At 42.4% G+C, this 128,890-nt stretch overlaps 8 protein-coding genes across 18 annotated transcripts; 6 read left to right on the forward strand and 2 right to left on the reverse strand.

Moving 5' to 3' along the window:
• Positions 1-2,518: 2,518 nt before the first annotated feature.
• On the reverse strand, positions 2,519-25,402 carry PGI1 (phosphoglucose isomerase 1). Its single transcript, XM_008812796.6, has 14 exons — positions 24,574-25,402; positions 23,116-23,238; positions 16,407-16,505; positions 16,211-16,294; positions 13,939-14,082; positions 13,792-13,857; positions 13,601-13,669; positions 13,394-13,501; positions 10,173-10,225; positions 9,948-10,086; positions 6,303-6,459; positions 6,132-6,210; positions 5,260-5,326; positions 2,519-2,957 (listed from the first exon to the last, which is right to left on the reverse strand). Exons 1-14 carry the CDS (start codon positions 25,111-25,113, stop codon positions 2,823-2,825), a joined length of 1,863 nt encoding a protein of 620 aa, XP_008811018.4. The 5' UTR covers positions 25,114-25,402; the 3' UTR covers positions 2,519-2,822.
• Positions 25,403-28,634: 3,232 nt separating this feature from the next.
• LOC149751258 (high mobility group B protein 1-like) lies at positions 28,635-32,001 on the forward strand. The gene is made up of 5 exons (XM_089927546.1): positions 28,635-30,988; positions 31,093-31,150; positions 31,254-31,298; positions 31,677-31,757; positions 31,857-32,001. Exons 1-5 carry the CDS (start codon positions 30,843-30,845, stop codon positions 31,965-31,967), a joined length of 441 nt encoding a protein of 146 aa, XP_089783672.1. The 5' UTR covers positions 28,635-30,842; the 3' UTR covers positions 31,968-32,001.
• Positions 32,002-35,199: 3,198 nt separating this feature from the next.
• Positions 35,200-45,391, forward strand: LOC103722294 (uncharacterized). 2 transcript variants are annotated; one of them, XM_008812795.5, is made up of 5 exons: positions 35,203-35,454; positions 38,081-38,158; positions 38,390-38,465; positions 41,371-41,444; positions 44,960-45,391. In XM_008812795.5, exons 1-5 carry the CDS (start codon positions 35,356-35,358, stop codon positions 45,029-45,031), a joined length of 399 nt encoding a protein of 132 aa, XP_008811017.4. In that variant the 5' UTR covers positions 35,203-35,355; the 3' UTR covers positions 45,032-45,391. The 2 variants fall into 2 exon arrangements, with proteins under 2 accessions (XP_088567475.2, XP_008811017.4); XM_088711349.2 differs by lacking the exon at positions 38,081-38,158 and having other exon boundaries at positions 35,200-35,454.
• Positions 45,392-58,443: 13,052 nt separating this feature from the next.
• On the forward strand, positions 58,444-66,395 carry LOC103722301 (protein CURVATURE THYLAKOID 1D, chloroplastic-like). Of its 4 annotated transcripts, none has more exons than XM_088711347.2 (7): positions 58,444-58,653; positions 58,735-58,928; positions 64,930-65,034; positions 65,132-65,203; positions 65,289-65,706; positions 65,795-65,955; positions 66,055-66,395. In XM_088711347.2, the coding sequence occupies exons 1-5, from the start codon at positions 58,497-58,499 to the stop codon at positions 65,358-65,360; spliced, it is 600 nt and encodes a 199-aa protein (XP_088567473.2). In that variant the 5' UTR covers positions 58,444-58,496; the 3' UTR covers positions 65,361-65,706; positions 65,795-65,955; positions 66,055-66,395. The 4 variants fall into 4 exon arrangements, with proteins under 4 accessions (XP_088567473.2, XP_088567474.2, XP_038990132.3 ...); XM_088711348.2 differs by having other exon boundaries at positions 58,454-58,653; positions 66,112-66,395; XM_039134204.3 differs by having other exon boundaries at positions 58,454-58,653; positions 66,124-66,395.
• A 2,952-nt stretch (positions 66,396-69,347) lies between these two features.
• Positions 69,348-73,103, forward strand: LOC103722293 (14-3-3-like protein G-BOX factor 14 kappa). 2 transcript variants are annotated; one of them, XM_026810467.4, is made up of 4 exons: positions 69,348-70,146; positions 71,090-71,212; positions 72,626-72,742; positions 72,835-73,103. In XM_026810467.4, the coding sequence occupies exons 1-4, from the start codon at positions 69,655-69,657 to the stop codon at positions 72,853-72,855; spliced, it is 753 nt and encodes a 250-aa protein (XP_026666268.4). In that variant the 5' UTR covers positions 69,348-69,654; the 3' UTR covers positions 72,856-73,103. The 2 variants fall into 2 exon arrangements, with proteins under 2 accessions (XP_026666268.4, XP_026666269.4); XM_026810468.4 differs by having other exon boundaries at positions 72,626-72,736.
• Positions 73,104-85,581: 12,478 nt separating this feature from the next.
• LOC103722291 (cyclin-D3-1-like) lies at positions 85,582-88,392 on the forward strand. The gene is made up of 6 exons (XM_008812792.5): positions 85,582-86,253; positions 86,697-86,783; positions 86,935-87,033; positions 87,115-87,316; positions 87,417-87,538; positions 87,682-88,392. Exons 1-6 carry the CDS (start codon positions 85,951-85,953, stop codon positions 87,913-87,915), a joined length of 1,047 nt encoding a protein of 348 aa, XP_008811014.1. The 5' UTR covers positions 85,582-85,950; the 3' UTR covers positions 87,916-88,392.
• A 7,560-nt stretch (positions 88,393-95,952) lies between these two features.
• On the reverse strand, positions 95,953-99,028 carry NPH3 (Phototropic-responsive NPH3 family protein). 6 transcript variants are annotated; one of them, XM_039134206.3, is made up of 5 exons: positions 98,760-99,028; positions 98,382-98,563; positions 98,186-98,255; positions 96,836-98,104; positions 95,953-96,682 (listed from the first exon to the last, which is right to left on the reverse strand). In XM_039134206.3, the coding sequence occupies exons 1-5, from the start codon at positions 98,814-98,816 to the stop codon at positions 96,116-96,118; spliced, it is 2,145 nt and encodes a 714-aa protein (XP_038990134.3). In that variant the 5' UTR covers positions 98,817-99,028; the 3' UTR covers positions 95,953-96,115. The 6 variants fall into 6 exon arrangements, with proteins under 6 accessions (XP_038990134.3, XP_026666267.4, XP_008811012.4 ...); XM_026810466.4 differs by having other exon boundaries at positions 98,186-98,258; XM_008812790.6 differs by having other exon boundaries at positions 98,382-98,607; positions 98,760-98,972.
• A 19,964-nt stretch (positions 99,029-118,992) lies between these two features.
• Positions 118,993-120,110, forward strand: LOC103723726 (uncharacterized). The gene is made up of 2 exons (XM_008814743.6): positions 118,993-119,236; positions 119,595-120,110. The coding sequence occupies exons 1-2, from the start codon at positions 119,100-119,102 to the stop codon at positions 119,956-119,958; spliced, it is 501 nt and encodes a 166-aa protein (XP_008812965.3). The 5' UTR covers positions 118,993-119,099; the 3' UTR covers positions 119,959-120,110.
• The last annotated feature ends 8,780 nt before the right edge of the window (positions 120,111-128,890 follow it).

The raw sequence follows: 128,890 nt of genomic DNA on the forward strand, positions 1-128,890 counted from the left end.
CCCCACGGGCCACCAGTCTGTCCCATAAAAGCCACTCCATCAGCCATCTGGCTCGCCTCACACAACACATGCAGTCTCTTGATTCATGGAAAATTTGTTAATCAACCAATAGCAATTGGCTAATAAGGTTGATATGTTCCACCGTCCCATTGATATCTGATTTAGGCAACCACTTTCAAGAATTGTATGGCTCCATGATCTGGTCTCCGCAAGTGCTAAGGCTGCACGAAGCGACCAGGCCTTCATTTATAACTAGCAAGGCGTAGGATGACCAGTACGAGTCCTGCAAATTATGCTACCCGTCGCATAGGTTAAAGCAACTTCAGTTCACAGGCATTTATACTGCCTCTTATAGGTACTGCATAGTTTATTTCTAGTAATCCTACGTGCAGTGGTTACATTAATGTCTTTTTCTTTTATATATATATATATATATATATATATATAGAGAGAGAGAGAGAGAGAGAGAGAGAGAGAGAGAGAGAGAGAGAGAGAGAGATGAAATTTGGGTGTTCTACGCATATCAGCCATCAGGAATTTCCCCATTTCAAGCCTTGTTTTCTTATGGAACGTTAGTAAAAAGCTTATCAAAATATTGGAAGCACTGCTTTCTAATGGAACATTTATAAAAGTTCTTCAAAATATTCGAAGCAGTTGCATTGTAGGATGTCAAACATCATTCCGGTTTGGACCTTGGCATTCTCATTGATTTGAATCCCGCTTAACAACCTTCATTAAGGAATTTCACATTCTCGGGCACCTAAATATATCAATCCAGCAACCTAAAGCAAATTGCTAAACCAACAACATATCCCCATCTATCATACCAACCAAAATGATTAAGACCTTGTGAGTGTTTCAACCTTTCAAATCTCAACTAGTTTTTCGAAGCCAATCGTACTGCACTGCCGAACTTGTGCCAGCTTGTGCAAAGCGCACTGGGCTTATCTCCTTTAGATAATGAGAGGGATCACATGGAAAACCATGTAGGTGGCAGGAGATACATTATGCGGACACATTTTTGGTAGGCAAGATTAGGCATGTTAACGGCCGAGCTGCTCGGGCTCGGCTCGTTAGTGAAATGAGCCCGAGCCCAAAATGAGGCCCATTTAAATCCGAGCCCGAGCAGTTCATGAACCCAAACAGAGCTCGTCACTTAACACTGCTACGGAATCCGACGATCGAGATCGTGCCACCGACAAACCATGGGTGGTCAGATCTGGATCTCACTTGGAAACCCTCCTCTCGTACCCCTCCTTTCCAACCATCCTCCCCCCCCCCCCCCCCCCCCCCAACTTGCTGCCCACCTTCGAATTGAAAAAGGAAGAAATCCAAGCTTTTACCCGTTTTAGCATAGCGCCGGCTGCGGCGGCGACGACGACGAGGGACTCTCTCTTGTTCTCTCGCTCGGCTAACAAACGGACCTCCTCCCCCAACTTGCTACCCACCTTCGAATCGAGAGATTCGTCTTCTTTCTATGCATTTATACATGCCCCTTCGGTGTCCCATCCGTATGCTGGACCTTTCCTTCCTCACCATTCCATCACTATTTACTCCGGACGAACTCCCTTCTTTCTCGAATTGTTTATTTGGTTGAATCGGCTCCACTGATCTCGGGCGGTGGGCGGCGGGCGGTGCGGAGGCGATGGATTTTTTGGAGGGAAACCTGAAGCTGGGGGGAGAGGCAGAGGCTCGAAGGCCACACCGATCGAGTCTGGAGCCGGCATAGAATCCGGCGGCCAGAGCCCGTGGGATTCCGGCGATGCTGGCCTCTTGCAGTGGGGACAAGACCGTCAGTATCCGGCAACAGGGTCCCTCTAGTTCTTGGGATTGCTTAGTTTGATTCCTCCTCTGATTTTTTTATTCTTTGATTTATTTTTTTTAATCTATATACAATATTCTTTGATCGTGCTTCTAGTAATTAAGCTTTGAAAAAGCCTCTTTATTTTGAGGAGATTGAAACGAATAAAATTTTGTCAATATTTTTTAGTGAGAATTTCTACATAAAAATCTTTATAATGTTTGTCCTCGAGCTCGGACTCGTAATTGAAACAAGCTTTACAAGCTCAAGACCGAGCTTTTGCTCTGCCAAGCAAGCCCGAGCTCGAGCCCAACACATTCCGTGCATGGGGGTAACAGGCGTGTTTCATCCAACACATGCAAGCCTGCTGCAATTTATCTGTCTTCTAACCACCTCTTTCTTAAGTCAATTGGGGCCCGAACAACCGAGGCAGCCTATCCAGCGTTCAACGCAGGAAGAAGGCCACCAAACAGACCGACCGCCCTTAAAATCGTAAGTCTTAACGAGCGCTCTCTCTCTCTCTCTCTCTCTGTCTGTGTGTGTGTGTGTCAGTGTGTGCGCGCGTGTGAGAGAGAGACTGCAAAACAATGTTTAACACAGATAAAGAATTATATTTCATATAATGCGAGCGATTTGCCCCCTCCCATCGTATCATAGCAAAATAGAGAACACAATGTAGTTGCAGCTCAGACAAGCACATAGCAATAGACAGTCAAATTGAAACAATAAACATCAAATTGTGAGTTTTTTTACCAACTCTAGCCACATCCTACAAGGAGTCAAGACGCATCCTCGTTAGCAAGGAGCTAAAGCACCTTAGTTAACCCTTTAAAAAAAATATTTGTCATAAGTTACAGTGGGTTAGGCTAACCCAGAGTCTGAATAACAGCATGAGACACAGAACAGGTTCAAATTCACCTTCCAATGTTCCTTGATGTGTGACCGGTATTTCTTTTATTCTATCAAAAGACTTTTTCCTTGTCTTAATTGTTAAAACTTAAAAATACATGAGCAGTAAAGCTTACACATACAACTCATCTACGTTGCACTCTCCAAGAAAAACTTTGATGCTTCGTGGGGAACCACAGCTGCCTTCAGCTATTATAGCTCTGTCGTTTGCAGCCATATGAGCAACTATCTTGTATATCATTTCAATCTGGCAACCAATAGAAAGCACAAGGTTGTAAAAAAAATGAAGATGCCATAATATGAACCAGTATGCAATGCTCCAACGCACACAGTTAACGCTCACATCTACAGCGAAGTGAAAACTCAAGTTGCATGAACTATCCTATTACTGGACGTTGTTTGAACATTTTGGATTCTACCACAAGCAATTAGGTGATTCGCATTCATAGCTACAACAGACACTCTGGACAGCAAATCACCCACATTTGCTTATCATTTACAATGTAGACAGCCCTCTGGTTCCATGATCAAGGCACCATTCTTTTCCAGGGGGCCGATCGTGGTCCACTTCCTAGTTGCTCCTCCTCCTCCACAAACACACGCATCCATGTGGAAAAGGAAAGATTACAAGAAAGTCAAACATATGTTTTTCTATGACTGGGGAAAAAATTCAGCTCCCGGTTTCCCCAAATCCAGTATGTAGACCCGTATAACATACAGTTGGTCCAGATGTTGGATGAAATCCTAGACATCCATTATTTGGCTCAGGGAAGAGTCCAGGTTGGTTGAGAATTTTGTGATACCGAACTCGCATGAGCGGGTTAGGTTGGGGAGAAGTCAAGTATATTTCTCTACCAAACAAATATCCACAATCTCTTATAAATATGTAGGTCCAGGTCTAAACCTGGTTAGGTCAGCATCTGCAGGTTTAAATAACAACTTTCTGTAGGGGAAAAAAAAGAGTATTATATGACATCCAACTTCATGTCTAATCAATATAACTAGTGCTGCATTCTGGTCTCATTTTGTTGTGACATTGCAAATGTTAAAGATATTTTAAGCTTATGTTTCATATTCTTGACACTAATGCTATATACCAGAATAGTAATTGTGCTGTGAATGTAAAGCATATCAACAGTTCAAATATATATGCATCTCATTATTTTGAAAGCAGCCACCTACACTTAGCTGGTCTCCCTGCTATTCATCCAGGGCCCAATCATCAAGTTAAGCCCTATCCATGGGTTGAATGCACAGCAGGTGCGAAAGCAGCTCACTTGGGTCCTAGGCGCATCAGTTCTGGACAACCTCTTTCATGGGTCAAGTATTACATGGGATGAGCCATACCCATACGAGCATATTACAAATTCCACTTTAGAATTGGTGTCGAAACAACTTAATTAGTTACTTTGCATGTTTTGTTAATTTTTCTTTAACTACATATTATTTATTATTCTGCTTGGGAAGAGTTGCTTATTGCACTAACTTAAAAAACTGAGAATGATTTTTTGAATGATCACTTTATAGTCCCATAAAATTTTAAGCAAAAAATGAAATCAAGTTAAATAGATCCTAACAAATATGAAAGCATACCTTCCATTTTTTGTTTGCCTTTTAATTTCTTTGATGTCTTTAGGCCAGTTTCTTACATATTGGTAATTTATACTCGTGCTGAGCATATTGATGCACATGAGAGGTATGGATACTTCTGTTTCCCCATCTAATTAAGAACTTTTTTCCATCACCTATATAACTTGATGACTGCAATCCTACTTTTAGAGGTTCACCTCTCTTGCCTCTCCCTTAGACAAACAATTAAGCTTAAAATAATTATTAGAGATGAAAAGTAGCTATAGAAGTGGGGAGAGTGGACAAGAGTGAAGTGACCATTCAAAAGGAGGGGTTTGCTTGTTTTAGTAGAGTAAATGTTGTATGAAACTGATTATCCAGATATCCAGCTAAATGCCTCAAACATCATTACAGTCCTCCACAACCTCGTAACATCAATGTCCAAGCATGGCAAGGAGCTCGGCTTCAGAATCATGGTACGCTAAACCGGCCCATACCGGCCGGTTCCGCATGTACCGGACCAGTCCGGCTCGGCCGTGGAAAATGGTACCAGCCCGTATCAGTCCGAACTGGCCTGTACCGGCCTCTGTACCGGTCTGTACCAGTCGATACCGGCCCGTACTGGCTAGGCTAATTTTTTTTGGACTTTTGGAGGCCGAACCAGTGATACCGGTTCGAACCGATTCGGTGGCCGACCAGTACGCCTACCGATACCGGTTCGGCGATCCTTGTTCAGAACATATAGCACTATCATATATGTTTGAATCTTACCAGCCTATACAATCATCAAAATGCCGAAGTGAACTAGTTGTCCACATTATGTGACCACATTTCAGATAATGAAATGCATGTGCAAGTACTGGTTAACTCATGGAATCCTTTTTCAGTACCTCACAGAGATTCCTACGACATTGAACCCTATACCAATGTTCAAACATGAAATGTGGTATGTCAAATATAATCTTAAAGCAAAATACTACCTCTTCAGGTGCATGGCAGCGATCTGCAATTTCATCAATTGTCAATGGCTCAACAGGTTCTTTACAGCTGAAAGAGAACAAAAATCGTTATAAATGAAAAGAGAACAAAAATCATGCTATGTACAAACATCAACTATAGATCATTTTTGTGATGTAAGGCAGCAAAAGGGAAACATAAGTCAAGAAATCACACAGAGACATTCTAAATTTCAGAAACTTCATTCCGAGAGAAAAGTGGTCAGTTCATGGGCTATCTGTGATTGTATACAATTAATACAGTCTTTCAATTCCTTGCATAGGATTTCTGTGGTGCCACCCAGCAACAATAATCTGAGTTGTCCAAAGGAAAAAACGTCATTAAGGGGCTTCTCAGCATGCAAGTGGTGTCCTTGGTGATTAAAATGCTTTTCAACTATACTGATCCAGAGATGGTTGCACAAATGATGACTGAAAAGTACTAAAAATTCCATTAAAATCAAGAAGTAGAATAAGAACGAGAATGGTTTATTGCACATAATTCCCCAAGATCAACTAACATGAAGGATTAACTTTTATTAACTAATACAAGAAAGTTGCATTTAACCCATAACAAATTTAATTTTGACCAATGGAAAAAGCAAATTTTCAAGTAACATCCAAATTTATAATTAACTTTTGAGACTTTTAATTTTATCTCCAGTAATATTTAGATAAGACTTGTTACTCGAAGAAAAAAAATGATCACAAGTTATCCTAATATCGCTGTACATATAAACATGCCCATAATATGAGTTAACTTTCATGACAGCGAGAGCTGCACAGATAATTATATTGGGAGATACTTTTGATAACAACTGAAATCAACATAAAAAAATGAAACAGAAGATGAATACCTGGCCTCATTTAGCACAGCCAGAACTCTCTTTTGAAGAGCTAATACTTCTGCTGCTGCCTTTTTCCCAGCTTCTACACCTGCAACCAATGCCAAAATTGAGGAAGGTTAGCAGCCTCACAGAAGTGGAATTATTCATATAACATGCACAAAGATACAGTCAGACACATACCAGGCTGATGGTAGGCATTGATGTTAACCAGAGATGCATAAATCCCAACAGCTCGTTCATAAAGTGCAATCAGTGCTCCTACTGATCTAGGATTCACTTCTTGAACCGTTACGGAGATGGACTCACGGTTGTTTGCATAAAGGGCTGAACGGGTTCCCTGTGCAAGAGAACAAAGGAGAGCTAATCAAATATAACTCTTAACTATCTAGAAATTATTATACATGGTTTATTAGATATAATATCTATCATTACATGTATTAAAAAGAATTATACCCAAAAATGGATACATAAATTAAAGTTAAAGCATCGCCAAAATGATTAAGATGCTCCATAAGTGATTTATAGTATAGGATCATACCACAAACTTTTTATAATTTAAAAATGTTATGCAATAAAATTTTTCGAGCTTCCAAGAAGATCTAGAAAAAGCAAATCTTTAATCTATATGATCTCACAACTGCTACTAAACAAGATTTACAAGTTCATCTAAAATCAACTAATGTGGCACAAAACTGGCCCTAACATGACCTAGCAAAACACTCAAGCACATCAGCCAGACCACAGCCAGCCTCCTTAGGACATGCAGAGCAACATCACACTTAGGCATGCCAAAACTATGTCAAAGCTAACTTAATGACCCAAACTAGGGCCCTGAGCTACTTCTAAGAAAGCAGTCACCACCATTACACCACTTGCTCTGATGTTGCCACAACTTTAATTGCAATCTATATTGGCCACAATGGCTAGAAAGGAAAAGGAAAGGTTTTTGGACTACTTACCTGTGCATCAACATGCAAAAAAATAGATTTCTTAAACAAGAGAAAAAGTTTGCTTAAATGCATGGTTGCTACTATCCAAATCACTTGATTTAGATGAATGTTTCTATAATATACTGATCATAGTAAATAAGGTCAAGTACCAATTGGGATGGCTATTTGGAACCATAATTTAACAACATTAATAATGCCTTGAGAATGTTACCATACCGCAAACACACAAAATACAGTAATATGTTGCAAGAATAAAGTAGTGGATACCAAGAGACTTAAAAATAACATGTGCCCATCAAGCAAACACAGTTTCCTGACCCAAAGGATAGCCCCTTAAAAAAGGCCAAAATGTTAAAACAAGGGGAAAAAAAAAGAAAAACAACTCAATTATGCAATTTAACGCATAAATGAAAATCCCACTGTAAACAACCTTAAATATATTACGAAAAAGAGAGAAAGAAAACCCTCTTCTTTCCTTCATTTCATCATGTCTTTTGCAGTCTAGGTGCATTCAATTCTCTCCCCTCCCCCCCCCCCCCCCCCTAACTGAGAACAAGAAAATATAACTTTCATTCTGTTCCCTCCTTGGATAAAGTGCTGTAAGTGGTGAGTTACATAGGTTAGGGCGTATATGCATCTACTGGTGGAAGGGGAAGCAGGAGAGAGAGTGGGGCCATTTTGCTTTCTTTTACAACATCATTTCTCTTGGATATGTTTTCCTCTCTCCAACTGCGAGTTCACCTGCCCATTTGCCTTGTAAGTTTCGTGGTTTCCCCTCTCTAGCCCACAAATACTCTAGCGACGAATCTTACACCTTTGATGTCAAAATAAGAGTCAGTAATAAATGTTCTCATATTTTAATAGATCATATCTCAATCCATAAATTTGACCCAGGGGGATGCAATAAGGTCAGTTTATTAAGGTTTTCAAGAATAAAAGTATTGGTATCAAACAACACAGTGATCAGTGCTCAAAGCAACAATCACCTATATGCAGAGTTTCTAAAGAAATAGATTTTTCTTTAAAAAAAAAAAAAAAAGAAGTAGGAAGCCATGGAGTTTGGACAATCAACGATAAATTTTTTTGAAGAGATATGTAATGCTTGATAGCATACATACCAAAGTTTAAAAAAACAGTACCACAGCTTTTCGAGAAATCGGTATGGTACCGGGTGCTGACACTGTGTATTGATGCCAGTTTTCTGCCAGAACAGTATGGTACCACTTACACCGACCCTTTCCACCAGTTTTTAAAACCTTGATGCATGCAAAGGCCTTGGACATTGACATTATTCAGTGAATTACAATATAACTTCAACAAAATGCCACAAACACAAAGGAGAAAATGTGCCATGACACTATTGACAAATAAATATTTAATAATAGTAATAGTCAAACTCTGCTGTCTGAACATTGCATCAGTTAATCGCACATCCGACTCTAACAAAAGAAAGTGTAAATGCACATCTAACACTCGTGATGAGAAAAGAAAGCTCAGGAACAAAATTCTAATTTAAATAACTTTTGAGAACAAAAGGTAAGAGAAGGTTCAAAATTCAAATACATAACTAATCTTAAGCCATGTGTGCAACTTATTCAATATAGTAGTAGTTCCAATTACCCGTAACTGCAGTTTAATATGCTTAGCACTTCGACAATCTTAATGACATCTGAAAATCTGTCATTTTGATATTCTAATATCAAGGAGTGGTTTTTACATTTGACCATGTCAGCACACATTGTAAATTTTGTAGCAGTTTGGCCCGCCTATACATGTAGCCCACTTAAAACAACATATATGGGCAATCAAACACTAGCATAACTGCATAACCCGTTTACAAAAACAGGCTGGAAGGGCATGTAATGCACATAACAACAGATAAGAGAAAACACATAATTTCCTTAAGGGCCATGACCCACAAGAGAGCCAACTCTATATCTCGTTGTCAAAGCTAACATCACATTTGGAAAAACAAATGCTTTGCATCCAAATTGAATAGCTCTTATTTAACAGACACCTGAAAAAGAAGCTGGATATTCTTGTAAAGGACATGCCTTGGACATGGATTCTAGGTCATACACATGCATCAACAATTAACAATATTATGGGTATTGGAAAGAGTTAGAGGTACGTCCGATGCATGCGAAGAAAGGAGGAAGAGGGACACTTATTTGGCTTCAATCTTCTAAGTTCTATCCAAGTCCTGACCCCAAATCTTCATGTCAGGGTCAAAGTTGACTAGTTGACCCACCCCAATCCATGTTTATCCCTATCATAGTAAAACCCTCATCTTGCAGATGTGACCATAACTTTCCTCCTATGGATACATATAATAAAGTTAGAACCAATCCAATCCTGAATTTGAACAGTGGGACAAAATTGAGTCTTATTAAAAAGCCATCATGAGTACAAGTAACATTTATGGAGATAGCCATCCCACTTTCTCTCCTTTTCAGCCATCTGCTCCTCTCCTTCCAACTTCAGCATCCGGCCACTACCACTAAAAAGCAAGCCTAAGAAACCCCAAAAACATTCACATAGAGGACTTTTTATCGATTTTGGAAATGTCTCTCATACATGACTTACGGAGATTTTAAGGAGGAAGGAATCCTACCTAGGCGTATAATTTTAACTTCAGCCAAATTATATAGCCGTTACCTAGATAATACTCACAACAAATTTAGTCAATCTTATTGAATAGTCAAATTTAAAACACAACTAATGGAAAATTTGTCCAAGATACAAGAATAAATAATTTGCAATTGCTAATTGTATCAGCATTTCTTAGTGATCATGAGCCTAGAGGAAGCAATTAACTAAAAGTAGATCAATTTTAATCAGCTCCAAGTTTCAGATAACAAATTTAAAAGCTAACCTGTAACATTCCAAATAAGTAGTCGCCACAAGTAACTCCGGGTTCAAGTTCCCAGTCGTGACCAGGGGGTCTGTCACGCAATACTTCAATGAATGTAACAAAAAAGTTGTGGACCCCTTCTCTCAGCTGTTGAATGTAGCTGTCATCAAGAAGGTAAGAGCTTGTCAGATATCAATTTCTTCAATATCCAAGAGAACACCAAATGAAAATCAGGTGAAAACTCACGCATGCTGATCAGTGCTTCCTTTATTTCCATACACAGTGAGTCCTTGATTAACCTGTAAGGAAAGGAAAGGTTGTTATGAGAGTAAAGACATCAAACCATGTTATACAGTTAAACATTACCTTCATAACAAAGTTGTGTCTAAAATGTAATACAGTTAGAAATAGAAGACAAATTATAATAAAGCAAAAATATTTGTAAATTAGTATAATTTGTATTTAGATGATTAGAGAAACTTAAAAAGTAGTATCTTGCAGAAGCCTAGATCCAAACCCAAGTACCCCTGCCCTTTGGTGCACAAATTCCTAGCAATCTTCTCCAACGATAGAGCAACCTAAGCCTCACAAATGCTCCTCTAGGGTGCACAAAAATGAAGAAGAAAGTACACCAATATTTTTCTTTCAATCGAGCAACCTAAGCCTCGCTAATGCTCCTCTAGGGTGCACAGAAATGAAGAAAGTACACCAATATTTTTCTTTCAATCATCTAGCATAGAAAAGAAATGAATATTCACCACAATACACAGAAAGAGAGAAATGAAGGAACTAGAAAGTAGGAGCAAATTAAGAGTGGAATTTTGATGCAGCATGGAGTGCAGCTAGTAGATATCATGGTTTGTTGTGCCGGTACCAGGCACCGGACCGACTGCCTGGCGGCACGGGTCGGTACGGGCCTGCGTCGTGCTGTGTCTATACCGACACAGTAGAGGATGCAGGGGAGTGGGCGAATGGGAGAGAGAAAAAGAGAGAGAAAGAAAGGGGAGAGAGGGAGGGAGGCCAGCAGAGGGCCATCGGAGGCTAGCGCCCGGACAGCAGGCGAAGGCCGCAGTCATTTTTCCTGTTTCGTCGGGCACCCTCCGCTAGCCTCCCCCCCTCTCCCTCTCCCTCTCCCTCTCCCTCCCTCCCCTGCTCGCTCTTTCTTTTTCTCTCTTTCCTTCTCCTTCTCCCTTTCCGGCAATGGTTTCGTTTCCATTGCCGGAACCGTCCCAGTCTGCCGTTGGGATGGCTTGGTACGACTGGAACCGCCCGGTTCACGACGGTTCCACCAACCTTGGTAGGTACTATGACCATTAGGACTAGCCAAGATTTGCAAGAGTCAGCAGATTTGCGAGCAAAGACCTAGCCAGGTTTCTCAATTTGTAGTAGAATGATTCAAGTGCGTTTCCTTGTTATTGAGTCCTATTTCTAGTATGATTTTGTATCAGGTTTAGTGCCTGAATTAGGTTAGGGAATGTCCTATATATGCATCTAATACATTGTACGGGTAGCCTTTTAACATATTAATAAAATTTATTGAAGATCTCTTCCTTCACCAAACGAAGGGTTCTTCAATCCAAATTGCTTCTATTTGTGTGTTGATCTTCAAAGTGTGATCCCAGCAATCAAATTGATTTCACCCTTCTCTCTATGTCAAGTTCTCTGGTGAGAAGTTTCAATGGAGAAGTTCTAATAAATAGGAGTAGATGGAGTATGTATATACTAATCTTCATATACCAATGCTTTTAAGGAAGAGATGACAAAAGAACAGAGCTTTCTCCGCAACGAATGCCATTAACCTCAACAGGTTTGACAACCGCCCATTGGACTCTTACCAAATTTCCCACGCACATGGAGATAATGAGCTTATCTAAGACTAGGTCAACCAATCAAATTGAAGACCATAAAAAAAGGAATTAAAATTCCAAGTAAGAATAATAAAAAAATAATGAAGATGTCTCTTCGCAGCAACTACATATACATAAAAGGAGAATCCAAATTAAGAAATATAATATAAAATTGACAAACTAGAGGGGAAATATACTGCACACTGCAATCAGGCAAAGCCAGCTAGTAAGTTTCTTTGTAGCAAAGCCAGCGTTAAATAAAAACAAATTTGATCACTATGAAAAAACAAATTTAGTGAACGATGTGAACTTAGGAATGTTTTCCGCAAGCCTAACCAACTCCAGCCATAAATAAGCATTTGATCTGCAGAGATGTTTCATTTCTGCAAGTAGTTATGTATATGCCCAATTAAAGTACAGTATGAAATCTTCCTTTCACATAACTCATTGAACAATATACAAGTTACCTACTAATGCATGGCTTTATAAACATTATGACATTGTCACCTAGTGAATACAATCACTTTCTGCATCTGGTTGTCATTGCAGTGATTTATGTATGACTATTATATGATGGATGTCAAGAAAGTCGTTTGTACAGATCTCTTCCAGTGGGTCCAGAAGCAGATCCCCTTCACAAGGCTTCCACATTCTACCTGTAATGTCTGTTTGTTTGCTGTGTGATGCCGTATGGAACCTAAAAAATATCTTCAAATTTGATTTGTGCAATTTTCCCCCAATATACCTATTTTGATTCACGAAGAGGCTACAATTATGGCCTCTTCCCTCCATGCTTCTGCTTTCATCATCATTCATTTGAAGCAATCTGTGCCATTGATATTGAACACAGGGTCTTGAGCCCCTTCACTACGTTTAAGATTCTGCCTAATCACTGTTGCAAACTACAAAGCCAGAAGACATCCTTCTGTGTAATTATTTCGATCATTTTGAGGCTACTATACAGAAGAAGAAAGACATATTGAAACTTTACATAATAAAACAATGCAAATGAAGAGAAAAGGTGCTTCTGGATTTTGTGCGTGACTACTACATGCCAATGAAACTGAACTTACATATGACAACATGCCCAACATTGTTGTATAGAGTGAGAAATATTAACCCATAAAAGAGGGCCCAAATTATAAAATTGAAGTCATAGAAGTGGCTATGCTAGGAGGTTGATAATTGATGTGTGATAAATTGAGGACAGATAAAGGGAGAAGCAAGTCATTAAGAGGAAGAATCAAAATTGCACCAGCTAAAGATTAATTGGTCGAGGACCTGCTAAAATAGAATAATTACATGCAAATAACACACTGCAGTGGTCCAAATGTGAAAAAGCAGATCAAATGTGTCAAAGTGGGTCAAGAAGAGTAAAGTATATGACAGAGGAAGGATTTGAATAAGTTGGAAACTGGAAGTGTAAACTGCCTGTGATTGGAACGAATGCCTTGAAAGGATTCACAAGTCAACCCTATATCTCAAAGCTGAAGTTCCCAACAACCTCAGAGAGGCCAGTTTCACTATAAATCAAGCACTGCTAGTTGTGCTAAAGAAGAAAATTGTGCAAGCAATAGTTGGAATCGAATTAAAGAATCCAGCAAGAGACGATATATATACCCGATTTCCATCAAGGTCAAATTCTTTTCCAAGTGATTCCATGACCAACTGTTGTAAATACCTACTAAACAGTAGCATGCTATCCTTGTAAGGAAGTACAACCATATCCTGTTGAAACAGGTAACATAGATGCAGATGAGTTCAATATGGCAATATGAGAATAGAAAATATAATACAAACAAATGGAGTGAATGAAAAATTACAAACCTTGGATCCCACTCCATCAGAAGCCCAATACCAACATAAAGCAAGCAAAGCTGCTGGATTATTCTTCACCTGGATAAGATATTATGAAGTGGTTAAACAAAATAAAAAAAAAAGAATGTACTAATTTGATATGAAACAAAAGGTTACAATTAATAAACTACAGGCTTTCTGATAATGAAGAAGATACATACCACAGTTGTCCGAGTTGCCTCATCCATCAATGATGCACCAGCAAGCATTTCTTTAATGTCAATGCCCTAGATGGTAGAAAATTACCAACAATAAGTCCAAACTTTCTGCATTTAAATCCAGACAATAGTAGCAAGAGAGGAACATACCTGAAGTGCGGCCGGAAGCAAACCAACTGCAGACATTTCTGAAGTTCTGCCACCCACCCAATCGAACATAGGAAATCTTGCCAACCAGCCCTCTATCCTAGCTGCGTTATCTAATAGGGAATTTTCTTGAGTGATTGCAACACCCTGCAGGAGAGTTCTGATTAGATAATAGATTACATGGAAGAAAGGAATAGATATATCATCCTATTATTTCTGATCAAAAGTTTTGAATGGAAAATGCAGCCATTTGTCACTACTGGTTAAACTATTTAAAGGAAATCATTATGGAAAAACAAATGTCTAAATTAAAATTACAAATAAGTTAGTCCGTTACTCAGCATAGCAGAATCAGAGACCGAATGTCATGCACACTTCAAATTTTACATTTAAAACACCCCCTGAGGAGGCAAGCAGTGAAGCAACCATTCTGATATTCCTGCTGAATACAGGATCCAGAACCAAGCCTTACGTTCATCTATTGTTTATTCAAGTCTACAATGTCAATTACTGTAACACCCCAAACAGTACCAAAAATTACACTCCTTTGTTAGACAAAACACCATTTGTAACTAATTCTCTGGAGTCTGCTTTAGCAAGAAGCAAAAACAAATGAAGACACCTCACATAATGAGAGTACACTTAGCAGTCTCTGCTAATACTCAAACCAGGCAGAGTGCTTATGGTCACACTAATGCCCTTAGACACAATCCAAGCATCTGGATTAAATAAGTTAGAAGATATAGCAAAGCTATAGTTACTAAGTGGGTGCCACAAGGGGCATATCATGTATTTCTTCTATTAAAAGGGAAACAAAGATCACACTCACACTCATCTTTTAGTCACAATCATAATCCTCATACAAAAGACCTATCCCATCTATTTGGATCAGCTTAATTCTCTTAACCATTTTTATCTGTGAAGAACCACCATCTACATCAACACAAGCTACTTTCACTCAGCCCTTATCTCTTCCTCCACCCCTCTTCAGATATTTCAAGAAAAAAAAAACAATTGGAGACCACACTGGCCTTGATTGCAGATAAATAAACCATCACGACTTCATATTAGGCCCTTTTTTACCCAATAAGCTGCCAACATGACATTCATAAGGCCCTGCTTGGAAGATGGTTTAGGGGGGGTTAAGTGGTGGTTATCCATTTGACCAGACAAACAAGCAAAAAGTGGGGTGTTAAAGTTAGCTGGTCAATACCCCAAACAGTGACTTAACCTGGTTAAGTATGAAGGGGGAGGGAGGGGGTTCAGGATAAAATATGTCTAACCAGAAGTTGTCTCTTCTCCCTCTTTACTTTTTCACTTTTTTCACAACCTATCCCACTAACCCTCGATTGTCAACCAAAAAAAAATATTTCTAACCCATGGAAATCTGACTAAGGTGTGGCTACCTATGGTTAAAGGTATCTTACCCCCAGTTAGATATTCAGCATCAAAACAGGACTATCTTCTTAGTTAATCTAGCAAATTATCCATAGTGCTTTAATCCTTTTCACTTGTTGGAAAACCTTAGGACCAGCATCGTGACTGTCATTTTCTGGCTTATCTAAAGAAAGCCTACCAGAAGTGCCAACACATGCTCCCCTGAAAGTAGAAGCACGTGCAAGTTCTAAGAGTGCATGCTATACAACTGTGGTATATAGGTAATACAGAGGAATATCAACATGTTGCTGAGCACTAAAACCAAAACAACAAAACAAGAGATCTCAGATTATAAGTTTTCAGCTAAGCAAATCTGTCTTATATAGTATACATAACTCGCATTAGTTGAATAAGAGGTGAAAACTACTCCACAAAGATATTTAAAATTTAATAATTATGTGAAGTACGGTATGAAACGCTGGGTATGGGGAGGGTGGAAAGTTGGCATAAGGATAACTGCCAATCATAAAGTCACATTAAACTATAAAGTTGATCCAAAATGCTTGAAATAACATTCAAGGTGGCCCTAAGAAGGAATGCTTGGCTAATAAGAATCTATAAAGCCAACAACAAATATGTGGGACAGAGCTTCATGGTTATGTTTATGGCAATGGCTCAGTATAAAACACAAATAGTAACTACCTTGTTTACATTTTCATGAGTATATCACTGACCCTAAATGATTGGGATGTTGGACATGATACAGACAAACATATAATAAAAGATATGGTTGCCAGGTACCTATGAACACACAGCAAGGAAAAGAATGTACATATCCAACAATAAAATAGAGAAAGAAAAGTAAAAAGCAGAAAAAATAAAAACCTGAGATAAAAACCTGTTTTGAGAAATTCAGCCCAGCTTCTCTAAAGGCTTTCTGTACTTCCAACAGACCATTCCGGGTTTCAGGGGTGCCTCCACTCTGAGATTACAAAGGAAAGGTAAAGGTTTCACAAAAGTGTTGTTAAAAAGCACTAATCAAAATAAGACTGCCAAAAGAAATCTCAGAAGATAGAAATCACTTATATACAAACCTTTGATATCACAATTACAAGTGTTGATGCTAGCTCAGGACCAAGTTGCGCAATTTGATGATCAATTCCAGCTGGATCTGTATTGTCAATAAATCTTATCTGGACATTTCAGAGAATAGGAACAGAGAAAAATTAGCACGTCAGCCTTGCAATACTTGTAAAACACTGATAAAACTCCTAAAATGATAGATGAGGTATTACAGGTCACTGAAAAAGATTTCATAGAACGATCAAATATTAAGTGATGTGTGTTCGAGAAACCGAAAGATGATGAATTTCTTACAAATATAAAAAAAGTAACTGAATGACCTTGGCATGCTTTTAAAGTCAAAATACAAAGCGTGATAAAAATAAGGGTCTTTATGATAAAGATTATAACACATAACTATGCACGCTGGACTTATAACTGGATCAAAAACTAAATAAAAGCACAAACTATAAAGACTAGATATTTGATTCAATTCAAAGTTGCATCAGTGCAGCTTCGAGTTGCATCTAGGAACATGAACATTTTCCATCTCAAATGTCCAATCAATGATAGTTGTTATATAGGTTCTTTGGATACTTCACATCTTCGGGCTCTTAGTGCAAAGTTCGCCGTCTCCGTACCGAACCTCATATTGGTGCCACACTAATAGAGTGTTGATATGGTACAGTATGAAATTTTTTTTGGCGTACCGACACCCGTACCGGGTACTGATACTGAACTGGTACAGTACGGTATGCTCCATACCATCCGGTTCAGGCTAATACGACATACCATGTCTTAGTGTAACTTGTGCAGCATCAACAACCCTTGTTAAAAACTTATCCCCAAGTTCCCTATCATTACCAGAGAAATCTATCATGATCAGAAACTGCCTTTAGGCTCTTATAGACATCGAATGCTCAAACATAGTATGGGAACTTCCAGCCTACAAGCATCATAACCGATTTATCCTAGTCCAAAGCGAGTCAAACTTCTTATCCTCGAATTTCTCACACTGGCTAGTTGAATGCCCATTCATTGTTTATAGATAGCAGCTAGCTAGTTGCTTATTCACTTGTTGATGAAGTAGTGTGATATGCTCTAACATCCATATGTTCCCACAAGCAACAAAATGTGTCACCATGAACAATTTGTCTATAGCCACCTTAACTATTTTTAATAGTAGTTTATGTCCATGAAATTGCAAGTCAAAGTCTAGAATTCAATCTTTCACAAAGCATTATGGGCAAAAATTGATACAATCCCGCATTTTTGGAGTCACCCTTCCCTGGTATACATTGTAAAAGTAAATGATATTTAAGTATTTTCTTTCATCATTTTAGGCCAAAATAATCATTCACCACCAAGAATAAAGTCATGTCCCGTCCAAATTGTTGTCTAATTCTTAAGCAAGATGATGTAGTCCATGTTCAACCGGCCTAGGCCTACAAAAACCCTGTCAAGCCAATCATCCAATAATTCCCGCAATCGGATATTTGCTTTCAACCATATAGATTCCTCTCATTTATTATCAGTCAAGCAAAACTCTTTACGAGTCTTTTAGTTATAACTAACCTTAATGCTAAATGTGTTTTATCAAATAAAGAGTTATTTCAATAAGCATTATGTTTTATACACCTTAAAGTAAGCTAATTGTGTTGAAATTTCAAAATTGTTAATTGAGAAGTCAAAACCAATTAATAGGACTTGACTTACATATTCATATATTTCACTTAAAATGGAAGCTTCATCCTCATCTCTCTTGAGAAAATCTCTTTTGAATTTTAAATACTCCCTTTATTGCAATATGCACTTCATCCTTAACTCCTGAGAAAGACACAATTCAAAGGGGTGTGTTCAATATAACGAAAGGGTACTGACGAAGGACCGTCCGTTAACAAGAAATCTAGGCACATTTATGTTAGGTGCAAATATAAAAATTAGAAATTTTTATTTTATTTAGAAATTAAGGAATTTTATTTTTATTTGGAACTAGAATTTTGTGGACTTTAGGATTAGAATTTTATATGGACTCTAGTATTTTATTTTTATGCGGACTCTTATTAGAATTTTGGGTTGTCTATATAAATCCGTTGCTATGTTTATTGAGAATACAGTTTGAATTATTGAGAATACAAAATATTAAGTTGCCCTCTCCCTTTGCCTTCTTCTCATCCTCATCCTCTTCCATCCTCTTCTTCTTCTCTCTCCTTCTGTTGTCCTACGTCAATTGGTATCAGAGCAAACCTCAATCAACCCCCATTGTCATAGCCTCTTCACAATCCTTAGATCACAGATCCATTGCCATCACTATTGTCGTCCAGTTCTGACCATCTAGGACGAGTCCATCATAGACCAATTGACCAACATGCTAGATATCTTGATAGGGTCAATAGACGTTCCCTCCACCTCATAGAAATGATCTGGACATTGGTAGCATTACTAGGTTATTGAAGATAGATGTGCAATCTTATGATGGCAAATTAGACCCTGACACCTTCATAGATTGGTTGGATGAGCTTGAGGATTACTTTGATTGGTATGATATGTCTAACAGAGAGAGAGTTCGCTTTGCCAAGATTAAGTTGGTAAGAGCTGCTAAAAAATATTAGTAGACTGTTTAGTAGAGCCTTCAGTGTTTAGATGAGCTGCTTGTCACCCAGTAGGCAGTAATATGGCAGAAATTAATGCATAAATGCCTACCTTCTTACTATAGGAAGCAATTGTTTAATCAACTTCTAAACCATAGGCAAACCTCAATTATATCCAAATACGTGGAAATATTTGATGAGCTTATGCTTAGGATCAGGATACAGGAAGATCCCTTTCAAACAATTAGAAGGTTTATCGATGAGCATAAAGAAGATATAAAGAGAAAAGTAGAGTTATATGCTCTTGACTCTTTGGAGGAGGCCTATCAAAAGGCCATCGCTATAGAGAGATATTTAAAAACTCCTTCTCAGCATAGTTTCTCCTTTCAGGTGAGTTAGTCTCGTCAGTCTACACCTTTATCTCAGTCAAGATCTGCTCCCAATTTAGGGTTGTTTTTCAATCAGTTTCCAAGGATTGCAATGCTAGAAATAGGAAACCCCAGTCTGTTACTCATCTTAGTGGTTCTGTAAGTGATATTCGTTCGAGTGGCTCTTCAGTACAGTGTCATCATTGTCATAATAAAGATCACATAGCTGCACATTGTCCTTAGCAAGCTTTAGCATTAGAGCAAAAGTCTTATGATCCACAAGATGTTAAGGACCAAGTGGTAGATCTCGTACAATAATCTGGGGATGAGTCTGAGTTTGAGGATGATTTAGACATAGACGACCACTGTTGTAGTGTAGTGAGGTGTGTTTTGTCCACTGGTATGGCTAATAATGAGTGCAAGAACATTATTTTGACCACTGCCAAACCCTCATGTAAGGAGTCTAGACTTAAGAACAAACCACCCCCTTAGGTTTCTATTACAAAATTTATCTATATCCTGAAACATAAAGTTAGATGCAAAATTGCAATGAGTAATGTAGATTATAACTTTTTGTTGATGTGCATCATAGGACTAAGAAGCTTAATGTAGGAGATTATGTCATGGTTCCCATTCGTTCAAAATGCTTGCCGAAATATTCCTCCAAGAAATTGCATATCCAAGCCATTAGCCCATTCTCCATCATTAGAGAAAAAACTAGGACCCAATGCACATATACTTGATTTACTTGATCATATGAATATTACTTCTGTTTTCAATATGGAGGATTTATTACCTTATCGAGACACCTTTGAACTTCCTGTTTTGCTATCTAGTATTCCTACATGACCTTCAGTTCCTAAGGCGCTACATTTTTTTACGGCAAAGAGATGAGACTAAGACAATTTTGGATGATGAAATTGTTACTTCTTCTGATGATGGCTTCTATCGTTATCTTGTTCGATAGAAAAGCCGCCTTTCATTTGATGCTTCTTGGATTACAGAGGATGAGCTCAGCATCTTTGATCCTAAGCTTCTCGAGTGGTACTTGCAGGCAAACTCTCGGGAGTCAAGTTCTTTCCAACCAAAAGAGGATGATGAAGGACTGTCCATTAATAAGAAAACTAGGCGAACTTGTGTCAAGCGCAAATATAAAAATTAGAAAATTTTATTTTATCTCAAAATAAAAAAATACTTTTATTTGGAACTAGAATTTTGTGGACTCTAGGATTAGAATTTTATGTGAACTTTGGTATTTTATTTTTATGCGGACACTTATTAGGATTTTGCATTATCTATACAAATCATTGCTATGTTAATTAAGAATGCAACTTGAATTATTGAGAATACAGAATATTGAGTTGTCCTCTCTCTTTGTCTTCTCCTCCTCTTCTCATCCCTCCTCTACTTCTTCTTCTCTCTCCTCCTTCTGTCCTACATCAGGAACTTATGACCTTCTATATCACCATGAGATAAGATGCACTATTCCTAACTGTCCATGCAAATGCATACATCCACAAGTTATCGGTGCTAGTCATCTTTCATATTGCTCACTCCCACGGACAATTCCAACTTCATCCAACCTCACCTCTAAAATATCTCCTTTTTAGTAAGAGATGCAAGAGAAGTGCACTAACCAAAACATGGAATGCCGTACCGGCCTGTACCGGCCGGTACGGGCCGGTACGTACCGGTCCGGTCCTAGACCGGTACCGGAACGGATAAAAAACCGGTATTTACCGGTTTTTTATCCGAACCGGCCGGTACGGGTGCGTACCGGCCGGTTCGGGCCCGTACCAGCCGGTTCGGAGCCCGTACCGGCCGGTACGGGCCTCGTACCGGTGCGAACCGGCCGGTTCGCACCGGTACGATTTTTTTTTTTTTTTATAAGAATCACAGCGCCGCGCGCTGTGGTTTTTGAAACCACCGGTACCGGCCGGTACGGACCGGACCGGACCGGTACCGTACCGGTCCGGCCGGCCACCGGTACGCCGACCGGTACCGGTACGGCGGACCTTGAACCAAAATACAAGTACATCTATCAATTTACATAAATAAAAAAAAAAATCTAAAATCATATGGCAGCACATCTGTCCATCACACTTCTTTTCGCATGCATTGCACATACAGAATACCAGCAATCCCTAGTGTGAGATCTTGATTTATCATTAAACAATGGAATACCTTACATAGACTTTTTCATAAAACATTGCCAATTAGACCCACCACCATATGTTAATGGAGAAACTATGGTTAAAAACAATCCAAGGAGCTAAATGACATATTTACATTGTCTTCTCCCATCAAACGAATATTATAATATGCCCATCAAATGAATATTACAATATGTATGATCCGGTCAAATTCCACATGCCCGCAATGATAGTACACAATGCAATCAACTAGAGGACATGCTATGAACCAATTCTATCAATAAAAATACATACAGAATTTCTCCTCAGCTTATGCATTTCATCATGATGCTCAAGAGGATTTATAATGTACCTAATGTGCTCAGCCAGCCCATGTTTGAACTGTCCACTCAGTGCAGGTCAAAAGCCTGTCAAGTTCAAACCTAAGCAAGTAGCATTCTATGCACTTTTGGTATTCTTCCAGATAATATTTAAGCAAATATATGGGAGAAGTGTTAGTTTTCTTTGTCATTAGCAGAAAATTTTGTGGGCATTTAATGTATAAAGTGTAAACAATCTGCGATGATTTCTGATTCATTTGCTCCCTTTAACTTTTGTTGGACTTTACATTTGAACAAAAGGCAGGTTTGGGTGGAAAATGTTTGATGCAATAAGAGTTTATCATTTGAAAAAAAAAGCAGATTTAGGACACCTGGATGTCCAGAGAATAGAGTACTGACATTTCATTTAACTAGGATATTCTTATCCAAGCAAGAGGCCTAGGCTCCTAAAAGAATCATAAAACTATAATTTTAATAATACTAAATATAATTTGGTCCGAGATTATCAATCAAGAGACAAATCCTTCACCTCTTAAAAGAATTGTATTACTCTCATGGGCAGATGCACCATGTCAAGTTACACAATAATGAAAATGGTTCCATCGCATAAAAGAATTATGGATCTAGTTTTGCAGATTTCCTTTCCAATCTAAGAATTCTATGTTTAGAAATGTTAAAAATTATGAAAGCTTACATTTGATTACGAAGTTATGTCATGGCTCATTATAACTTGTAAGTGGAAACTGTGGAACTTGTGATCAGCATAGAAAATCATGCTTGATTGGTTTATAGGAAAGTTCCACAGTTCCACTGGACTGAAAATAGTGGTACATTGTCCTCCAAAAGGCTCAAATAGAAAACAAGTTTCCAAAGCCATCCTACTTATTTAACTTTTTTGATGCATTTCTTCAACATATCAACAGAAATCAAGACCGCAGCTGTCATCTCTTTTACTGGATAGGCATGTAATTTGTGGTAATATAAGCTTAAGGAAAGGGATGCAAAATATGTATTTAAATATTTTCCTGACAAGCACAAGAATGCAAAACTGGAAAGAATAAAAAATAGAGGGAAAAAAAAGGATACCCATATATCAAGTCCCTCTAGGCTGAATGAGTCCAAAAACACATACATAGGTGGGTACTAATGATTGGTATGCAAAACATATACCATATAATTGGAAACATTAGTTAAGAAAACTTATGTAAAGTGGACACATGACCTCCAGATTTCCTGGTTATGTCGGCTGACCTATTGAAAATCAATGTAATGAAATAATAATTAAAAAAACATAATCTTGGAGGCATACCTTGAGAGGAGGATTGTCAGGAGCCAGTGCCTCAGCAACAAACTGAGGCCCTAGAGCTGAACCTCCAATTCCCACGGAAAGCACTTGGGTAAAGCGACCAGCTGGAGAAGACGGAGGCTTAATCTGTTTTTGTTTGAAAGTCAAAAGATGATGAAAACAAACTTCTGGGTGAAAACAGAAAAAAAAACTCAAAGCCACGGAACACAAATTGTAAATGATGCAGTTCTTATATATGTACCGCTAAGACAAGAACAAACAACTAGCAGAACTAGTATCAAAGAGGATTTCCCCCCTTAATTAATGCAGTTATGAATGTCGAGATATTCAGAAGAAGGAGAACATTTCATCAATTTAGCATGTCATGGAGCAGCCTCAATTCAGAAATAGGTTCCCCATCCTATCCGTTAGTATTGAGTAAACATCAATATTCAATGCTACACCTTTTTTCCTTGGATAGATTTCTTAATATGTCCTATTTTCTTAAGAAACAAGCTATTGATAGCTTCAAGAACTTCATAACCCCTCGCTCTCAACTGGCAGTTTTGTGCACCAATTGCAAAAGTTTGATTTTTAAAAGTTCAGGTTCCATTTTCAGTCAGAATTTTTTTTAAATAACTTAAAGGCTATTAACTTAAAGATCAGGTTTTGCTATAAAGAACGATATCATCAAAATAGACAACTAAGAAATGACCAATAAAAGGATGATTGACATAACTGTAATGAATCTGCTAAGAGAACTAGTTAGCCCAAAGGGCACAACCAGCCATATGAACCATTTTTTGTCTTGAAAATCATTTTCCATTCTTCACCTAGTTAAATATAAATTTTGCAGTAACCACTCTGAAGACAAATCATGCCATCATATTCATCAAGTCATCAAGTCTAGGCATGGGTATTTTTTCAGTTATGACCTGGTTGTCAGTAAATCATCCAAATGTCATCTTTCTTTGGTTTGAGAATTGTGGGGATAGCTGATGGACTCAAATTTTGTCTAATAAAGTGCTTCCATAGAAGCTCATCAGCCTGCCAATTCAGCTCCGTGTTTTCAGTTTTGCTCATCCTATGATGTGGCACATTAGGTAGGGATGGCCTTGGAAACAAAACTATGACATGTCAAATGACCCTCATAGGTGGTAACTCTTTAGGTAACTGACTCATCAGGTGTAAGATCAAGACAAGTCTTGAAGCACCTGTAATAATTTAGAATACCACAATGTCAGATTTTGGTGGCGTTTCTTTCCCAATTTTAGCCACTAAGGCATACGCCAAACCTCGTTCCTTCCTCTTATCTTCCAATTTCTTTTTATTTGGAACGGTCAGAGGCCTCGTATCTTTTGCATTTCGCTTGTTATCCTTCTTTCGAACCCTTTTGTCCATGATGGATGGAAAGGATCAAACACGATTTGCTTGCCATCGAAATGAACCCCAGCCAAGAAGAAAAAGGAAGAACGGACTGACCTTAGCACTGATGATCTCATCAGCAAACCTGCAGATGGCATCGAGCGTCTTCTCGATCTGCAACACCAAGAACGACTTTGGCGCGAGCTTCGGATTCCTCAGCCAGTAGTGTCCCACCATCCTCCCCTCATCGGGGTTCGCGATCGCCCCCTTCTCGAGCTCCTGCATCGCCCGGAACGCCTTCTGGAGCCTCGGCTCCATGCGCTCAAAGAACTCGTCCGTGAACCCTATCCTGCTGACATCGAGGTAGAGTCCCAGCTCCTTGTGCTGGTAGAGCCAGTCCACGTACCGATGCCAGAGGTTGATCGGGTCCTTCTCGATGGCCCCCGCCTTCTTCTCCACCGGCTCCGCGGCGGCGCCGCCGGCGGCGGTGGATCGGGAAAGGTCCGCGATGGACTGTGGCGGCCGGGCGTGGCGGAGGCGATCGGAGGGACCGATCGGCAGCGATATTGCATCCCAGCGGAGTGATTTCAACGGGAGGAGGGATCGGCAGGGGCGGAGAGTGGAAGAAGGCGAGCAAACGCCGGAGATCGAAGCCATGGAAGATCGAGAGAGAAGAGGAGAAAAGCACCAGAAATAAATGGGAAGCGCTCGCGGCTTTGGGCCCGAGAGCAGCTGGACAGGAGAGCCGGGGTTAAGGTGGGGAGGCTTTATATGCGGACGCAGGCAGGGAGCTCAGGTGGGCCGGTGGGCGGTGGCTCGTGGGAGAGACGGCGGGAGGCTTTCGCACGTGTGGGTGGCGTCGCTGGCTTTGGCTTTTAGTAAGGGGAGGCAAAATTGACACGTGGTGGGGAGGGGCGATATTCAGAAGGAACGGCGGTTGCGTGATGGGTAGGATGGGATGGATGACCCAACAAATCGACGGCTGTGATCTTTAGCTCATGGCCCAAATACTGATATTTGCTTTGTTGGCTAGATATTATTGGATGTTCTTTTTGCTGCTTGTTAGCTTGTGATTTACCATCGACGGCACAAAAAAAAAAAACACTAAAAAGCGGAGAAAGGTCTTTGGGGCAAAGACAATATTAGGGGACACCTTTTTTGTGATTTTCAAGTGAAAGGACCCTTCGTGAAGTCGTCAGGCCACAGCAATTGATTGACAGCCAAACGTGGAAGGAAACAAGAAGGTTGCGGTCATTGGTAGCTTGGTATTTGTTTGAAGGGGCATTTGCCCTTCAATTGGATTTTTTAATACGGAGCATATAAAGTTGCAGCTGAACTCAAACTATTGTGATGTGGCCTTTTATAATTTATGTAATTTTAACATATTTCAATTCAAATGAGTTGACGAGAAGAAGGGTAGGTAGAAATAATTTTGTCAATGTCAGATGTGCCGTCCTTGTCCTCCTGAAGCCATGTGATTATTGTCTACACCATCAATCTCAAGCCATCCAAGCCTGACAAGATTAGTAAATGACATGTTGAACACCAGCATTCAAGTATCTATATGACATTTCATGTGATGAGAGTAGCATTGCTCTGGAAAATTATTGTGTATATATTGAGTTTATAAGTTTTAAAGATTGAGCCCAAATCAACTAAGACATTAGTTATATATTGACCTCACCTGATTATTATAGAAATACTAGTTCGAGTTTAAATCAATTTATTCTATTATAACATATCTTTTGTAACCCCAAAGAAAAAGGACTTGAGTTTCCTAAAAACTGGATGTATTGAAGGCTTGAGTTTGTGAGGGAATCTTATACTTTACAAAAAAAAAATTATATATATAGTGAAGTTTTTGCATCATCTCTGTCTTTAAATATACGTCACTAGATCGAACGATATAAATAGTACATGCTCTCTTTTTTTATTATTATTTTTTATGCCTATCGCAACAAATATTGAGATGTTGGATACTCACAACTAAAATGTGACATGTTGTTAAAGTTGCCGCATAAAAAATGTCCTTTCCATGTAGATTTGTTTGGAAAAACTCTATTGTGGATTGGATGAAAAATAAGATATGTCTTAAGAGTATAATGTATGTGCAAGATTCATGCCATTTATGATAGAATTATTTGACTCTACTAGAAAAAGTTTGATAATGATTGTGTACATGAGGATGGACATATATTATATATTTAAAATAAAGTTCATGCTTATATAGAGTTTTTCATTAGTTATATAGATACCGATATTAAAGTGCTTAACCATTATTAAATTTCATTATATAACATACAACATAAATTAATAACAAATGTATTAATGTGCTTCGCTATTATTAAAGCTCATTACTTACTATGCAAAAAAAAATATGTATTAAAACTTTTTATTTATTATAATTTATCATATTTGTATTTCAAAAATAGTTTAAAAAAAGAGAAAAAACTGTATCCTTCGTATAGTGTAAGGTGGATATTAACATATAGATAATAATAATAATAAGAGTTCCTCTATGGAGACTCAGCTTATGCGTACAAAGTTCTTCATTTACAATATAAATATTGGTATTAATGATGGAGATTTCTGATCCTCTGTTATTAAAGTTCAATGCTTAATATACTACAAAAATTTAGTTATGGTAGCCTTCTATTCATTATAATATGTACAATGCTGCATTGTATGCCGAAAATAATTGAAGAAGGGACTAAAAAAATAGTACTGTGTGCATTATGGGGTTTGTATGATAGTTGAAACTTATTTTGTTGTTGGAGCATGCCGAACTGAAAATTATAATTCTTCTATTCATTAAAACGTAAAAAATGTTTGAGAATACTAGAAATACTAGTAACCAAGAATACCATAACTAGTGTGGCATATATATATATATATATATATATATATATATATATATATATATATATATATATATATATATATATATATATTGGTGAAAAAAAAGGAAGAAGGGGGCGAGGAGAACCTGACCCCACACTGCTCCCCCCTGCTGGAGCATGTTCGACTCAGGTTGCAAATTTTCGCGCGCCCTCTTCACCCATGGTTATCCACGTGTGAGTTCGTCACCCCAGCACCACTTCGGTTGCCAGTAGACCAATAGCACTCCCACCAGCAGCGTTCAGGCGTGAGGCATCTGGTCTCCAAATTTAATCGACGCTCGTGTGTTTCGAATTTGGACCATCCTGATGGAAGACAGGCCTGGGCTACCATCTCGGTGGCTGTGGCATATATTTTTGATGAAGTATTTGTGGACGAAGATGCTATAATGGTGAACTTTAAGCCCCATATCGTGAGAGAGAACGAGAGAGAATGAGATGGAGACCAATTAGCGTTGTAATTTGCCTGGGATGCACTACCAAGCGGTGTGACAACTGACAGGAATGAGTCCCGAGTGCACACAGACCTTCATGAGTGACCCATGAATAAATCAAGAACCTCTTAGCTTCGTCTAAACTTCCTTCGCACATTATTACAATACAAAAAATATCAACAAAGGAAATTTCCTTAATATCATCGTCCGTTATCACCTATTTTCATTCCACCTTTTGTTATTCCGACGATGTCAAAGATACCAATAGCGAGTGCTAGATCTTTCTATCTTTCCTTGCTCTCTCCTCCATCTCATTTATTAGATTATACAACTTGCTTAGGAGAAAGAAATAAAGACGGAGTGCAAGACAAAGCTTCAAAAGATCATTCTTTGGATTGTTGACTGGATAGATATTCGTCGCACCACACTTGGATAGATATTCGTTAGCTTGGCATTTGCCCCAAACTAACCTAAACCTACTTACTTCAGCAGTGGATTTTCCTCATGCACGGAAGTGTACTCTCTCCATCAAGCCGGATATGAAGATTACCATAATAGCCATTACCTTGAATCATTAGATGATTATAATGCAATTCGAGACGGTCACACACTACAGGCAAAGGAGGATTTAACGACATGTTTTTGCCGACGCTTGCTGCAAGCGTCGGCAATGTCCCGCAGAGCGCCAAGAATAGCCGACGCATTTTAAAAGCGTCGGCAATATACGACGGTTGCTAGCGTAGAGTTGGCCTAAAACGACGCTTATTAGCGTCGTTGAAAACCAAACCCGCGTCCGCCCTCCTCCTCCATCCTCGATCGACATCCTCCTCTGCCTCCTCCTTCTTCTGCCTCCTCCTCCCTCCCCTCCGGCCTTCTTCTGTTGCAAGAAACCGGTTCTTCCTCTCCCTCCGCCCGCACCCATCCCGCCTCCTCTCTCTCTCTCTCTCGCTCTCTCGCCCTCTCTCGTTTCTTCTTCGCCCCGATTCTTCTCCCTTCCCCCCTCCCGTCGCCTCGATTCTTCTTCATCCTCTCCCTCGGAACCCCGCATCGCCTCCCATAAAAAATGACCGACGCCGAGCCCTCCTCCCCCTCCTCCGCCGCCTCCACCGACTTTTCATGCGCCGCCGTCTGCTCCACCTCCGCCACCGCGGCCGAGGCCAGCCCGCGGCCGTCGTCGGTGTGCTCCGCCTGTGGCGGCCCCGCCGCCTCCATCTCCTCTGCCGCCGGCCGCCACTTGGCTTCGTCGCCGATCTCTCCCACTCTGTCCGCGGCCGCAAGATCTCCGCCACTTTCCTTCTTTCAAGATCTCTGTCATTAATGCAGTGAATAAAAGGGGAGCGGTTAGGGATACAGTACGGATGCAAAAACGGCTTTATTATTATTGTTATTATTATTGTTATTATTGTTGTTGTTGTTGTTATTATTATTATTGTTATTGTTGTAACTAGCCTATTAGAACAATTTATCTGTTATGAAATTTATTCTGATGATCTACAGAGCTCTATTTTCTGTTTTCGCCGCATTCAGATGCATCTATTGCTTGTTGACCATGGGGGCATTTCTTCTCCACTCTTTTTCAAATCCGCCTTTTCTTATCAACTTGTTCCTGGATCGTTCTACAGCTGTGGAGATGCCAGGAAAACATGTGGTCACTTATATTTGCTGGATTACTTTTATTTTTTTGTATCTTGTTGCATTTGAGCTTTTCTTTCATTTGACCTCTGAAGGGCCTTTTGAACCTTGTGTCATTTATTTTTCTCACAAACTTTTAGTTCAGTAATAAGGGACCCCTTAAGGTTTATCTGAGTGCATTTACTAAGATTCTCTCTGATTTAGTATCTGGAAGTTCTTTGCTTTGATGAGTTTACTTCAAATGTCATGCCCTTCTATTTCATATCCTTTATCATCTCAGCAAACTTTTTTTTTTTCAGTCCAATACATTTTTTCCCTGTCGCGTTGGTTAGATAGCTTATTGAATGGTTAATACATGCATCAAGTTATATGGTGCATCCCCTGGATCTTGCCATAGCTTATATTGCTCTTAGACAGTTACTGTTTCTTCTTATTATTAGTCTACAGCTGCTGCAATTTCCATTTCTAACTAGCAACTTCTTGTGGTTGCAAGGTTTCATTGTTTTGTTGAACCTCGTTGTAACAGGAACTCCACCTGAAAATGAAGGGAGGAAAGGGAAAAGGGGCAACAAAGAAGGAAACTAGGGAATTACTGAAGCTAGCTGAGGACAGGTTACTTGAGCTTTTTTAATGCTGCATCCAGTCAACCTTTGCGATGAAATTGCTAACTTCATCCTATCTGCTGTTGTAGCTTACAATACTTTCTGTTTGTGATGATGGCTTATGATCCATCTTATTTACTGAGTAAACTGATTGAGCCTATGGAGCATGGAAACACTGAGTTTAAGTGCAGATGCACACATGAGGTTCTAGGCACATTTGCAGCAAGGCTGGGGCACACAAGTGGTCATTTTGTAATTATATGAGTATTTCCTATGAGTGAAACAAATATATGTTATGACAGAGGGTCCTTCTTCTGCACGTTCAACATTAAGGATTTTACTGTAGCCAAGATCCCTTTGCAGAAGAGAGGTTTTCAACAGGCTATGTTCTAGAAATATATTTGAAGTAGGGATGCGTTTTTGTGCTTTTGGAAGATACTACGATATTGGGAATCTACATTGATAAAATTAAGTATTTCATGAGGTTGCATAACTTTTGTAGATGACAATGTTCAGAACACATGTATGTGCAAGATGTAATGAGGGAATTAATGGAGAAAGATGGATAAAGGATAAATTCTAATGTATGGGCTATAGTATTTATAGGTTGCGTTCATCAATGGCTAGTTGTGAAGATGGGAAATCTCAGTATATGGGAGGATTTTGACATAATGTGTAATAATTGCTGGAGATGGTACACAAACACCATCTTTGCATTTGTGATGGTTGCTGTGTATGCTTCTTTTTTCTGTTTTTCATAATGGTTGGGAAATGCAAGGCTGCTAGGAAGTGAATAGGACTAATATAGTTTATGGTTTTGTATGTTTCTCTATTTCAGGAAGGTTGGGAAACGCAAGGCTGCTATTAAGGCAGATAAGAGTAGCAAAAGACAGGCCAAGAAGGAAAAAAAGGCCGAAAAAGATCCTAACAAACCAAAGAGGCCTCCTAGTGCTTTCTTTGTTTTCCTGTAAGTGCCCTTGCAATTCTCTTGTTTCACGTAGAGGCTTCTACTTTGTAGTTCTACATTTTGTTTCCAGATATCATTAACTTCTTGCAACTTTAATGTTGCAGTGAAGAGTTCAGGAAACAATACAAGCAGGAACATCCCAATGTGAAGGCTGTCTCAGTTGTAAGGAGATACACAGACAGAATCTACTATACTTAATCATTATCGAATCATCAGTTATACTTCGATTCATGGATTTAAGTGACATTTGATGTTGTTACTGAAGGTTGGTAAAGCTGGAGGAGAGAAGTGGAAATCATTGTCTGATGCTGTACGTATTATTTTTCAGTTAAAGAAATAGAAATCTTTTCAATAAATCGCATAATAATGATGACAGATCTGGGATTCTGGCTCAGTATTTCGGAACTCTGTATGTCTTTTTGTTTGCTTTATCTGTGCTAAGATTGCCTGTGACTGAAGTGGTCTTGTCTTGATGGTCGTTAAGATGTATATAACTATTTTAATGCATACAGGCTTGACCTTATTTTAGTTGAATTTAAATGTAAAACTATAGATAGTATGGCGGTGAATGTTGGGCTTTTTATAGTAGAATCTTTTCCTATCTTTGTTATCGGAAACTTCTGAATGATGGTGGCTCCTCTCATATTGCACATCGTATTGCAAATAATTTGTTTTTCTTAATTGTCAGGAGAAAGCTCCATATGAAGCCAAAGCTGCAAAAAGGAAGAGTGAATACGAAAAGCAAATGTCTGCCTACAACAAGAAACAAGTACTAAACAAAGCTAGTCTTCTTGCATGTTTGAATGGTAGCATGTGGAACATTACTTTACAATGGTCCCTGGTTTATTTTGCTATACTTTTTATTCAGGAAAGTGCGACTGATGACGGTGATGAGGAATCTGATAGGTCAAAGTCTGAAGTCAATAATGAGGATGAAGAGGAAAGTGGAGAGGTAAGCTTCTTAGAGCTCTTCCAGTGATTAAGATTATGCCGCATTATGTGACAATAAGTTGTAGAAACCTTTTTATTCATTTCACATTCTTTTCAAGGCATAAGGAAATAGACCCTACTCCTATTAGGAAAGAGGAAGGGCCTTCCTCCCTGTCTCTTCAGATGGCTCATTTTCAGGGCTGTTTGTTTTGTTGTGGGCTGAATAGTTTATCAGATTGATTTATGTTGAACTTTACTTGTTTGAGCCTTCCATGTCTGTGATTTTTTTCCTTAGCACCCTAAATCAGCTTAGGAGATCTCCTGGACCACTTGGAAGGAGATGCGCTGTGCTTTTAAAAAGAAGAAAGCTTGTTATTAATGTACTTGTGCATTATTTAGTCAGATGCTTTTCAACTTGTCCTCGCAGATCTAAGTAGTAGGAAATTTCTAACATTGCCTTTAGACTATCTTTTTGATAACTGGAAGAAATTAAATTTTTTAAAGTTTTGTGGCTGGAGAGTAGTACAATTTGTGGACGTGCGATTTGTGGGGGTTTCTTTGCCAGCATGTATGTTTTGTGGGGTCAGGTAGTTGTAGCTTCTCTCTTTTCTATTTGTTCTAGAGGACTTGTTGCTTCAGGTAGCTCTATTTGCAAATGCTGCATCTTATTTCTGTGACCATGTTTTGGTTGATTTGTCTGGTTTTCATCTGCACTTTACCGTTTCTAGGCTCTACAACCGGCTAGTGAACTGTCATCATCATCTTCACCTTGTGGTCTTTCCATGAATGTTAGTTTGAATCCATTGCATGTTATGCTTGAATGCCAGGTTGTGCAACCTAGCACGAGGCCTCAGTCTATGTAAGATTTGGTGCTTTGATTGTCGTTTCTTAACCAAAGCAGCTGTTTTGTTTTTCTCTTGAATAAAAATGTGCATCGCTCTTTATGATTTGTAAAAGGAAAGAAAAGGTGCAGATGTTTCTGCATTTCTTCTGTCTGCATGAAGAATCAATAGCGGTGTATGACAAGCCTGCTGTCATTTTATTTTATTTTTTGGAAATCATGAGCATCTTTTGTACGTTAAATTTTGGGAATTGTCATTTCTGATGTGAGTGTTACTGCAGGAGGAGGAAGATGAGGATGAGGATTGAAAACGGGGACATCTTGACTACTATGGCATTACAGAGAAGCCTGGATGTGTGACTGTGCCGTAGGTCAAAGTTGCCGGCCTTTGAAATGATAAACGATGTCGTTCTTGTGCCTTTCTATTTCCATGTTAGGCTTTGTATATTTGTTTCACTTATCTTGCTTTTATTCCCAGTGGAACCTATGCTTGCAAAGGATACTCATCCTTGTATTAGTCTTATTAGTTGCTATTTTTTAATCCCAACCATAAAACTATGATAAATCCCTTTTGTTGGAGCATTTGCATTCCTGACGGTGGTCATATTATCTACTCGAATTTGATGATGCTTAGGTATCTGTGTTCATGGCAACGTGCTATTGGATAATATTTAGTGAATTATTGATGCAAGTTGGGGATAAAACTGGATTGGGCTAGTCGGAAGTTGGGAATTATTGATGCTAGTCGGGAAAAGCCGTTTTTGCCGACGCTTTAAAGCGTCGGCGAAAACGCAAAACTGCGCTTTATCGACGCTTTAAAGCGTCGGAAAAGCGTTAAAGCGTCGGCAAAAACGCAAAAGTGGATTGGGCTTTATCGACGCTTTAAAGCGTCGGAAAAGCCGCTTTTGCCGACGCTTTAAAGCGTCGGCGAAAACGCAAAAGTGGATTGGGCTTTGTCGACGCTTTAAAGCGTCGGAAAAGCCGTTTTTGCCGACGCTTTAAAGCGTCGGCAAATCCCTGTTTTTGCCGACGCTAAAAGAAAGCGTCGGCAAAAACCGGACCCACGCCCACCTGCCCGACGTCTAACCCACGCTTTGGGGTGCGTGGGCTGGAAATTCGCCGACGCTTAAAAGCGTCGGTAGAGACCAAAAAAACCGCCGGGAGATATCATTTCTTTTGTAGTGACAGTACAACTCTAAGTTGTGAAAATACGATTTACAAGAGATTCAGGATCCTGTGGCTATAAATAAATCCAAAAATCCTCCGTGAAACATAACGGCTCAATCACTCAATCATTTCTGAATACCGGCAATACTCTGTATCTTCTTCTTCTTCTTCTTCATTTCCTACTAAAAGAATTCTCTCCGACTTAAGCATCGGAGGAAGGGACCGGTCGGAGCCAATTTGGCGAGCTCTTTAATATTGTTTAGCGGTCCACATCATCGATTCGGAATCATCATTCGAAAATTTTTAATTTCATTTAACTCAAAGATGAATTTTAATATATATATATATATATATATATATATATATATATATATATATAATATGTTAATATACATCAGGGTATTATAATATAAATCAACTAAAACAAACTATACCATATGAATGTGTAATTATAATTAAGTGAAAATATATGAAAATAGATATAGTTATTGAGATGAAGAAAAGAGAAATTAGGTTAAATAAGAATTCACTCAATGAATTAAGAAAAATATTTAGAATGAAGGAAGAGGAGGAGAATATTTATATAATTAGAATTTTTTGGATGGACCGGGCCGGCTTTATTTTTTATTTTATTTTATTTTATTTTATTATCGAAGTTAGAATTGATGATATATGGATCAATGTGGTGTCAAAATATATAAGACCATGACTGACTTGAAATTTAGATCGATTCAATTTTTGAACATGATCCAATCCATAGGTCTTAGAATGTGGTTGGATTGGATCTGATTTGGATCAGATTGGGTCCGCGAACGGGTCGTCCTCAGCTTTTTTTTCTTTTGGTAAAAGACCTATATGAAGATTCAAGAAGAAGGAACTCTCAAAAATCGATGGTACCACCGAGGTGGTAGCCGAGTGAGAATGGGGCCTATCTTCTACCAGATTGTCTAGGTTTGTAATGCGCGGGCATCGATTAAATTCTGAGACCAGATGTCCCATACTTGGACGCTGCTGATGGGAGTGTTACTGGTCCGCTGGCAATAGGAGTAGTGCTGGAGTGATGTGCTCATACGTGGGTAACTATGTGTGGGGAGAGCACACGGAAATTTACGACCTGAATCAAACATGCTTCAGCAGGGAGGGGCCCAATGGAGGTTGCTACGCAGGTAAGGTTCTCTTCGCCACCTTCTTCTCTTTTTTTTTTTCTTTTTTTTTCCAAAAAAAAAAGGATGGTGACGTCATACGCCCAAGCTGCGACCTATAAAAGTTTCACACCCGTGCGATTGTCCAGGGGCCAAGGCTTTTCCACGTTCTCGCTTTGAGCAACTCTCGAATCTTCTCTTCCCTCAGACCCTCACCGAAAAGGGGGCATCTATATCCCGCCCTCTCCTCTCTTGGGCAGGAGAAGTGACACAGTGACATCGGGAGAATGTGGTGGGAGTGGGAAGAGTTCAGAGAAGAAGCCGAAGAAGAGCAAGAAGACTCTCCCATAGATTTCGATTTCCTCTCCCTCTTATCCAAGCCAAAGGTAATAAACCACCTCCCTCTCCTTCTCTCCCTCCGTGCGTCCCATTTCTTCTCTCGTGCTCGAGAAATTAACCCTTTTCCCCTATCAATTAATTCTCCCAGAGAGCTCTAAGCTGTTCCTTCCCTACTTTTTTTTCCTTTTCTATCGTTGGTTAATGGAAATTTTTGTTTTTTTTTCTTTTTCTATCGTTGGTTAATGGAAATTTTTGTTTTTGGGTATGCTTTGATGTTGAGTGTTTTTGGATTTATAGTTCAATTGTTGCGGAAATTCAATGCTGAAGGTTGATGGAATAATTAGTTTAGTTCCTATATCTTTGATGTATCGGTAAATTTTTGGTTAGAGTAAGGGTTTCTGTATGAATTGGGATGGGAGAGGACTGGAGAGCATTATGAATCCTTGTTCTTCACACTGGCCAAATATCATCAATCCAGTGAATCACTATTCACCTGTAAACAATTTTGGTTGGATTTCACATGCTGAGTTGAGAATCACCATCTCATAAATGGGTGGTCCTGTGCATGTTTGTTATCTTTCTTCTTTTTTATTTTTTTCTCACTTATATGGAAGCAAAAGGACTTCATTTTATTTTTTATGTTTATTTTAAGCAATCTGATTTCTACCATGTACGAGGAAATTTGTCTCTCAATAACCTGCAACTCACATATTTTAACTCTTTCAGCTCGCCAGTCAGTTCCCCAGTTTCATTCCCCTCCAGTCCTTTTGATATCAAGCCTTAATTGTTCCAGGTTGGAATTTTTAATGATTTGTTTTTTTTTGTTATAATAAAAAAATAGATTTGGCTGCATTTGAGCAGATCTCCACTCAGATCTGATTGCTCGGATGATGGGGTCTTACATCATTAATCCGTGTTGTTGGATGTGATCTACTATCTCTGAACTGCTTATACACAAAAAAAATATTTGTTTTAGAGACTCTTAGCCTATGCATCAAGTGGTCAAAAAAAAAAAAGACAGTTTAAATAACATGAAACAATATATATTTTTTGATCACTTGATGCATAGGCTAAGAATTTTTAAATTATATGGTTTTTGGAGTGCAAGCAATTTAGTGGTAGCTGATCATATCATCATCGATGTGGGTCTCTCATTATATCTAGATATGATCAGATCTGAATAGAGATCGACTTGAGTGTAGCCAAGTATATCTCTATAATCAATATTTGCAAATTTTGGATTTAGCTAAATGTATTCAGAGTGGTTCTATGTGTGGAAGTAGGGATACATTGCCAAGATCAAAATAAAACCATACCTGATGGTTGAGTATAAATAAAATTCATCGCAAAAGATTGATTGTCAGAATGCGGCAAAAATGAAAAGGCATGGGTGAAAAAAGGGTTTTGCTTTTGTATATCTTTGAGCTTCTCTAGTAGAGCCTGTATGCACAGGTATGAAAAATTTAGAAAAAATATAAAATTGCTTATCAAAATTAAGGTTGGAATTGTTGCTAACATTATATAATTTATCAGTGGACAAATACAAGTAAATTAAGGTTGGAACTATTGCCCTCTCATGTTCTAGACAAGTTCAATATCTATTGGCAATATAAAGATGAATTTACCAGAATGAATATAATCAACATACATACAGAGGCTATGGGAATTAGACTTTCTATGTGTACATGTCACGAACGTATATCAACTCCTACCTATGGAAGCAATGTTTGGTGCTAGGCAATTAGCGTCCATGTCATGTCAAAAGTTCTAGCATTGGGACCCTTATGCTATTTGCAACTTTTATTTGGAAAATATATACTATATTTGCTCCTTCTGCTCTTGGTTCTAACTCTAATATTATGCGGGTTCCCAATTCTCTCTTTATGTCTTATCTGTATCTTTAAATCCACATTATGAGTGGCCCAAGCACTATCTAGTTCGATATCATGTAGGTTCCCACTCGATCTGGACCCTTTTCTTTGGTGCTTGTCTCAAGATTGATTGATGAACCCATTTTTGTATCAAATATTGGATGTCCATTTCTGAAGATAACTGTTTTTTCTACCATTGCATACAATTAAAAGAAAGCATCAATTCAAACAAAGTATTAATTTTGATCATTTTGGAAGTCGTTTGTCCCTTCGTATAAACCACATCCTCAGCTTCTTTCACATTCCCAATAGGACCTCTTCTTGGATGATGTTTTATTTACAAAATTACATTACATGTTCTAGAATATATGTTTTAGTACATCATTAATTTTAATGAACTCCAATATTATCTCATGCTTTTCTAGGCACATAGTATTTCCTTGTTTGCACCAAAGGTATTATCTCTTTGACATTTATATCAATACTTGTGGTTGGATACTGGTGTTTGATAGGTCGTTGCAAGCTTATGCATTCATGAACTTTTTCGTTTGACCATGAGGTGCTAATTCTTTTGAATAATTGATTTTGTGTTTTTGTGATGTATTTGGAATAAATTGTTTTGAGTTTATTTGTTATATGTAGTTCAGTGCTTTCATAGCTTCCTAGCTATTTTCTTCATATCTTGATTCAGGATTTATCTATTGTCAAAAAAAAAAAAAAATCAGTATGATGTTCATGTAAAGTTAACACCTCTTGTTTGTTAACTCTGACTATGGACATTGTATCATAACTTTATGTGCAGGATTACTACAGAATACTGGAAGTTGATTATGATGCTACTGAAGAAACCATTAGGTCCAACTTCATTCGTTTAGCATTGGTTTGTACTTTTCCCATATGTACACTTTCATTTTGCGACCATGTATTTTGTTTCTTAACTTGGACTAAAACATTAACTAAATCGAAGTCTGTTCCACAATCCCTCTGTCATTCAATTCATGAGACAACTATAAATACACCATGAAATGTCTTTTTTCATGAAACTGATGTACCTTTAAATATTTGGTGACAACAAATTGCTGAAACTGTTTCATTTTTTCGTTTGTTACAGAAATGGCATCCGGATAAGAAAAAAGGAGAGGAAAGTGCAACTTCAAAATTCCAAGAGATAAATGAGGCATACAAGGGTAAGTTTGTCATTTCACTGAAGAATTTGTGCGAGGGGAAACTGTCTTATTTACTTCTATGTTTTCTCAAAAAAAAAAAACCCTAAGCATTTTGCATCATTGGTAGCTAGATAATACTGTGGTGCCTTTCCACATTGTCATCCTAGTGAGTAAATGCAACCGTTCTTTAATATGAGGGCTTATGCTTATGTGATAAAATTTATGATAACAATTTCAAGCTGTCATGAACCAGGGCTTGTTCCAGTGGTCAAACCCCTCTACCAAACAATCAGAGGTTCTAGGTTTGAATATGGGTGATGCATTCCCCAAGTATTGGGGCCTAGGTAATTATAGCATGGGCTGGTCTCCCTCCCTTTCCCTCAGAAGTAAAAAAGCAAAAACGATGTTGTCGCCATTTATCTTATTGCTGAGATGAAAAGGAATATTATTTACTTGCGAAGATTGGGAGCTGGAAGCTGTTTTGCTTATCTTTACAAAGTTACTACATAACCTATGTCATGAACATGTTCAGGGACTGGTATTAGGAGCATTACATGAATGGAACTTTAGACTTGTGATATCATATGGTGATCAAGAGGTCATTGGTCATCTACGCTCTTTGTTTCAGAAAAGGTTTTATATAAGCAGGCATTGTCTGATCAAGGAATGATTCTTGGTAATTGCAGACCTCATTAACAATATTGATTGTGGTACTGACTGCCACAATTAGCTTTAAAGTTTAAACAGCTAAAAATATTCTCCCTTTGAGGTCCTTAAGGGTATGGTTGCTGTAAGTTTACATAGTCTTGAAGACTTGGGTGACCATTGGTTGTGTGGTGGGATGATGATGTGGAAGCATTCTTTCAGTCCAATGCTTTTCTGCAAATTTTTTGTTTGAGTGACTTAATATATAGATATTATTGTGTTTTCATTCTAATTTTTTGGTTAATTTTGTGGCTAATTTATATTATTGCTGTTAGTGTCCTATTTTGAGAAAATTAGTATCTATTTTTAAGTATAGATTATGTTAGAATGTTCTCAGACCATGTGGACTTGTTTTGGACAAGTTTTGCTTTCCTTTTGGATTAGATTCAATGATCCAAACTTTGTAATTTTTGGAATATTTTTGTTATCTTTCTTTTGTAGAAAGGTTCTAATCAATATAAGAAGTAAAGAATAAGAGAAGCGTATAAAAGGAGAGGAATTGATTCTTTATGTATCAGATTCTAATGAAGCTACTGTTTCTTTTATCTGATGCTGTAGAATAAGCATAAGGCTTGCAACCCCTGTCATAGCCTGGATTTATTGTGTAAGACCAGAAGATAACATCCTCATTTTTTTTTTTGTATCTATCTTTTTTTTTTAAAAAAAAAAATCTTATAATATCTTGGCACTACTCTTCCCTAACCCTTCTTTCCCTCCGGTCACTAGTTTTTTTTTTATTTTTTATTTTTTATAAACTAGGATATGGTTCATTTCTTAATTACATTCCATAAATCATAATGCTTATATGTCTTTTTTTTGTGTCACATGAGTGACCTTTACATCTCCCAAAGAATGGAATCTCAGATTTTTTCCAGAAAACTCCAGCAAGTGCTGGAGCCTGGAATTCTAGTATCCTAAACCATAGCTGAGATCCTAATCATCTATTACCTATAGTCTTTAGGAATGCCACTTTTTTAATTCACTTATATTCAGATTTAGGTAGTCTGAATCTAAAATTCAAGCGAGCCTTTAGAACAGCCCTAGTGTCTCAAAGCCTTTATAAACCCTAAGTTTGCTTTTCCCCTAGCTCTTGCTGCATCAGAAATCTCTCTCTCTCTCTCGGTTGGGGACCAAAGAAAAAGGTAAACTAGGATTAAGAGAAGAGGGAGGGGGTTGCTGGAACAGCATGAATAGCCAGTGGGACTTGACAAGTGGGGGCGACAATTCAATGAAGAAAATTGGAGTTGGATTTCTACATTGCCTGGATATATTCAAGACAATTTTGCTTAGAGAGCTGTTGAGGTAGTTTGTTTGAGTCCTCGGACTCTGACATTTTATGGTTGAGAATCCCTATAAAATACCAACTCTGTAGCTGTGTAATGGCTGTTAAAATACTCCGATTGCCCTCCATGTTATTTTGTCCATTCTCCTAACAAATAGAAGGTTCATATTCATTCTATTCTTTAAACCTCTGAACACACTCATTTCACCTCTTCATCTCAATCATCTGATACTTTGGTGTCTCTTAGGGTAGTTCTTGATTGGGGCATCCTTCTGATTTTGTGATACATATGTGGACCATTTTGGTTTTACTTCTGTGTCCTTTTTCTCTGTTCTCTGTGATGTTAGGACTGTAGTTTCTGGATGTTACTTTGTTGATGATATATAAATCTTAATGATCAACAGAAGGCTATGTGGCTTCTTCACACTCATTTTAAGAAGCATGAGAAATGTTATATGTGTTTTCATTTCCTCTAGGGGTGTTTGAGACGGAATTTCAATCAGATCATTGAAATTGGTGGGTTTGGTGCTAAGGACACGTTTTTCCCTCTTTTGTTTTTTTGCCTGTTATTATTTTTTGTAATAAGAATTTTACTAGAAAGAAAAAAAAATACATATAGCACTAGGCCAGTCAAGCAAGTGGAACACAATGAAATTATGGTTTAGAAATCTGGATACAAGTGCATCTTTGCAAAGTCTATACTTTTTCTATCATTTAACTTTCTTTTAATGTTTGCTTTCTAACTTGAAATTAAAATAAAGAAAAATAAATATATGCAGGGATGGATAGCAGCCACTTCTGATACCAATCATGTTCTCTTTCATGGTTTCTTTTTTAAAACATCTATGCTCCTTTTCTTTCCTTTTTTTTTTGCTGCTACCATGCTAATCTTTATTGAAGTAATTAATTTTGCATCTGACAACTTGCCTTTTGGGACAGTTCTAAGCGATCCTGTTAAAAGGCGAGAGTATGATAAGAAGGGGGTTCTGTATACTCAAGATTGCAATGTCACTGTAAGTAACTTTTATACATTTAAATTTTAGCTAAATATCAGTCGATGTATTGCATTATCATTTCCAAATATACATTGGTAAATTTGCTCAAATAGATGGATGCATTTTTTGGTTATGACAGTTATAGTACATTGCTGAAGCTGGCATACAATGATTATTCTAAGTTCAAAGTCAAATTCTGAATTATCTGTATCCATTTCCTCTTTTTTAGATTAAATTTAGATCCTGCCATCCTTTCCTTAGACCATCCTGCAATTAGCCTTTAAATTATCTCCTTTTTCCTCCATGGTCTTTGACCTATAAATCATGATTGAATTCACATCTCTAGTTATACCATTCAAAGGTTCAACAAGGTGTTGAAGATAATACTAAAATTCATACTAATCTGTTTACCACAAAAAAAAAAAAAAAAACTAATCTTAACTTTCTAAGCACATTAGCACTGGACTTTGCATTTCCATTCTAGTCTAAAACCTACAATTCTTTGCACGACTTGTCAATCTTCTCCTTTTTCCAATTAGCAAAAGGGGTGAATCTGAAATTATTATCGCTTTGCTCATATATTGCTATGAAATATTCAGAGTTTGTCATTATAGCATGACATGGCTGAGACTGATAATAGAAGAGACTTATATCCCAAGCACGACTATTGGAATAGGCTGTGTTCTTGTGGATATGTCGTTCATGGTCTATACGAGCATTCAAGTAGTCAAATACTTAATAGATGAAAGATGCTCATTACTTTATCTTAGCATTTCTCAAGCTAAAGATGTATCTAATATAGGACAAACCATAACCAGAAGCCTTTCCAACCACTAAGGGTCAATTTTATGAACCCTTATCTGTCGATTCCTATTAAAGGCTACTTTTGATGTTACTAGAAACTTTTTCAAAATCCTTCTTCTTTTTACTGGCTTTAAGCCTTACTGACTCTTTTGACCATTCAACAAATTAACAAAGATTCAAGCACCACTTCTTAGTTGGGCCACCTTATACATTTTTTGTTGTGCATGCCTTTACCATCTTAGTCAATTCTCCATCAATTTGTCACTCCTACACTTCCTTTAGCATAAATGTTCCTCATCCTATTTGTCTTAGTTCCGTCACATCCATTTCTACATTCTTATCTCTGTTATGTTTGTCTTGTTTTCTTAGGCCCTTGATATTGTTTGATATTCTGAACAGCACAATAGTGCAGGCTTTATTGCCGTCGGAGAATTTTTCTTTTCATCATCAAGGAAATCTTCAATTATATAACAATACACGTCCACTTCAGCCAAACAAGTCTAGTTTTGTTTGAGGTTTTTAAATCTCGGTACTTTGGTTGCTTTTGTGGTGGTCAGATACTGAAATGAACTGAGATCTCGGTTATTCTCAGTTTTTTTATTTTTAAATAACTGGTAATTCTGAATATTGGAGCCAAATTTTAAGGGCCCAGATACCAAAAAGCTGGAAAATATAGTGTAATCCATGACTCTAGATTAACTTTCTATTTAGTTCATGATTCACTATTTGGTAGCTCTCCACTTCCTCAGCGAGTCCATTGTCTGACCACAAGTTTTGCTCCTCTTCCTCTTGCTCCCCCTTCTCTTCCCTTTAAGGTCCCACCACAGCCATGGTGGTTCATCCTTTCACATCACCAGTGCCTATTAATATCCATCCTACACTTCTCATAGGCAGCCTTCCAATATCTTCAGTCCTCTGACTCGGAACCTCCCACCCTCGCACTGCACTGTGCTCCATCACCATTGTTGAAGCTGTCCCCATACAACTCATGCTCCCCAATGGTGCCACCTGATCAAACCTCCATAACTTATCACTGATTCCTTTTACTGAAACCTATCAAGCCATCATCGCCAAGTTCTCCATTGCCAACCTTAATAAATGTTTTTTCTTCAACAATCTCCTACTTGGCTGCAGCTAAATGGATCTGATCTCTGCTCCAAGAGAATGAGGTGTCGGACCATATTATAACTAGTCAATGTGACCGAAACAGCGATTAAATAATCTCGAACAATAGATTTATTGTCTTGATTGATAATTTGGGATTTAATTAAAGGATGAGATTCTAAGATTTAGTAGATATTTTAATATTTTGTGCAAGGTTCGCCGTTTTGGAATTGGACCTTGTACGAGTACCATCTTATTACTAATGTCAGTACGCGCCATATGGAGGTTGCTTCGGCATGCTGACACTTGGTACGCCTCCGGTACCACAATACTGGTCCGGTACGGTATGATATGGTCGGTATGCACTGGTATGGCAAACCATGGTTTTGTACTTGATATTGACCTAAACTTGTATCTTGGCCAAGAAGAAATCCATGGCTTTGTTAGCATATCATTATTTTACATTTGTCTTGACATATAACTCAACTCTTGTACATAATAATGCTTAATATAACAGCATTGATAATACAATGTTCTCTGGCTATTATTTTTTTTTCTTTATTTTGGTTGGGGCTTAGTTTCCATTTCCTGTTCCATTGAAATCTTAGTTTCTCTCCTTTTTTTTAATGAATAATGTACTGTTGCAAGCCTTATTTCCATTTCAAAAGGTTATCCATTAGTCCATCGTGTGCCTAAGGTAGATTGCAGAGGACTTCTCTTCTTCCCTCCTCTTCCTCTCCTCTTATATTCTTTTGGAAAATGAACTGAGTCAGATATGACAGTGAGGACAGGAGAACTCAAGGGAGAGTTAGCTAGTCCTACTGGGGCTGACCTGTGGTTGGACATCTAACCCATGAACTGGCCATCACAATGGGCTGGTCTGGGTCAGTGGGTTGAGAGAATTGAGTCAGATATGTTGGTTGAGGGCTTTTTGTTGTCTTGAATCTCTTGTACAGAATGTGATGCAGGGTTATGCCTATTTCCAGATAAGTGCCTATGGCCCAAGCTGAAATTTGCTAGGCTTTATGTGTTCTAAGCATCTAGCTGATCATTTGCTGCTTCTCTAATATAGTTGTAGCTTCACCAAATTGTTCTTTAGCAGCCTGCTAGCTACATTGTGAGCTGTATTATTAGAGGGAAAAGATTGAGGATTGCAAATATTGTTCACTTGGGAGTCCAATTTGATTTTAAACATGCATAAATTATTTGTTAGCCACTAGCATATGAAAACCGTGATTACTGAGTTGCAAGCACACAAGGTAGACACCAGAGTATGGGCAGTAAACTATTCCTTACAATCTACTATATATATATATATATTAAAATTAACATTTAGATATTAAAAGTTTTGTTTGGTAGGTTAATTCTTGAATAGAAAGTTAAATTGCAACTGCTACTATTACAAGGGAAGAGTCTTAAAAAACACAAGTTCCTTTTTTTTTGGCACTATGTTATTTTTCCATCTGTTTCTGTTTGGAATCCCATTTTAGTTTCTCCGAGCATTGATTTTCTCATATTCATGCAAATAGTTCCTGTGGATGTAGTGTGGCTATCTTCCACTTGATATAATGTTATGTTGTTTTGATAGCATTTGTCACTCTTGACATTGAAAAATTTGATTTCAGGATTATCTGAATCGAAACAAGGGCTTGATATTGACATGCAATGGCCTCGGTGTCAGATATCCTATATGGTAAACTAGCAGCAAGTGGTGGTTTCTTCAAGAATTTCTGACACCATAGTCTGTATTGGAGGAGTTTTCTAATGTAATGTGAAATATGCATTCAAATGAGCTATTTGATAAGTTGCAAGATAGAAGGTGACCTTGTGCATTTTTCACTCTCCTTTGTAATTGATTTTTCTTTGCTGATGGGTAATGCCAGAATCAGCCCCAATCTTTTTTTCTTTTTTAACATATCTGGAGTGCGATTCGTGTAAATCTACTTGCGATGTTTTGTGGTGTCTCTATTGATCATGTATATGAAGGCTTGTGCTCGAGAATCTCCTTGTAGCTGTGTACTCTTAATCTATCTATTGCATGGGCTGCATTCTTGCCATACATGTTCCCCCAAATGGTCTGAATTTGCTTTCTTCCAGTGTCATGAGATCCTTTGTGTAAGAATTATGAGCCAGACGGTGACACCATGTCAAAGCCTAGATGGCTCTTTGACAGCAGCATGCTGCGGGGCTTACTGCTCTATTGAAGCAAATGGGAATCGCTCAAGCTCAATTTCTTTCTGTCTTTTTTTAATTTTTTGTTAACTCTTTGTTCTTTTTTCCTTTGCCTTTTTTTGGCAAATTTTTAATTAATTGTGTTCAACTAAAAAAACTATTTCACTTTCTTCTTTTTTTTTCTTTCATTTTTAACTTTTGGTGAGCTGTTTGTTCTTTTTTCCTTTACCTTTTTAACAGTTTTTCAAATCATTTTGTTCAACTAAAAAAACTATTTCACTTTTTTTATAAAACTTTTTGTGAGTTGTTTGTTGCCTTTTCCTTTTCTAGACAGATTTTTAATTAATTTTGTTCAACTAAATTCTCCATTGTTAAATTTACTAGGCTCATCCCCGTTTTTTCAATGATTGCTATGAGATTTCACCCAGAAAAATTGATTGCATAAGAGAAAAAGGTGGAGGAAATAAATCCAAATGGAAATCTAAGATGCCCCTGCTACGAGATGGAAACGTTTTTCTGATATGCAAAGAAAAAATATATTAAGTGAATGTAATTCTAAGAGCAGACTTTTCCGGTGGATGGATGGGACATTTACAATTAAGAATAAGAGAACATAATCATACCTTGAATGGCTCCAAACATCAAAGATAATGGCTCGGTTATTTATATTTCTTCACTTTCTATCTTGTTAGATATGAACAAGCTCATAATCTAATTAGATGACCTCACTCACATTAAACCAGATCACATATCAAGACACATAAAAAAAAAGCACGATTCTTGATGTTCAAGCTCAAGTCTACCCCAGATGTGTCTCTCTTTTCCCTCATATACCCTAACTGGTATCTGTGAGGCCTTCCAATGCAAGCAAACCTGGTGTCCTCTACCCACTTTCCTTTCATAACTGTTCCCCTATCCGTTTTCTTTATATTTTTTTCTCTGCATTTGATTTCATCTATGTTGGGGGAAAAACCCCAAGTCATACCGCCACGGAGGCGCTCGACTAAAGAGCGCCGACCGGAAAGGCGCTCGGCCGAAGAGCGCCGACCAGAGAGGCGCTCAACCAAAGGGCACCGACCAGAAGGGTGCTCGGCCAAAGAGCGCCGACCAGAGAAGCGCCCGACTAAAGGGCACCGACCAGAAGGGTGCTTGGTTGGAGAGCGCCAACCAGAGCCAATCAAAGAGCGCAAGTAGAGACGCTCGGCTAGAAAGAGCCGACTAAGAGGACGCCGACCAGAAATACTGTCTAGAAGCGACCCCGCCACAGGGCGCCCCATTGGGCGACCAGCTCGGCTCGGCACCCCTGCCGAGCCGATGCCTTGACCAAATGTTCAACTCTCGCTTAGCCCTCTAAGGGACCTGACAACTCCACTACAACCTGCCGCTATCTCCAAGCCATCAAGGCATAAGATCTCCGCAGGTGTTCGGCGTGACCTGTCATTAATGCATGAGACCCCCTCAAGTCTCCGATGCACTCAGTCATTTAATGAACACGGCTCAAGGCGATCTCCGGATCACTGAACCATCAAAGCGTATGGCTCTCGGTAATAAATGCACTTACCATCCACGGACCCCAGGCCCACCACGGCCGGCGGTTCAACCACTCCAACAGGTCCGATCGACCGTGACAACTCCCTGGTTCCGGTCTGATTCGGTCCCGTTCTCCACTACGCCATTAATGGGCCAAATCGTGCCCAATTATGACGAAAAGGGACAAATTCCCCTGCCACCTCCCAGGTAACGTAATCCCCTTCTATAAAAGGGAACCTGGGAGAAGGGAAGGGGGGGACCCCCGGACAGAACCCTCCTGGACCGGGTGAAAAGAAGCAAACAGCACAGACACAATTGAGGACATCATCCTCTTCATCTTCTTTATCTTATCCAAATGCTCTCCTGCTTGCTCTCTCCACATATTCCCCCTCTGACTTAAGCATCGGAGGGCCGGCGCCGGGGAGCCCGGCCACCGGCTTTTTTGCAGGACAGGACAGGACTGGACGCACCACCCCTCTTTGCTCTCTTCCACTCCCCAGCGGAGGACGCGGCCGGCCGGCGCCCCGCCGTCCGCCCTCTCAGGCGGCGGAGCTCCTCCTCCCCTGGCTTCGCGGCGGCCCCCGGGTCCAATTTCCAGCAACAGTTGGCGCTAGAGGAAGGGACCGAGTTCGCTGCCATGAAGCTAAGAAGCAAAGGGGCTTCCAATGCCTCTCGACGTCCTCCACCTAGTCCAGAACATTCCGTCCAAAACTCACCACCTCCGGCTGAGTCAGTTCATCAAGGGCCGGAGCAGTTTGATGCCCTGGTGCAGCAAGTGCAAGCCTTGGCTACCGCTGTCCAAAGCTTGCAACCCAGGGGCATCCCAACGGCACCGCCTCCTCCGGCTCCAGCTCAACCGGAGCCTCCTACAAGCGGACTTCCCCTTCGAGGTCAGGACTCCCAAGTCCAGGCCTCCCTCTGGAGAGAGCACCCAGCCAGAGGCTACGGAGGCTGGCCACAGCCTTCAGAAGCTGAGTCGGTTCCAGGGCAACCTGCGCTCGAACGAACCGCTGCAGCGATCCTCCAGAATGATGAACTCGACAAGAAGGTCGAGAAGCTGGAGCGCCAAATCCAGGCACTCCACGGAAGAAAATCAGGACGTGATAACGACTTCGAGTTCACTACGAAGTCACCCTTCTCCCCGGAGATCGAAGATGAACCAGTTCCACTACGGTTCAAGATGCCCCAGGTGGAGCCCTACAACGGCAAGGCTGATCCCCTTGACCACCTGGAGAGTTACCGGGTCTTAATGGCCCTACAAGGAGCCTCGGAGGCCATGATGTGCAAAGCTTTTCCGGCGACACTCCGAGGGCCAGCCCGGCTTTGGTTCACCGGGCTGAAGCCGAGTACTGTCTCTTCCTTTGAGCAGCTCGGCAGACAATTTGCTGGCAACTTTGCCGCCAGCCAGCCCCAGCGGCGGACATCCGACTCCCTCCTTGATATCAAACAAAAGGAGGGAGAATCCTTCAAGGAGTACTTGGACCGGTTCACCGCCGCAACATGGGAGGTCCGGGAGCTTGACCAGTCAATTGCCATGTCGGCGTTGAAGACTGGAGCCCGGTCCTACAGATTCCTTTTCTCGATCGAGAAGAATTTTTCCACGGACCTCACCGAAATGTTCGCTCGGGCGCGGAAGTATGCCAAGGCAGAAGAGGCCGTGGCGGTTAGGCGGGGCGGGACCGAGCAGAACCCCAAGAAGAGACGTCGCGAGGAGCGCGGCCAGCCCAGAAGCCCGTCTTCGCGACGAGCTAAGAATCCGCCCCGCCCGAAGAGTCCACCCCGGTTGAGAGGACCGCCACAGCAGAGGTCACCACTCCGCCCGAGGTTCCCACTGCAGGCCCGTGCACCCGAAGGGAGGTATGAAAAGTATACTCCCCTCAATGCTCCTCGGGCTGAAATCCTCATGGAGATTGAGAGTCGGGATTGCATCCGGCTCCCACCTCCGAAGCCAGACACCAGAATCCGGCGTGATCTCCGGAAGTATTGCCGTTTCCACCGGGATCACGGCCATGATACCGAGGATTGTTATCAGCTCCGAAATGAGATCGAAGCACTCATTCGCCGAGGGGTGCTCGATCGGTTTGTGCAAGACCGGCGTGAAGGGAAGAAGCCAGCCGAAGGAGCAGCACAGCTTGAAGGTTCAAATGCCAACAGGCCCATCGCCGGCGTCATCAACACTATCCGAGGCGGGACCTCGGCTGGGGAATCCTCAGGGGAAGAAGCCTCCTCGAAGCACCCGCGCACCTCTGAAGCCATCTCCTTCTCAGATGATGATCTAGAGGGAGTCGAAACTCCCCATGATGATGCCGTGGTCATCTCCATGATCATAAATAAATTTGATGTAAAACGCATCCTGGTTGATAATGGAAGCTCGGCGAATGTTTTGTATTTTGGTGCTTATTGTAAAATGGAGATGACAAAAGAACAGCTACGGAGGATGAATGCTCCGCTAGTTGGATTCACTGGGGATTCAGTCCCAGTAGAGGGCGAGATCGACCTTCTGGTCACAGCCGGGCTCGCCCCTCGTGAAAGTACCGTGGGTATGAGCTTCCTTGTAATACGCCTGCCCTCGGTTTACAACGCCATCCTCGGGAGGCCAGGACTCAACGCCCTCCGAGCAGTGGTCTCGACTCACCACCTGCTGATGCGATTCCCCACCAGCCAGAGAGTCGGTGAAGTCCGAGGGGACCAAATGGTGGCAAGGCGATGCTACCTAGCGACCCACGAGGCAAGACGACCAGCCGAGGTGCCTGCCCCAACGACTGACCAGCCCTCAACTGAAGTTATGGAGGCACGGGTCAACCCCCAGAAAGAGCGGGTAGAGCCTGGTGAGTTGTTAATTCAAGTTCCCTTACGAGAGAACTTTCCCGAGCTAACCGTGCAGGTCGGCTCTGGCCTTGGCGAACACGAGAGGAGTCGCCTCGTCAACTTCCTACGGGACAATATGGATGTCTTCGCATGGTCGCCTGCAGACATGCCGGGGATAGATCCGGAGGTCATGGTCCACCGGCTTCAGGTGAAGCCGACCTGCAAGCCCGTGCGACAAAAGAAGCGAGGCGCCGCCCCTGAACGACAACGAGCAGCAGCCGAGGAGGTCGGCAAGCTCCTTGAAGCCGGCTTCATCCGGGAGATATCCTACCCGGAATGGCTCGCCAATGTGGTCCTCGTCAAGAAAGCCAGCGGGAAGTGGCGTATGTGCATGGACTACACCGACCTGAATAAAGCCTGCCCGAAGGACAGCTTTCCACTTCCCAGCATCGACCAGCTCGTGGACTCCACCTCGGGTCACGAGCTGCTGGCATTCATGGACGCCTTTTCCGGATACAACCAGATCCGCATGGCGCCAGAAGATGAGGAAAAGACAGCCTTCATCACCGACGGGGGAACCTACTGCTACAAAGTGATGCCATTCGGCTTGAAAAACGCCGGGGCAACTTATCAAAGGCTGGTCAGCCGGATCTTCAAAAACCAAATAGGCCGAAACATGGAGGTCTACGTGGATGACATGCTGATGAAAAGCAAGGTGGCGCAAGACCATATAGCCGACCTCAATGAAGCATTCTCCACACTCCGAAAGTACCAGATGAAGCTCAATCCAGCTAAATGTGCATTCGGGGTCACCTCCGGCAAATTTCTCGGCTTCATCATTACACAACGAGGAATTGAAGCCAATCCAGAGAAGATCCGAGCCCTCCAAGAGATGACGCCTCCCAGGACGGTCAAGGAGGTACAACGGCTCACAGGCCGAGTTGCAGCCCTCGGGAGATTCATCTCCCGCTCGGCCGAGCGCTGCCTTCCATTCTTTGCAGCCCTCAAGAAGTCGAAGAACTTTTTGTGGTCGGACGAGTGCCAACAATCTTTTGAAGAACTTAAACATCTCCTGGCTTCCCCTCCCCTGCTCACAAAACCTCAACAGGGTGAGCTCCTCTACTTGTATCTAGCTGTCTCCCCTGTAGCAGTAAGCTCGGTCCTGGTCCGAGAGGAGGGCAAGCTCCAAAAGCCAGTATACTACACCAGCCGGGTCTTGAGGGACGCCGAGACCCGATACTCCAAGCTTGAGAAGACTGCCTATGCTTTGGTCATCTCGGCTCGGAGGCTCCGACCCTACTTCCAAGCTCATACAGTGGCTGTGCTGACCAACCAGCCGGTCAAGCAGATCCTGCAGAGATCAGATCGAGCGGGTCGGATCACCAAATGGGCCATTGAGCTCGGGGAATTCGACATCGAGTACCGGCCCAGACCGGCGATCAAAGCACAAGCGCTTGCAGACTTTATAGTCGAATGCACCATACCGGATGAGGTCGAGCCTGAACCTGAGCCACATGTGGAGAAGACCCCGAGTTTGACATGGACTCTGCATGTCGATGGCTCTTCAAACTCGGGGGGTAGCGGAGCCGGGCTCATCCTCACCAGCCCAGAAGGGGTGGTCGCCGAGCAAGCCTTACGCCTTGAGTTTCCTGCTTCCAATAACATGGCGGAGTATGAAGCGCTCGTCGCCGGGCTCAAGCTAGCCAAAGAGCTAGGAGTAAAGGACTTGAAGGCCTTCAGTGATTCTCAGCTCGTCGTCAACCAAATTGTGGGCGACTTCGAAGCCAGAGACCCGACCATGCAGAAGTATCTCCAGAAGGTACGGGATCTCGCCTCGACCTTGGACTCTTTTCACATTCAACATGTTGCCAGGTCGGAGAATCTCAGGGCCGACCAGCTATCAAAGCTGGCGTCCTCTCGCATGAGCGAGCTTCCCAAAGAGGTAGTATTGGAATATCTCCAAAAGCCCAGCACAGACGAGCCCGAGCAGACCCTCTGCACCGAGTTCGAGCCAAGCTGGATGGATGAACTCATCAGCTATCTGCAAGACGAAACCCTCCCCGCTGATGAACGAGAGGCTCGCCGAATCAAGCACCTCGCCACCCGGTACATACTATACGAGGGAAAGCTCTATCGGAGATCCTTCACCTCTCCCCTCCTCAGATGCCTTCGCCCAACGGAAGCTAATTATGCCCTGCACGAAGTCCACGAAGGGATTTGTGAAAACCATCTGGGAGGGCGAGCATTGGCCCATAAAATTCTGCGCCAAGGATATTATTGGCCGACACTCCAGAAGGATGCTATGGACTTCGTCCAAAGATGCGACCGGTGCTAAAGGAACGCCAATGTTCAGCGCCGGCCCTCGGCTCCTTTGACTTCTATCAGCTCCCCTTGGCCCTTTGCCCAGTGGGAAATTGACATTCTAGGGCCATTTCCACTGGCCACCGGGCAAAGGAAGTTCCTGGTCGTCTCCATCGACTACTTCACAAAGTGGGTAGAAGCCGAGCCCCTCGCCCGGATCACCGAGCAGAAGATGCGGGATTTCGTCTGGAAGTCCATCATTTGCAGATTCGGGCTTCCCCGCATCCTTATCTCTGACAACGGTCGCCAGTTCGACAACATCCATTTCAGAGAGTTCTGCTCCGAGCTTGGCATTGATCACCGCTTCACCTCGGTCGCGCATCCTCAGACAAACGGAGAAACCGAGGTAACAAATCGTACTATCTTGCAGGGTCTCAAAGCCAGGCTCGACAAATCTAAAGGACAATGGGTCGGAGACCTGTACAATGTCCTGTAGGCTTACCGGACCACGTTCCGCATCCCCACCGGCGAGACCCCCTTCAACCTAACATATGGGACGGAGGCCGTCATTCCACTAGAGATTGGGCTCCCCTCTCCAAGAGTCGAGCACCACGATGCCAGCTCCAACTCTTCGCAGCTCAGAAGCAACCTCGACCTTATCGAGGAAACAAGGGAGGCCGCCCGAGTGCGTATGGCGAGGTACCAGCAAAAGACAGCTCAGTACTACAACGCCAGGGTCAAAGTCAAATCTTTCAGACCAGGGGACCTTGTCCTCAGAAGAGCTGAAGCCTCCCGACCAACTGAGCAAGGGAAGCTGGCCCCGAATTGGGAAGGACCATACCGAGTCACGCGCATCCGCCGACTCGGGACTTATAAGCTAGAGTCCCTAGACGGGACTCCCATTCTGCGGAGTTGGAGCTCTGAAAATCTCCGCATGTACCACCAGTAGAACCCTAAGGGGTTCCCCATTATTCAACCATTGAATTTCATTCTATGAATTTCATTTCACAATAAACTGATGGTTTGCGTACTTATTCCGAGCTCACCAATTCTCCTGATTATCTCATGGCATCAGGTTTATTCTTCCCTGACCACGGTTGGGATGCCCCGGTGCCTCGGGATGATGGAGTACCTACGCGGGCTCCCTGAAGATGTTCGTGAGTTCGTGGCGCGCTCTCCACCGGCAACGAGCTCGGCTCGTTCTCCTACCCTGACCACGGTCAGGATGCCCCGCCACAACGGGATGCCCCGATCCGTCGGGATGGCCCGAGACGTCGGGGTGCGGTCTTAAGTGACCGGACGAGCTCGGCTCGTGCTCCATCGACTATGAGTAGCGGTCCTTTCTGACCGGACGAGCTCGGCTCGTGCTCCATCGACTACTCGTGCTCCATCGACTATGAGTAGCGGTCCTCTCTGACCGGACGAGCTCGGCTCGTGCTCCATCGACTATGAGTAAGCGGTCCTCTCTGACCGGACGAGCTCGGCTCGTGCTCCATCGACTATGAGTAGCGGTCCTCTCTGACCGGACGAGCTCGGCTCGTGCTCCTACCCCGACCTCGGCCGGGATGCCTCGAGACGTCGAGATGCCCCGGTTTATCGAGATGCCCCGATGCGTTGGGATGCGGTCTTCATTGACCAAGACGAGCTCGGCTCGCTGTCCGCCGGCTTCAGCCGACGAGCTCGGCTCGTTCTCCATCGCCGGATTTCTCTGCCGACGTCCCCAAAGAACGGAGTCCGAGCAGAGAAGCGTCTTCAGTCGCCTCGGCGCCAGGACGCACACGGTACAAGCTACCCATTTATTTAATATTTTTACATCTTATCTGCTTTTGGATTTCTCTGCCGACGTCCCCAAAGAACGGACCCCGAGCAGAGGAGCGTTTTTAGTCGCCTCGGCGCAAGGACGCATACGGTACCAGTGTCTGTTCTATTCTTGGATTTCTCTGCCGACGTCCCCAAAGAACGGAGTCCGAGCAGAGAAGCGTCTTCAGTCGCCTCGGCGCCAGGACGCACACGAACGGACCCCGAGCAGAGGAGCGTCTTTAGTCGCCTCGGCGCAAGGACGCATACGGTACCAGTGTCTTCTATTCTTGGATTTCTCTGCCGACGTCCCCAAAGAACGGAGTCCGAGCAGAGAAGCGTCTTCAGTCGCCTCGGCGCCAGGACGCACACGGTATAAGCTACCCATTTATTTAATATTTTTACATCTTATCTGCTTTTGGATTTCTCTGCCGACGTCACCAAAGAACGGAGTCCGAGCAGAGAAGCGTCTTCAGTCGCCTCGGCGCCAGGACGCACACGGTACAAGCTACCCATTTATTTAATATTTTTACATCTTATCTGCTTTTGGATTTCTCTGCCGACGTCTCCAAAGAACGGACCCCGAGCAGAGGAGCGTCTTTAGTCGCCTCGGCGCAAGGACGCATACGGTACCAGTGTCTGTTCTATTCTTGGATTTCTCTGCCGACGTCCCCAAAGAACGGAGTCCGAGCAGAGAAGCGTCTTCAGTCGCCTCGGCGCCAGGACGCACACGAACGGACCCCGAGCAGAGGAGCGTCTTTAGTCGCCTCGGCGCAAGGACGCATACTGTACCAGTGTCTGTTCTATTCTTGGATTTCTCTGCCGACGTCCCCAAAGAACGGAGTCCGAGCAGAGAAGCGTCTTCGGTCGCCTCGGCGCCAGGACGCACACGGTACAAGCTACCCATTTATTTAATATTTTTACATCTTATCTGCTTTTGGATTTCTCTGCCGACGTCCCCAAAGAACGGACCCCGAGCAGAGGAGCGTCTTTAGTCGCCTCGGCGCAAGGACGCATACGGTACCAGTGTCTGTTCTATTCTTGGATTTCTCTGCCGACGTCCCCAAAGAACGGAGTCCGAGCAGAGAAGCGTCTTCAGTCGCCTCGGCGCCAGGACGCACACGAACGAACCCCGAGCAGAGGAGCGTCTTTAGTCGCCTCGGCGCAAGGACGCATACGGTACCAGTGTCTGTTCTATTCTTGGATTTCTCTGCCGACGTCCCCAAAGAACGGAGTCCGAGCAGAGAAGCGTCTTCAGTCGCCTCGGCGCCAGGACGCACACGGTACAAGCTACCCATTTATTTAATATTTTTACATCTTATCTGCTTTTGGACTTTTCTCTGCCGATGTCCTCGAAGAACGGACCCCGAGCAGAGGAGCGTCTTTAGTCGCCCCGGCGCAAGGACGCATACGGTACCAGGTACCCGTTTATTTAATGTCTTTACATTATTCTATTCTTGGACTTTTCTCTGCCGATGTCCTCGAAGAACGGACCCCGAGCAGAGGAGCGTCTTTTGTCGCCTCGGCACAGGGACGCTCACGGTACAAGGTACCCATTTATGTTTCTACATTAACGTTCCTACATTATCTATTGTCCTCGGATCTCTGCCAACGTCCTTAAAGAATGGACTCCAAGCAGAAGAGCATTTTCAATCGCCTCGGCGAAAGAATGCTCACGACACCAAACTATTATACTATGGTGAATCCCCGTCACGAGCTGACGAGTATTCAACCCATTTGTTGGAAAAGAATCTGGTCCGCCCCGATAACTCAAGGCTCGGACCCAGAGTTCACTAACCTCGCTAAAATTTAAGTCCTAGAGACCGCCTTAGGGCTCGATCGAATTCTGGACTAAGCTCGGAAAGACTCTCCGAGCCCAAATCCCTTTGGCATAAGCGTTGAAAGAGTGGCCGACCCGCCCGAAGGGCGATGTAAAGCCACTCCCCGTCTCCCGGATTCGACTTAAAGATAAAAAGTCGCCGGAAAACGTTGACAGAGGTCGGAATCCCCTGCAGTAAACACAGTGACAGGAAGCCCATCAAAAAAGAAGGGGGACCTGAGGAAGATGCCGGAGAAAAGGGACTTCGGTCTGAGGAAGACTGGAAGAAGGAAAGCTGGAAGCAGAAGGCAATAAGAAAGAGGACGGAAGGCCAGGGGAGGGTTTATATAGACCTCCCCAACGGCCCGGATCAGCAAAGAAAACGCTGTGTCCCGATCAGATGATAACACGTGTCGGTCTAAAAGACAGAACGACGCATTTAATTAGAGGCAGCCCTTCGAACATTGAAGCGCCCCATCGGATCGTGCGGAAAGGCGTCCGCAATCGAAGGTCGTGTGGCCCCATCATGAGCCCACGACGCGATGACGCTTCGCGAAAGGTGCCCCAATAATGAGGCTTTTTGGGGAAAGAAGAGACGCCGCCTATTAAAGGCACCTCGAAGCTTCCAATAATTCAAAACGCGCGGTAAATTAAAATTTTCAGAACCCGAAATGACCCAACCGAGGCTACTTCCCGCGCTCCAGCTGGTAGCCAACTGGAACTCGGAAGTCGGGGGTAGTGTTGGGGGAAAAATCCCAAGTCATACCGCCACGGAGGCGCTCGACTAAAGAGCGCCGACCGGAAAGGCGCTCGGCCGAAGAGCACCGACCAGAGAGGCGCTCAACCAAAGGGCACCGACCAGAAGGGTGCTCGGCCAAAGAGCGCCGACCAGAGAAGCGCCCGACTAAAGGGCACCGACCAGAAGGGTGCTTGGTTGGAGAGCGCCAACCAGAGCCAATCAAAGAGCGCAAGTAGAGACGCTCGGCTAGAAAGAGCCGACTAAGAGGACGCCGACCAGAAATACTGTCTAGAAGCGACCCCGCCACAGGGCGCCCCATTGGGCGACCAGCTCGGCTCGGCACCCCTGCCGAGCCGATGCCTTGACCAAATGTTCAACTCTCGCTTAGCCCTCTAAGGGACCTGACAACTCCACTACAACCTGCCGCTATCTCCAAGCCATCAAGGCATAAGATCTCCGCAGGTGTTCGGCGTAACCTGTCATTAATGCATGAGACCCCCTCAAGTCTCCGATGCACTCAGTCATTTAATGAACACGGCTCAAGGCGATCTCCGGATCACTGAACCATCAAAGCGTATGGCTCTCCCTGACCGCCGGTTCATTCGGTAATAAATGCACTTACCATCCACGGACCCCAGGCCCACCACGGCCGGCGGTTCAACCACTCCAACAGGTCCGATCGACCGTGACAACTCCCTGGTTCCGGTCTGATTCGGTCCCGTTCTCCACTACGCCATTAATGGGCCAAATCGTGCCCAATTATGACGAAAAGGGACAAATTCCCCTGCCACCTCCCAGGTAACGTAATCCCCTTCTATAAAAGGAAACCTGGGAGAAGGGAAGGGGGGGACCCCCGGACAGAACCCTCCTGGACCGGGTGAAAAGAAGCAAACAGCACAGACACAATTGAGGACATCATCCTCTTCATCTTCTTTATCTTATCCAAATGCTCTCCTGCTTGCTCTTTCCACATATTCCCCCTCTGACTTAAGCATCGGAGGGCCGGCGCCGGGGAGCCCGGCCACCGGCTTTTTTGCAGGACAGGACAGGACTGGACGCACCACCCCTCTTTGCTCTCTTCCACTCCCCAGCGGAGGACGCGGCCGGCCGGCGCCCCGCCGTCCGCCCTCTCAGGCGGCGGAGCTCCTCCTTTCCTGGCTTCGCGGCGGCCCCCGGGTCCAATTTCCAGCAACAATCTACTTACTAATCTCTTTCACAGCTCTCAAGCCGTAGCAGCTGGCAGTCGGCGCATCTTTGATGAGTCTGTTATCAGAATAGAGTTGAAAGATGCGAGACATGCATGGGGCCAGATAATATCTATATGAAAGATAATTCAGTCACATTGATCTACTAGATTTAGGATGACAGACAATTAGTACTTGTTGCTTTGAAACATCTATAAAATTTTAGAGGGGTTTGATGTTTTTTTAAATTACGCATATTTTTCGGAAACGAATGGCCCGCCGGTTAGGTTGCTTCCTCTTTTTTTTTTTTTTGCAAATGAAAAGGGGTAGGGGGAGGAAGGAACAATCCCACCCCCGCGTAGCAGCCCCCACTGGGCCCCCGCCCTGCCAGGAGAATGTTCGATGCGGGCAGAAATGGCCGTGTGTTGGGCACCCCGACCGGTTTTACTCATACCCTCCCCACCCGTAGGCCCGGCTCAGCTACTCCTCTGAGCTCTGGCTCGAGTCCCACGTATGAGTACGTCACACCCGGCACCATCCTGGCTACTAGCGGTTCAAGAGCGGTCCTACACTACAAGTCCAAGCAGTGGCCAAAGTAATGAGCTTCGGTCCACAATTTAATCGTCGCCGTAGCGATTCGAACTTGGGACCTTATGGTTAGAATTGCTGCTCAGTACCACTAGGCTACCACCTTTGCAGCACGCTGCACCAGCGGCCCACGGCGACGGTACTAAAAAAGCCACTTGAGTAGATATTAGAGAGCTACTGCCACTGCCACTGCTTGTCGAATTCTTTGAGTCTCTCAGCTCGCAATGGAGCTCTGCGGCCCTCCTCGCTTTCTCCCGACCCTCCCCCGCTGCCGCGATTTCGCTGCCAACCCTTCTCTTCCCCTCCCCCTCCCCCTCCTCCTCCCTCGCCCATCCCCTGCTCTCTCTTCGAGGAGACCCCTCGCCTTCCGCTCGACGCGAGGTAGGATTGAAGTCTCGGTCCTTTGTTGGCGTTTGGGCGGTAGAACGAAACCCTAGATTTCGTTTCTCTGGTTTCTCTCAGGATGGAGGGCCACGGATCCGGAGGAGACCTCGACGAGTGTTGTTTCGAAGGAGCTTGGGACGGAGTCGGATGAGGAGGCGCCGAAGAAGGTAGAAGCGGATTCCTTTCAAGTGGGTTCTACGGAGGAAGAAGCTCCTTCCTCTGGGGACGAGCAGAGCAAGGCCGCGGAATTTTTGAGCAAGCTCAATCTCAAGGTAATAATGGATAAGTTTGTGTTTTTTTTTTGTTTTTTAATTCCGAAGCTTGGATTTTCCCTATTTGTTGCTATAAGTTTCTTAGATAGGATCTTAGCTGTATAACATAGTATTTAAGTATCAATTTTTGTTGAATGGTAATGTAAGCGAGATGAGAGCTCAGAATTGTTAGTAAAGGCTTTTGATTTTGTTGAATTCGAATAAGAATAAGATAACCATGGGAAGCATCATCTCGACTGTTTGAGTATATGCAATTTCTTTCACTCTGAAGTCTCATTAAGGTAATTGAAATCATCATTCTTTATGACTTCGTTTGCAGTTACTTTGGGCATCCTTTCCTGTTTCCTAACCCTTCATTACTTTGAGGCGCTCTCTATCTCCATGAGATTAATCTTTGTTTTACATGCTGTAACTAGGTCTTTTTCTTCACCATTCCATAACTTCTGGAAATTTTACACTTAGTTTGATGCACTGGCATCTACTTCAACACCTTCTTCTATGTGGCATTCAATTTAAAGTTTCCCGACATTCCAAGAATAACTTTCCACCACTTACTACACATTTTGTCAACTTTTCATGGCTGATTAGGCATTTGCTGCTCAACCTGAATGGGAAAGCTCTTTTCTGACTTGAACTTGAATTTTGTAATCATTAGTTTCTCCATTTTACCTAACCGTAACAAGTGACTACCACATGGAAGAATGAGGACTGATTTCACCAGATCACCAGTTGGTGGAATTCAAGAAACAAAGAAGAAAGAAAGGGAGAAAAAGAAAAGGGGAATAGAGAGAGACACAAAGAGAGAGAGAGAGAGAAGGGAAGGGAGAAGACGACATTAGACCGAACAATGTTGGCACTTCTGCTGGGCCGAGTTCCATCCGGACGAAGACGACACATCGTGACCCTGGTACGAGGCACTCCCCCCGAAGTGGTGGTGCATGCGGATGGAAATTGTTAGAAGTCGACACAGAGATAACGACAGTAGAGGGCAGACTAACAAAGATAGCCTTACTTGGAATCACTGTTGGTGGAGTAGCCGGTGTCCATGGAGCCGGTTCGGAATAGCGCGCCCAATGCGGATGACAAGAGAGGAGAGAGGGGGCGAACATATCGGCTTCGGGCTCGGCTTGATGGGTTCTGAAGCTGGCTTAGCCGGCGATGGTTTTGAAGACCTCTCACCGAGAAAGAAAGAGAGGGATGAGGAGGGAAAGAGCACAAGAGGAGAGAGAGTTTTGGGTTTTATTCCGCTTTTGTTTCTATACAAAGTGCGAAGAGGGACACTGAATTGTACCCCTTGGAAAGACCACGATGGTTTTCTTGATGCCAGCCATGTACTGTTACCAGTGGGTCCAATATTAATGATTGTGGTCTAGTTTCGGGTGTGTCTTCGACTTCTCGTCGATGTTATCTGTATCTTCATGTGCGGAGGACCCTAACTTTATGTTTTTTAGGTGCTCCTTGTCATCATAGATTGAGTATGCATTTCTAGAACACCAAACACGTAATTGGACAATAAATATTTCGAAACGTATCATAGGAGTAGACGTTTTTGGTAATTGTGCTTCGTTTTCGGGCAGTGAATAGCGAATAATTGTGCATGCAGTTTGAGATGGGCAGCTGATATTTCAGTCCTAAAATTGGAAGTTATTTTCCCACGCTGCAGCAGCCCTTGACAAAAATGGAACAAATTTTTCTTACCAAATTTTTATACGGAAAAAATCACATCAAATTACAGGTTTTGCCCTCTAAAGGAGGATTGGGGCTGGCTTTAGGACTAGCAATACTGATTTAGCGTAGCGTAATGTAGTTGAGCAATAACCATATATGGAGAACCTCAAGGGCCTGCCTTATCATCTTTGAGAAAAAATGTAACGTTATAAATTGATGTGCCACACTATCATCTTTGAGACAAATGTAACGTTACAAATTGATGTGTCAAGGCATGATGCATATTGTAAGATGGGCTACAAATCCTACTAGCTAGACTATCAACTTGATGCATTAATTTCAACTATTCTACCTATGACATGATAATTGATATACCTTTTAGATAGATGATATAATATTTTTATTTTTCTCTTTAAATTCACTTTGTTCTTGACTAAACTTGCATCTGACATTCTGTTCCAAAATGTTTTAAGGACAGACAAAAATCATGAAAGCATCCAGAGAAAACACCGCCCATTTTTGAGCTGGCATGCATATTTCATTTTAGACTAAACAACCGTTATGATATTTTTATTGGATATTAAATAATTTTTCTTCCCTTTAAATTCACTATATACTTGACTACCATTAACTAGCATCTGACATTTTGTTCCAATGGGTTTAAGGACAGACAAAAAACTATAAAAACATCCATGGAAAACACCTGACCACCTTCCAGCTAGCACGCATATTTCATTACTAACTAAATAAATGTTATTGCAAATTTTGAATTTTTCTTCAACGAATATTGTAACAATTTTTTCCTTTTTTTCTCTTTAAAGTCCTCATATTCTTGACACTTAATTTGCATCTAATATTCTGTTCCAATAGGTTTAAGGATAGAAAAACTATGAAAACATGGATAGAAATGCTTGACCATCTCTGAGCTAGCATGCATATTTCATTCCTAATCGATTTAATGTTATGCCAATTATTATAGCAAATTTTTTCTTTTCTTCCCTTTAAATTCATTATATTCTTTACTACTCTTAATTGTCGGACATTATGTTCTAAAAGGTTTAATGATAGACAACTATTATTAAAACGTCCACATAAATTACTCGACCACTTTCCAGCTGTCACGTGTATCTCATTCATGAACAGATGAATGTTATCGCAATTCTTATATTTTTCTTTAAATAAATGTTCAGACAATATTCTTTTTTCTCCTCTTTAAATTCATCATATTCTTCATTGCAATTAACTAGCATCTGATATTCTGTTCCAAAAGATTTAAGGGCAGAATCTAGGGAAGAATATTATTTAAAGGAGGGGAGGTGTCCAAGGAAGCTCTCTTTCTCACAGCTCAGAAGCAACCTTTTTCTTATTTTTCATTAATTGCTGTTTAAATTTGCCCAGAGATCTTTTTCATGCATCCAAAAGTGTTGGGACTGTAATTCTGTTGTAATCACTTCTCTTTCGGAGGATGATTTGTCTATTCATTGTGGTGAAGGTGTGATGTTCTTTTTGCTTTAATCTGAATTTCAGACATCTTTCATTTTGTTAGATTTTTGGTTTTACTTTGGGTTAGCTTTAGTTATATTTGTGTTAGAATTCCTTACCCAGTTGGAAATTAAAAGTCCTCAGAGATGAGGAAATCCAAATACATTGCAGTTAAAAAGCCTGGTCCTCTATTCAGGTTAGACCAACTGATTGATTGTCACAATGGATGATCGATGATTTTTTATTTATAAAGTGAATAGTGCCATGCTTCCTTTACTAGTAATGCAAGGATTGATCAAGTCACATCTAGTCACCAATAAATTGCTTAAATCTTTCTTTATCTTTCTTCTTGGAGAACCTATATGCCTACTTAAGGATTATGATGATATTTGATAATATTTGTAGTTTCTTCTCTTCAAGAAAGTGACTCCAAGTGCCTTAATGGTGAATCCATTAAGATCCTCTTTACAAGGAGATTTATGACTTTGTGCTCAAAATTTTTGGCACTTTTTTTTTTGAAGTCCTGTTCCTTGTTAGCATAAAATTGAAGTCCACATTCTGATTCTTTTATCATTTACGTTAAGCAGAAATCAACCTTTTTTCCAAATTGCATGTGCATATGTGTGCGCAATTCTTTATTAAGGATACAAAGAAGGTGCATGTTTAAATGCACAAGTTCTATTTGACTGGAGCAGGAAGAGGAAAGAAAAAAAACTGTTAGTCAAAAGTTCGTGCTTTTCAGTTATGTTAGAAGCTTCAGTTTCACCTAGTCTTCATCTCAGGAAGAATAAGTTTCACCTAGTCTTACATCAAGGATGTTCATAGGGTGCATGTCTCAAAAGGGATTTACTTTTTCAATGTACAATTCCATTAATGGCAGTAGAAACCTCACTGGAGAAACATAATGTGAACGATCCTTGCAATTTGGACATTCAAATTAAGATGAAAACCAAGATCCTGACGATTATACTTGTATGATGTGGGGGCAAGAATGCGAGCCAATACTAGTGTAAGAGTTGAGGAAAATGTGAACAGTAACAAGTAGGTGCTGAGAGGTTCATCTTATTCAATTATTTAGGTTGTGTACAGTAATAGGTGTTTGGATGCTCTCATCATTAGTCTGAGAGGACAATTATCACTTGGATTGTAACATGTGATAAATGTACTGCATCAGATGCAAAGATGCAAAGTAAAAGTATGAGTAGAAGGCAGAGAATTATTTGTTATTCAACTCAACTAGGCCTTATCCCAAACTAATTGGGGTGGGCTAAATGAATCCTTTTCCTCTGTTCCACTCTGTTTAGGGCTATATTTTTTGAAAGATGTGGAATATCAAATCCCTTCTTACTACTTCATCCTATGTGATTTTCGGTCTACCTCTACCTTTCTGTCCTTCTACATGTATCAAGTCGCTCCTTCACAGAGTTAAAAGGTCCAACTATTAATATGGGAGAAAGATGAAAGAAGCGACTCCATTTTATTCCAAAATGGTCTTATGAGACAGAACCAATGAAATAAAATAAAACTAACAGATTGACAAAACTGAGATATACTTTTGAAGAAATTATAATAAATGCAAAGAAGAAAGGTTTGCAGAAAGTGGAAAAAGTTGCCCACTCTAAGAGGTTGTAAGGGCAGGGTTTCGAATATTGTGTTTCTATATTGATTAGGTTGAACCTCATCAATTGACACACAAATGCTGTAAAAAGATAAGTTAGAATTAAACACACATACACCCTCTGTCTTGGATAGCTTTAGTAATGTTTAGACTTTAGACATTATCTTAATCATCTAGAAGAGGTCGTCTTATTTCAAAACACAGGCACACACTATGAATCCTGTCACAGATATTCTTCTGTGTTTCCGAAATATCACTGAACATGCATGTGCTATGTCATTCGAGTAACCCAAAACCACAAACTAGAATACAAGAACATCAGAGGATTGTTAAGGCTTACTATAGTCTTTAATTTCATAAAGTTTTGGTCTCATTAATAAAAATTTATTCGATACATCTATCGGTAATTATGAAATAGCATTCTATATGCTATGCACATAGTGATTCTGACAGATACCAATTGGACCCATACCTTGAGCTTGTTTTCTGCAGTATAAGGATGACATCAAGCTTTGCCACAACTTTTTTTAGTTTGTGCTGTATATAATGTATGAAAAGCAAGTTTTATATAACTAAAATTGCATGTACTGCACTAAAGTAATCATTATATAAGCAAGGGGTGGGATGTCAGAATAAAATGCAGAGTTGAAAAGAATAACTTTTTTTTTTGTCAGAAGGCATGATTTGTTATGTGGTTCATATACTACTGGCTACTGCAGATGACCATTTTCATTAGGGATTAGGCTTGTAAAGGAGGACTAGTGCATCAAAATCCCTTTTTTTTCTAATAACTACTCTATCCAGGAGAGAGAAAGAAATACTAAGGAGACCGTTATTTCACCTGTATTGACTCTAGAAACTTGATGATTTTGAACTTTGTGGGATGTAAGATTAAACCACCTTACAAGAATCTGGCTTGAGTTCTATGAGACAACAAATAAAATTCTAATCAACTTATCAAATTTAATGTCAACTCTATAACTTTGACTTGTATTTGGGCTGACAATGGGATGTACCATGTTGAAGTGTAATATGCTCACAATCATTAAAAAGATATATGCTTGAATGCTGCTGATGTTTAGAAATAGCCAAACAATTGAAAAAGAGAAAAAAAGCCTATTCAATTTCTATTTATGTTCATTAACAAGTGCATTGACCGTTGCTTGAATTTTCTTTTCTGTTCTAATGTAGCAGGCATGAACCAGTTTTACTGATAGGTTGCTTTTAATGTAGTTGGACTCTGAAGACACGTACACCATCGTTATTTATGGAACTGGTGCTCTGGTTGCTCTTTGGATATCATCTGCTGTTGTTTCTGCACTCGATTCGCTTCCTGTTGTATGTTTCTTCCTACATGATTAAGTAGTTAGATCAAAGTTTATGGGATAGTTACTGTCTAAACAAATACACTAATCTTCACAACTTTTAAAAACAGTTCCCAAAGGTGATGGAAATTGTTGGTCTTGCCTTCACAATCTGGTTCAGCTCTCGATATTTGATCTTTAAGGTGATCTATTGAAGTTTAGTAGTTGAGCTGATGCCTTTTTATTTTTCAGGTTCACCCTTGTAATTAGCCTGTTTGTGATTTGCAGGAGAACAGGGATGAATTTTTTGCGAAGATTGATGATCTCAAGGAGCAGGTTTTAGGGCCTAGTGATGATTAATACACTACAGGCTAAAATATGGACCAAAGAATTTGCATATTTATTTTTTGTTTCATCCAAGATAAACTTGGTGTACTCTGGTTTAGTCGAACAGATTAAGTGAGATGTCGATAGTTATTATTTCTTTTCAACTCAGATAGTGGATTATGCTTTTCAAACTACTGACCGTGCTTTTCTCATGGCTGGCATCACTTGAAGAATATTTTCGTCAATTTTTACCCCTCGTCGGTGAGCTCTGAAAATTTATATTGCATCAATGTTTGTCCATTTCTCTTTCTAATTTGCAGCTTTAGTTGAATACTACATAACGGGAATAAATACTGGCTTCAGAGGAATAAATACTAGCGTGAGTTGAATTTCTAATATATCGGCGAACTTTGGTAATGAATTTGCTCATGCTCTGTTGAAAACTTGGTCGATATTGATGATGGCAGGCTGCATAATAAGAACTTGGTGATGGATATACTGAAATCTTCAAGTGACATCACAAATAAACAGGGTTGGCCAATCTTTGGGCGGCGTTGTTAGGGTCAACGCCGTCTTATGGACTCCGGCACCAGACAGCATGCAGGGTTCACATCTGCTATCATCAAAGGTACGTGAGACTCATAGATTTAAAACCCCAGCTGCACACGGTTCATTCAGCATGCTGCCAAACGAACTCCAGCTGAGTTCTCTCTTTTTTTTGACTCAGAGATTTAAAACCTCAGATTATTCCTGCTCCATTGACGTACACTGTGATGATTGCAAGGAACATGTTCAGCTACTCGAATTTGACGAGAGGATTTTGCGAGGAAGGGAAGGTGGAAGAGGCCAAAGAGGTTTTCGAGGAGATGAAGAGAACGGAGTTAGAAGTTGATGCCTATGAGCTACATGACGTTTATTGGTTGTCTTTCTAGAGAATGAAGAGTCAATGAAGGAATTGATTTGGTGGAGAGAGAGAGAGAGAGAGATGAGGCAGAGTGCCTGTAAAGCTGATGTTTTTATGAATAATTTTGTAATTGAATGGTTGTGCAAGGAAGGGAGGTTCATGGAGGGGATTTTCGAGTGCTTGCCTTCATGGGGGTGTTCGGTTGAATGTGGCGAGCTATAGGATTGTGCTCAATGGCTTGCATGGTCGTGGGAAGATGGAGAGAGCACGGGTTGAGTTGGCGCGCCTGGAGAGACAAACTCAAGAAGGTTTTGAATTGATCAACGAAATAATCATAGAAGAGTGAATTCTATGGTTATTGAGAGGTCCTCTTTGCTTTCTCGCCATTAGTTTCATGTGGGAGAGAATGATGAACCAAAGAGTGAATGGATAGCCATACTTGAATGAAGAAAGGATGAAGGAAGCAAAGCGGGGAAAGATTAAAAAAAAGGGAAAATAAGGTTAGCATGAGTGAATGATCAAATTGTTCAAAGATAAGTCATCACTTGAGATGATCTCCTTTCTCTGTGTTGGTCTATTGTGGATTTGCTGTCCTTTTGTTATAAGCATGGATGTATGATGAGTTAATGGGAGACTAGAGATTTGGATAAGTGGGGAAAATAGCTAAGTTAGTGGGTTTGTTGAATCAAAAAGAAAATGTACGAGAGCATTAAGTCTATTATATACATTTCGGCATGTTGCTATATCTAGTCCTCGTCTCTTGCACTTGGCTAAAGAAATTGAAGCATCCTGTGATATTACTAGATCTTCTCTGCTCATAAAAGAACTTAGTAGACTAATCGGTCGACAATCATTGAGGAAAATAAGGCTCAAGCCCATTATGTAACCTTTATGAATAGAGATCCATGAAGGAGCTTTAATAGGTAGAGATGAAGCTGACCAAATGATTGCATTAGAGCATTACTATATACATATATGTATGTATGTATAGATGTATATAAAGGTAGTAGGTCTCCTTCCCATCCTTATGGAATGAGTATGTATTTCAGTGGTAATAGATTTTTTAAAATTGGGTTATACTTTTAATATGCTCAGAATCAGATTGTCTATGAGGTACTAGGCCACAAGTATTCTTGAAGGACTCACTCATATGAAAGTGGACAACTATGGGTTTGGGTTTAACTCTATCAACTCATATTAAAACCAAGGTACTACTATAAGGCTAGATAGTGCTAATTTGCTGTCTGAGACAATTGATCTATGTTATGTGCTATTAAAATGTGAGTACAAAAGACTTATATCAATGCTCAATCCACTATGACTCCTTGAGTTTGGCACAACCGACATTAAGTGTGGTTCAAGTTGAAGTAATATCTTACTGCATGGTATAATTTGCTCGGGAGAGATGGTATTTATGAATTTTATAGTTTAACTGGTTGAACTTTTGTGAGAGAATATTATATGATATTTAATTGTTGATTTTTTAAATTATTTTTGGTTCAAAACCAGCTTCCACGTCATTGCCACCTCAGGTCCTAGTCTTTCAGCCAGACCAGACCGGTTCACGAACTTTTCTTTGACCGGTTCCTAGGGTTTCGGACCATTCTGCTTTCATTTTCCGCCTCCATTTTGCATTCGATAATTAAAGCCTTCAATTCTCAACTTGTTTATTTAAGTTTAATCCTACGTCGAAGAATTTAATGCAAATTGAGTTATATTTGATACTTTCCCAACTAGTGAGCTCTGGTTGGAAATGTGGGCCATTCGTCTCTCTTGGTTATGCCGTGCATGTTGTGACCATGAGACAACTTGCAGTTGTGTGAAAGCCAACCTTTATCCTTTTAATCATTTAGGTTTCTATCTGAATTATTTCAATATTTAAGTCAGAGTTAACGTAGGACTATCGAGCTAGCTGTTGGAGAGGCCTTTATGGTCTACCTAGCCGTTAAGGTAGCAGTATTAGTTTGGAACACCTTAATCACTTGTTACAGCATTTTTGGGTCAGGAGAGTAGTTGTTAGAGCCATTACTGGACAGGTTTCTACATAAGGATCATGGCCCAAACACTCAATAGGGATTAGACAACTCTTTCTTCCTATGGTAGAGATCTTGTTCTCTCGTTATTGCTTTCCTGTCAAAAAGTTCCATTGCTTTTATTACTACATTTTTTTCCTCATATGTTATATATTTTCAAAGTATTAATCATGGTTAATAGAAGGAGTCATTTGGGCTAAGCCTTCTATGTATTGAAGATAACAATACCTTAGATAATGCCTAGCATGCCTCCTATTTTTTTTTAAAAAAATTTCATATTATTTTCAAAACTATCTTTTATCAAATCTGGATTTTAACATGATTTACTCATATAAATGCTTGATTTATTCAATAACTTTTTTAAGGACAGTTGCCACATCGATCCTTGACTGCCGACATCTCTTATGCTTAAATATCTGGACGAAGGGTAAAGAGGCGAAAGAGAGGAAGTGAGATATTTTTCTTTTTCCTTTTCTCTTTTTTTTTTTAAGAGTGTCGGACATATTTATTTATTTATAGTTATACTTGCACTATTAAACAATAAAATTCAACTATTTTGTGAAGAAAAAATATTATAATTAGAATTTTTTTAGAAGGGTCCCACGAAAATTGTTTGAAGAGTCCAACTAATTTTATTGTGCGCTAAATATACTCATGGTAATTTTTTCTTATTTTGTGCATGGATATGTTTTTTTTACAATTTTGAAGAGTCCAACTAAAAATCTAACTCGTAGCCTTTCTATTTGTTAATTTCTTTGTAATTTTTTTCTTAAAAGTGACTCTTAATTTATTTTTCTTTTTTTGTACGTGGAGAAAATAGTATGAACCGATTTTTTTTGGAAAAAAAATATTATGAGGGATTTCTTTTTAAAGAGAAAATATTATGCACAAATTTTCTGCTAAAAACTTTTGAAAAATCCAACTAATTTTGTCCGATAATTTCTTGTTATTTTATTTTATTCTATTTTTTGCTCAATAGTCTTTCATTTTATCTTCTCAACCGGATTCCTCTCTCGGTCCAACCGCTCCCTCCCCTCCCCCTTTTTCCGTCGCGAATCAGTTACCGAGTCCTTATCTGATCCCCCCGGAGACGGGAGACGGGAGCCGGGAGGGCCCCCCTTCCCGTCGCTATAATGAAAAGAAACTAGTATCATCCTTGGGAGAAGCATAAAGTTCTGAGGTTTCCTATTCTCACCGCGGTCCCATACCTCGGCCGGGCCCCCAAAACCGTACTCTCCTCCCTTATATAAAGAAGGAAAGCAAATTCCCCCGCGGCAACAGCGGAGTGGCGAAAGCGTAGGAGGGGAAATTTCCGTAAAGATCCCTCCTTTCTTCTCCTTCCTCCCCTCCCTCTCTTCTACTACCCTTGTCCTTCTTCGCTTCCTCTCCAATGGAGTTCGATGAGACCCTCAACCGCGAGCAGTACGTCTTCTTCGCCAAGCTCGCCGAGCAGGCGGAACGGTACGACGATATGGCCGGGTTCATGAAGAAGATTATGCAGCGGACGCCGTCCTTTCGGGGGTTCACGGTGGAGGAGCGCGGCATGTTCGTCGTCGCCTACAAGAACGTCGTCGGCGCTCGTCGCACCGCATGGCGGATCGTCTCCTCCATCGAGCAGAAGGAGGAGCGCCGACGGAACGAGGCCAACTCTGCAGTCCTCAAGGACTACCGCGGCCAGATCGAGGCCGATCTTGCCTCGATCTGTGGAGAGGTTCTCGGCCTGCTGGATTCCCAACTCATCCCCTCCGCCGGCTCCAGCGAGTCCAAGGTCTTCTATCTCAAGATGAAGGGCGACTACCACCGCTATCTCGCCGAGTTCAAGGTCGGGGAGGAGCGGAGGCAGGCCGCCAAGGACGCCGCGGCGGCGTACAATGCGGCTCAGGTAGTGTCTGTCTTTTAGGGCTAGGTTTTTCTGGTTTGTGCTACGTCGAACCCGCTCCTCAATCCCTGTTTTTGGCGTTTTTATTGGGGACGAGAAAAGCACAAATTTTCCGGAAAAGTTGCCGTTTTTTTTTTTGCTATGGGGGGTTAGGGTTCGGAGATCTTGATTCGAAACCCCCTTAAAAATCTTAAATTTGGTGGTTTCAGTTATCTTCGAACTCCTTTTTCTGAAATAAATAAAATACCCTATAAAAATATTTTTTGATGGTTTTAACTTACAGATTGCTCATTCTTCCTATTCGGCTTCAGGGTTTTCTGGTCTTTGAACTCAAAACACTTTTTTTTTTTTGTTTTTGCGGGAATTTACTTCGCTCGTCTTTTTTTCAGGATACCCATAAAATCGTATTTTTGTGAGAGATTACAAATTTCTAACTCCACTCACGGTTGTTTGCTCGGATTTTGTTTGCTCGGATTTAAACGACAGCCCCCAATGGCCATCTTACCTGTATCGGTTAAATGGTGAATGGAAAGAGTAAATTTAGGGATTCGGCATAGTGAATTAGATTTGTCCATCTGGATTTTTTTAATGGGTTTTTGGTTGTGCCATATCCAGGTATTGGTTTTCTTGTTCTTGGTTTTAATGCCTTCTATCTGCTTAGAAGTTCTCAACGTGAAGTTGGCGTTTTCTACTCGCTTTTTTTTTTTCCAACAGAAAAGTCGCTTTCTTTCATGTGAGAGCTAACATGGTTTTTAACTAACAATATCCACATTGTTTAGTTGGTCGACAGACCTCTGCCACTATGTTATCTTGTATGGGATGAATGAGACAAGTGAACGCAAGGAATCATGATAAGAAGCCAGTAGGATGAACTATGTGTATCACTTTTGGATTTTAATAGGTTTCTCTTATTTTCTCTTTCTTTTGCATCGTCTTTCATGTTTAGGATATCGCAAATGTGGCTCTTGCACCAACACATCCTTTTAGGCTGGGGCTGGATCTCAATTTCTCAGTGTTCTTCCATGATATTATGAAGTCAACTGAGACCGCTTGTCGCATGGCAAAACAGGTTTGGTTTTGCTATATCTTGCATCTTGGGTCGAAGAAACTAATTATTATTTCTCACATTTATTATTTCCACATTTGTTTGTATGTTTAGCATGTTTAGCACATCTACCGTAAGTTATAGATGTGTAATGATATTTTTTATGCTACATAGAACTGTGCACTGCACATATTAGACAACCATCAACAAATATTTATATACTATTAAAAATAAATATTTATCAGAAGGGGGCAGAGGTGAGAGATCAGGGGAGATAGGGAGATTGATCAAGATTGAGAGAGATATAGGGAGAGAGTGAGCAAGAGGGGGGCATTGTGGAGGGGAGAGAGGGCAGTGAGAGAGGAGAGAGAACAGAGAGAGACCGGGGTGGGAGTGAGAGTGAGGCGTAGAGATCGTGGGTGCTTGGTAGCCATGTGGGGGTTGGGTGTAATAGGTTTGGAGGTGGGCCGAGCTGAGGTGGGCCTTCGGCGGGCTTAGGTCAAGTTGATTTTTCATTTGGGCTCTACAAAACAAGTGTGAACCTGAGCTGTACACTCTTGGGCTAGGCCTAGCCCAAAAGTGAGTCCGGCCTAATGAGCTTTGGGTTGGCTTAGGCCCATTTCTAACTGTATCTGTAAAGCCTTGTTTGGGATTGCTGTTGGCTCTAGAACTTTTACAAGTAGAGCTTTCCGGAAGTAGAGTTTTTAATTAAAATCTATTTGTTGTTGGTAACTATATTTCTAAAGTGTCGTGAAACTTTAACATATATTTGGTAACGAAAATGAGAGTATTTTTGGCATGATAAAATGATAATAAAGGATATTGCATAGTAGCGTATAATATAATATAATATATTAAAAGATTATTATTTTGTATACTATTATTATAATATAGTGGAATATAATATTGAATAATAATCTAAATAGTATAACATAATATGATATAGTAATGTATTATGAATAGTACAATATTTCTACATTGTAATATAATGTTATTATAATTATAACATAATATATAATATAATATAATAATATAGCAATATAATATAATATAATAGATTAGAATCTAATCTAATAATAGATTAGATTAGATTATATTATAATAATATTATATTATTATTAAGTATATAACAATATTTAGTAATAATATAATATTATTATAACTTGCCTTCGCCATTACAAAGATGATATTGGGAGCATGCAACTTGATCTCCATCCTGATGTTTGTTTTTATTTTGAATTCGATGGTTTAGCAAAGTAGTTTGGGTAGTGTGGTCAAAATTAAGTAAGCTTTATATCAGGATTTCAGTATGCAATGAGTTGCTGAATGTAACCATTATAAACTAGACCAAAGTCATTTGGCATAATCCTCCTATCTGGTAATTGGTAGGTATGTTGATAAATGTTCGTTATTTTCATTCATGCAAAATGAGTGCAGGCATTTGAGGGGGCTTTTGCAGACCTGGACAATTTGGGTGAAGACTTCTACAGGGATGCCACACTTATTATGCGGCTTCTGCGAGACAATCTTACTCTTTGGACTTCTGAGGTACAGGTATATTCTTGTTTCAAGATCAACTTTATCTAACATGCTACACTTGTGATGCTTATTTATTTCTATGTAAATAAATTCTTTTCATGTGCCAGGAGCAGACAGATGAAGCATAGGAGGCATATACCAGGTGCTTTCCTAGGCGGAGGTGGACTTAAATGTCATGTGTTTATACGCATGTTAGATCAAACCTATTCTCTAAGTACAATTTATGCCACGCAGTTGAATATTCAGGATTTTTGAAGATTTTTGTTTAGATTCTTCCAATTCATATACATCTGCTTGTTTCAGTCTTTTCATGTACTGTTTTTGATCTAGTAGGTGCACTGTTGTGGGTTGGATGAAGGTTTAGCCCTCATATAACATCAAAGTTTTCTATGATACCATTGTCAATATGCAATATTTGAGATAACCACCATGATTAACAGTTATGATGGTATTAAAATGCATTATAGTCCACATCAGTCTGCCATGTTTTGCAACCATTGTTGTATTCTTAAATGGTTGATCTGAGGTTGACAGTCAGCCATAAACATCTGCTCAGTTTGATCAGGGGGCCTTGTCTAAGAACATGCGCCTGTACACAGGATTTGATTAAGAATAACATCTGGATGTTGTTGAAAACAACACAGGTGAAGTATCCCAATCAATAAATTCGATTGGGAAGGCATCTCGAAGAAGGTCTCTAGTATTTTTTGAGTATGCGTTTTTCCAATCTGCTTGTACCTGGTAAATGGTATAATAAGGTATAATATCAGCTGGACGTATAAGCAGGTTTAACATGTTTAACTTTACTGCTGGTTTGAAAAGAACAGTGGTGATGATGAACTTCATACAGTGGTCTGTATATGGATTCCAAAGGGCAACAGGAGAGTCCGACCAGATTACACATGCCAAGGGCGTGGATTCAAGAGGATCCATCTAACAGGTAATCAGAGGAGAGACTAGATGCAGTAAAATACTTATTATCTGACCAATGCCACAAATGCAAAAATAAAGTGATCCATAGTTTGAGACCTGGTCGTGTACCAAACTGACCACATCATAATGACAGCAGGGGCATGACTACCGTATTAATGAAGTGCACGTTTTTGAGGTACAGTGTTGGACCTTCCAGCTAATCTAATATCAACCCTCAGTAAACAGGACAGAGTGACTGACAGGCTTAAAAAAATAAGGGCTGATGCTCTAGTAATAGATCTTCAACTACAGCAGCAGAAATGGACTTTCTTTGCTGGCCTTAAAGCTTTGCTTGACATTAATGAAGTCTTTAAGTAGGAACGAGATTATAACATGAGGATCCTTTTGACAACATGTAATCAGCCTGGTTTACCATGGTATTATTAATTTGGGAGTCTATTTCTTTTCGAAGCTTCATAAGAATGTGTGCACAGATATTACGGGGTTGATGAGCTTTATGGATCCTGCTCCTATAATTACTGCTGTTGTGAATTAGATCAAGGAACACGTGAGGAAGGCGTGAGAGGAAGATTTGGATACAAGGTCAGTAACTTGTTTAGCTTCAATGCTAGTTCTTGAACTGTTACGCATTTGGGTTTAAGCTTTAACGAGCTTGCGTTGACCTTGTTTTAATGGAGGTCTAAGATTAATTTTGTTAATGAACTGGTAAAGCTTTAATGCTGCTTTTGTCATAGGACAGTTACACAATTAGTTTAAGCTTTAAAAAAGCTTTAGTTTGGCCTTGTTTTAATGGAGGTCTAAGATTAGAATTTTATTAATGAACCATGGTCTATAACCTTAGTAGCATATATCTATATCGTTCTTGGATGGATATACAAAACCTGTATTGACGGTATTAATAAAGTGTTGGCAAAATAGTGGAGTGTACATGAAATTAGTTATAGATAGGGTCGCTATAAAATTAAGCGAGGAAGTTGGTAGTGCCATGGATCTAAATTGAGGTTTCTGACCTCCAATTCCCACTTGTTGTGACTCTTCGGAGACATCCGATAAAAAAAAAAATCCCACCTATTGCATATGAATTGGAAAGGAACTGTTTTTCTTCCACTAAATGGTACAGAGAGTTTACTTGAAAGACAGGCATACGAGGGTTAACTTAGTGCAACTGGGTTGTATTTGTTCATATATATTACAACCAAGTCAATGTAGTTGTAGCCTAGTCTATCTGTTATATCCGGATATAAAACCTAAATCCATCTCTCCATCTAGGTTAAGTATGGGTCTGGCTAAACTAGACTTGATATAAGTGAAGAGATGCGACAAGAAGAACTTTGTCAAAAGTAGTGTAAAATTTCATATGTGATCCATAAGACTGAAGTAGAACATATGTAGGGGAGGTCATATTCACTACTGATCGAAGCGGATGAACATTAACATACTTCAAAGGTGCCAATAACTCCTAGCTGAGTTGTTTTGGCATTTGCCTCCTTAAGTGCCGGTTGTGCTCTTCAGTTCACTGTTGAGGTGGCTCGAGGGGAATTTGTGAATGAATACCTTTAAGATGCAGGTGGCACAGTGGATGCAGTTTGTGATGTGGATAGCATTGATTTAACTTAGATATGTCACATCTAACTCTTCTTCGTTGCAAGCTCTTAGATTCTTCTGTACGACGATTTTCTAAGAATCTACAAAAAATAGTTATTTTCAAGAATCACTCTGGATCTTCTCTAAAATGTACACAGACCAAGCTACGGGAGTGAAACTTTAGAACAACTGACATTTATTTAGCCTATAAAATTATGAAAAGAAGATCTTTCTATACGTGATTTCTTTTTGCTTCTTTGTTCTTGTTGACCCTAGAAACAGTATATATATATATATATATATATATATATATATATATATATATATATATATATATATATATATATATATATATAGGGAATAGTGGAATTTGAGGCCAAGACCTTGCAACCGGTTGATTTACAGCTTGTTAGCCATTGAATGCCAATTTCAAATTCGGCACAGGAGGTTTGAAAATTAAATTTATCTCCATGAACATTGCCAGAATTGCGTTTTTTGGCATTGATCATGCTAGTTAGTAGCTGTTTTGGTCCAGTATATCTTCTCCATGAAGTTCACAACTAGATCTACCATGTCAGCCATAAGGCACAATTTTGAGAGCACAGCCGAGCTCAGAATTAGTACTATATAGTAGGGCATAATTCAACTGCCTTGTATTTTTGGGCACGATATATAGCTCCATGGATGTTAATGAAGCTAGCCTACACCAATTGCTTGTTCTTTTCTAGTTTAGTTGTACAAAGTGGTAACTGCACTGTTAAAACTTAATCCTTTGTAATTCAATATGATTTGGTTCCTTGTCCTGTTTAAACTCGTTTAGGTAATGAGTTAGCTACAAGTCCAAATTGTAGAACAAGTTAATATAGATTCAGGTTAAACCAAGCTTATCCTAGAATCGAACCGAACTCGAACTCCTACGACCTCATGTAGCAGCCACCCGTGCACCCACTTGCAATCACTAACTACCAATGCAATGAGTACATTCCAAGAGCTCACACCTTGTAATGCATTACTTGATCTGCATGACTGGAGGATAAGTTTCTACAGAGCTTGAAGTTTGAGCAGTAAGCAATGAGATAGGGCGGGTAGCTTTAAATTCAAATGAGCTTTTTAAAGCCAGAGGTGGCACACTGCATGCACCCACAGAGCCCTGAGAAAACATAGGAAAAGATGAAAGCAACCCCTCCCAAAGTCCTTGGTAAATACGACCACTAAACTATTCCCCACCCTCTTGCGAGCACACAAAAAGCTCATGAGCGCCGTGGAGGGCTCTGCACGGCACGGGGGTCCTATTCTTTATTCAGATTGCCAGTGTGTCCATTTTGACCAGCCAATGATCAAACTCTAGTTTTGGACACCATCTCATGCAAAATTCCAGCCAAATCAGTGTAAGCTGTGATGCTTTCTGCACTCCCTTGGCTACAAATCCTGGGCATGATCGATCTCAACAACTCCAATCATCACTGATGAACGTGTGCAGAATATCGTGATTTGTTATCATGACAGTGTGGTGACCATGGTGATACCTGAGGCAAATTACTATGAAACTTGAGGTTGAGAAAGAGAAACCCAAAGGAAATTAAGGGGGCTTATGGTACTAGGTTTTAGGGTTTCGGCACCGATTAGTGTATGAGTTACTTGGTGCATCCAGGAGGACTGGATTAAGTTGGCACATTGTTGAGGTGAGCTTGAGTAATGATATGTCTCCACTTGAATTTAATGCACAAGCTACGACAATATGTTAGCTTAAATATCATTGGGGTTGTTAAAATACAGCAAACCTAACCTCAATTTCATTGTATATTTAAACGGAGCGTTGCTAGTCTAATGCAGAAATATCGCATAAAAAGTCGAGGTCTACTTTAAATTTACCTTGAAAGAATGATTTCAGTCAGTTGATGCCTCTTGCTTTAGCAGAAGAGATTTTGGATTTGATGCTGGAAGATGATGATTTTGTTGTTAGTTTCATGATATTTTAAAAAGTTTAGCAAAAAATAAAGGATTCTTATTTTTTTTTTGATAATTTTGAGGGGGTCAACCTGTTTAGTTGGCCTGAGCGTTAGATACCATGATATTTATTTGATTAATTCTGCCCTCGCCCCAAATTCGATTGGACTTTCTCCCATTCTTTTTCTTATACAAACATTTGTATATACATATATGATATATGTCATAGTAAAAGCATACGCTTAACTATTCCATGACCTTGGATGGTTTGACACTTGCTTCTGAAATTTTAGTAGGTGATGGAAGTAAGTATTTTGGGGCAACAACTAGTAGCAATTGCGGTTAGGACGGGACATGTCAAGACCCTATAAACCCATAACTTGGGTTGGCTTGAGAACTCCAGGTTGGGCAAGAGATGCAATTATTATACTTTCAGAAGATTCCATAGAGACTTGTAAACACTAACGTTCAACAGTTGTGAGCTCAAATATCTAAAAAAGAATGATGAAAGGTCTTAAGATTTGTTTGGGTCTGAATTGGAGCTTCATTTCAGGTCTTGTTCGGACTGGGCTCAGGCCGACCCAATAATATATTCGACCCCGACCGAAAAAATCAATGGGCTCTATATTTAAAGCTCAAACTCGGCCTGAAATCTTTCAGGCTTAGACCTAGCTCCAGCCCCACCAGAAGTCAGCTCGGCCGAGCTCATTTTCAGCCCTATGCTGCAGTGAAGGAGCCCTTGGAAACTCTTTAAAAAGATGGATTAGGCCATGGAGAAAGGGTTGCTCGGCGAGGATCGTGGAGACACAAAAGCTACGGCAGATGTTCTGGAGACTTATTGATGGAGGACAATGGCATCGAGGGGTGTTGCACATGTGTGTGGGGTGCCTGAAAACAGAAAAACACCAAGGACTGCCCACTGTTTATGACTATATGGTGACTGGTGATCACTACTAGGATTTAAGATTTGCAGAGTAGTAACATAATACTTCTTTTAAGCCATCCCTTAACCTTATCTCAACATATTTAAGAGGCTAGTAGCCATAATTTATAAGGACCATTTCTTAACCTTATCTCTGCATGTGTACCCCTTTAGGTGAGTGAGTGAGTGAGAGAGAGAGGAGGGGGGAGGTTGACTTCAAAATTAATCAAGCCTGGGATGGCATACAATTTGAAGACAATACCTAAAAGAATATTACATATATTTGAAATTGAAGGCTATAATATGTCTTAAAAGTCTTCTTTAGAAAAACGTCTAGAAAAGGAAATATTTGTTGGCTCTGGAGAACATTCATGCTAAGGCTTGCTTATTTATCACTAGCTACTATATGGGGGAAAGAAGAGTAATGCTTTATGCACCAAGAATAGAAGTTACCAGAGTCTAAATTACTGAAATAGTAGTTGCCAAGTGAGCCAAAATAAGGGAATTTGTCATAAACAACTTAAAAAGAAGAGCTAGATTCTGCCATAATAGTGCAACTGCAATGCCAATTGGACATGTGTTGGTATTTATAATTGTGTATTCACTTAAATTTACATGTAGAAGTCCTTGCGATAGAATTTTGAATAACTAAAAATTCAAAATCGCAAGGATATAAAGCTTAGAAGAAAATTCAAGCACCAAATACAACAATGACAACACAAAGGCACACATGCAAGAGGTAACATGAAGGTGGAGACTATTTGATGATCATGTATACTTTGAAGTTTTCTTCATGGATTATCCATGAATATCTTCAGAATCCTTGCTGCATTATTCATTTAGAGCTTCATGCTTGCTCAGTGTCGATGAAGCTATTGTTTAGATCCATTGCACAAAATTTTTGCTCGAATGATGCACAACAGACTGAAACCAGTGTTTGAAGGAAAATGTGATTAGAGTATTGCAAACCAACTACCCCCCGCACACATACAAACTCAGCATTCCATCTATAGTGAGCCAAAAATCCTAGTAACACCTCAAATATGATTAGCACAAAGCTGACAAAAGAGGCTGCCAACTACTTTGGGCTAAACAATTTTCTATTATCTTTCGTAATAAACTATTTATGACCCATTCTTGAGTCCTTGACTGTTATTTAAGATCCTTACCGTGCAAAAGGAAAGTGGTCCATGTTGTGTTTATGGATTCTAATGCATTTTTAAGTTGTATTGATCCATACGGTAAAGTATTGATCCCCATGGTAAAGTTGGACCACAATGTATATGTGCTACTGAGGTACTTCCCTTTGCCATGTGACATGTTCTACGTATTTGTTTGCAATTGTTTGTCATTATTGATCATGTCTTTTCTGTAATTCTGAATTTTAATTTTCATTATAATTACAAATAATAGAGATGCGAATAAGCCAACTTCAGTCAAGTTTTGGATTGTCTAGGATCAGATCTATACATCAAGAGTGTGTTAAAACTTAGCCTAAGTTTTTAAATTGTAATTACACTAAAAAAGTATTGCTTTGCATTCCAAGCTCGCTACTTTTTCTTTTTCATGAAAAGCAGATATGAGATTACAAATCAAGTTTTCCTCTAAAATTTCGAATAAAGGCTTGGTAGCACAACCCTAAAATGTGCGTAGATCAAGCTCGGTGATTAAGTGGAGCTCAAGCTTTTTATGATTGGCTTAGTTCATGTTCCGCCTTGCATATATATAGTCATGCGCATCACGCAGATGCACATGCATGCATGCATGCATACACACACACACACACAAACAAAAGGATTTAGAGATAGAGAGAGAGATTAACATGATTTATTATGAAGATAGATGCCCAAGCACATATATGGTGGTCTCCTACTAGCTGTAATAAAAGGGAGCGATTGGTTGAGTGACAGTACCGAGAGCTCGAATCTCAAAGTGAGGCAAAAATTGGTCCCCTTAGACCGGAAGAAAAGATAGTCTTTAGGCTAAATGTGTCCACACTCGTGCTCGCCAACTCTAATACCAAAAGCCAGGACAGCAGAGAGAGAAGATATGTGGATTGCTCGTGGAAATCTGTGGATATGTGCTCATGACAAGGATAAAGCTAGCCTTCCCTCTCTGACCCAATGGGAATGTGGGTCATATAAAGAGAGGAGACCAAAGGCTAATATGTTAACAAAAGGAACATTTCAAAGGGAATCAGGGAGAAAGAGCTTGAAAGTAGATGCTTGCAAGCATCCTAGCAGAGACCCGGGTCCCTTCCATGTTATTTCTCTCAAAAAATTGGACAAAAGTAGGGAATATCTGCCGGAATAGAGTACAAATATGAAGAATATATTGAGTGCAAGGTTCTTATCGAAAAAAGCCTAGTTCTTTAGTTCTTCAATTGTTTACATCGGTGGTGATATCGGACATGTTGATATCAAGGTAAATCATGATTCATAAAAAATATCCTAACTTGATGGTTGCAATTACATGGATAGCCAATTTGGCTTGGTTTGCGATCTCATCGATAACTCTGATGGTGCATAATATTCAGTGTGTTTTTTAGACTGGATTTAGGAATCCCATAGTCGATGTTATACTCTCACTTCTGGACTAAGCAAGCACGTAATGGATTAAAAGCATAGCCAGAGGCTGTGGGTGGTCCATGCTCAGGCTGCTATAAACTATAGTTGTGGTTTGAGTAATGGAATAGGGGGACAAATATGGTTTATCTTGCTGCATCTGAAGCCTAGTTAATTGATTAGTTGGCAAACTTAAAAACATTTAGGTTACCTAGGTGCATCAGAGGATGCATTGGGTTATGTGGATCCTTAGTAGGATAAGGTTCAATGATATTAATTAGATTAGAGCACCACCCTAGATCATAATATACCCAAACCAGTAGACTTTGTGAAAAAAGCCTCATTGCGTGACAATTAAGCTCATTCACATCCTATATATGGTAGGCCTTATAATAACTAATATATTCATGGTGAAACATGCTAATTATATTAAAGAATAGCATATGATAAATTCTCTTGTTACTTCAAACATATATAATAATATTTTTCCAGATTCTAGATCTAGGCAAGTATATAACAAAGTTCGATGCATTGAAGCAATTAGTGCAACTTGGTCACATGGAGAGCTAGATATGTTAGACAATTATGGTTCAAGAAATATATAACTTACTTGAAACATAGCTTAGACCAGTTAATCAAGTAAAATTGTTAGATTATCGTCTGATATCTAGTTGGATTGCACACTTGGCAAGTCTAGATACGTGGGCATAAAGTAATTAGAAGAAAATGGGGTCAGATACAAAGATTGAACCAGGGAAAGAGTTTAGTGCTCACAAAGAGAGTTGATTTAAAACATTATTGTATGGTTGTTTACTTTGAGTTTGGGTTAAAAGAAGATTGCACAAAATTAAGCACAATTATTTCAAAGTGTTTGGTTTTCGACTACTCATGGCCTGAGGATGTATATAGATGCAGAAGTCCCCTTTTTTTGGGTAAAAATGAGTCCCTTATTGACCATGTAGTCCTATTATAACAACTTCAGGGAGGTGAGGGACAGAAGAAATGTGAGGAACTCAACTGACCTGCTCAAACTTCATATGTTGAATTACCAGCAAAAAAAAAAAATGCTTGTGTTGCAACTAAAGAGGGAGATGTTAGACTTTAATGTAATATTATGGTTAGAAAAACCAATTTAATCTACACTCCTTTTCTTTTAGTAATTTTTTGATAACGAGGACAAGAGGAAGTCCAACTGAAATCAGGGTGAGAGTAGGTTTAAATGCAGATCACTGAATATCCAAAACATTTAGTGACTTTTCCAACTCAACCAGTCCGAAACCCCGAGGAAAGACAAGTTACCAACAATAGATTTTAGAAGGTTTCCAACAGAGATGCATGGTATGGACTGGATCTATCACTAATAGGATACAGAAGTGATGGTTTAATACATCACCTTATCAAACTACTTTCCATTTGAAATAAGTACTAAGCAGTTCTAACGAGCGAAGATTAACTACTAACATAAGAGGGTGGGGGAGGACAAAAGTGCTCCATAGAAAATTTCACTGAAGACACTGCATTTGTATATCAAGTATAACTGAAGATACAAATGGAGAGATGAAATAAAAAGAATACCTAAATTACTAACCTTAAATCCTCCATTTATGATTGAAACACTTCAATATTCCCCTTTGATGTCCTTAAAGAAGGACACATGCCTACGATCTGTGAACCATATATAAATTGTTCTATAATCATCTATGGTAGAGATTTTCACAAGATTAGTAAGTAGGCTTGTGAGATTTGCAAATTTTTTGATTCTTCCTTTTCAACCAATGTGGCACACTTTTGGTTCTCACTGCATAAGAGCTTGTATAATTTTCTCTTAGAAGTGATGCGGCAAAGTGGCCAAGGGGATTGGGCATGGCACCAAAATTAGTAATTATGAGTGTGTCTTACTAAGTCCCATATGATAATTTTAAGATTTGATCAGATGCTACACCCTTTTCTACTATTAAAAATAAGAGCACAAATTGGAGAACTTTTTATATGTTTGTATGTCTCAATGTAAAAAAAGAACAAAAAAATCATAGAAGTGTTCCTCTTGAGCAAACTTAGACATAATACCTGCAACTTTGGTATAAATATGTTATTCAGTCATAACTACTTGCCAGCCACTTAAATTTTGTTCCACTTTTCATCATGATACACCAAAAGTTTCACTTCTAACATTGACATATATTGAATTGTGGCTTATCTCAATGGTCATACTCATTTGCTTAACAACTAGACATTCTAAGTTCATTTTTTGAGTGTATCTCCAAAAATTTGGACTAGAATGGTTATAGTAGGGTAACTTTCCCTCCCTTTCTCCTTTTTGTTTTTCAAATATTGATGCATGTTTCAATATACATTTTCTATCAGGTCTTCCACATAATTTTTGCTATATAAATAAAAAAATTGAGTAGCCCAAACATGTATTTTCTGTGCAAGCATGAAGAATGTTGCATTAAATAGAATGGCTATAAAGTTGAACACTACATGAATATGATAAAGATGGAGAGCACTTATACATAGCACATGATATGAGTGTAACGTGGCTAATGATTATTGTGATCAAGAGTATGCATTTGGACAACTAGGATATAAATGATTAAAATGCATTAGTTGATTAGTAGAATATACCATTTATGGTGTGATGATTCTTCATAGCAATGCCTTTAAAGCTAGGTTAATAAAATTTTTCTAGTTAAACCTAGTTTCCTTAGTTTCCTTTTTCCTTTTGCCACTCCATTAGTTTCCTTTTTTTCCTTTTGCATTTAATATAAGAATGAGTTTAGGTATTAATCGATTTTGAGAAAATAGACATCAGATTGCCGATGCACTAATAGTTTTTATATTGTTAATTTGAACATCATTTTATCCGGAGTTTCTTTGTAAGCATGATGAGAAAGTTTAACTCAAAAAACTGATATTTATATTTTTATAAATATTTTTAAATATTTTTATAAGTTTTAAAGGAATGAACTTTAGATGCAAGTCCTTCTTAAAACATAGAATTAAACTAGAAATTACGTCAACCTACCATAAGGCATGCTACAACCATTGGAAAATTCTAAAAATTTAAACAAACTATTTGGAAATATATAGTGGGAAATTGCTCTCCATGCATAAAAAAGAAGAAGAAAAGAAAGAGTGGGTTTACACTTCCCTCATAGGACTGCAAATGGGACGAGTTGACCCGTAACCCGACCAGCATAAGACCCAACTCGACTCGAATTTAGGACCTGCGGGGCCGGATCGGAACCTAAATTTGGACCTATTCTATTTTTCGGGTTAGGTCAGGTCCACTCAATTTTGACCCAGATCCAGACCCGACCCGATCCTTTTTTTAGATTAATATTTTACTATTATATAGTGGAACTTTGAATATAAAAATACATAGATCCGAACTCGATCCGATCCGATCCGAATGACCAGTCGGATCAAAATTTGTAGGCATGGATCCGATCCGACCCGATCCAATCCCAACTGGGTCGGATCCGGATCCAAAATTATAATTGGAACAAAAAACTGGATCGGATCGAGGTCGCTCAGGATTTGACCCATTTGCAGCCTTATACTCTAGTGGCCAACAGCTTGAGAAAAGGCCAAAATTAATGTCATTAGTAGAAGTTCTGAGTGAAACGGTAATACCTGGCATCCGTTCGGAGAAAAGAGCGCACGCGTCCCCATAAAAGGAAGAAAATAATAAAATCCCGATTCCTATTGGTCAGCCTACCTTTAGCTTGTATTTACGAAAATGCCCTCCGCTTTTATTGAAAGGTCCTCTCAAAAGTGACGGCCCTTTCTCAACCCTTCCTCCCTTCTGGTCCCTGGAGAATTCTGTTTGACCGCCGGGGAGTGAGCCACTTGCCCTTCCAAACCCCTAAAATGACCATAATGCCCTACTATTTATGTATCATACATTCATATTCACTAAATTCAATATCAAGATTGACAATCAGAAAATCTATCCATTATGCTTTTCTAGGCAACCATACACTTAATAATTCGTTTAGATATATAATAAAACAGGGTGTAACATAGTTTTAGACATAAGAAAGAGGATATATGTTAGAAGAATTGAAAAAACATATTCTAAAAAAAATTCAAACATATGGTATAATATAGTCAAAGGGTCATAAATAAAATTAAAAGGATTTCCAACCTAATATTTAACCATTGTAAAAAAGAAATAAATCTCACATTCTATCTTAATATTATAAATATTATATTTCAATAATAGAAATAAGAGATGCATTTATCGAGACGTTTTAGAAAATCTTTTATAAAGAAAGAATCTGATTTAATGATATTTAAAGAATACCGTAACAAAATTTTGGAGACATTGCTCAGCTGTTAGAAGCACAATGATTGTTTTAATTTGTAGTCTTGATTTGCTAGTACATTAAATGCATATATCTTATTTTCTAATATATAATTTTTCACTTTTTATTTACAATATCTTTTAGTCCTAATTTTTAGATGAAATTTACCTTTTATCTTAACACCAGACACACGAAATCGCTATAATTATTAATTATTTGCTAAACATCTTTGAATGAGTTCTAAAAAGGACAGGGTTTTTTTCTTGTTCATCTGCCTTCCCTATTAATAATAACAAGGGTAGAAGGTAATGCTTATGATGATCATTTTGGAAATGGCTATTCTGCAAATACATCACAAAGATATGGCCAGAGGCAATAACCCATCACCTCAACTTCTGTTATTTTAATCCCTGAATCCCTCTGCTAAATCTATGTGTACAAAGTCATGGTACAAACCACATCATCATCACTCATCAGTCTCAAATCACCCCCCAAAATCAACCCATCAATTATCATATCATCATTCTATAATCAGCATCATCTCTGCAAAACCCCTAACAACCCTACCCCACATCTTTCCTCTCTCTCTCTCTCAGAGGGCTTAAAAAAAAAGAACATTTTTTTTTATCTTTCCCCTTCCTATTGTCCCTATTCCCTGCGTGCCATTTTCTCTCCCCTTTTCCCCCATATACTCTCTCCCCTCTCCACCCCACTCCAACAGTAACCCTCTTTCCTATACAACAGTGCATTCCTCCTCCTCCTCTCCTCCTGTGTCCCTCCCCTGCCCACCATTAACAAGGAAGAGCCTCCCCCCAAAACCCCAAAAAATCCCTCATTTGCTCCATATCAAAGAGCCCCATTTCAAGGAGGAGGAGGAAAAAGAAGGCACAAGCCCCTCTTTTCTATCACCAGAACCATCTTCTATCCTTTCGATCAATCTATAATCCATCTCGCTTGGTTGAGATGAGTCCGAGCTATGAGTGCATGTCCTCTATCCTCCTCTGCGCCGAGGACACCAGCAGCATCCTGGGCTTTGATGACGAGGAGGAGGATATCCAGGGGAAGAGGCCAGGCTGGGTGACTCGAAAAAGGAGCGATTTTTATGGGGATTCCTTGATGGTTTTTCCCCTCCAGTCGGATAAGTGCTTGGCGCGGGTGGTGGAGAGAGAACCCGAGCATCTACCGAGGGGGGACTACGCCGAGAGGCTGCGCTCCGGGGCCCTGGACCTGTCCATCAGAAGAGAATCCATCGATTGGATTTGGAAGGTGAGATTTTTAGTCCTTTTTTTTCCTGTGTTTTTTTCCGATATTGTTCCTCAAATTTCTTTCTTTTTTGCCACTATTTTATTGGTTTTTTGATGTTTTTTAACGAGATCCAGTTCCAGTATGATCATTTTGATGTAAATAGATCTAAAATTACCGAGATTATGGATCAACGTAGTTGCATTTGATGTTGTTGTTCTAATTTTTCTGTTGGTGTTTTTATTTCTGCTCCGATCATTCTACGGATTGCGTTTTTGGGGGTTTCACTGTTCCTGTTGTTTGATTAGCGCACATGGATATGGAGGTGTGGTTTGATGTGGTGTTTGTTAATGTATATGGAAATAGGCTTGTTTTCCTTTCTCCATTTGCTTGTTTTATGTTTCTTTTCTTGCATTTTGATCTCCATTCCCTCTTTTGATTGATGGCATTTATGATTTATTGGACAGGTTCATGCTCATTACAATTTTGGACCTTTGAGTGCCTATTTATCTGTGAATTACTTGGATCGGTTCCTCTCCACCTACGAGCTTCCTGTAAGAGCCCTCATAAAGGCCTCCAATCTAATGTTTCTTAGAAACATTACATTAATTCATTCAAGTAGATATAATCCTTGGAATGGCATAAGTGAAACGAATTAATTCACTTGATTCCATTTCCTCATCATTCTGTTAATTCTATTTGTAGCAAGGCAAGACTTGGATGATGCAATTATTGTCGGTGGCATGCTTGTCGTTAGCGGCCAAGATGGAGGAAACTGAAGTTCCTCTATTGCTGGATTTGCAGGTGAAGTAGGCATCATTAATTGAATTTTCCAATTTGTTCGCCGTTTAAATTACTTAGATTTCCCTAATTTGTATTATATAGGTTGGCAAGTCAAAATATGTATTCGAGGCTAGGACTATTCAGAGAATGGAGCTTCTGGTTCTGAGCACCCTCAAATGGAGAATGCAAGCTGTGACTCCTTTCTCCTTTATAGATTACTTCCTTCACAAGTTCAATGATGGTAACTCTCCTACCAAGTTATCGATATCCCGATCCATGGAACTTATTTTGGACACAGTTGGAGGTATGTTTCTTGTTCAAAGCTGCAAAATCTTATCTCGGATAGTTAAAGGAGGAATGTGTAGACTGTACTTTATTGCTGAAAGTGCATAATTGAAATGCAGGGACTGATTTCTTAGCATTCAGACCTTCAGAAATTGCTGCAGCTGTTGCGCTGTCAGCGCTGGGAGAAACCCAAACTGTGGATGTAGAGAAGGGTGTGTCTTGCTGCAACCTCATAGCAAAGGTATATAGTTCTAGTTATTTCCATTTGTGGCTACCGTTTGCTTACCAAGCATTCTATTTTTCATGTGAATGAGCAGTGTCATGTCTCATTTCACAGACCTTTTCACTATTTGAAGGTTTTGATCTGTTTTGTGGTTGCTGCAGGAGAGAGTGTTGAGATGCTATGAAGTGATTCAGGAGAATATACTGATGAGAAATAGGCCCCTTAAAAATGCTACCCTAATGGTTTCTTCAGTGCCGCGGAGCCCAATCGCGGTGTTAGACGCTGCATGCCTGAGCTATAAGAGTGATGATATAACTGTTGGGTCACATGCTACATGCCATCATACTTTGCCAGCTAGCAAGAGGAGGAAAATAAGCACATCTTCAATCCCATGAAGATGGGGGGTTTTCTGGTTACTGCTCACCTGTTTGGGAGGTTTTGGTACTATCAAACAAGCTAGACTGGTTTGGTTAGTGGGAGTTTTGTGTGGTCAGAAAGTTACCAGCAAAAAAAAGAAGAATGAAACTTGACAAAAAAGAGGAAAACAAAACAAAGATGAGATGTTGTGGGTAAGCAGTACTCATCCCTCTAATATGAATGAAGCATCCACCAGCAGTTGAATTATCAAAAATGTAGAGCCAGAAAGGAGAACAGAGAAAAGTGGATGCAATGAGAGGAAATGGAGAGAAATGTATGCTTGGGAGAAGATAGAGGCTGCCAAAGATAAACTGAGAAGTGTTTTTGTTGTTTGTTTTTCTTTTACCATTAGGAAAAAGGTCCCTGTGGGGATGAAAAGTGACCACTGAAACAGAAAATATGCAGGAAAAAGGAGGAAGTGGGTTTTTTAAGAAAGGTATTTATGATTAACATTATTTATGTGCTTACTTTTTTCTTTTCTTTTTTTTTTGATATTTTTGGTGTCTGCCATCCTATTGTTTGACTGCTTGTCTGCTTAGACTTTAAAGTTTGCTTCCCTTATGATATAGAAGGAGTGCTCCTAGTCAGTAGAAATCTTGGGAAGACAACATATAGAACCCTTGAGGGGGAGAGAATCTCCATGTTTATAAGGTGGGTGGGGGGATCTTCTCCTTGGAAGTTTCAGTCTCCAATTTAAGTTTCAGCTAGTGTTTAAAAAAGGAAGCGAAGAATTATTCCTTACTGGATTGGTTTTCTTTGGGCTTCCATTTGTTTAGCATTGTTTGTCATATCTAAGCAGCAATATTAAGTATATCCCAAGATCTAATCAATTGCAGGCAATGCCAAATTGTATATATAATATTCTGGGTCGGTTGGGGAGTTTGTAGTGTTTGTACATGTGTATTCTTTATTAATTCAAGCCAAGCTTGTTCTAAACAATAGCAAGAAAAAGTACCCACTGAGATCAGCTTCACATAAAAGGTTACACATATGTGCACATACATGCAACTTATGGGGGCACTATGACACCTTTTTGTTATCTCTTCAGTCAATTGTGCCTTGCACATTACTTTTGTCACATCTTGGTTGAATAGATAATGATGGCATGCAAAGGATGGGCAACTAAAAGAAATGTGCCTCTCCTGTTAAAAGAAAAATATTGAGCCTCATCCTTTTGACAAAGGCTTCATTTAATAAATACAGACTGGTCTATTGTCACAGTCCCTTATTATGTTTCTCCTTTTAAGGAGGGGAGCAGTGTTTGTATAGCATGTCCCAAAGAGGATTTTATTAGGACTGAGCCAAAAGGGAAATGACTTGAATGATCTTTTGAATGTTATGATTATTAATGCCCTTATTTGTCATGGTCCAGACATCTTGTGCCCATTGTTTTTAGATCTATTCCCCAATGATGCCAACAGTGAACCTGCACTTAAGAAGATAGAAAGTGATTTTGTTTAAGGCACATTAATCCTCTGTGGTAAATTGTTCTATGGGGTTTGGTTACCATGGGATTTACTATGTGTAAACTGGGATGCAGTGGGAAGAACTTTGAGATCATCGTGATACGAGATTGCTGTGCGCTTGGACTTTGCACTTCATCATCCAACTTTATTCAAAGTTGAGGAAAAAATGAAACAAAATGCAGCTCTATGAAGGATAAGAGAGACTAAGCTCGAAGTTGTATTGAGGCCTTGAGCCAGTTTAATAGAATGATCCCCTCAACTTTGCCCATGTTGATATACACTCCATGCTCTTTAAAATCTTTCAATTAGATCCATCAACTTAACTTTCATTGCATTTTGACTTTCTATCCATATCTTTAGCTTTAGTAAAAGATTCACGCAACCAGCACAAGACTTTTACATGAGTTTTAAAATATGGACAAATTTCTTAAATACCCAAGTGAAGAGGGAGAATGGGAATTGAGAAGCTCCTATCTGACTCGCCCGTCATTGAAATTATTGGTTAGATCAGGTCATCAGTTCAGCGGTGGATCAATTCACCTAGAAAGCAATACACACATACACGGATGAAGAAGGATGAGGGAAACATATTGGTTTCTTGTTAGATTAGTTCAACAATTCAGCGGTAGATCTAATCCAATCCATTTTCCACCCTTCTCGACCTTCACCTCCTTGGGACCCATATTGTTATCCACCTTGCTGCTTTTGCTTCGTAGGCTGCCTCGTCAACTATCACATCACCCTCCTTCTCCACCACCACCACCTCTGCCCCATCATCTCATTCAAAAGCGACGTCCTAAACCCATTTCTGGTATCAAAATGTTCGTTTTTATGTTTTCGTTCTCTTTACTCCAACTATCATTTTGTTTCTTTTCACCTCTTTTCCCTAATTATTAGTTAGGGTTTAGACTCTACATCACCGTTAGATCGGCTCACGGTCGTCTTCTACTTTTCTTGAGATTTTCTTTTTTTTTAATTTTTTTATTTTTTTCCTCTGGCTTTTTTTTTATTTTATTTTTCATCTTCATGCCACAAGGGATGACAAAAAGGGATCAATTATTTATTTCCTGTTTTTCTCTATATTTTTGTTGGTGCCTACCTTTTTTAGGTTATTCTCTTTATTTTCCCTCTCCCAAATCCTATTACAAATACAAAGAAGCATCTACAAATAAAAAAAAAAAAACCTGATACATAGGTAAAAAGGCTGAAGAAAAACTAAAGACGGAGGAAGGGCAAAAGGATTTTTTCTCCCTCCTCCTCCCAAACTTTGTTTTAGTTTTTTTTTTGTGAATAAATTTTGTTCTAATTCGGATGTCTTTTCCCTGCATCCCTGCTCTTTTCTCCCATTCCCTCCCTCTCCGTATCATTCTTTCAGGAGTTTTTATTAGACTTCATCATGCAGGCGTATTCAACTTCCTCAATTGGAAATGAGGTTGACGAATTTAAACTAGATTCCGAAGATACTAATGGTCGGCATGGAGACATATTGCTTTCCTTGGATGCAATTCTGCCTGATGAGCTCCGGGAAAAAGCTCTCTCCTTCTTGTCCATCGCGAGCATAATTTGGTGATCGTTTGTGTGCAAAGATGGTATGATACCGTGCACTCGGGAAAGCTTTCATGGACCATCATGGTGCTCGATAACAATGAATCGGGAGCCTACGAGATGGAGAGAGAAAGAGAGAGAACGCCATCGGCCTCCGCGCCCTCGTCGCTGCGAGCATGGCCCATCCTAAGATGAAGCAGATGGAGCTCGCCGGGCATGCCATGGAGATGTGGGGGATGGAGGTGAGGGAGAGATCATGGAGGAAGGTGGTGGTGGCATTTTTGTCATTCGAAAATTAGCCGGGAAGATGGATGGAAGCCACCAAGGTGGTAGCACAGATGAAACGGGACGTTGGCTTCCACCGAGGTGGCCCAGTTCGAAACGTGCAGACATCGATTAAATTCGGAGACCAAATGCCCCACGCCTGGATGCTGCCAGTAGGAGCGCTACTGGTTCGCTGGTACCGAGATGGTGCTAGAGTGACGTACTCACACACGGATGATGAGCCCAGTGGAGCTCACTAATTGCATGCTGAGATTTCACAATAATTATTAAATCTTAAAGTGAACTGCAAGATTCAAAAGTCTGCACTGGAAGTGGTGCTTCCTATGTCCTTGAAAGGAATTAGCGAGATACGACTTGATTGGAATGTTCATTTTGACAAAAACAAGAACCTTAGAAAGATAGTAATGTAGAGAGGCACCAAAGTCTATTTGCCAACCTACAGATGTAATTAATGCTCTCTAAATCCTAGTGCTAGGGGTTCATTACTAAGATTGAAATAATTAATTTAGCAGTTTAAATGTAGCTACTTGTATGATGGTTTTCATAATGTCTAGAAGAATAGGCAGAATCATCTTACCGCGTTACTATGATAAGATTATTGAGCAAAGGAAGGAAGTCATGGGACCCCATTGAAGTGGACAAGATGAGAGCCATGTATACACACCCATGTAGCCGTACGTGCAAATCAAGTTCTACAATTGCTATCATGATTTATGGATCAAGCCACATTGAGTGTGAAAGAATTAGAAAGAAGTTTACCTTCTTTTTTATTCTAATAATAGTAAAAAGAAAAATTACATAGATATGAAATCTTTTCAAGGGTGAAATTTTCATATTCCCCGTCAGAAACCTTCTCATCGTTCATCTCCCAGATCTGTGCAAGCCTGCAACTCATCCTCCATATCCGAAGGTCACCAAAGATCTATACGAGTCATCACTAATTATCCGACTTTAATTCAAGATTATATCATAACCTATCTTAACCAATATGTTCAAGTGAAATCCGATTCAGATTCCACAAATCAATATAAGAAGACCTTGTACATACCATTGTTATCATGCTAGGAATAGATCTTCTAACTGATTGAATATGTTAGTAGTCCACCAGCTGCACTGTTAAGTATCAAGTATAAATCTTTTAAGAATGCATTAACTAAGAATCGAATCCAGAATCTTTGATGATTAAGCAAAAGGTGTGACTACTAGGACAAGCCCCAGTCCATAATGTACTTTTAACTCCTCGTGAACAAACTCACGTTCCTTTTTGCCACAAAACTACAACCTACCTTGCTTTGTCCAATGTCTCCCACCAGAAGTTTGGACATTATAAATCTACCACTCGTCTTTAAGAATCAGGTACAAATTCTTACTGTCTCTAATTGCTTCAGCACATATTCTGGCAGTAAACTTGGTATGGAAGGCTGCATGAGTGGAGAGAGAGAGAGGTTGCATGCCTACTAAATGGTCCATCAGATCTCATCTCATTTCAATGGAACAGTACTGCTCTTTAACCTCGGTCATCACCTTTTGAGCCACACCTGTACGACCACCTTATGGTCCTCATCTAGCTGCACTTGTGAAGAGATGTTTGCTCCATAGAAAACTACGACACCCTCATCTTAGGACCACTCGATCAGAAATTATGGGCATCACCACGCCAAGGACCACCTCCCGAAGACAATGCTAGTTGGTGTTCTGAGCATCACGTACAATTTTGGCGGTCTGATATCGTCTCGTTGCATCGAAGAGACACCAAGAAGGTAGCTGTTAAAGAACTGGTTCCCGTGAAACCTGGCACTAAGAACAAGAGACGAGCGAGGGGAGGCTAACCCAGCATCAATTCGCTGTGGTAAGAAAGACAAATCCAGTTATTTTTGTCCAAAGTTTCTGATGCGCAGGGACCAGTCTTTAACTAAGAACCAGGTATGTAATAAGGAGCATGTACACATCAAACTGTGGCTAGAAACGTATGCATTAACTTAACTTGCTGCGAAGCTAACTGATCACTGAAGCCAAGAAACAATTAATTGAAAACATTAATATCTGATGCAGAGATCTAACATCTGTAGTCTGGGCTGAGGATCATCCAGAAGCTGGTCAGAAGCAGCATCTAAATCGCAGCCTTGTGATCATGTCAACGATTGCCTGGCTCGAGTGGACCAGCTTAAATTCCCGTGACAAGATAGGGAGACCAATATGTTTGAATCGCAGGGACCACAAACAGTCAAGTGATAATACCCATCAAAAAGAATCAGGGACAAAGTGGTGGGAGAAGTGCAATATTGACTGCGGAGGCATGTGATATTTACATTAGGTTCCTTATTGAACAAAAGAAGTATACTGTATTTAATTTATATGCATTAGAAATATGTATACGATTATTAGCTATATATTAGGTTATAATATGATATCCTTTGTTGTGTTAGTATAAAAAGGTAACTCAACTGGACACTCCGTTGGCCTCATGGCGAAGCAACTGTCGTGGATAAGCATCCATATCTTTATACTGATCCACAAACTGAAACTTTTCATACTGCAAGTTCACAAATCACAACTCTCCTCCATAATGCCACCTGCACTATGATGGCGATCAGGAGCACCCGGCCAGTTCACTTGAATCAGACAACATGACTCTTCTTTGAGAGCAGGTGCAAAATCAACTTAATTACCTAAGAATGGTTGGTTATTAGTTAACTACATACATACATACATACATATATGTGTGTGTATATATATATATATATATATATATATATATGATTAGTTACATACAGTGCATATTGCTACTTTTTTAATGGTAACCTTAATTTTAAATCACCAAGCTTGTATTAGTGTTGAGATATGCATGCATGCATGCATTCAATGATAGGAACTTGGGATCAGTTGAGTTACTCAACTCTAAGTCAAAAAGGTTGGAATGAAAAGGTTAATGATGAAAGTTCCTCTCTCTCTCTCTCTCTATATATATATATATATATATATGCGTGTCTAGCTCTGGGACACACGCACGCGCCATGTACGTGCACACACGCATGGGAGGCCCAGCCAATATTGGGGCGAGGGACGAACATGTATATGTCATCCAACACTACACAAGAATTCACTGAACAAAGAAATAACATTACCGTTTCATCGAGCCTTAGAAAATCAACAATTCATTTAAATAGGATCTCTGGTACGTACTGCTTTAAATATTGCTGGATGTGGTGTCTTTACGTATTAACAAAAATGAGACCTTCAATTTATCTTTCTAAGCATACATTAGGAAAAAAAGATTTCAGATCTTATAGAATTTCCAGTTCCTTTCAGATCATATAGACTTTTCAGTTTTATCTTCTTCCTCCTCATGCATTACTTGTAATTAGATTGCCAGGTCTATACTTTCTTTATCCCATCCAGAAAAGATGAATAATGTACCAACATATGCTACATCAACTAGGATTTCACGGCCAACTAGGTTTCCCAAAGACCAAGGTGAAGAGATTAAAGGATGTTAACTGCATAGTTTTTCTTCGGCTTAAGCAGTCTGCAACGCCATAGGAGGAAACGGAATTGCATTACAAGGTTGGGCCAAGAGCCCAAAAAACCATCCTTTTTTTTTTAACGGGGTTCTTCAGACAACACGTATCCGAATACACCCAAGAAAATCAAAATACACAATCTCACGTAGTGCCAATGGCAGCTCTCTCTCTCTCTCTCCTGCCCATAGGGCATATTCTGAGTGGTGGGCCGCGTATGCAACCACCCAGTCAGCCGCCCCGTTGGCCTCTCTGAATATATGCTTGGCCTCAAAGGCCATGCCATCTTTCACCATCATCCTGATGTCCCGGAAAAAAACAAAAAAAAAAAAAAAACATCCCTTCGCCAGGGCTCCAACCACCACTGTATAACCCTATTGCAGAACCTCCAAAAGCACCAAGATTTCATTTTTGTTATTATTATTTTTCCATTAAGATTTCAACTTCAGCAGCTATAAAATTGCCGGCAAAGAATATTTCACAAATGACTTGCATCTGGAGCAGTTGTTTTTGCATGCTTGACAAGTAGGGTGGCAATTGGCCGATTATAATGGGAAAGAATTTTTTTTATTCTTCTTCTTCTTCTTTTTTTTCTTTTTTTTTTTGAGATGAAAGCAAAACATTCAAATAAACACATGTACAACAAAGTAATGATAGGTTGCCAAGAGTTTTGACACATCCATTAGAGTAATGTCTAACTGGCTTTAACAATTCTATGATCAGGCTTCCAGATGACGTCCATGACCACCAGTCGGGTTGGTGCGTCATTGGTTGAAGCCCAAAACAGCTCAGGCTGGGCTTTAGCTAGGGAACTAGACAAGTTGAGGTTGGGCTCATGTGGGTTCCCTCAAATTCAATGAGCCCTAGATGGGCTTAGTTAGGTGTCTACCCAGTATGGGCTTACCCTATGGGTCCCCAGTGGGTTGGCCTACGTGGTAGTCCTGGTGGAGGCGGTGTGGTGGGATCTCTTAATGTACCAGGCCCTTTTTGGGCATGGTACATTATTGCTTTATTGGATCAATTTGCAACTCCATGATACTTGATCAATATGTGATTTCTCTCAGTTTTTCTTCAGAACCGAAAGAACTAATAAATGCAGGGAGACACATTCAACATTCTTGCACTACGGAGAAGAAGAGAGAGAGAGAGAGAGAGTAGCAGCTAAGAAGAAGAAAAACCAAGCAATCAACAACGCATGCAATGATACATCAACCAAACTCAAATGGCAAGCTTTATTGACAGGCCTACTTCTTAAAGTGCAGCTATTTCTTCTTACAAGCACCTTATCGCTCTTCCAGCACAAATAAAGAACGGAGGGAAGAAAAAGGATACTCTAATCTGTTCTCTTTCATCGCTACGTTTCTTCAAGAGATTGAATTCCTCCACCTCCTCGGGCCCTTCCTTGTCGTCTCTGCCACCCCCGTTTCTGGAATCTGAGCTCCTTTGTCATGAGCTACAGCGCTTGTGATCTTGGTTAGCTTGCTTAGCTTCTTCCACCCAGCGCTCCAAGCTGATAACGACTGCTTGCTGGACTTGGTTGATGCCATCTTCTCAAACTGCCTCTGCAAGTTATCCATATCACTTTGGAGCTCGAGGTACTTAGCCTTCATGCTCTCCATCTCAAACTTCAGTGTGTTGATGTCCTTCTTTGCTGTTGCCCATCCTTCTTGGAAGGATTGAGGGGTCCCCTCGAGGAGCTGCCTTCTGGTGCACATCATGGGCTGGAGGTGGGACTCCCCTGCTTCCTTCAGTGATGCGTTTGCGATTGCATTGCTTATTTTCAGTTGCTCAGAGAACAGGACTTGGACTACAACCCGAAGTGGAAGGCGTTCGTTCTGTGCAGCATGCGTACAGGCATCAATTGAAAGCTTCTGGCAATCCATCACTCGGCAGAGCCGCTTCCGTTCATGCTCGGTGAGCGTTGGATGTGCCTGATAGAATGTTTTTCAGGCATGCAAAAGATTAATTGGCTTATGTTTGCATTATGTCTAAGAACAAGCCTCAAGTGTAAGGCCAAATGGATTGAGTTCATGTTCACGTCTTGAGCATATAAAACATTGGAATCTTTTGAGGCATGTGTTTACCTTGAGATAAGAATCCACCGCTCTGTACAATCCATCGTCACAAGTCCTTGCTGAGTCCGGCAAGGCCTCTGCCAAGACTTGAAATTTGGTGAGTGACAGATTCCGGTCCCTCGAAACCTCAGTAAGATAACTATCCAATAGCTTTGCAACTCTTAGCTTTGCAATGGGGACACTCGGCCTCGAGTTCGCATCATATCCACATTTCTCAGGATATGGCTCCCTTCCGGGGCTCGAAGCCTCTGTTTGCTCTTGGACCAAGAAATGCTCGAGGAGCCTATGAACCAGATCAACATCATACGATGTCTCACCCCTGTTGTAGGAAGGTATCAAAAGGTCTTGCAGAGTGGCCTGCTCGAGCTGCATTCCAACTCTTTTCTCTAATTCTGTGCCCAGCGCCGGTGCCACCTTCAGGATGTTCGCCAACCTCAGCATTCGAAGGAGAAAACAGCATGAAACAGAGTCCTTTTGAGGTGGAATTATGCTTATGAGGCTCTCGATAACCATTCGTTGCTCTCGAATCTGCGAGCTCGATAAGTCCTCCTTGTTAGCCGACCCTGCGACGGTCAAGTGCAGTCCTCCCTGGTTCCATGCGTCGTCGCTCCCTCGAGCCCCTTCTTTTGCTAGTCCTGGGAGCCATTTAGAAGCATAGTGCATGATTGCAGCGCCGATCAAATCGAACCTCATACCCTTCACCTTGATGGCAGTAACAACTCGCACGAAGTGATCGATTCTGAGTATCGACACATCTTCGAACCACCAGTCCGGCGGGACTGGCTGGTTCTTGCCGGGGCTTGAGTCTTTGGAGTCACCACTGTTCCATTTGGGACTGCAAGTCCTGGTTGGCCTCCCGGTATACGCCCACCGAATGCCCCTCGGGTTTGCGCAGGCCTTCCAAGCGATGGACTCGCTGCACCGACGCACAATCTGGATGTTCTCTGCCCATGGAGAGAGGCTCTCGCAGCTCTTCAGCACGACGATTGAGTCCCGCCATGAGGACAGGACTACATAGCTGAGGAAGGCTTCTGTTTTGAAAATCAAGTTTCCCTCTTCCAAATCCTCTGTCATCTCCAAATACTCCGCAGCACTTCGCAGGCCGGAGATGTTGGAGGCAGTCAGGTCGACTGCAAAGCCATAGCAGAACTTCGCCGCTAGTTCAAATGACTCCGGGCCACCAGGGATATCATTCAATTCTACCTCAATCAGTTCCGAGTCCCGCGATGATTCGCATATAATTCGGTTCATCCTTCCACTCCTTGAGAGTAGAGGATACTTGAAATTGGAAATCCATCAATAAAGACATACTTAAGGGAACAGAAACTGCAAGGACTATTAAATACTAATAGTACCAACCTTGTGCAGATGGAAGCTGGCACCTCTCACTTTAACTAGCAAATCACTAGGAATATCGCTGGAAGCATACCTACTAATTAACATTCAAAATGGAAACTTTGTGATTAATCTTGCAGTAATTAAGCGGTATAAGATCCCGAATTAAAGAAATTCAGATGATCTATCATTTATAATTCGGAGTAAAAAAGAGAGGTACCGAGACTCATTCCTGCACTCGAAGCCATCGGACTCGACTCCATCATGCCTGTCAGGATCAAGGCAGCCGATGCCATGCTCTCTTCCACCACCTCGGGCCTCGCCTTCAGATTCCCACATGCTGGGAATGATGAAAGGGTCGAAGCTTATAGCAAGATTATGTGTTTGCAATGCCTCGAAGAACTTCAGAAGGCGCAGGAGAAGATTGCAGAGATGACGCAGCTAAACTGAGTTAGCAAACTAGTAAGTCATACTCGAAGATCAAAGATGAAACTTGTGGAAATCTAGTTGTCCCCAGTGTCTGAACAAGAAGAGGCAGACAAAGGAGAAGAGAAAGAAAGAAAGAAAGAAAGGAGATCCAATTCTGTGAGGACAAAACCTGGGGAAGAAGTGATTCACCAAGTGCTAGAATTGTGGGTGGATGGGCTCGGTACATACATGAGTAGAAGAAAATAGAAGAAAGGAAACATATATCTGGATGTTGGTGAAGGAGTAGTATGTGATCAAGAAAAATTCACATGGGGTGTTTGGAGTTTCTGGACTTGTCCAGTTTCCCATGTATCTCCCATTATCCTACAGGCTGTTGGGTTATGGGCTCTTAACCATTTTTCTTTCTACTTAAGTGGTGTCGATGTCCTCAGCTTCCTTATCTCTTCTTTTCTGCATGTGTGGAAAGCAATAGTTTTCTGTAGCCAATACTGTTTGTTTCTTCCAGCATAGTTTATTTTCTATATGATGGAACTGTCCCACCAATAACACTCAATGGCTTTTTTATAATTTTCAGATAACAAGGATATCCTTGTGGAAATTATTAGAGCAACCTTATCCTCTTTCTTTATCTCAAGTATTTCAATTACTTGGCAACTCAGTCATCACCAATTAAGTTTTCTTAATCATAAGTCACCTGTTAAGAGGTTCATAAGAGAGAATCTTCCTTGCCATTCTGAGCAATTAGGAAGCAAAGTATAATGTAGGCTAGGCAACATGCTTGAACAAGATTCTATGTAATGACTCAAAGATCAATGAACCTCTTAACGGGCGACTTATGATTAAGAAAAAAAAGGAAGAAAAAATAGTGAATTGTAATTATGCTTAAAATGAAGGCGTATATGCGACTTTTGTACACATAAATGTTTGGTATGTGAGTTTTGGCACCTTGATGTTTCTGTGAGATGATCATTCTTTAGCCCACCTCAGCAGATATCAAAATCAAATGAAATCGTTCTTTCTCACCATCCAATCAATTATATCTTGGAAGGTCGCAAAGTTACCGGTTACCCATAGCCAACATAAAACAACCTTTCAAGTTCAAGATCATTTTATTGCATGTTTGTTGAGCTGTGGGCACTCCCATGTTGTGGTCCTATAAAAATGACTGGTTGCCATGATTCACAGATTGCTGGTCATAGGGAATGGAACTGTGCTACTAGTTTCCATATTCACTAAAAAAAATACCATGTCATGTGGTTCCAGGAAAGCAAGTTGTGTTGTCTAGTGTTTTTTAGAGAAGAAGAGCAAAAGCCCTGTCATTTTCCATGTGTTTATTTTGATATATGAGTTTGAGCATTCATGCTTTACTCAAAAGAAAAAAGAGAAAAGAATTTGATCAAGTATTTGACCTAAAAACTCGATAGATAGAAGTTGTGGTGTTGGCACATAAAGGAGAAAAAAATTCATGATCTGATCTTTGATCAGCCCAAGATGAAGGAATTAAGACTTCAAATAAAACTGAATAAGAAAACATGATGTCTATTATGGTATATAAGCTTATCATTCACACCTAGAGCATGCTTCAATGTTCTAATTTGTCATGCAGCGATGGTGAGTTGATCCCCATTGACAAGTGGTTGGTTCCAAACTTTGAGGTGAAATATAGAAGAAAAGGAGACTAAATCTTGGTCCCGAACTTCTTAAAGTTTTTTAAAAGATATGTCTTGTTTCAAAATGTTCTCAAGTAACCAAACAGAGTATTAGTGGAAATTACAAAGTTATGAATACCGACCTTTTTAACAGGCATTAAAACATCAAAAGTTTAGAAGAGAAACTTGGAACCTTCTCCCACCGGTACCTCCTAACATCTCTAATGACTGATCCCACCGAACCAAAAGTTTTAATTTTCTTTCCAAATCAAACACCAAATCGCCGGCAATGTCAAATGCCATCATTGCTTGAACGATTTTTGATTGAGTTGTTAGGGCTACATATATTTGATTTTTACTCATAATTATAATGTCCATGAAATTGACCTCCATCGCCTAAGAGTTTTGCCCGTGCACAAGCAGTAAAAAAGCTACTTAATTAGAAGAATTCAGCTTCCATATGACGAAACAAAGAGGTAGGCGACAAAGATAACAAACTATTTATTATATATTGAATACTAACAACTTGAACTGACAGGTGAACAACCGCATCACAACGAGACACCCGAATCACAACCATCTCGAAATCACTCTACTACTTCAAAACGTTCAAAAACTGCTCCTAATTACAACTAAATCATGACTGATTCCATCTAACAATCAGAACTCAACTCCCAAATACCCCAATGTCGAGTGCCGCGCTGCACACAGCCTCTCCACCGTTGCCGAGTTGGTCGATCCTACTCGCCACCTTCGCCTTCATCTTCTCCAAGAATTCCACTGGCCTCTTTAGCTGTCTCAGCTCCTTTTCTTCCGCCGTCTCCCTCCTCTCCTCCTCCTGCAGCTCGTCCGCTACGGGCTTCCACTAAGCAGCCGGCGAGCGAGAACTGGCACAAGTGAAGATTTCATGTTCGAGGTAGAGGTCGGTGACTGAGGCTCCATTTGAGAGAGTTGTTAGTAGTAGAGTTTTTGAAAGTAGGGTTTTCTGGAGTAAAGTTTTTATAAAAAGATGTTTGTTGTTTGGTAACTTCATTTCTAAAGTGATGTGCCACTTTAACATGTATTTGGTAAATAAATTAACAAAATATTTTTTGGTATGACAAAATGACTGTAAAGGACATTGCATAGTATTTTATAACAGAGCATAATAAAATATAATATGTATTAATACTTAAATATATAATATAGTAAAATATTATTATAATATAATAATATAATATTGTATATTATAATATAATAATTTAATATAATATTAAATTATTTAACATAACATATTAATATATTATGATATAATATAATATAGTATTATATTTATAGTATAATACAGTAATAAAGATATAAAATATTATAATTATTAACACAAATTAATTTTTCATAATATAAAAAATTTTCTAGTTCTATGATAAAATTGGTTAAACAATTATTAAAAGAATATTTTGTGTAATTATTATATTTTATTATGGATATTTTGGTGAAAAAACAGCTTTTCGATTTGGCCTAAAATTGTTTTTCTGAAAAGCTCCAAAATAAAGTTTTTCCCAAAAAGCTATTTTTAGCTTTCTGAAAAAATTAAAATAATTTTTTAAAATTTTTACTAAATATTTTTATTTCATCTAAAAATATTTTTGGAGTGTCGGATCCGAGTTAGCTGGGGTTACCTAACGGCGACTTGGGCACCAGCGATGGTGGCAACTTGTTAGTGCGAAACTAAGTACATACTGATGAAGTAATTAACCAGAAAGCAAGGACGTGAATGGCTATCATGCTTGGGTAGACCTGACCACGGTTCCGGAACCGCCGATTCCGGTTCCACAAAAACCTAAAACCTTAACCGGAACCGAAAATAGTCGATTCGGTTCCGGTTCTAGAACCGCCGGTTCCGATTCTAGAACCTCCGGTTTCGGTTCTAGATGGTTTCGGTTCCGGTTCCGATTCTAGATGGTTCCGGTTCCGGTTCTAGACGGCTCCGGTTCCGAATATAAAATTTTGAAAAAAAATAGATTGTGTAATTAATTTGGAAAAAAATTTTAAATACAAATAGATTGCGTAATTAATACAAAATGATAATTTGTACCTTATTTTATTATTTACTCATCAATAGAGGGGGGCGGTAATTTGGATCCCAAGAATTTGGGTTTGGAACATATATTTTCTTGCCTTTATTTGAGTGGGAGGAAGACATTTTTGATAATTGGATTGGAAAAAATGAAAATATAGGAATATTATGGAATATGTAGAGAATTTGAATAGATTGAATAATTGAGAGAGTGAAAAATTGAAAGAGAGAGATTGGAAGATTGAGTAGTGTGGTGAAAAAATTGATTTGGAAAGGTATATATAGTATTGGGAATAATTTTCGTTTCCCAAAATGCCCTTCAAACTAACTGTTTTTTAGTTGCTAGGAGGGGTAAAATAGTCGTTTTGGTTTGGTTCCGGTTCCGTCAAACTTGTAATCTTAACCGAACCGTATTTCTTAAGGTTCCGGTTCAGTTAAGAATCGTGAGATATGGTTCCGATTTCGGTCCGATTCTTTTCGGTTCGGTTTCGGTCTGCTTGGGCTCGGAATAGCGGAGAAGCGATGATCCCGGAGAGTGGCGCTGAATGCGAGGCCACGTTGCCCCTCGCCTCCCCGTGAAAGCTTCGATTCGGGTTGAGGGGACGCTTCCCGAGACAACTCTTACCCAACGGGAGCTTTTTTTTTCCTTTTTCTATTAGATCTTTTTGTTTATTTTTGAACGGTAATTATGTGAACCCGTCACGCTAATGGGTGAAAAATTGCACCCAGCTTTCTCTTAAATTTTATTTTAGCGAAGCAAGGCTTTAATTGAATCGAGATGCTCTTGAACGCCTCAACTAGGAAATGAGTAGGGCTTGGGACTTGCAGACATATTTTTAGCTCCATATCTAAAAAGTATAGCAAAAAAATCTTGGATGGTTGAGTGAGACCAAATTTTTTTGGTTAATAATTTCTGTTTAGACCTTAGATCATGGATCATTACAAATGTTACTAAAGTTAATCTAACTCATGATCTATATGTGGCTAGAAAATATTGTAGCACAAATTTTTGAGATATGTCTAAATAGATTTTTTTTTTGGACGATAAGTTTTGAATATCGCCGTACAATTATTGTTTAGAGATCGGATCACATACACCTAAATTTTAAACATTTTAAGCTCACAAAAATAACTCTTTTTTCTACTCCTTTCATTTGCAGATAAAATTTATAAAATTATGATTTATTTTTCCGAAAAAAATACTCTCATAAACTCTATATGGAGCTTGGCTTAGGCTCTAATATCATTTTATGCATTGAACAGAAGCTAAACAGCCTACTAATTAGTTCGGCTTGGCTCATTTGCGCCTGTACAAGGGAAGAAGAAACACCTGAGCCCCCATGAGCATGGCATTGGAACATGTTACGGGGGAACTTAGCCACCATGCCCCACGTGACCGGCACGCGCGCCCAGGAAGACTACGGCAGCCCCTTGATCCAGCAATCCGACCCCGAGTCGGACATCTTCGGCTCCGCAGTCCGACCCCGAGTCGGCTGCCCCTTGATCCAGCAATCCGACCCCGAGTCGGACATCTTCGGCTCCGCAGCCCGACCCCGAGTCGGCAGCCCCTTGATCCAGCAATCCGACCCCGAGTCGGACATCTTCGGCTCCGCAGCCCGACCCCGTGTCGGCTGCCCCTTGATCCAGCAATCCGACCCCGAGTCGGACATCTTCGTCTCCGCAGCCCGACCCCGAGTCGGACATCTCTCGACAACGACAGGCTATTCCCCAGAGGCACGCCGCAGCCTCCTGCTCCACTACTCCCTGCAACGGTTGTATCTGGCGCTGCTCCACGATCCCCTGTAACAGCCGTACAAGGCGGAGCTCCACTACGCCCTGTCATGGCCGTACCCAGCGCTGCCCCACGACGCCCTATAACGGCCGTGTCAGTGGCAGCTCCATCGTGCCCCACGATGACGAACCCCCCTGAAAGACCCCCCAGCCTGATATATATGCGGCTGGGAGGAAGAGGGGGGGTGAGCAAGAACTTCCAGAGCATTCTCTTACTTGCTACTATTATCTCTCCTTCTCCTCCAATCTCCTCTGACTTGATCGTCGGAGGGCCCCCACTACCCCAGTGGTGGTGCGAGGCTTGCTTGCAGGTATCCCGGTGGAAGGTGGAGCGCAATCAACACCAACCAAGGCAACTCAAACGGAATCCCGTTCACACCGCTGTGCCAATCGTTCTCGGTTTGGACCACCAGCAATAGTTGGCGCTAGAAGGAGGGCCCGAATCTCAGAGCGATCGTAATGGCACGGCGAGGTGGTCGTGGAGCTTCCAATGCCTCCGGTCGCGGGGCCTCTCGCGCCTCCGGCCGGGAGGCCGCTGCATCTCCAACACATTCTCAGCAACACTCCACCGTTCCACCCCCCATTCAGATGGTCGAAGCCGCTCAGTTCGACCAGTTAGCCCAGCAGGTTCGCACCCTCGCGGAGGCAGTGCAGAACCTGCAGGGTGTGATGTCTCGGGTGCCGCAGCGGGCTCAGGAGCCGCTGCTCCCTGAGCGCTCACCTGTCCTCCTCAACCCGCGCTCCTTCCTCTCCCATGGAGAGGAGCGCCGGCGCGAGGAAGATTCTCGAGCACGGTCCATTCTGCCGGGACCTTCCCATCGGAGCTGCGCGGGGTACGAGAGGCGGGCCCGGGCGCGTTCCCAGACCCCCCAGTCCTCAAGGAACCCGCGCTCCAGTCGGTCTCCCTCTCGGTGCACCTTGTCTCCCACCCATCGGTCGCGCTCCCTGGACCGGCGGGTGGACGATCTCCACCGACAACTCCAGGTCCTGAAGGGCCACTCCAAAGATCCCTTCGCCGAGTTGGAGATCTCCTCCCAGCCGGCGCTTGCCTCGAGGATCCTGCGGACCCCGAATCCGCCGGGGTTTAAAATGCCGGCGATCGAGCCCTATGACGGGGCGGCGGACCCGCGGGATCACGTCGAGAGTTTCAGGACCCTTATGCTCCTCCACGGAGCATCAGATCCTCTCCTCTGCAAGGCCTTCCCGGCGACCCTCCGTGGCCCGGCAAGGGCGTGGTTCGCCGGCTTGGAGGCTAACTCAATCCAGTCCTTCGACCAGTTTACTCGCCTCTTCATCACCCATTTCGCCGTCAGTAGCCGGCGGCGACTGGTCTCCGACTCCCTCTTTGATGTCCGGCAAAACGAGGGAGAAAGCTTGCGGGATTATCTTACCCGCTTCAACAAGGCTACGCTGGAAGTCCGGAACCTGAGCCAGGAGGTGGCTCTTTCAGCCCTGAAGCGTGGCTTCCGAAAGGGCAGACTCACCTTCTCGCTGGACAAACGCCTGCCGCGGAGCTTCCCGGAGCTGTTGTCCCGGGCGAACCAGTATGCGGACGCCGAGAAGGCGGACGCCGAGGAGGCGGCCGCCCACCGGAGCAAGGATGCCGCCGAGATCCCTCCAAAGCTCGGGAAGAAAAGGCGAAAAGAGGCACGCCAGAGGAGGAGCCCGACGCCTCAACGTCGGCGCAGAAGCCTGTCGCCGGCGAGGAACCACGGCGCCCTACGCCCTCGTTCTCCGCCCCGACGTTTCAACCGGTACACTCCTCTCCTGACTCTCCGGGCCCAGATCCTCATGGAAATCAAGGGGCGGGAGGACCTCCCGGTCCCGAGACAGATGAAGAAGATTCCTGGGAGGAGGCCCTCTCGGGCGTACTGTGAGTACCACCGGGACCACGGCCACGACACCGAAGACTGCTTCCAGCTTCGGGACGAGATCGAGGCTCTCATCCGCCGAGGGCGTCTCGGTCGATATGTGAACGACCGACGTCCCCCCGCAGACCCGCGTCCGGCCGACCCGGCCCCTCAGGAGCCTCGGGAGCAGAATCGACCCGTCGCGGGCGTGATCCACACTATCACTGGGGGCTGCCCCCGGCCCGAGAGGAACGCAGGGGGCTCGACTGAAGCGTCAGGGGCAGCCGTCGCAAAGAGGCAGAGGGTCGGTAATGTAATCACTTTTTGTGATGAAGATGTAAAGGGGGTTCAGACCCCCCACGATGACGCCATGGTGATCTCCCTCACTATGGCAAACTATGATGTAAGGCGTGTTCTTGTGGATAGTAGAAGCTCAGCTGATATTTTGTTTTACGAGGCCTTCCAAAAGATGAGCTTGTCCAGACAATTGTTGCACAAAACATCCACCCCTCTCATAGGATTCACTGGTGACGCTATCTCGGCCGAAGGTGTCGTTGAGCTGCCTGTGATTGCGGGCGTTGCACCCGCAGAAGCCACGGTACGGCTCGGGTTCTTGGTCGTCCGTGTTCCCTCGGCCTACAACGCTATCCTCGGACGACCCGGACTGAACGCCCTTCGCGCGGTGGTCTCTACGTACCACTTGCTCATGCGGTTCCCCACGGCGGCCGGGATTGGAGAGGTCCGAGGTGACCAACCGACCGCAAGGCAATGTTTCCTAGCAACTCTCAAAGGGAAGAAGCCCGTAGAAGCCTTAAGCGTCGAGTCCCTCGACGCCAGAGACGAGGTGGCCTTGCGGCACGGAGAGCCGGCCGAGGGTGTGATCGAAGTTCCCCTCGAGGAAGGTCGCCCGGACAGGACGATCCGGGTCGGCGCCAATCTCGACCTGGGAGCTCGGGCCCGGTTGGTGGAATTCCTCCGAGCCAATGTCGATGTGTTTGCCTGGTCGGCGGCCGATGTACCTGGGATCGACCCGGAGGTCATTTCTCACGCCCTCAACGTCGACCCGACCCACCGACCGGTAAAACAGAAGAAGAGACACTGTGCCCCGGATCGGATCCGAGTGGTCGACCAGGAGGTAGACAAGCTCTTGGAGGCAGGATTCATAAGGGAGGTCAGCTACCCCGAATGGCTGGCAAATGTCGTACTTGTCCGGAAGGCGAGCGGAAAGTGGAGGATGTGCGTCGACTACACCGACCTGAACAAGGCATGCCCCAAGGATAGCTTTCCGCTTCCGCGGATAGACCAACTGGTCGACGCGACTTCCGGATATCAGCTGCTGTCTTTCATGGACGCCTTCTCCGGCTACAACCAGATAATGATGGCTCCACAGGACGAGGAGAAAACTGCCTTTATAACAGACCGGGGGCTGTACTGTTACAAGGTAATGCCCTTCGGTCTGAAGAATGCTGGCGCCACTTACCAGCGCCTCGTCAACAAAATCTTCAAAGAGCAAATCGGCCGGAACATGGAGGTGTACGTGGACGATATGCTGGTGAAGAGCCGCCATGCAGACCAGCACATCGCGGATCTGGAGGAGACTTTCGCCACCTTGCGGAAGTTTCGCATGAAGCTGAACCCAGCGAAGTGCGCCTTTGGCGCTTCGGCCGGGAGGTTCCTCGGTTTCATTGTCAACCAGCGGGGGATCGAAGCCAACCCGGACAAAATCAAGGCCATCCAAGATATGTCCCCTCCGACCAAAGTGAAGGAGGTTCAGGAGCTCGCTGGGAGGGTCGCCGCGCTCGGACGATTTGTGGCAAAATCGGCCGAACGCTGCCAACCTTTCTTCAAGGTGTTGAAACGCCCGAAAGACTTCCTCTGGACGGCCGAATGTCAAGCAGCATTCGACCAGCTCAAGGAATACTTGGCGTCTCCTCCCCTGCTGTCCAAGCCGCAAGAAGGGGAGATGCTCTACCTCTATCTGGCGGTCTCCCCAACCGCAGTCAGTGCGGTACTGGTTCGGGAAGAGGCAAAGCTCCAGAAGCCTGTGTACTACATCAGCCGGGTCCTACGGGATGCCGAGACGCGGTATACGAAGGCTGAAAAGATCGCCTTCGCGCTGCTGACCGCGACCAGGAGGCTTCGCCCCTATTTCCAGGCCCATTCTGTCACCCTCTTGACCGATCAACCGCTGCGGCAGATCCTCAGCAATCCTGAGAATGCGGGACGGCTGGTGAAGTGGGCAGTAGAACTTGGTGAGTTCGACATCCGCTACCAGCCCCGACCCGCCATCAAGGCCCAGGCGCTCGCGGATTTCCTCGCTGAGTGCACGGTGCAGGAGGCGGAACCTAGGTCGCCGGAAACACCCAGCCTCGACCTCCCGATTTGGACGCTTCACATCGATGGGTCGTCGAACCCCGAAGGTGGAGGGGCCGGGCTGGTCCTTACCAGTTCAGATGGAGTGATAGCCGAGTATGCCTTGAGGCTCGGATTTCCAGTGACCAACAACGAGGCGGAGTACGAGGCCCTAGTCACGGGACTCAAACTCACCAAGGAGCTCGGCATCCGGCACCTGAAGGTCTTCACCGACTCCCAGCTGGTGGTCGGGCAGGTCCGTGGGGAGTTCGAGGCCCGGAACCCGATCATGCAGAATTACGTCCGGAAGGTGCAAGCACTCATTCTCGACCTTGGCAGTGTCAACATCCAGCAGGTCCCAAGAAGTGAAAATGCCAGGGCCGACAGGTTGTCCCGCTTAGTGGGCGCAGACGCGCACAACTTGTCGAGGGCGATCTACCTGGAGACCCTGGATGCCCCGAGCATCGGCGAGGCTGGAGCGGTGATGGCGATTGATCCGGAGCCGTCTTGGATGGACCCGCTTGTCGCCTACCTCGCCGAAGGGATCCTCCCTGAAGACGAAGATCAAGCTCGGCGACTTGTTATGAAGTCCGCCCACTACGTACTCTATGAAGGGAGGCTGTATCGGACCTCGTTCACCGCCCCCCTCTTAAAGTGCCTCCGCCCCTCGGAAGCGGCCTACGTCCTCGGCGAAGTCCACGAAGGCGTTTGCGGATCACACTTGGGGGCTAGGTCCTTGGCGCACAAGATCATGAGGCAAGGCTATTATTGGCCTACCTTATTGGAGGACTCAAAGGATCATGTACGGAAATGCGACGCCTGCCAGCGCCACGCCAACGTCCAGAGAGTCCCTTCTGTCCCCTTGGCACCAATCACTGCATCCTGGCCCTTCGCCCAGTGGGGAATGGATATCCTCGGACCATTCTCCGTCGCTTCAGCTCAGCGGAAATTTTTGATTGTTGCAATCGACTACTTCACCAAGTGGGTGGAGGCAGAGCCGCTGGCCACTATCACGGAGGCGCAAGTCCGGAAGTTCGTGAAGAAGAACATCATTGTCCGATTTGGGGTACCTCGGGTCCTCATCTCGGATAATGGTCGACAGTTCGACAACAAGCATTTCCGTGACTTCTGCGAGGAGTTCGGGATCGAGCATCGGTTCACATCTGTGTCGCATCCCCAAACCAACGGCGAAGCCGAGGTCACAAATCGGACAATCCTCCAAGGAATCAAAGCGCGAATTGATCGGACGGGGCAAGCTTGGGTCGAAGAACTCGAGAATGTCCTTTGGGCGTATCGGACCACGCATCGGACCCCTACCGGGGAGACGCCTTTCAGCCTAACCTATGGCACGGAAGCCGTTGTCCCCGTGGAGCTCGGACTCCCCTCACCTCGGGTGGCCGCGCACCGACCCGAGGCCAATTCGGAGCAACTCCGAGGGAACCTGGATCTCTTGGAAGAAGCGAGGGAAATGGCGCAGGTTCGGATGGCGATGTATCAGCGGAGGGTGGCCCGATATTACAACTCCAAGGTCCGACCGAAGCTTTTCAGAATCGGAGATCTGGTGCTAAGGCGAGCTAAAGCATCTTAACCTGCGGAAGGTGGGAAGCTAGCGCCAAATTGGAAAGGCCCGTATAGGGTTCGCTGGGTAAACCGACCTGGCTCCTACCAGTTGGAGGCCCTAGATGGTCGAGAAATTCCAAGGAGCTGGAATTCCGCTAACCTGCGGATGTATTACCAGTAGAACGACAATGCCAGAAAGACAGTTCAAAAATGTATAACACTTTTCATTTCAATAATTTCTGGTTACAATGGCGTGCTCGTGTGATTACAAGGAATTCCCAGAGGGAAATTAGGGTGTAAAGAAAGTAAAGAAGAGGTGGAGACTCCGAGGAGCTGAAGATCTGGGATCCCGAAACCTCCATCCGAAGCGGCTGCAATCCCACCGGAAGTGGGTGCTTCCAACCGGAGGCGCCATCGACGTCTCACGAAAAAGACGAAGAGCCGGCGCGGATGAAGAAGAAGTGGACGAAGGAGAAGTCCACACTGCTCCTACCCAGAGGCGCCATCCACGCCTCACGAAAAAGACGAGGAGCCGCCGCAGAAGAAGCTCCCGCTGCCTCTAGGGGAACGCCACCTCCAAGAGATATTCCGGTCCTCCCCAGTGCTAGGGGAGAGAAGGAATGCAAGGGAGAAGAGCATATGGAGGCGCGGTCCCGGATCAAGCGTCTGGCGTGGAGCTCAATCGGGAGGCCGAACTTCAAGGAGGGGAGACGTGATCCCGGATGAAACGCCTAGAGCGGAGTTCCGCCGGGGAGAACCTCCTTGTTGATCCCAGATGAAACGGCTAGTTGGCGGAAGTCGCGAAGGGCGCGCCTCCCGTTCCTTCGGTAGGGGTCTCTCAACCATGCGCCGGAGAGGAGGCCCACGATCCATGGCAACCTGAACAGCTCCGGCTTGGCAGGCTCCATCGCACCTGCACCTATATTTATAGCCAAACTGCGGCCCCCCGGTCGTTCCGATGCGGGTGGCTCCAATAAATGCGGGCGCATTGAATCCGGAGCCGATCCGGCTCTCGAGGCGTATCTTCCCGCGATTTCCTAAGCGTTATTCTCCTTAATCGCATTCTTTGTGCAGGACACTCCGGGTGGCCTGTACCCCTGGGTCCACATATCTCCGCTCGCGCCCAGGCCGCATCCGCCTCGAAGAACGCGCGTATTGCGGCCGCTTAACTGACACTCCTCGCAAGCAGCAACTGGCGATCCGATTTCCCAGGTAACCCCTCAATTAGCATTTAATGCCCATCTGGTGTTCCCCAGGCGACGCTTGGAGAGGAGGAGAAACATGATCGCAGCCAGCCACGGAGAAATCCCGTCGGGCGGCAAGCGACAGGCGCACGACCAGCGAGCGGAATTTCCCGAGGCTCGGCCCTCGGATGCCAGGCTAACCCGATGATCATCCCGGGAGCAGACTAGCCTGAAGCCCCGACCGGTCGCCTCGGCTTGCGCCAGCCTTGGCCGACCAACGAGCGGAATTTTCCGAGGCTCGGCCCTCGGATGCCAGGCTAACCCGATGATCATCCCGGGAGCAGACTAGCCTGAAGCCTCGACCGGTCGCCTCGGCTTGCGCCAGCCTTGGCCGACCAACGAGCGGAATTTCCCGAGGCTCGGCCCTCGGATGTCAGGCTAACCCGATGATCATCCCGGGAGCAGACTAGCCTGAAGCCCCGACCGGTCGCCTCGGCTTGCGCCAGCCTTGGCCGACCAACGAGCGGAATTTCCTGAGGCCTGACAACCCTCAGATGCCAGGCTAACCCGATGATCATCCCGGGAGCAGACTAGCCTGAAGCCCCGACCGGTCGCCTCGGCTTGCGCCAGCCTTGGCCGACCAACGAGCGGAATCTCCCGAGGCTCGGCCCTCGGATGCCAGGCTAACCCGATGATCATCCCGGGAGCAGACTAGCCTGAAGCCCCGACCGGTCGCCTCGGCTTGCGCCAGCCTTGGCCGACCAACGAGCGGAATCTCCCGAGGCTCGGCCCTCGGATGCCAGGCTAACCCGATGATCATCCTGGGAGCAGACTAGCCTGAAGCCCCGACCGGTCGCCTCGGCTTGCGCCAGCCTTGGCCGACCAACGAGCGGAATCTCCCGAGGCTCGGCCCTCGGATGCCAGGCTAACCCGATGATCATCCCGGTAGCAGACTAGCCTGAAGCCCCGACCGGTCGCCTCGGCTTGCGCCAGCCTTGGCCGACCAACGAGCGGAATTTCCCGAGGCTCGGCCCTCGGATGCCAGGCTAACCCGATGATCATCCCGGGAGCAGACTAGCCTGAAGCCCCGACCGGTCGCCTCGGCTTGCGCCAGCCTTGGCCGACCAACGAGCGGAATTTTTCGAGGCTCGGCCCTCGGATGCCAGGCTAACCCGATGATCATCCCGGGAGCAGACTAGCCTGAAGCCCCGACCGGTCGCCTCGGCTTGCGCCAGCCTTGGCCGACCAACGAGCGGAATCTTCCGAGGCTCGGCCCTCGGATGCCAGGCTAACCCGATGATCATCCCGGGAGCAGACTAGCCTGAAGCCCCGACCGGTCGCCTCGGCTTGCGCCAGCCTTGGCCGACCAACGAGCGGAATCTCCCGAGGCTCGGCCCTCGGATGCCAGGCTAACCCGATGATCATCCCGAGAGCAGACTAGCCTGAAGCCCCGACCGGTCGCCTCGGCTTGCGCCAGCCTTGGCCGACCAACGAGCGGAATTTCCTGAGGCCTAACCCTCGGATGCCTGGCTTAGCGCCGGAAGAAGTTCCTGAGGCCTAACCCTCGGATGCCTGGCTTAGCGCCGGAAGAAGTTCCTGAGGCCTAACCCTCGGATGCCTGGCCTAGCGCCGGAAGAATTTTCTGAGGCCTAACCCTCGGATGCCTGGCTTAGTGCCGGAAGAATTTCCTGAGGCCTAACCCTCGGATGCCTGGCCTAGTGCCGGAAGAATTTCCTGAGGCCTAACCCTCGGATGCCTGGCCTAGTGCCGGAAGAATTTCCTGAGGCCCAACCCTCGGATGCCTGGCTTAGCGCCGGAAGAATTTCCTGAGGCCTAACCCTCGGATGCCTGGCTTAGTGCCGGAAGAATTTCCTGAGGCCTAACCCTCGGATGCCCGGCTTAGCGCCGGAAGAAGTTCCTGAGGCCTAACCCTCGGATGCCTGGCTTAGCGCCGGAAGAATTCCCTGAGGCCTAACCCTCAGATACCTGGCCTAGCGCCAGAAGAATTTCAAGAGTCGGGAGTCAGCGAGACGCTACCAAGAGTTAAAAAGAAGAAGGACGAAAGTGAAATGAAGAAACTCTATTTGCATTAACTTTCGTTGTTTCAGGGCCGAGACCCATACAACTTGGCAAAACGCCAACACACAAAGAAAAGAACAAAAATACAGAAGGTCAGCTTGGAGGAACCCCCGGGTCGGGAACGCCGGGCACGTCCGCAGGGGGTAGGGAGGCGGTTGGAGAATCAGCGGGCAATGGCGCCGGGGAGGAGTCTAGAAGAGAGATCCCACTCAGGTCAATTTCGGGGTACTTAGCCGACACCCTTGTCAGGCCTTCCTCGAAGCCTAAGATAAAGGAGTCGGACCCCGCGTCCGACATGTCACGGACGAACTCGTCATACTGACGATAGGCCTGTACCGCCTCCGACATATCACGGGTGAACTCGGCGGACTGACGATAAGCCTGTACCGCCTGACGCCCGATTTCCGCACTCTTCTCGGCCAGCGCCACCTCTGCCCGCTCCATAATCTGAGCTTTCGCCTCCAAGACCTTCGCCACAATCCGGTCGTCCGCCTCGGAGGAGATCCTCAGCAGATCAGCCTGAGCCTCCTTGTGCTTCGCCTCGGCAGCAATGCGAGCAGCCTCAGCCTCCTCCAGGCGCGACTGAAGCTCCTGGTCGCTCGCGCGGGACTTCTCCAAAGCCGACTCCAATTCGCCCAGCTTGGCTTCAAGAGACCGGGTTCGGTTGCGGGCGTTGTCGGCTGACCGCTGGGCCTTCTCCCACCTCTCCCGGTAGTCGGCAGCCTTCCGGGACTGCTTCTCGGCCCGCTCCTCCGCCTTCTTGATCTCGCCCTCGAGACCCGAGGCAACCTTGAGTTGCTCCTGAGCCTCCAACAGTTGCTTCTCGAGGGTGACGAAGCCGAGTGCCCGCTCTTCGGCCACCTGGAGCCTCATCTCGAGGTCCCTGGTCGTCCTCCCTGCCGCAGCCTGACCTCCCTCCTCTACTGCCTTCAGTTGGCTCTCGGCCCTCGCCAGAAGCCTCGCCTGTTCCTCGTAGCACTCCTCCAGGCGGATCATGTACTGAGCGAGCTAAGAGATAGGAAAAACGAGGGCGTCAGGCGGGGATCAACAGAGCCTATAAATGATGAAAGCGACCAAAAGAACACTCACCGACATGAGACAGACGCAGCTGGCAGCCCCAATGTCAGGGACCCTCATCTCCCGGACCTGCCTGCGGTCCTTCTCCAGCAGCACCGTCTCGATGAGGTTTCGGGCGCCGGCGAAAGTGAAGGCCGACCCCGACTTCTCCCCGGAGTCGGACGGTGGTTCTGCAGCCTTACCCTTACCCATCGCTTGGGGAAGAGTCATGCTGACCATGCTCGGGGCGGGGACCGCCCCTGGAATTGATAGGGTCCCGCTCGGCCGGGGCCTCGGCGCATCCCTCCTCGTATCATCCGGAGCCGACCGAGTCGAAGGCTGGGCTGGGGACCGATCACGTCCGACCCGTCCATCTCGGGCGCGCCCGGGTGATGCCTCCGGAGAAACGGTAGTCTCGGCATCGGAGGGCTGATACAGCGTCAACTGCCGGTCCGCGCCCGCGGCGTCCCCCTGATCGGTGGGTCCGGACCCGTCTATCGGCGTCGGAGTCGCCTGCCGGCGGGACTTCTTCGCCGGTGGGGCCCCGCTCGGAGGAGCTCGTTTCTTCCTCCGGACTGCTTCCAGTAGGGACGTCCTACCAACAGCCGTTGCCTTGTCCGACCGCATGACGTCGTCGATCTCTGCAAAGAGGACGAGGTGGTCGGAGGTTGAGAAACTGAAGGAAAGAACGAGACGAAAGAGGAGAAAAGAGCTAAAAAAGAAATGGTGGCGGGCTCACGATCAGCGGGGACCGAGCTCAGACCGACGTTCACCAAGGTATCCTCGGAAATAAGGCGAGCCACCGAGGGGAGCCGGCCCTCGGCAACCAACCCCTTCAAGACGGCGACGCCATCGGATTCCTCCCTCGACAACCTCGATAGGCCAATCGGGGACTTCATCGGCGTCTCCCAGGTTGCCCTGATTCCCCAAGAGGGATCTGCGTCAACGAAAAAGAAGCGCCCCTTCCAGCCGTGAATGGAGATAGGAGCCTCCTTGACGAGGCCGCACCCTCGCCGCGCCGCAAAGCACCACCACCCTTTGTCCTGGGGGTGGCCGCTCAGGCCGTAGCATTCCCAAAAGACATTCAGGGTGGCGGGAACCTCGTGCATGCGGCAGAGAACCTGAAAGGCCGTCAGGGCGCGCCATGAGTTCGGCACCAGTTGCGTCGGCGCCACTCTTAAACCCCGAAGCACCTGAACGACTAAGTCCGAGGGGGGAAAGCGGAACCCGGCCTGAAGAATGCCCTCATTGATGGCAACCTTCCCTGGAGGAGGATGGGACATCCTCTCCTCAGGCCCCGGGAGCGTAACATTGCAGGCCTCGGGAAGGTGGTATCGAGCCACGAACCTATCTAGGTCTTCGGCGACCAGCTCCGACTTAATGCGGTCTGCTCTCACTTCGCCCATCCCTAATGGCCAGTGAATCTACGGTCAGGACGGGGTCAAGAAGGGGGAAAGGACCGGAACGACTGGAGTACACTAATACAAAAGGAGAAAGTATGGAGAGCCTTAAATTGAAGAATGGGGCAACTCACCGGAAGAGGAGGAAGAACGGCTCCGAGAGCGTCAAAGGAGGAGCAAGCGAACAGTCCGACGGCAATGACGGCAGCGCAAAGGAGAAACTCGAAGATGTCTGTAAAGAGAAAGGCGGACGGAGGAGGGCCCCCGGTTAAATAGGCGGAAAGGTGGGTGACGCCTCGGTGACGCCAGAGGACGCCTGGCTGCCGAAGGGTCGCTCGCGCCCCAAAGGCGAATCGACGCCATTAAGGAAGGATGTCCGCCGAAATCCTCAGACTGCCAGGTCAGCAACAACCGCCATACGCCATAAAGAAGGCGGGGAGCTCGAAGCGCGCGCGCCTCTCCGAGGGATGGCGGCAATCTCGAAGCATCACTCCCTTCACCCGTTCCCCTTCTGGTTCCAGGCTCGGAAGTGGGGGGCTACTGTTACGGGGGAACTTAGCCACCATGCCCCACGTGACCGGCACGCGCGCCCAGGAAGACTACGGCAGCCCCTTGATCCAGCAATCCGACCCCGAGTCGGACATCTTCGGCTCCGCAGTCCGACCCCGAGTCGGCTGCCCCTTGATCCAGCAATCCGACCCCGAGTCGGACATCTTCGGCTCCGCAGCCCGACCCCGAGTCGGCAGCCCCTTGATCCAGCAATCCGACCCCGAGTCGGACATCTTCGGCTCCGCAGCCCGACCCCGTGTCGGCTGCCCCTTGATCCAGCAATCCGACCCCGAGTCGGACATCTTCGTCTCCGCAGCCCGACCCCGAGTCGGACATCTCTCGACAACGACTGGCTATTCCCCAGAGGCACGCCGCAGCCTCCTGCTCCACTACTCCCTGCAACGGTTGTATCTGGCGCTGCTCCACGATCCCCTGTAACAGCCGTACAAGGCGGAGCTCCACTACGCCCTGTCATGGCCGTACCCAGCGCTGCCCCACGACGCCCTATAACGGCCGTGTCAGTGGCAGCTCCATCGTGCCCCACGATGACGAACCCCCCTGAAAGACCCCCCAGCCTGGTATATATGCGGCTGGGAGGAAGAGGGGGGGTGAGCAAGAACTTTCAGAGCATTCTCTTACTTGCTACTATTATCTCTCCTTCTCCTCCAATCTCCTCTGACTTGATCGTCGGAGGGCCCCCACTACCCCAGTGGTGGTGCGAGGCTTGCTTGCAGGTTTTCCGGTGGAAGGTGGAGCGCAATCAACACCAACCAAGGCAACTCAAACGGAACCCCGTTCACACCGCTGTGCTAATCGTTCTCGGTTTGGACCACCAGCAACAGAACACATATGAGCAAGTCACAAAATACTTTCACTTAGATGTCATGCTACTTGGTAATACAATTATCATCTATAAGCACTTCTGAGAGAGCACATTTTTGTGGCGGCAGTCCGGACACATCTTGTGATAATTTTAAAACAAGAAGTCCTTTTAGATTTCTCTATCCCTCGCCGACAAGCCATAGTTCGTCCCCTTGTTGACAAATCTGAATGGGACCCAGCAGGGCCGGCCCAACCCTTAGGCAACTGAGGCGGTCGCCTAAGGCCCCGGCCCAAAGAAGGCCCACCGCAGGAAATGCCTCAAAGATAAAATGGAAAAAAAGGCCCCCTGTGAATTCGCCTTAGGCCGGCCCACTGTAGGGAAGGCCTCAAACACAAAATGGCCTTAGGCCCCCAAATACATTGGGCCGCTCCTGGGACCCAGTTATGATGGGTCCTCTATTTTATTTAACCTCAAGGTCCAAGGGAGTATTTTTCTTTCTTTGGTTTTTTTGTTGGCCTGTGGAAAAGGCGTGGTTAAAAGTCAGATAACAGAACGACGCATTCGCCGATGGCCATGGGAACACGGAGCTTGACAAACACCACACTGAGATGTTTCAGCTATGGAGATTAATAGAATAGATATTCTCTCATTAACATGGCATGTATATGCCATACTTAACACCCAAAACATGTTCCATATGGAACTTGTGACATTATAGCAAACCATATTATAACATTAAAACATTTGCAAATACGTCCCTTTAACATCTCCAAGATTCATTTATCGCCAAAATTTGAGCTCCTTGAGCACCTTTCAACCTTCTATCTAAGGCTACAAATGGGTCAGGTTGCCCCATGACCTGACCTGACCTGGTTAGACCCGACCTGACCCATTTTAGAAGACCCGTGGGGTTGGATCGAGTTTTAAAATTGGACCCGTTCTATTTTTCGGATCGGATTTGGATTTACTGAATCTTAACCCGACCAGATCCGATCTAACCCAAATCCGGATTTTTTATTTGGGCTCGCAGGCCCACAGGCTGTAGCCGCATCTCGTAGGGAATCGCTCAGATGCCTACTTCGTTGCTTGCTCATTGGCTTTAAGGTTTCAGCCGAGGCTTAGCCAGTTAACCATGCCGTTCGATTTTCCTTTCCATCGCTCTCTTCGATCTTCCGATTCTCCCCTGAGCTAAGGCTGAGGAACATTTGGAGCCATCATGCAAAACCCTTCCTTCCTAGATGGATCTTCCGCTTCATACTCGTGCAGCGATTCAACGAGTCTCTTCGGCATCTGGTGACTTCAGCATGCTTTGTCTCAACCCGAAGGTATCTCCCTCCTCCAAAACCTTAGATCTGCAACTTGCCCTACATTGTTCTCCCCCATCCTCTCTTCTTTGATTCTTCCTCAGTTACTCCTCTAGATGTTCCTCCCTTCTCCGATTCTTCGAAACCCTAGGTCTTTCTCCTCAAGATGTTACTCTGGAATTACATGTGTAGCGACTCTCCACTGGTTCATTCCAGGCAGTCAGTATGCATCTCAGTTGGCTCTCTATTCTGAACTCGACCGGTGGTCATGAGAGCATCCATTTCATGAAAGTAGGCTTTGTGACGGACCCAGCCCAGATTCAACTTGGATCCAATTCGGACCCAAAATTTTTGGGTCGGATCTGGGTTATACATAGACCCGACCTGACCCAAATTGATCTTCAATTGGGTTGGATCTAAGTCCAAAATTAGAATGCGAATAAGCAATCGAATTAGGTTGGGATCACTCAAGACCCGACCCGACCCGACCCATTTGCACCTTAAAGTCAGTCCATCGCAGTGGCTTGTACGTTAGGAGAACATAGAGATTCGTGCTCCAAATGATCGACCCACTCATTTCGCAAGGCTACGTTACCCATCTCTTCCTCCATGCTAATCCAATGGCCCCATGTTTTATTCGTTTCCGCAAGTGGGCCAGCGAAAGAGACCGCCACCATAAAGAGACGAAGAAGATGTGTGTGGTTTTTCCCAACTCCCCCGTCCCTTTCTTCTATTTCTAACTTTATTTTCTCCTCCTCTCTCTCTCTCTCTCTCTCTCTCTCTCCTATTCATCAGTTTCCTCTCCCAACAAGAAGAAGCTTGATGAGAAAGCCTTCTCTCCTAGTTTGCTCTTGAGATGGGAGGCAAAGAAGGTGCTGTTCCTCCCTCCCCATCTCCGACATCCTCATCTGTGGTCTGTTGCATGTGTGGCGATCACGGCCTGCCGCAAGAGCTCTTTCGATGCAAGATCTGCCTCGTTAGATCTCAACACAAGTAAGAAACAATACGATTCTTCCACTGTAATCGATATTGGTTGATTCAAAGCTTCCTCAATAGCTAGAAATGACAGTAGATCAATCTGATCCAAGTCGGCTTTTACGAATCCTTCTTCGCCACCATCCTGATAATCTCTTCTTTCTTTCTTTTTTTTGTTGGTGAAGAGAGAGGCAAAGATACCCGACTTTTATTAAAAAAAGGAAGTTTACAGAAACTATTTATAAAGAATTTGCAAGAAAAAAAAAAAAAATAATCGTACTAAGATTCGTCTCATAATTCGCCTTTAATAACTATGCGGATTTCCATAACACAAGGTAAGCTGTTGTCTTCTATTAATTGATTCTTCTCCCTTCAGATACTGCAGCGATCTCTACCTAAAAACTGAGACCTATCGAGCATGCAATTGGTGCCTAAGGGACGAAGGAGTAAAGTCTCTCCCTCAGGAATCCTCCACCCAGGATCACAATAACTCAACCTCTTCGTCCTCCGGTAGTAATAATGGAGGGCTGGGACTGAAAGTACACCGGGGTGCCTATGCATTGCACCTCAACAAGCCCATCAAAAAGCAAAGAGCGCCCGAGAGATCACCAACGGTCGAGATCGCAAGATCGGCAGAGCTATCGCCAGGCTTGGGGAGAAGCAAGCATGCCTTTAGGGGTAAGGTTAGAAGATATAAGCTCTTGGAAGAGGTCTCTAGCCAAATGTATCAGAGAGAGTAACGAATTAAAGTTTATCTCATGTACCGGTCTTCACACATACAGAAGAGGACGTAATCTTCATGTCTTGTTATGGTTAAAGGTACGATCAATGCAACAAAGAAGAAAAATTGTATCTCTTTCCTGAGGAACAAACAAAGAGCAAAGATTCATAAGATTGTGATTTTGGTGATATGATGACGTGAAAATGGGGAAAAATTCCAGCCCCACACAAAACTAGCTTAATTACCACGGGCGGACCACCTTGAAAGATTTTTCAGAGGTAGGGCTGCAAGTGGCATAGTTTGGTCCTAATCCAGTCTAAAGATTTAGACACAATGCCGATTGACCGCTTGACCGGCATAGCCGGCCATTTCGATTGATCCTAAGTTCTAGGAAGTGTCATCTGATTATTATTCTTATGTTTTTTTGATACAACGGCAGCTCAAACAGCTCTAATGTGAGTACAGTAAGTAAAATCAAGAAAGAGAAAAGAGCGTAAACATGAAGGGATAGCTATCTCAGTAATCCACAAGACTGCACCAGAATGCCAAGCAACAAAAGAGGCAACCTAGTTGGCTGCCCTATTAGCCTTCCTGAAGACATGAATTGCCTTAGAGGAATCCAAATCTCCCACCAGTCGGCAGATGTCATACAACAATGGGTTCCCACACCCACACCGATCCTCTCCCTGAAACCAATCAATCACGATAGAAGAGTCCTCCTCAAGATACACCCTATCCGCACCAAGCACTTGCCTCGCAAAGGTGATACTCTCCCAAGCTGCCTGAAGCTCTGTCCCAATAGCAGTCACGTCCGAAGAATGTCGTCCCCCTGCTGCAATCAACCTAAATGCATGGTCTCTGATTACAAAACCAACTCCACCGCTAGCTCCATTGGCAGAGGCACTACCATTAAAATTCACCTTGAAATGGGCGAGAGGTGGGGGCACCCAAGAGAAGAAGGTAAATATGGACGCTGCTGCAATAGAATGGATGTCTTAGATTTTCCTAGCCATCCCAGATGAATCTGCAGTAGTGGTTGTAGATAGCTCTGCAACATGTCGAAGAGCCCTATCCACAATCGACCTCACATGCATCCATCTACCCTCGAGTAGGTGGGCGTTTCTGTCCAACCAGATATAGTAGTGTCATCTGATTACTTCGAGCTAACTTGGGGAGCTCAATTATACTGCCTCTGCTTGCAATTAAAGCCAGGTCCAATTTTGTTTGTTAGATGGCTGATTCATTCTCGATTCTCAATTTATAATTTATAATTGGCTCATGGTTTTGAAATTTCAAGCAAAAGATCATGTCTATATTAGATCCAGGTATTCTCCACACATCGCAATCTAAATTGCATTCCTATACTCTGCCAGAACTAACTAATAAGTTTGAAAAGAGAGTAGCTGGGTGGAAGTGGAATTCTGTTTTTATTGGTGGAAAAATTCATCCTTATTAATCTAATTCTCCTCATTGATCCTATTTTTTTATGCTATATTTTCTTCTTTCTTCCATAGATTATAAAGAATGTTATTTGAATGTTACTACAGGTACATTTGAAAAAAATGATCAAAAGTTTCCTATCTCATCAACTGGGTAGGCTGGTTTTTCTCCCCAAGAATCGAGAATGACTTATAGCTACCCCTTCCCAACGGGAGGGCAAAATTATCTGAAGATGCCATGATTTGAAAGCCTCCGTTGTTGACAATGCTTGTCATTTAATCACCATTAAAACCTTCAACTAATTCCTCAACAAAATCCAAGTTTTAATGTATGAGGACTGGCAGAAAAAACTAGATCCATTAATTCTTTGATGACTTGTACCTTGGAAGACATTTAATGAACTGATGGAACAACTTATCCGATCCTACCCTTTCTCCTAGCAAATATAGCTATTGTTTGGATTATGGTTTATCAACGTCATCGCTCCTACAGTTGTTCTACGCCTTTGAACTTGGCAAAAAGTTAGCAACGTTATTCTTCTTCTTTTATGAAGACGGAGGCAAAGCCACCTGACCTTAGTGTTTATAAAAACTATTTATAACAAATTTATAAAAAAATAATAAATTTTTTTTATAAAAGATAGTAATACGTAAGTAGACATGTTAAGCTATTCAACAAGCCGAACAATCTCATAAGCGATTTAAAGAATCTCTATATTTTCAGTGTGCAACTATATGAGCTCTGTATTCTGGTATGAGTTAGTTTTTTTCTAAAAATTATATTTTAGGATATGTTGGAGTTATCTCGATTGGGATGCAATGGTCTTTGTTATCTCTTATAGCATCTGGATTGACAAGAATAGGGAATTCCAGAACCTTCAAGCACAAATCAAGAAGAGTGAGGGACATCATCAACTCTATGGGCTCGTTTAATTGGTTCACGAGAAGCATTTTTCCTCCCAGGAATATGATTCCTGAGAAGCAGATTTCTAAGAAGAGAATGCCTGGGAAAGTACTTTTGGCATGTTTGGTTGACCATAAAAAAATGACAGATTTTCAGAGTGCTTATATTTGGTTGACTATCCATTTTCCTGAAAAAGATATGTGTAATTTCTATTATACCCTTAATAAAAATTAGGTCTTTAATGTCTCTTTAATGCTGAAGGATTTTTTTGGAAAAAAATAAAAATGGAGTGATTTCCGGCTCATGGAAAAGTAACATTTCTATGTTTCTCATGAGAAAGACTTTCTCATGTCTCTCATGGAAAAGACTTTCTCATGAAATATTGAAATCATATTCATATGGGAATACAACTTTTCTATTTTTTTTCTTTGAAAACTCCAATCAAATAAGAGGCATTATATTACTTTTCTATTGATCATACTTTTTTCTCTTCTCTTCTCGCGAACCAAACGAACCCTGCCTTCTTCTGGACCAAGGATTGGTTCCTTATCTACTTGCAGAAGAAATGGAGATACCGGTGAAATAACAACATAAACCTGTACTTGACAAGCTTCTTATTTGTCTTTTTTTTCTTTTTCTTTTTTGATAGTGATGGACCGAGGGTAATCTTTTTACCTTATTTAAACTGTTACCCGGTTTCATGGTAATGCAGTGGGCCATTGGTTTCATGGTGATAGTACAGAATCGTTCGTCGGCACTGCAGCTTTTTCTTCACTTCAAAAAAAAAAGAAGCCAGAAAGATCAACAACTAGTAGCTTAAACTTAGGTTCGAAGTCAAGTGGTGGTCATTAACCACCTTATTCTTGGAAAATAAAAAGAAAAAAAAAACGAGAAAGGAAGAATTAGAAAGGACAGGAAACCAAGAAGGAAGAAGGTGAAATAAATAAAGCATGCATTTTGAAGTCTTTCATTCGTGCACTGAATGAATAAAAAAAATTAATAATTTTAATGGTGTAATACCATATTTTTGGGTCGATCTTTTGTCTAAATGTATCCAAATGAGCTATATTTTTCTTTTTCAAATCTAGAAAAACCTTGGAATGTTGCTAGCACAAGCTAAAATAATTTATCACAAAAGTACAGCAAAAAAATAAAATAAAATCTCTCTCTCCGGATTGCTAACTTTCATACAGATTTAGATGAGATAATTATCATATAGCTGAAAAATTGTTTCTTATTACTCTTTTTGCTAGTTTTTATTGCACGTATTTCTACAACTTGGACTATAGCTAGGTGGAAGGAAAGACAGTTAGATTTCGGTGGTTTGTCGGACTTGTTTGGTTCGTAGAAAAAAAATTTTCTACTAAAATATTTTTTCTAAAAAGATAATTCTTGATAATTTGATGTTTAAAAAAATAATTTTGAAAGTAGCATATTTTAGTTAGCTTATATTTAGTTGAATATATGCTTTTCTGAAAAAAAATATTTGAAATATCTATTATATTTTTAATAAAAAAATTATTATTCATGAAATTTGATGGCTTAACATAACTTTGGTTAAAAAAGATTTCAATATTTGAAAAATCAATTTTTTTAAGAAAAAAATAGCTTTTTTATATCCTCCATAAACTTTTTTCATAAAAATAAAAATTTTATTTTTTATTTTTTTAAAAAACTCTAATCAAATAAAAAAATATTTTTTATTTATTATTACTGTTATTATTATTATTTTTCTGAACCAAATAAGTCCTAAGTACAAGCATGACGTTTGCGGATAAGGTTAGAATTCACCGTCAAGCATCCCGTCCACCAGCCTCCGTATTCTCCCATTTATGAGCAGTTTATTGTTGCACCGTACGTTCCTTTGCTGACAAAACAGCCATCTGTTTTCATTTATTGCAAGAATTTAAATTTTGAGAGGACGACCAAGATCCATATTTGTGGTAAGATATGTAATCGAAGTGATGGCATTAATTAGTAATTAAAGATTCTGAATTCAAATTTTAGATAGTGTTATTAAAAAATAGGAATCCCAATATTTATAGTACGGATTTTTTTTCCACTGAAAAAATTAACTAATTCATATAATGGCTTCATGCAATTTATTAGTACATATGTTAAGAATTCATATGATGAATTTATACATGATGATATATATTCTTTGAACTATTTTTTTTTCCTTCATGCTAATAATATAAGAATGGTCGTGTTATTATTATAATGGACAGTAAGCCACTCTATTTGTGATCGAGTATTTTTTTTACTATTGATTGAACAGAGCTAGCTATTATATTGTGTATACGTCGACTCTAGCAAATAGAGAGGCTAGTGATTTAAGACAGGAATTCTCCATTTCCATACCATGGGAGGGAGTATTCAAACTGATTATAATAAGAAATAGGAGCTTTATAAGAAATACCAGCGGTAAAAACCCTAGTATTAATTAAACTGACATTATGCCCCTACCCCACTATTTATGGCTTGGGTTTGGACACGGAACTGTATCTAAATTAAAGATGTTGAGATTTTATTAGCTGTATCAGTCATGTCAGATTTTTTTTTAATTAAGAAATAAGTGGTGACACCATCTCTAGTGTTTGAAACCAGAAGACCTGTCTTAAGTGGAGAGGCTACTAAACAGGTGAATTTAAGCTGATTGGAAATCTAGATACTGTATCAGTTTACTAACAGTTATTTTATTCACATCACAAAATGAGTCCGTATACATCTTTAATTGTAATCGAATGAAATGGGACATGACTTTCTTTCCTTATGTTCTTATGTGAATTGTGAGTTTAAATGGGTCAGATAGATTGAGGAAGGACAGCTCAAGATTGGCTGGGTTAGACTAGATTGGTCCAATTCTGGGCGGCAATCCATGGTTGAGTATAGGTCGAGCAACTCTTACTTCAAACTTGTAGGTAGTTTGATTGTTGAATGATGATTGGATTCTCTCTTTAGGCATATTCCAATTATGAAAGGAGGCTTGATTTGTTTGCCGGCAACAAACAGGATCCCAACAATAGGAGATATAGAACATGAAAAATTATATCTTACACCATATATACCATATGGCGATCCATTATGCCAATCACTGGCATGCATTCCTATGAGCCAATCACCGAAATAAGTGATTGATGAATGAGGCCCATTGGAACATGGGCATGGTGTATCGTCATATAGTACATATGGTGTAGAATATAATTTCTCATGAAATAAAGATTGGCTAGCTGCTTGCATGCTGTCTTCGATAGAATGTGTCGCGGAGAGAGGTTGATGTGGCTAGCAGGATCTGTGGCCAATCCAGCCAAATTTTAGCCCTAAACCAAATGACACCTTGAGTTCAACTCTGATCAATATATTTGTTGGAAATCATTGGGGAGAACCATTTCTGGTATGCGGCTCCAACATGAACTGTATATCCATTGCGTTGCACTCAAAATCTGCAGCACATGAACTCCCTTTTCCTTTTGATTCTAGACCTAACCTGTCCCTTGAACCTAGTCCTCAGCTTCTAAGCATCGTCTTGCTCACTAATATAATCAGGGGCGGCCCAAAACATTTGGAGGCCTAAGGCGAACTCACTAGGGGAGGCCTTTTTTTTTTTAAATGATTAAAAAATTTAATAAGTGTAAAATACTTTAAAATTTTATTTAAGAATTTGGTTGTCTATCTCATTTTGTTTCATTCTTTTTATGTCATTTTCTAACTCTATTTCGGGTGCATGCTCTGTTGCTAATTCCTGAGTTGAATTTGATGTGGTTTTTTCCTTGTTTGTGACAACAATCTATCTAGAGCTCCTTTTTGAGATTGAATGAGTTTATCGATTTTTCTTTTCTTTTTGAGTTTTTCATACCCATATTCATATTTTCTATTAAACATTTTAATCTAAAAATAATATTATCAAACAAAGCAATTAAAAAAACACCACAAACAAATTAAAATATAAAAAAGTTGAAAATGATAAAATTTGATTGTGTCAAAAAAAAACAAACTCAGGTCCCGATAAGTAGTGCCGAACTTGATGGGGAGAAGAGACCGAATAGTGCCGAACTCGACGGCAAGAAGAGGCCGAACCGCCGAAGTCACAACCAACCTATAATTGGACAAAAAAAAAAATCAATTGTAGTGTCTCTAACTTGACTAAATCAAAATCAATTGGACCAAAAAATTAATCAGTTGGCCATTTATTTCCTTAGCTTTTCCTATTATTGTATAACATTAAATGCAATAAGCCAATAACAACAACTTAGAGAAAAACTCCATAAGATAAGCCATGTAAATAGTCAAGAATCCTCTGACAAATAAAATAACGAATACAATGTAACAGGGGCGGCCCAAAACATTTAACTACATGTGAAATAGACTCAATAGTCATTAGTGATTAGTCAATAGATAGGCTCACCACTGTGGCCCTGCTTGGGAATTGGGATGCTAACGGAGGACGGTGGTCCGTGGACTTTGAAGCAGAGCTGACGAGGCCAGAGCGGCGGAGCCCGGAGGTCGGAGGAGCCGAGGACGGTGAGGAGGAGAGCTGGAGAGGAGATCCGGACTCCAGAGTCCAGAGCAGGGGCGGTCGAGCCTCAAGCCGTCGACGGGTTCTTGCCTTCTTGGAGCCGGAGGAGGAGCCGAGGAGGACAGTAGCCTTTAGAAGTTGAGGCTAGAGCGGAGCCGGGGAGCTGGAGGCCGGAGGCTGGAGGTTGGAGGTCGGAGGAGCCGAGGACGGCGAGCAGAGTTGGAGAGGAGATCCGGACTCCAGAGTCCAGAGCAGGGGCGGTCGAGCCTCAAGCCGTCGACGGGTTCTTGCCTTCTTGGAGCTGGAGGAGGAGCCGAGGAGGACGGGGGCCTTTAGAGGTTTAGAGGCTAGAGCGGAGCCGAGGAGCCGGAGGCCGGAGCCCGAAGCCGGAGGCTGGAGGTCGGAGGAGCCGAGGACGGCAAAGTGAAGTGAAGAAGCACTGGGGGGACAGCCGGAGAGGAGAACTAGAAAAGCCGAGTCTGCCGTTCAGCAAAAAAAAAAGGCACCGGTGGAGAAGGGGGGAGAGAAGAGGGGAGCCGGGGAGGAAATGCCCGTTGCCTGTCTCAGCTGTCGTAGGTCGTAGCCATGCCCGTCGCCCAGGCCGTAGCCTGTCTCAGCTATCTGTCGTCGGGGAGATGGGGACGCACTGTAGCTGCGTAGCCGTCGCCCATCACCCTTCTAGCTTTTAGATGGGAAAGCTCAAAGCTGTGCAGCCGTGCAGGCAAAAAAAAAAAAAAATCTCCACGAGTCCATGGGCAGAGTGGGGCCTTCCATGAGCTGGGGGCCTTAGGCGACCGCCTCAGTCGCCTAAGGCCCGAGCCGGCCCTGAATATAATAGGGACTCTTCCGTTTCGACTCCATACCAATTTCCATTTCATTTCATTTATTTTCCTCATACCAAAGATCCACCATGTGTGCTTTGTTTTCCCTTCACCATTTCAAACTCTCTCCAGTTTACGTGCATTTTTCATATACTATAGTAGTAAGCATATGATTTGAAGAAATCACAATCAGTAAATTTTCTAAGTCCACTGAACTTGAGTTATTCTGTCATCATTCACTTTTGCTTCACAATCCATTAGCAAAAGCATCTTTCAAAAAAAAAAAAAAAATTTGCCTCTTTAATTTGATTCTCATGTATATGCAACCATGTGCATGCACTTAGAGGTATTCAATCAAGATAAATTAAGTTTCTATATACTACCAAACAAAGGTTATGCTAAAGGTACACCAACTGTGTAGGCTAGCAAAGCCAAATTCCTCAAAACACCAATGGTCAACAAGTGGTGTAGGAGGCTTTTTTTATTTCTTTTTCTTATTAAAAAAAAGTGGATGAGTCAGACATGAGAATGGAATTTTAACACATGCACAAGCTTGCCTTTTCTTTATGGGGCTCCCTGATGAGAGCCAAGTACAGAAATCCGGCGGACCTGGTAGTGTTCCGAGTGGGCCGAAGGAGTTTCTTTGTATGGAAGGAGATATGCTCCCGCACTCCCTTGGTGATTCCGAAGATCAGATGGGAGATCGGCGACGGATGGACTGTAGATGTTTTGGAGGATTGTTAGCTGACTGATATACCATTGAGCAGGTGGCTCACCTATGTTGACTCTGGCGAGCTGGAGGGGTGTAGAGTCCATGACTTGCTTGCCCCTGGCGAGCGAGCTTAGGAGGTGGACCTTGTACGGCAGATTTTTGGTGGGAAATTGGCAGAGCAAGTGTTAGCGATACTGATCCTGGCAGGCGAGGCGGAGGACAAGAGGGTGTGGGGCAGGACTGGCAGAACGGAGGTGCGGACCCAGGATCTCCTTGGGCTGGTCAGGAGGGCTACAACGCAGCAGATTGAGGGGAGGTAGATTTAGAGGATGCGCATCCACCTCTGAGTGGCCTTGTTTGTCTAAAAGATGGTGTAAGGATGTTTGCTCACTAAGGGAGTGCTAGCACAGCGGGTGGTGGATATCTCTCCAGGTTGCTGGGCCTGTCAGGAGGTGGAGGAGACTATCCACCATGTCCTTTTCGGCTGTCAGCGGGCTGCTCTTATCTGGGAGTGTGTTTCGGCCTCAGTGGGATTGTGCCGGGAATGGACATCGACGGG

The sequence above is a fragment of the Phoenix dactylifera genome, chromosome 15, assembly GCF_051530095.1.
Source record: "Phoenix dactylifera cultivar Ajwa chromosome 15, Ajwa_hap1_PhDact_Kaust_v1.1, whole genome shotgun sequence".
NCBI classification, from domain to species: domain Eukaryota; kingdom Viridiplantae; phylum Streptophyta; class Magnoliopsida; order Arecales; family Arecaceae; genus Phoenix; species Phoenix dactylifera.

Bases quoted from the DNA above. Each gene is read 5' to 3' on its own strand.
- PGI1 (XM_008812796.6), bottom strand. From the start codon at position 25,113: ATGGCTTCGATCTCCGGCGTTTGCTCGCCTTCTTCCACTCTCCGCCCC. The intron at 16,295-16,406 runs GTTTGTATATAA...TTGTAATCTCAG, and splicing joins TTGTAATTGTGATATCAAAG to AGTGGAGGCACCCCTGAAAC. The intron at 10,226-13,393 runs GTATATATATCG...CTTTCCTTACAG, and splicing joins TTGACCTTGATGGAAATCGG to GTTAATCAAGGACTCACTGT.
- LOC149751258 (XM_089927546.1), top strand. From the start codon at position 30,843: ATGTTTCTCTATTTCAGGAAGGTTGGGAAACGCAAGGCTGCTATTAAG. The intron at 31,299-31,676 runs GTACGTATTATT...CTTAATTGTCAG, and splicing joins GGAAATCATTGTCTGATGCT to GAGAAAGCTCCATATGAAGC. The intron at 31,758-31,856 runs GTACTAAACAAA...CTTTTTATTCAG, and splicing joins CTGCCTACAACAAGAAACAA to GAAAGTGCGACTGATGACGG.
- LOC103722294 (XM_008812795.5), top strand. From the start codon at position 35,356: ATGTGGTGGGAGTGGGAAGAGTTCAGAGAAGAAGCCGAAGAAGAGCAA. The intron at 35,455-38,080 runs GTAATAAACCAC...CTTTATGTGCAG, and splicing joins CCCTCTTATCCAAGCCAAAG to GATTACTACAGAATACTGGA. The intron at 38,159-38,389 runs GTTTGTACTTTT...CGTTTGTTACAG, and splicing joins ACTTCATTCGTTTAGCATTG to AAATGGCATCCGGATAAGAA.
- LOC103722301 (XM_088711347.2), top strand. From the start codon at position 58,497: ATGGAGCTCTGCGGCCCTCCTCGCTTTCTCCCGACCCTCCCCCGCTGC. The intron at 58,654-58,734 runs GTAGGATTGAAG...GGTTTCTCTCAG, and splicing joins CGCCTTCCGCTCGACGCGAG to GATGGAGGGCCACGGATCCG. The intron at 65,035-65,131 runs GTATGTTTCTTC...TTTTAAAAACAG, and splicing joins CACTCGATTCGCTTCCTGTT to TTCCCAAAGGTGATGGAAAT.
- LOC103722293 (XM_026810467.4), top strand. From the start codon at position 69,655: ATGGAGTTCGATGAGACCCTCAACCGCGAGCAGTACGTCTTCTTCGCC. The intron at 70,147-71,089 runs GTAGTGTCTGTC...TTTCATGTTTAG, and splicing joins CGGCGTACAATGCGGCTCAG to GATATCGCAAATGTGGCTCT. The intron at 72,743-72,834 runs GTATATTCTTGT...TTCATGTGCCAG, and splicing joins TTTGGACTTCTGAGGTACAG to GAGCAGACAGATGAAGCATA.
- LOC103722291 (XM_008812792.5), top strand. From the start codon at position 85,951: ATGAGTCCGAGCTATGAGTGCATGTCCTCTATCCTCCTCTGCGCCGAG. The intron at 86,784-86,934 runs GTAAGAGCCCTC...TTCTATTTGTAG, and splicing joins TCTCCACCTACGAGCTTCCT to CAAGGCAAGACTTGGATGAT. The intron at 87,317-87,416 runs GTATGTTTCTTG...ATTGAAATGCAG, and splicing joins TATTTTGGACACAGTTGGAG to GGACTGATTTCTTAGCATTC.
- NPH3 (XM_026810466.4), bottom strand. From the start codon at position 98,816: ATGTACCGAGCCCATCCACCCACAATTCTAGCACTTGGTGAATCACTT. The intron at 98,564-98,759 runs GTTTTGTCCTCA...CGCCTTCTGAAG, and splicing joins GTGAATCACTTCTTCCCCAG to TTCTTCGAGGCATTGCAAAC. The intron at 96,683-96,835 runs GTAAACACATGC...ACATTCTATCAG, and splicing joins CGGTGGATTCTTATCTCAAG to GCACATCCAACGCTCACCGA.
- LOC103723726 (XM_008814743.6), top strand. From the start codon at position 119,100: ATGGGAGGCAAAGAAGGTGCTGTTCCTCCCTCCCCATCTCCGACATCC. The intron at 119,237-119,594 runs GTAAGAAACAAT...TTCTCCCTTCAG, and splicing joins CTCGTTAGATCTCAACACAA to ATACTGCAGCGATCTCTACC.